General features: G+C 44.3%; 2 protein-coding genes and 1 non-coding gene across 6 annotated transcripts; 1 reads left to right on the plus strand and 2 right to left on the minus strand.

Annotated features, from left to right (window-relative positions):
* Nucleotides 1–29,022: 29,022 nt before the first annotated feature.
* pmvk (phosphomevalonate kinase) lies at nt 29,023–43,094 on the minus strand. 4 transcript variants are annotated; one of them, XM_059980046.1, is made up of 6 exons: nt 42,775–43,085; nt 38,276–38,434; nt 35,061–35,124; nt 31,125–31,277; nt 30,649–30,778; nt 29,027–29,395 (listed from the first exon to the last, which is right to left on the minus strand). In XM_059980046.1, the coding sequence occupies exons 4-6, from the start codon at nt 31,209–31,211 to the stop codon at nt 29,244–29,246; spliced, it is 369 nt and encodes a 122-aa protein (XP_059836029.1). In that variant the 5' UTR covers nt 31,212–31,277; nt 35,061–35,124; nt 38,276–38,434; nt 42,775–43,085; the 3' UTR covers nt 29,027–29,243. The 4 variants fall into 4 exon arrangements, with proteins under 4 accessions (XP_059836028.1, XP_059836030.1, XP_059836029.1 ...); XM_059980045.1 differs by lacking the exon at nt 38,276–38,434 and having other exon boundaries at nt 29,023–29,395; nt 31,152–31,277; nt 42,775–43,094; XM_059980043.1 differs by lacking the exon at nt 38,276–38,434 and having other exon boundaries at nt 42,775–43,086.
* Nucleotides 38,395–38,526, minus strand: LOC132400137 (U4 spliceosomal RNA). Its single transcript, XR_009514172.1, has one exon. It is a non-coding gene; the product is annotated as a U4 spliceosomal RNA (small nuclear RNA).
* A 2,581-nt stretch (nt 43,095–45,675) lies between the features above and the next one.
* Nucleotides 45,676–111,892, plus strand: ilf2 (interleukin enhancer binding factor 2). Its single transcript, XM_059980048.1, has 15 exons — nt 45,676–45,822; nt 56,283–56,339; nt 56,431–56,473; nt 75,088–75,192; nt 77,078–77,155; nt 78,272–78,374; nt 81,145–81,210; nt 81,862–81,978; nt 85,297–85,375; nt 86,838–86,925; nt 101,062–101,123; nt 101,678–101,792; nt 106,131–106,221; nt 109,982–110,154; nt 111,730–111,892. The coding sequence occupies exons 1-14, from the start codon at nt 45,818–45,820 to the stop codon at nt 110,128–110,130; spliced, it is 1,158 nt and encodes a 385-aa protein (XP_059836031.1). The 5' UTR covers nt 45,676–45,817; the 3' UTR covers nt 110,131–110,154; nt 111,730–111,892.
* The last annotated feature ends 32,287 nt before the right edge of the window (nt 111,893–144,179 follow it).

Here is a 144,179-nt window from a genome sequence, read left to right on the forward strand (position 1 = left end):
AGGTCTTTGGGTAAATGTAAAGCAGATAGGTAGATGGGTTGTTGACCGGTAAGGTCGTCAAAGGTTACGGGGAGAAGGCAGCAGAATGTGTTTGAAAGGGATAATAAATCAGCCATGATGGAATGGCGGAGCATACACAAAGGGCCGATTGGCCTAATTCTGATCTTATGGCGTTATGGTCTATGAGAGGTGTGGGAAACTCTGTGAATACAGTATAATGTCAGCAAGATAGTAATCAAGACATAGATAATAAACACAAGAGATTATGCAGATGCTGTGAATGCAGAAAGACACACACACACACACACACACACACACACACACACACACACACACACACACACACACACACACTCACTCACACACACACACACACTCACACACACACACACACTCACTCACACACACACACACACTCACACACGCACACACACACACACACACACTCACACACACACACTCACTCACACACACACACACACCCACACACACACTCACACACGCACACACACACACACTCACTCACACACACACACACCCACACACACACACACACACCCACACACACACACACACACACCCACACACACACACACTCACTCACACACACACATACTCACACACACACACACTCACACACACTCACTCACACACACACACACACCCACACACACACACACACACACACACACCCACACACACACACACACACACACACTCACTCACTCACACACACACATACTCACACACACTCACACACACACACACACACACACACACACACACACACACACACACACACACACACACACACACACTGCTGGAGGAACTTAGCAGATCAGGCAGCATCTGTGGAGGGGAATAAACAGCCGATGTTTCAGCCTGCTGAAGTGCCACGGGCTTGAAACATTGCCTATTTATTCCCCTCCATAGATGCTGCCTGACCTGCTGAGCTCCTCCAGCATTGTGTCTGTGTGTGTTAACCAGCTCACTGACTCGGTCCACAGCATTGCCTGGCACAACGTGCTGGGGGTGGAGGGGTGGGTGAGATCCAGCGGTGGAGTTGCACAGGCACGAGCCCTTTGGCCTGCCGAGTCCGTGCTGACCCGGTCTTCGTCCTAGTTCCATCTACCTACATGTGGACCGTACCCCTCCCAACCATCTGAACTCCTCTTGAACGTTACAACCAAACCAGCATCTGCCACTTCCGCTGGCAGCTGGTTCACACTCTCTCCAGACGTTCCTCCTCAAGATTCGGTTTTCAAGTTAAATCACGGAAATGTACAGTGAGATATGCCGTTTGCATTAACAACCAACAACCCGGTGGTGTTCTTGGAGCAGCCCACAAGTGTCTCCATACATTCTGGTGGCAAGGTAACATGTCCGCAATGTTTGACAGAACACAACAAAACACGTTCTCCTTAAATATTTCACCTTTCACCCTAAACCTATAATCTCCAGTTCTAGTGTCACCCAACCTAAGGGGAAAAGCCTGCAAGCATCTGCCCTGTCTTTACCCCTCACCATTTTGTTCATCTCTGTAAGATCTCCCCTCATTCTACTGCACTCTGGGGAATAATGTCCTGACCGATTCAACTTTCTCTAAAACTCAGGTCCTGGCAACATCTTTGTAAATTTTCTCTGTACGTTTCCAGGTTTAATGATAAATTTCCTGGAGGTAGGTGAACTGCACAAAATACTCCAAATTTGGCCTTGCCAACAACTGCAGCAATACATCCCAACTCCGGTGTTCAAATCCCGATAAGTCAGCTGGAGATGGCCATAGACATTATGTTTAACCGCAGGATGGGGTGTGAGTCTAAGACAAGAAGGCACGGGTTTAGGGTGAGAAGGGAAAGACTTAAAGATAATCTAAAGGGCAAGATTTTACAGACAGTGTGGTGGGGATGTGGAACAAACCGTCAGAGGATGTGGTTGAGGCGGGTACAATTACAACTTTTAAAAGACACTTGGACAGGTTCACGGATAGGCAATGTGGACTTGGTGTCGATAACCATCTTGGTTAGCATTGAGTGGTTGGGCCGAAGGGCCTGTATTCTTACTGCATTGCTCTATGACCTTAGACTGGAGCTAATGTAGACAGGCACCTTGGTCAGCATGCACAAATTGGGCTGAGTTATGGCTGTAATTAGGCGGGCAGGCTTGTTGGGCCGGAAGGGCCTATTACTGTTCTGTATCTCTACATAAAGTAAAATAAACTTTGTAAATCACAGTATATGATGCACCTGCACTAACAATGGGTAGAGGTCTGACTTCAACTGATAATTGGTTTATTAGTGTCTCATGTACCGAGGTACAGTGAACAGTATACCACCCAGACTACCATTGAGATCCATCAGAACACCCAGGGAACCGACCAGTACACAAGCAGAATGGGAAAAGCAGTAACACAATGTAGTGTCACAGTTAGAGTGAGAGTGCAGTGTTGGCAGACAGCAAGGTCAATTGGGAGATCAAGCCTACCTACCTGCTGCCTGTTATGCTGCTGGCATTGAGGGCAGCAATTGAAGGTCCTCCAACTCTGCCGGTGTTCAGGGCTTCCTTCATTTTGTCAGTAGCTCGGTTCTCACTTCTGCTAGTCATGCAACTTCCGGGTGGGGACTCAGGAATACCGTCGCACTCGGATGTAGAAGGATTCTTCATTGCTGTTTCCGTAACAATTTGTTTGACCAGTCAGTGTAGCTGGCCCTGAGTTGAACCCCCTGAACCCGGAAGAAGGGTGGAACACCCTTACACTCTTAGTCTGGCCTCTACCCTTTGACCTGTTTGGCCTGGGTGACCCTGCCAAGAATCAAAGCATAAAGCCCTGACTCCAGCCAGCGTAGCTCTCCGGGTCATTGAGGCACGCGAGCCTCCAAGGTTGTGGTCCTCTTGGAGGTGGGAGATCAAGAGTTCATCTTAATTGTACAGGAGATCCGTTCAAGAGTCTGATGACAGTGGGGTAGAAGCTGTCTTTGAGCCTGCTGGAACGTGCTTGCAAGCTTTTGTATCTTCAGCCCATAAGGAGAGAGAATGTCTGGAATGGGAGGGTCTTTGATTCTGCCGGCTGGTTTATTGAGGCAGCATGAAGTGTAGACAAAGTCCATGGAGGGGAGGTTGGTTTATGTGAGGTGTCCACAACTCGCTGCGGTTTTCTGCAGTCATGAGCAGAGTAGTTGCCATATCAAGCCCCGATGCATCTGGATAGGGTACTTTCTGAGGGGCATTGGGGATGTGCCAAATTTCCCGAGCCTCCCGGGGAAGAGAAGTTTAGCAGGAAGTAATCAGACACAAGGTTTCAGCCTTCTGATCCCTAACCCTTCCCTGCTGTCACTAACATTGTGTCCTGCCCGAGTTTCAATGTTCAAAGATTTTTCTTAGTGGGCCGCAATCAGCACAAGAAGGCTGTTCGTAGGTGATGCAGCGCGAGGTTTAAAAAGAATTCTGCTGCTTTTTGGCTTTTCTCTTGGTGGGTAGCAATCAGCATGGGGCTGATAAAAGGAATGAGGTGAAAACAGAGCGGCCATTGTTGGAATGGAGCATTGTTAGAGTGGTCCGGCTTTGGCTCGACAGGCTTAGGCGAGAATAGGCTCAGGTTCTAAGTAAGAAAGTTTCTCATAGTTTATTTTCCGTTAGTACATAACTAGTGTGCTGAGAATGGTCTGTTCCTTGTGTGAGGTGTGAGAACTTTGGGAGACTTCCTGTCTCCCTGATAACTACACCTGCACAAAGTGCATTGAGCGGCAGTTACTTCGAGCCCATGTTAAGGAACTGGAGCTGCAGCTCAATGGCCTTTGGCTCTTACGGGAGGGTGAGGAGGTGATAGGAGTTACAGGGAGGTAGTCAACCTTAAATTGCTGAATGCAGGTACTGTCAGGAGAGGGAATGGAGTGGGCAGCCAGTGCAGAGAACCCCTGTGGCCATTCCCCTCAATGAGAAGTACACCGCTTTGGATACTGTTGGCAGGGATGACCTACAAGGAGGAAGCCACAGCACCAGATATCTGAGTGGGGGGCCTGTGGCTCAGAAGGGAACGGGGGGGGGGTGGTGGTGGAGGGAAGAGGAGTGCAATAGTGATAGGTAAATCCATAATGAGAGGAGCCAAAAGCAGATTCTGTGGACGTGAAAGAGAACACGAATGGCATGTTGATCCCAGGTGCCAGTGTCAGGGCAATCTCAGACTGGGTCCAGAGGTTATGGTACAAATTGGTACCAAGCACTTAGGTAGGAAAAGGGAGGTGGTCTGAAGAGAGATTATAGGGTGAAAAGCAGGACCTCCAGGATAGTATTCTCTGGATTTCTGTCTGTGACACGAGCCAATAAAGGTACAAATAGAATGATTTGGCTGATGAATGTGGGGCTGAAGAATTGGTGCAGGGGGCAGGGTTTTGGATTTCTGGATCACTGAAATCTCTTCTGGGGAAAGTATGACCTGCACAAAAAGACAGGTTACACCTGAACCACAGGCAGGTTTGCTAGAGCTGTTGGGGAGGGTTTAAACTAATTTGGCAGGGGAACAGAAGCCAGAGTGATAGGGCTGAGGATGGGGCAGTTGGTGCACAATTAGACAACTCAAAGTTGGCTGTGGTCGGATCTCCCAGAGTGCTGTATCGGCAAGCTGCGGCGCTGGAGGTTCATGGCAGGAAGAGTTTTTCTTCCTCCTACCGTATGCGTGAGATGATGGGCTGTCGGGACTTTGAGACTTTCTTTTAAACTGTGCCATGGACTGCTCTTTATCAGATTACGGTATTGCTTTGCACTGTTGGAACTATGTGTTATAATTATGTGGTCTTTGTCAGTTAGTCTTTTATCAATTATGGTATTGTCTGCACTGTTGTAACTATATGTTAACTATAACTATATGTAACTATGTGGTTTTGTGTAGGTCTTGTAGCTTTAGGTTTGTCTGATGGGTTTGTAGTTCCTTTCTGGGGAACGTGCTAAGACGGTGGCGCAATATCGATACGCAGCAGCCGCTCCAGACTCTGGATTGGGGATTACCAAACGTTATGTGGTTTTTCTTGTGTGGTCTGTTTTGTGCTTTTTTGTGATATCATTCTGGAGAACGCTATCTAATTTTTAAGTGCATTGTATTTGTGGTTTATAAATGACAATAAACTGAACCTGAATCTGTATCTGAGAAGCAGTGTGTAGTGAGACTGTGAGGAAGGACAGGCTGATGATAGGGCAAAATTGCTGTCAGTAGGATGAGTTAATATGTAACAGGGGGCCAAAATCCAAAAGGGCAATGAATACAGGACTGAAAGTGTTATACTTGAATGCACGTGCTATATGGAATAAGGTAGATGATCTGGTAGAGCAGTTAGAGTCTGGCAGGTATGACTCTGTGGGCAACACTGAGTTGTAGCTGAAAGAAGTTCATTGTTGGGAGTTTAATATCCAAGAATACTCATTGTATCGAAAGGACAGGCAGGTAGGCAGAGGGGGTGGGGTGGCTCTGTCGAGAAAAAAAAAGAACTGAAATCCTTAGAAGGAGGTGACATCAGATAGGAAGATATAGAATCCCTGTGAATAGGGTTAAGAAATTGCGAGGGTAAAATCACCCTGATGGGAGGTATATACAGGGCTACAAATTACAATGGGTGATAGAAAAGACATGCACAAAAGGCAATGATGTAATAATATTGGGAGATTTGAATATGCAGATAGATTGGGAAAATCTGGTTGTTTCTGGATCCGAAGAGCGGGAACTTGTAGAATGCCAACAAGTTGGCTTTTGAGCCACAGCTGAGTGGTTGAGCCCACCAGGGGAATGACATTTCTGGATTGGGTGTTATATAATGACCCAGATTTGATTAGGAAGCTTAAGGTAAAGGAACCCTTATGAGATAATGATCATAGTATGATAGAATTCACCTGCAGTTTGAGAAGGAGAATCTAAAATCAGATGTATCAGTACTACAGTGGAGTAAAGGGAATTACACTGTAGCGGCAGAAATGAGGACCCTGGGACACAGGAGAAGATGACCAGGGGTAGACAGAGATGAAGGACCTTCATTGCTGATGGTGTAATGGGCTGTGAAAATAAAGTGAATTACAGAGGCATGAGAGAGGAGCTGGCCAAAGTTGATTGGAAGGGGACACCAGCAGGGATGACAGCAGAATGGCAATGGCTGGAGTTTCTGGGGGAAATACAGAAGGCTCAAGAAAGATAGAACCATAGAATCATAGAACACTACAGCACAGTACAGGCCTTTCAGCCCTCCATGTTGTGCCAACCCATCTAATCCTTAAAAAAAACTACTAAACCCACACTACCCCATAACCCTCCATTTTTCTTTCATCCATGTGCCTGTCCAAGAGGCTCTTAAATACCCCTAATGTTTTAGCCTCCACCACCATCCCTGGCAAGTCATTCCAGGCACTCACAACCCCCTGTGTAAAAAACTTACCCCTGATGTCTCCCCTAAACTTCCCTCCCTTAATTTTGTACATATGCCCTCTGGTGTTTGCTATTGGTACCCTGGGAAACAGGTACTGACTATCCACCCTCTCTATGCCTCTCATAATCTTGTAGACCTCTATCAAGTCCCCTCTCATTCTTCTACACTCCAAAGAGAAAAGTCCCAGCTCTGCTAACCTTGCTTCATATGACTTGTTCTCCAATCCAGGCAATATCCTGGTAAATCTCCTCTGCACCCTCTCCATAGCTTCCACATCCTTCCTATAATGAGGTGACCAGAATTGAACACAATACTCTAAGTGCGGTCTCACCAGAGATTTGTAGAGTTGCAACATGACCTCTCTACTCTTGAACTCAATCCCCCTGTTAATGAAGCCTAGCATCCCATAGGCCTTCTTAACTACCCTATCAACCTGCGCAGCGACCTTGAGGGATGTATGGATTTGAACCCCAAGGTCCCTTTGTTCATCCACACTCTTAAGTAACCGACCATTAATCCTGTACTCAGTCTTCTGGTTTGTCCTTTCATCCCAAAGGTGAAGAAGTATTCTGAAAGGAGGATGAGGCTGATGAGGAAAGTCAAAAATAACATAAAAACAAAAGAGAGGGGATATAACAGCAATAAGTACTGGGAGGTTAGAGGATTGGGAAACTTTTAAAAACTGACAGAAGGCAACCAAAAAAGCCATAAAGAGAGAAAAGATAAAATATGATGGTAAACTGGCCAAAAATATAGAAGAGGAGAAGATTTTTTTCAATATATATAAGGAGTAAAAGAGAGGTGAGAGTGGACATTGGACTGCTGGAAAGAGATGCTGGAGGGGTAGCTGGATTACAAAGGAATGGCAGAGGAACTTTGATAAGTATTTTGTGTCATTCTTCACTGTGGAAGACACTAACACTACGTCAAAAATTCATGAGTGTCTGGTGCAGAATTTAATGTCATTGCTATTACTAAGGAGTAGGTACTTTGGAACCTGAGAAGTCTAAGGGTAGATAAGTCACCTGGACCAAATTCTACATCTCTGGGTTCTGAAAGAGGTAGCTGAAAAGATTGTGGAAGCATTAGTAATGATCTGTCAAGAATCACTAGATTCTGGAATGGTTCCTGAGGACTGGAAAATTGCAAACGTCACTTCACTCTTTAAGAAAGGAGGGAGGCATAGGAAAGAAAATTATAGGCTAGTTAGCCTGACTTCAGTGTTTGGAAAGATGTTGGAGTCCATTATTAAGCATGAGCTTTTGAGGTACTTGGAGGTACAAGACAGGCCAAAGTCAGCTTGGTTTTCTAAAGGGGAAATCTCACCTGACAAATCTTTTGGAATTATTTGAGGAAATAACAGACAGGGTAGACAAAAGAGAGTCTGTGGATGTTCTTTAATCCAATTTTCAGAAGGCCTTTGACAAGGTGCTGTGCATGAGGCTGCTCAACAAGTTATAGCCCATGCTATTGCAGGAAAGATACTACCATGATTTGAAGACTGGCTGATTGGTAGGAGACAAAGAATAGGAATAAAGGGGACCTTCTCTGGCTGGCTGCCGCTGATTAGAGGTGTGCCGCAGGGGTCGGTACTGGGACCGATTCTTTTTACGTCATACTGTGTGTCATTGATTTAGATGAAGGATTTGATGGCTTTGTGACCAAGTTTGTGGATGATATGAAGATAGGTGGAGGGGCAGGTATGGTGAGGAAACAGTGGGGTGTCTGCAGAAGGACACGGACAGATTGGGAAATGAGCAAAGAAGTGGCAGATGGAATTTAATGTAGGAAGTTCATGGTTATGCACTTTGGCAGGAGGATTAAAGGCAGAGATTATTTCGTAAATGGAGAGATAATTCAGAAATCTGAGGTGCAGAGGGACTTGGAGGATGTGCAGGATTCCTGAAGGTTAATCTGCAGGTTGAGTTGCTGGTGAAGAAGGCAAATGCAATGTTAGCATTCATTTCAAGAGGACTAGAATATAAAAGCAAGGATGTAATGCTGAGGCTTTACGAGGCATTGGTCTGACTGCACTTGGAGTATTGAGAGCAGTTTTGGGCCCCATAGCAAAAGTAGGGCTGTGCTGACATTGGCGAGAGTTCAGAGGGCGTTCATGAGAATGATCTTAGGAGTGAAAGAGTCAGCATATGAGGGGTGTTTGATGCCTCTGGGACTGTACTTACTGGAGATTAGAAGACTGAGGGAGGATCTCATTGAAACCTATTGAAAACTGAAAGATCTGGAGAGGGTGTTTCCTATAGTGGGGAAGTCTGGGACCAGAGGGCACAGTCTCAGAATTGAGGGACATCCATTTAGAACAGCGATGAGGAAAAATGCTTTTAGCCAGAGGGTGGAGAATCTGAGGAATTCATTGCCTCAGGTGGCTGTGCAGGCCACGTCATTGGGTATATTTAAGGCAGAACTTTATAGGTTCTTGATTAGTCAGGGCATCAATGGTTATGTGGAGAAGGCAGGAGAATGGGGTTGAGAGGGAAAGTAAATCAGCCATGATGGAATGGCAGAGCAGACTCAATGGGCTGAATGGCCTAATTCTCCTAGGTATTATGGTCTTATAGTCAAAGTTCGATGTAAATTTATTATCAAAGTACATACAGTATACTGCATGTCACCATATACGACCTTGAGATTCATTTTCTTGCAGGCATTTACAGAAAAAATAATGAATACAATCTTTGATCGAGGCCTGACTGTACTAGCGTGATAGAATAGCAAGAAGAGTTTAAAAGGAGACAGCTTTATAGAGCAGGTGTTGGAGTAGGAGGGCTTTGACTCAATGGGGCTTAGGTGATAGTGGGTCAAGGCGAAGTAGGTTGCCTGTGTAGAATACAGACAGGAAGTATGTGTGTGTGGCTGGTGTTCTGTACTGGGTGTCAGATGTGGGAAGTCCTGGAGACTCCCAGGCTCCCTGCCTCCACATCTGCGCCAGGTGCGTCGAGCTGGAACTCCTTAGGGACCGTGTTAGGGAACTGGAGACCCAGCTCGATGACCTTCGTCTGGTCAGGGAGAGTGAGGAATTGACAGAGAGGAACTATAGGCAAGTAGTCACAACGGGGCTTCGGGAGACAGATAAGTGGGTAACAGTCAGGAGAGGGCTCAGTTACCAGAGAGTACCCCAGTGGCTGTCCCCCTTAACAATAAGAACTCCTGCTTGAGTATTGTTGGGGGAGACGGTCTACCTGGAGAAAGCAACAGTGGCTTTGCCTCTGGCACAGAGTCTGGCCCTGTGGCTCAGAAGGGTAGGGAAAGGAAGAGGAAGGCAGTAGTGATAGGGGACTCTGTAGTCGGGGGTCAGACAGGCGATTCTGTGGACGCAGGAAAGAAACACGGATGGAAGTTTGTCTCCCAGGTGCCAGGGTCCGGGATGTTTCTGATCGCGTCCACAATATCCTGAAGTGGGAAGGTGAACTGCCAGAGGTCATGGTACATATTGGTACCAATGACATAGGCAGGAAAAGGGAGCAGGTCTTGAAAACAGACTACAGGGAGTTAGGAAAGAAGTTGAGAAGCAGGACCACAAAGGTAGTAATCTCAGGATTACTGCCTGTGCCATGTGACAGTGAGTATATGAATAGAATGAGGTAGAGGATAAATGTGTGGCTAAGAGATTGGAGCAGGGGCAGGGATTCAGATTTCTGGATCATTGGGACCTCTTTTGGGGCAGGTGTGACCTGTACAAAAAGGACGGGTTGCACTTGATTCTGAGGGGGAATCAATATCCTGGCAAGAAGGTTTGCTAAGGCTATTGGGGAGAGTTTAAACTAGAATTACTGGAGGGTGGGAACCGAACTGAAGAGAACGGAGGAAAGGGTGTTTGGCTCACAAATAGAGAAAGCTTGCAGGTAGTGTGAGAGGGAGGATAGGTAGGTGATAGAGAAGGGATGCGCTAAGACTGACGGCTTGAGATGTGTCTATTTTAATACAAGGAATATTATGAACAAAGCAGATGAGCTTAGAGCGTGGATCAGTACTTGGAGCTATGATGTAGTGACCATTATAAAGACTTGGACGGCTAAGGGGCAGGAATGATTATTTAGAGTGCCGGGCTTTAGATGTTTCAAACAGGACAGGGAGGGAGGCAAAAGAGGTGGGGGTGTGGCACTGTTGATCAGGGATAGTGTTAAGGCTGCAGAAAAGGAGGAAGTCATGGAGGGATTGTCTGCTGAGTCTCTGTGGGTGGAGGTTAGGAACAGGAAGGGGTCAATAACTCTACTGGGTGTTTTATAGACCACCCAATAGTAACAGGAACATCGAGAAGCAGATAGGTTCTGGAATAATAACAGGGTTGTCATGGTGGGAGTTTTTAATTTCCTAAATATTGATTGGAATGTCCCTAGAGTGAGGGGTTTAGATGGGGTGGAGTTTGTTAGGTGTGTTCAGGAAGGTTTCCTGACACAATATGTAGATAAGCCTACACGAGGAGAGGCTGTACTTGTTCTGGTATCGGGAAATGAACCTGGTCAGGTGTCAGGTCTCTCAGTGGGAGAGTATTTTGGAGATGCTGATCACAATTCTATCTCCTTTACCATCGTATTGGAGAGGGGTAGGAACAGACAAGTTAGGAAAGTGTTTAATTGGAGTAAGGGGAAATGTGAAGCTATCAGGCAGGAACTTGGAAGCATAAATTGGGAACAGATGTTCTCAGGGAAATGTATGGCAGAGATGTGGCAAATGTTCAGGGGATATTTGGGTGGAGCTTTGTATAGGTATGTTCTAATGATAGAGGGAAAGGATGGTAGGGTACAGGAACCGTGGTGTACAAAGGCTGTTGTAAATCTAGTCAAGAAGAAAAGAAAAGCTTATGAAAGGTTCAAAAAAACAAGGTAATGATAGAGATCTAGAAGATTATAAGGCTAGCAGGAAGGAGCTTAAGAATGAAATTAGGAGAGCCAGAAGGGGCCATGAGAAGGCCTTGGTGGACAGGATAAAGGAAAAACCCAAGGCATTCTACAAATATGTGAAGAGTAAGAGGATAAGATGTGGCAGAACAGGACCAATCAAGTGTGACAGTGGAAAAGTGTGTATGGAACCATGGGAGATAGCACAGATACCTAATGAATACTTTACTTCAGTATTCACTACGGAAAAGGATCTTGGTGATTGTAGGGATGACTTGCAGTGGACAGAAAAGCTTGAGCATGTAGATATTAAGGAAGAGGATGTGCTGGAGCTTTTGGAAGGCATCAAGTTGGATTAGTCACTGGGACCAGACAAGATGTACCCCAGGCTACCGTGGGAGGCGAGGGAGGAGATTGCTGAGCCTCTGGCAATGATCTTTGCATCATCAATGAGGACGGGAGAGGTTCCGGAGGATAGGAGAGTTGCAGATGTTCCCTTATGCAAGAAAGGGAGTAGAGATAGCCTAGGAAATTATAGACCAGTGAGTCTTACTTCAGTGGTTGGTAAGTTGATGGAGAAGATCCTGAGAGGCAGGATTTATGAACATTTGGAGAGGCATAATATGATTAGGAATAGTCAGCATGGCTTTGTAAAGGGCAGGTCGTGCCTTACGAGCCTGATCGAATTTTTTGAGGATGTGACTAAACACATTGATGAAGGAAGAGCAACAGATGTAGTGTATATGGATTTCAGCAAGGCATTTGATAATGTACCCCATGCAAGGCTTATTGAGAAAGTAAGGAGGCATGGGATCCAAGGGGACATTGCTTTATGGATCCAGAACTGGCTTGCCCACAGAAGGCAAAGAGTGGTTGTAGATGGGTCATATTCAGGATGGAGTCAGTGATCAGTGGTGTGCCTCAGGGATCTGTTCTAAGACCCCTACTCTTCGTGATTTTTATAAATGATCCGGATGAGGAAGTGGAGAGATGGGTTAGTAAATTTGCTGAAGACACAAAGGTTGGGGGTGTTGTGGATAGTGTGAAGAGCTGTCAGAGGTTACAGTGGGACATTGATAGGATGCAAAACTGGTCTGAGAAGTGGCAGATGGAGTTCAACCCAGATAAGTGTGAGGTGGTTCACTTTGGTAGCTCAAATATGATGGCAGAATATAGTATTCATGATAAGACTCTTGGCAGCGTGCATACCACCACATTCTGCCTTGAGATTCATTTTCCTTATGGGCATTACATAAAAAGTAATACAATACTTTTAGTATAATACAATACTAAAAAGAAATACAATAGAATTTATGAAAAACTATACTCACATTTATGAAAAGATGGTGGGGAGGGATTTGGAGTGTCCACCACTTCTTGTAGACTTCTCTGCTCCAGGTTTTTGGTGTTTCCATACTAGACTGTCAGGATACTCTCCACCATGCATCTACAGAACTTTCTCAAAGCTCTTTGGGTCCAAGTCCATTTGACACTCAATGCTGCTGCACAGGTTGACATGTGTGGTTAAGAAGTCATACAGTGCATTGGCCTTCATCATCCTTGAGACTGAGTTCAAGAGCCGAGAGGTAATGTTACAGATATATAGGACCTTGGTCAGTCCCCACTTGCTCAGTTCTGGTCACCTCACTACAGGAAGGATGTGGAATCTATAGGAAGGGTGCAGAGGAGATTTACAAGGATGTTGCCAGGATTGGGGAGCATGCCTTATGAAGGCAGGTTGAGTGAACTCGGCCTTTTCTCCTTGGAGTGACGGAGGAAAGGTAACCAGATAGAGGTGTACAAGATGATGAGAGGCATTGATCGTGTGGATAGTCAGAGGCTTTTTCCTAGGGCCGAAATGGCTAGCACAAGAGGGCACAGTTTTAAGGTGCTTGGGCATAGATACAGAGGTGATGTCGAAGGAGTTTTTTACTCAGAGTGGTGAGCGTGTGAAATGGGCTGCTGGCAACGGTGGTGAAGGCGGATACAGAGGGTCTTTTAAGAGACTCCTGGATAGGAACATAGAGCTTAGAAAAATAGAGGGCTATGGGTAATCCCAGGTAATTTCTAAAATAAGGACATGTTCAGCACAGCTTTGTGGACCGAAGGGCCTATATTGTGCTGTAGGTTTTCTATGTTTCTACAATAGAATTTATGAAAAACTATACATGGACCAAAACTGACAACAACATGTTTTTTCTGATCAACATATTATAGTCTGTTTGGTTATTCACTCAACCTATCCATATCCCCTTTGCGTCCTCCTCAGCCTGTGCTTTTCCATCTGAGCCTGTTTCAGAATCTGTCGTTTTAAGTCCATTTTCTCTTCTACCTCCCTCAGACTCCACCCCCCCCACCCCCGGATAGGACGCCAGTCTATCGCAAGGTTGCCCCCCAGCATTTTATTGCCAGTACCCATTTTCAGCTGGGGCATTGTGTGGTCAAGTGCCTTGCTCTAGGACTTGAACTCACGACCTTCGGGTCACTAGTCGAACACCCTAACCGCTTGGCCACGCGCCATATGGGCAGTTGATACAAAGGCCTGAAAACAAGCACTACCAGGCTTAAGGACTTCTACCCCACTGTTACAGGTCTATTGAACAGTCCCCTGATAAGATGATAAGATGGACCCTTGACCTCAGAATCTAACTCGTTATGGTCCTTGCACCTATAATCTTCCTACGTTGCACTTATGCTGTAACTGTAACTGTAACACTCTAATCTGCATTCTGCTGCTGTTTTTTTCCCCTCTGTACTATCCTAAACTGCAGATGAAATTATCTGTGTGGATGGCATGCAAAACAGAGTACCTCGGTACTTGTGGCAATAATAAACCAATTTATCAATTTGCCTTTCAAATGTCCATTAATCCCAGAGCGGTGATAGATAGAGACTGCGGAGATGTTGCCAGCCTTTAACAGTGCGCCGGATTCCCCGGTTCTCTGTTGATTTAAACTCATCAAGGGAATATCATAAACAGCGATGATCTTAATCCTGAGCTTTCTATTTTGGCTGTCAAAGAATTGTTCATCAGGATGTAGCAATATGACATGTGAGTGCGCATTAAAAACGGTTTATCCAAGCAGATGGCCAGATTTTGAGAGGGTTTTATGCTCTCTGCCCTTTCCCAGGGGTCACCAAAATTCTCAGAGCCTTTAAAATCCACCTCCATGGACACACAAGGCTTGCTTCCTCTGCAGCAGCAGAGGCTGATAGAGGTTCATAAAATTATGAGAGGCGTGGGTATCTTTTTGCACAGTACGTAAGTTAACAGAGATATTCATTTCTGATGCATTTCACTGTATGTATGACAAATAAAGTTAGTCTTTCTGCTCAGAACAGTGGTTAGCGTGATCAGTTTACAATGCCAGCCACCTCCGGTCGAGTTTCGACTCCTGCTCCTGTCTATAAGGAGTTTACACACTCTCCCTGTGGCTGTGTGGGTTTCCTCTGGGTACTCCGGTTACCTCCCACATTCCAAAGCCGTACAGTTAAGGTTAGGGTTGGTAAGTTCTGGGCGTACTATGTTGGCACTGGAAGAGTGGCGACACTTGCGGGCTGCCCCAGCCCATCCTCGGACAGTGTTGGTTGTTGACACAAATGGCCCCCTCCACCCCCACCTTTTAAATCTACTCCTCAGCTTTATTTCTCCAGTCCTGCCGAAGGGTTTCAGCCCGAAACATCAACCGTACTTTGTAACCATAGATGCCGCCTGACCTGCTGCGTTCCTCCGGCAATTTGTGAGTGTTGCTCAGATTTCCAGCATCTGCAGATTTTCTCGTTAGTGACACATTTCATTGTGTGTCTCGACGCACACGTGAGAAATAAAAACTCATCTTAAATTAGCCCGATTTACACAAGCGCAAAAATAATCCACAAAATCCATTTGCATTCAGTTCTGGTCACCCTGTTACAGGAAGAAGGTGGGCACTTTGGAGAGGGCACGGAGGTGGTCCACTGGGCTGCTACCCGGATTAGAGGGTAATGTTTCACAAGGAGAGGCTGGACGAATGGGGTTGTTTCTCTGGAATCTGAGGGGGGACCGGATGGAGGTTCAGAATCAGAACCAGATTTAATATTTCCAGCATATGTCGTGAAATTTGTTCTTTGCAACAGCAGTACAATGCAATGCATAATAATAGGGAAAAAACACTGAATAACAGTAAACAGTAAATTAAATAGTTTAAATAAGTAGTGCAAAAATAGAAAATAATAAAATAGTGAGGTTCAATGTCCATTCAGAAATCGGATGGCAGAGGGGAAGAAGCTGTTCCTGAATCATTGAGTGTGTGCCTTCAGGCTTCTGTACCTCCCTCCTGATGGTAGCAGTGAGAAGATGGCATGAAATTACGAAAGACAGAGATAGAATAAATATCCAGTATCTTTTTCTCAGGGTTGAAGGCAAGCATTTCAGGTGAGAGGGGTTTAAGTTCAAACGTGGGGCAAGGTTTTTCTTACATTGGATCGTGGGTGCCTGGAACGTGCTGCCAGAGGTGATGGTGGAGACAGATATGACCGACCGGCCTGGTTAAGAGTCGTTTAGAACAGCTTCTTCCCCTCTGTCATCAGATTTCTGAATGGAGCATGAACGCCCATTGATACTCTTTTGCATTATTTATTTAAATATTTATTGTAACAGAGTGATTTTTAAGTTTTGCACTGTACTGGTGCCAGAAAACATCTAATTTTGCAGGTTATGTCAGCTGGAATAAACCTGATTCTGAACAGGTGAGACATGAGCTCACCATGTCTCCCCTCCAGGGACTACAAAGGCCTCGCTCCGCCTTGTGTTGGGCGGGGGAGGTCAAGGCCAGATCAGAAACCCTTTCCTGAAATGGAGGGTGTGTGAAGGGGCCCAGAAGCCTTTCTGTCCACACACTGTTCCTCTCCGTCAGAAGCTGACGGGTTCATACTCCACAAGCACAGGGTTGTAGCTAAAAGCCCCAGTGTATCAAGGGAGAGCAGAAATGTGGGAGGGGCTGTGAGGGAGCTTACATTGTGGGAGAGTTGCGAGGAGGGAACACCATGCTGTGGAGGAACAATGAGGAGGGATATGGGGATGAAGGAGTGAAGAGTACAGGGAGGAGGGAGAAGGAGTGAGGAACATGGAGACGGAGGAGTGAAGGATATGGGGAGGAGAGAGAGAGGGTATTGGAAGAGGGGAAAGAGGGGTATGGGGAGGAGATGGCGTTGAGGCAGATGAGGAGCCAGTGAGGTTGAGGGACACAATGGGTGAGACAGGTCAGAGCTGTTGCCTTCCTGAAGGACAACACGACCTCACCTGGAAGGTGTTGGTATCCCCATTTTTTTAATATGTGGGCCCAGGGAGCTCTCCTCGACCGGGTGCATTCCTGGAAATTGTGTGAGTGAGTCAAACGGTGCTAAATCTGTCAGGAATGCTGTGGCTGTTTTAAATGCAGTGTTGCTGGGTCTCCTGGGCTGGCAGCAGCCCTACCTCCAGAGAGGCTGAAACACCCCCCTCAGTACACACAGGACCTCCCTCCCCCACCCCAGCCAGATTACACCAGCCCTTTCATTTGTCATACCTAGTGACAGAATCAAACAAGTCCTATTTACATCTTGTTTTTGCTCAGTGCATCTGCAAGAACTCCAGAAATCTTAAATGGATTCATAGTGATTGAAATGAATGCATGTGCTAGAGATCAGAGAGCCCCACGTGGTTAAAACTCACTTTGTCCTCATTACTCCCTCCAACCCCTAACCCCTAATCGTCTCTATAACCCCCACCAGCCTCTACAACCCTTTCAGTCTCTGAGACGCCCTTTTCCAGTACCTACACTTCTCCCACTCTCCGTGAACCCTTCCGGCCTCTACACCACTGCCTATCTCTGTACCACTCTCCCTCCCCTACATCCTTCCCTATCTCTGTAACCCACCCCAGCCCATACACCCTTCCCAGTCACTGTGACCCCCTCCAGCCCCTATATCCCTCCCCATCTCTCTGGCTCCCTCCAGTCCCTGCACACCCCCCCCATCTCTGTGACTCCACCTGGCTCTTACACCTTTCCCTGACTGACTTCCTCAGCCCTAATACACCTCCCTGTCTCTGTAACCCCCTCAGGCCCCTAGCACCTCGCTGTCTCTGAGACATCCTCTATTTGGAATCTCTTTGACCACCTCTGGTTTCAGTTGTCCTGGGACCTGTATGAGCAGGGCTGCTGGACTCCAATGGATATCCTGTGGAAACAGGTGCACAGGGACAACCCATGCAAGAACAAAACAGAAATTCTAATTCCTGTTTACTTTTCGAATGGCTCCATCACAGTGACCATGCCCGAACACTGAGCTCTGGTTTATCCTGCAGCCAATCCATTGTTGCAACCATGAAGGCAGACCAGCTGTGAGCTTGAGAAGATCTGGCACGTCAAAGGCACGGGTCAAACTGCACTTAGAATATCATGAGTAGCTTCGGGCCATAGATCTAACAAGTGATCAGAGAAGGTCCAGGGGAGTTTCATGCAAATGAAAGGATAATGTGTGAGGAGCGTTTGATGGCTCAAGGCCTGTACTCAAGGGAGTTTAGAAAAATGGGGGGAGTGGGGACAGGGCACAAGCCAATGATTGTCTCCATTTCTTGCCAACCCTGCCAAGAAGATTGATATCAGCGAGAATGAGAGTGGCAGCCGGGGGAGTGTTCAGCGGCTGTCTGGCTGCGTGTGAATGGTCTCTCTCTCTTGTCCTCTCACCCACTACGCCTGGAGGAAGTTGACGGTCTCCCCCTTTTGCTTGAAGCTGCCGCAGTCCATGGGTCTCTGGGAAGGTTTAATCGACGCGGATTGTGGGTTGGACTCTGTGGTCTGTGTTATGATGTGTTTCTGGTTGTTCCTTATTTCTTGTGCAATTTTAATCAGAGTGGATTCGCGCTGCAGCCTGCAGGTATCAAGAGACACAGCTCTGGATCGAACTGAACTGAAGATGCCTGGACTCCTTTGACGCCTTTATGATTTGGTGTTTTGTATCCTGCATTTTTCGCTTGTTTCTTTTGCCATTTGCGCATTTCTTTTCGCGCGTTGTGGTTTTGATGTTTTCTTTGAATGGGTTCCATGGTTTTCTTTGTTTTGTGTCTGTCTATGGGAGGACAAACCTCAGGGTTGTGTACTGTATAACCATACTTTGATAGTAAATATACTTTGAATCTTTGAACCAGAATCAGATCTGTTGTTAGTAACATATGTTGAGAAATTTGTTTTGTGTGCAAAATACATAAGGTTTACTATAAATTACAACACAAAATATTACATATAATGTACATGCACATATACATATATACAGTATGCATATTATGTACATAAAATATATATAACTCAAAACCGCCACCCCCCCCCCACCGCTGAACCTCCCACGGCATGGTGCTCCCTCCTCACCACCCTTTGCACAATGCGGTGCTCCCTCCTCACAGTCCTCCCCCCCACCGACACTGCAGTGGTAAAGGAGCCTAGACATTGGCACTCCAATGTCAGAAACGGGGCTCAAACCAGCTCTGCACATGATGAAAGTGCTTTTCCCCCAGTCACAGGCAGTGGGGTGAGTTCGATAGAAATCTGCAAGGCAAACAGGGACAGACTGAGAGTGGTGACTGGGCTTGGGTTCCCATGCACAGATGAGTGTCAGGGACGTCTGCTGCTGAATGTGAGTCCATCCCCAACAGAAGGAGTGAGTTTCAGACAGCCTAGCGATGTGCTATCCAATTATCACCTGGTGACGGATTTCGCAGCATCATCTGCCACAGTGATGGTTCTTCACTGCTGGGAAGAACGACGCTGCTGAGGATTTTCTAAGATGTTGGGCACACACCATTTGGAGTATTGTGAGCAGCTTTAGGCCCCATATCTCGGAAAAACATTGGAGAGAGTCCAGAGGGGGGTTCACAAGAATTATCTTGGGTGTGTGTGATCAGACATGGTGTAGAGGGAGCTTCACTCTGTGTCTGACCCCGGGAGTGTGTGATGGGACGGTGTGGAGGGAGTTTCACTCTGTGTCTGACCCCGGGAGTGTGTGATGGGACTGTGTGGAGGGAGTTTCACTCTGTGTCTGACCCCGGGAGTGTGTGATGGGACGGTGTGGAGGGAGATTCACTCTGTGTCTGACCCCGGGAGTGTGTGATGGGACGGTGTAGAGGGAGCTTCACTCTGTGTCTGACCGTTACCGTGCCAGAGCTGAGAGCCTCAGACAGTACGGCATATAGAGAGATTTATTTCCAAACTGAACCTTGCTGCACAAATATCTGAGATTGGGGGCCTTTTCTTTTGAAAGAAATAATGATCTAGAAAATAGCAATCAGGTCAGTCGGAAGAAATTGGCATAAGGGAGATCAGACAAAGCCAAAATCCTGATTGAAGTCTCCGAGAGTCTGTAAACTTCCCAGTGGCGATCTTGCCAGCTGTGAGGATATTTTTTGCTGAACGTCAGCTGTTTTGTGCTCAAATGCTTGCAGATGTTGATGGAAATCTTTCTTTCTTTCTCACACACACACACCGTGCCTTATCACCTAACATCTCCAGCCTGCCTGCCTCTACTCAACTGAGGTCCCTGCCTCTGATTAGCTAGGTATTGAGCCATGTTACATCTTGGCAATCTGTTGGGATTTGTCAGAATTCAAGGCAGTGTGGGGTCAGGGAACATCCTGGCCATCCCAAATGGGATCTTCAGATTTGGAGAAGGATTGGTGTCAGAAGAGATCTGGAGTCTGGAGTGTCATACAAACGGCCGTCGGAACTCAGCAGGTCAGGCAGCATATGAGGAGGGAGAGTCCCAAAGAAGGGACTCGAAACACCAACTGTTTATTCCACTGCACAGAGGCTGCCTGACTCCGCAATTGGCCGTCCTAAATCCAGCTATAAAAGGAGGGTGGTTGGGCAGGGGGCAAGCAACCCCATCCCATAAAAACCCAGAGTCCATTCGTGACACGGTAGCCTAGTGGTTAGCCACAACAGTTTACAGTACAGGTGCCATGGGTTCAAGTCCCACCGCTACCTGTGAGGAGTTTGCACATTCTCCCCGTGAGTGTGGGGTTTTCCTTCGAGTGTTCCAGTCTCCTCCCACAGTCCAAAGACGTACCAGTGGGTAGGTTAATTGGTCTTGTAAACTGTCCTGTGATTAGGCTAGAATCAAATTGGGGATTGCTAGGTGGCATGACTGAAAGGGCTGTAAAGGCCTGTAACTCAATAAAGAAACTACGGAAATGCCAACAGTAGCTCGAAAGACCTCATCCCCAAGAGAGGAAGGGTCTTCGCCTAGAACGAGGACCCTGGCGAGCTGCCCCAGTCAGGGTGATGGGCTCAAAGCAGAAATCGATGCAACCTGCAATCCTCCAGCAAGCTGTGTGCGTCGCTCTGCAGAATTCCCTGCGTTTGCGATGGTATTCTCACTCGGTTTATTATTGTACTATGTAGCCAGGCACAGTGAAAAGCTTTTATTTGCATATAATACTGTCAGATTGTTCAGATTCAGATAGTTATCACATCAAAACATACTGAGAAATGTATCGCTTGCATCAAAAACCAACACCACCAAGGAATGTGGGGAGGAGATATGGGAGCCTGAAGGAACACACTCAGCGACTCAGGAATAACTTCTTCCCCTCAGTATTGAACCCATGAACACTACCCCACTACCTTTCCCCCTCTTTTTGCACTACTGATTTAATTTAGCTTTTTAAAATACACACAGACACAGCTGACTGTAATTTACACTTTTTATTACTATGTACTGCATTGCACTGCCCACCCATAACAACAAATTTAACTAACTGCGCCACTGATATTAAAACTGATTCTGATTTTGAATTCTGGCTTTTGGTACGGTCACTTATGCCAAACAGGTCCAGGGAAAGAGTCCTCCAGTTCTCCAGGTTCGGGGGTTCATCTCAGGACTAACAACCCCGACTGGCAAAACAAAATTGTTACAGAAACAGCAATGAAGAATCCTTCTACATCTGAGTGCTACGGTATTCCTGAGTCCCCACCCGGGGCTTGCAAGGCTGACTGTAGTGAAAACCGAGAGGAAGCTACTGACACGGTGAAGAAGCTGTGAACACTGCCAGAGATTCAAGACCTTCACTGCTGCCTTAAATGCCAGCGGCCTAACAAGTAAAAAAAAAAGGGGGCAAAATCACATACCACATATAAAATAACATTAATACTGTAACAGTAACAGATAAAAAACTGTAGCTGTATAAGTTGACATAAAGTGTATATATGACACCTTCTTCGGTTGTCCGATGACAACGTCCACTCCTTTAACGGTGAGATCTTTGATGACTATCCTGGACCCACAAGCTCTATTGCAGGTGGGACATGGATATGTGGTAGTGGTGTTAGTGACGGCAGCCACGGCTGCATTTCTCCCGGCTCTCTTCTGGTTGTTCTTTCCATCTCCAGAATACGAACCCCATCCCTACACAGCTGTCGCCGAGTGTTATGGTCAGCAGCAACATCCTCCAGGTCCTCAGGTCTGATCTTGCATTTCTTTAAAGCATTCTTCATCCGATCCTTATAGCGCTTCTTCAGCCCTCCAGCTGAGCGTCGACCATGATGTAGCTGGCCGTATGACACTCTGTGGGGTAGCCGACATGGGGGCATCCTTATCATGTGCCCCAGCCACTGCAGCTGACGCTGGGTGACCACGGCCTCAATACTTCTGCAGTTGGTCTTTACAAGTACTTCAGTGTGAGGCACCCGCTCACGCCAGGTAATTCCCAGGATGCACTGAAGGCAGCTTACGTGGAAGCGTTCCAAGGACTTGACGTGACAGCTGTAACAATGACATATTGTTAAATATACAACAGTACAAGGCCATTAGAGCTGTCATAAGTAAGGTGTACTGGGTGCTAGCAGGGTGTTCAGCCTGGGAGAAGAAGCTGTCACCCTGACTAATAGTCCTTGCTCTTATACTGTGGTTCCTGCTGCCTGACAGTGGGAGGTCAAAGAGACTGTGGGATGGATGGGAGGGTTCCTTGACAATGCTGAGTGCTCAGCAAATGTTAGTCTACGTCCTGGATGGTGGGGGGGTGGAGAAAGAGATCCGATGATTCTCTAAGCAGTCCTCACAACCCATTACTGGGTCTTGTGGTTATCCCATACCAAACGGCAATACAGCTCTTCAGGATGCTCTCGATGGTGCTCCGGTAGGAAGCCTCGCTCGCCTCAAGAGGGAGGTGTTGAGGCATCTGAGGATATCATCCGTGATGATCATCTCCAGCGACTAAGTCTCGTTTGACACTGACCTTCACTGGAATCGGCTCCATCAGTTTACACAACGGCTGCCGTGAGAGGGCAAACTCCTGCACGCAAGCTCTTAACTGCCCCAGTCCATCCCAGTTGTCTTGCAGCACCAGCGGCCCCAGATCAAGCCCAACCTCTACCGCTGTCTGTGCGTAGAGCCTTCACATTCTCCCTTTGAATGCACGTTTCCCCAGCCACCTCCCAAACTCCTGCTTAATCTGTGGCTGTAAATAACCCCCTTATTGTGTGGGCAAGGGGTAGACTCTGGGGAGGGGGAAATGTGTGGAGGATGAAATGGGCTGAAAGGCCAGTTTCCAGGCTGTTTGACTCCAGTGAAAGGTGCTGCTCCCTGCTGGTGTCCGTGGTGTCTCAGCTGCTGCAGATTCACTGTGACCAGACACTACAAAGACTCTCCAAACCTCTCCACCTGAAACAATCCAGAACTGGTTTGATCAGAGAGACTGGGAGATGTAGGTGCTTCTAAGCTCACGGATGTGAAATGCTCCTGAATTCCAATCTTTGCCACTTCTCAAAAGGTCTTCAGATATTGGAATATTTTATTCCTTCGAAACAGAGGGTGGCACAATTAGCCACCTCCAGATACCAAAGGAGTCTGGAGAAGGATAAGTGATCCATAACAAGGTGTAATGCCTTACAGCAATGCATTTACCGATCAGGGTTCAATTTCCATCTCTGTCTGTGAGAAGTTTTACACTCTCCCCGTAACTTGAATGGTTCCTCCAGTTCCCTCTCACATTACAAAGACATTTACACCACACACTGCACCCACAAAGCAAACAGCATTGTGAAGGACTCCATGCACCCTCCCCCCACACAAACTCTTCTCCCTCCTGCCATCTAGCAAAAGGTACCAAAGCATTCGGGCTCTCATGACCAGACTGTGCAACAGTTTCTTCCCCCAAGCCATCGGACTCCTCAACACCCGGAGTCTAGACCGACATCTACATCATTATTATATTGTATTTGTCCTCTACTGTGCCTACTGTCTTGTTTATTAATTATTGCGCTGCCCTACACTGTTTTGTGCACTTTATGTAGTCCTGTAATCTAGTGCAGTTTTTGTTGTTTTATGTAGTCTAGTGTAACCTTGAGTTGTCTCACATAGTCTCGTGTAGTTTTGTGTTGTTTCATGTAGCACCAGGGTCCTGGAGGAATGCTGTTTAATTTTTACTGTGTACTGTATCAGCAGTTTATGGTCGAAATGACAATAAACTTGACTTGACGTACAAGTTGTGGGCATGCTATGTTGTGCTGACCTTTGAACTTATTCTGAGATCAATCTAATGCTTCCCTCTAAATCAGCCCTCCATTTTCCTATCGTCCATGTGCCTAAGAGTCCCGAGTGTACTTGCCTGGATCACTAGCTGTGGCAGTGAGTTCCACACACCCACCATTCTGGTAAAGCTACCTGACATTCCACCCCTATGCTTCAGTCCAATTACTCTGTTATGCCCCCTCGTATTAGCCACTTCCACCCTAGGGGAGAAGGCATGCCTCTTATTATCTTATACACCTAACAAGTGCCCTCTCATTGTCATTCACTCCAAAGCGAAGAGCTTAACCTTTCCTTTTCAGACCTGCTCTCCAATCCAGGCAGCATCCTAGTAAATATCATCTGAACCCTCTCTAAAGCTTCCACATCCTTCCTATAATAAATAAGGTGACCAGAACAGAAAACAAAACTCCATGTGGTCTAACCAGAGTTTTAAATAGCTGCAACGTTACCATGCAGCTCGTGAACCCAATCCTGCAACTAAAGAAAGCCAACACACCATACAGCTTCTTAACAATCCTATCAACTTTGATGAATCAATGAAGGTGGACCCCAGACTCCCTGTGTTCACCCACATTGCTAAGAATCCTGCCACTGACTTTGTATTCTACTAGAAATGAAGGCAAGTTCCACCCCATGGAGGGTCACTGGCTATGTATGTCCCTCTCACAGTCTGGTGACAGATGCCTGCTCCCCAGAGCCCCCCACACAGACCCAGTATCAGCACTCCTTTTGCCACTGTGTGCCTCTGCTGCCACCTACTGGAAACACTGGCCAAAAGGGAGCAAAACAAATGTCTCCACGGTTCAATCTCACAGGACTGAGTGAGGTTCTGATATAGAGTGAAGCTCCCCCTACATCATCCATTCATGCACTCTCAGGATCAGACACAGAGTGAAGCTGCCTCTACACCATCCCAACACACACCCCTGGGGTCAGACACAGAGAGAAGCTCCCTCTACACCATACCTTCACACACTCCCGGGGTCAGACACAGAGAGAAATTCCCTCCACACCATCCCATCACACACTCCCAGGGTCAGACACAGAGTGAAGCTCCTGCTACACTGTCCCATCACACACTCCCAGGGTCAGACACAGAGTGAAACTCCCTCTACACTGTCCCATCACACACTCCCGGGGTCAGACACAGAGAGAAACTCCCTCTACACCGTCCCATCACACACTCCCGGGGTCAGACACAGAGTGAAGCTCCCTTCACACCGTCCCATCACACACCCCCAGGGTCAGACACAGATAGAAGCTCCTGCTACACTGTCCCATCACACACCCCCAGGGTCAGACACAGAGAGAAGCTCCCTCTACACCATCCCATCACACACCCCCAGGGTCAGACACAGAGAGAAGCTCCTGCTACACTGTCCCATCACACACTCCCGGGGTCAGACACAGAGTGAATCTCCCTCCACACTGTCCTATCACACATTCCCGGGGTCAGACACAGAGAGAAGCTCCTGCTACACTGTCCCATCACACACTCCCGGGGTCAGACACAGAGTGAAGCCCCATCTCATCACAGACTGAAAGCAACCCACAGCATTATACACAGGGAACAAACAATCTTCTCACAAGGAGACAAAGTACAATAGTCAGAAACAGCACAGAGCAGATTTTGCCTCAGGCGTTACATTTATTGATGAGCTTTGAGTTTCATTGTGGCCTCATCAGAGATCAGTGCAGAGTCAGCATTGATAGTTCTCCTCCCCTTCCCTCTCCCCTCCCACTGCACTGTCGTCCAGAAACACAATGGGGGGGGACGACTGGTGGGTGCAGTTACCCAGGCAACAGACCCATCCCCACCAGCCCTGGCCCAGGTCCTGAAAGCATCGCCTCTGACTCCTGCCTGCTCCTTCATACAGCCATCATCTGCCCCAACTCCACAGCCCCTTCGAGGCGTCTAACAAATGCAAGAGATTCTGCAGTTGCTGAAAATCTTGAGCACCTCACACTAAATTCTGAAGGAACACAGCATGTCAGGGAGCATCTATGGGAGGGATTAAACAGGTGATATTTCAGACCGAGACCATTCATCGGGACTGGAAAGGAAGGGGGAAGAAGTCTGAATTGCGTTTATGATTTGCTGCTCCTCTCTGAGGGGTGCTGACCCTGAAATCGTTTAAATCCTCTTTCCAATGGGAATTCATCGAGTCCCTCTCTCACTGCTCCCAGTGACTTCTGCTGTTCTACCACTCATTGATCTAGTTATTGTGGCCTTCCTGTCTCGGCCCAAAACGTCGACTATTTATTCCCCACTATAGGTGCTGCCTGACCTGCTGAGTTCCTCCAGCATTTAGAGCATATCGCTCCAGATTTCATAGAATCTCGTGTTTACAGAAAAGGGAGACTGCCTGAAACCGTCCCCAGAATGGAGGGAGATAACACTCATGGTCATGGAAGGGGAGCAGAATCAGAGGGGATCTAACAGGGACTTCCTTCAGCCAGAGAGTGGCGAGTAACCAGAACTCACTGCCAGAGAAAGAGGTGGAAGCAAATTCACTGACATAGTTGCAGATGTGACTGGTCGAGCGTTTGAACCCCTCCCCCCCACCTCCCAGGTAGAGAAAGCTGTAGACCAAGTGCTGGGAAACGGGATTAATACAGATCAGTGGCCAGTGTAGATAAGCTGGGCCGAATGGCCTGTGCCTCTGCTGTACTACTCTACTATTATACCTGCCTTCTCACCCTTAGCAATTCTCCCTGGTGTTTCAAAGAGTTTAGGACACAGATCTAGGTGAAAGGGGAAGAGATTTAAATGGGATCTGAACGGGACCTTCTTCATCCAGAGAGGGGTGAGTAGTTGGAACACACGGCCCGAGAGAGTGGAGGAGACGGCCACTGAATGTGGCAAGCATTTGAGAAAAGGTGATCAACAAAGTGCTGGGGGTTGGGATTAGTACTGAAGGGTGACCATGGCTCAATGGGCCAAATGGCCGGTTTCCCTGCAGTACGACTTGACGATCCCAGCCCGTGCTCGGTGCCACCCCACCTGGTGGGCCAGGAGAGGAGGAATGCTTGAGCAGTTGGACACCCTCTTCTCCGAGAGGAGGGCAGCTCGAGAACGGCGAAGGGCACCTTTAGCCAATGGGTGCCCATGTCCCCGGCCAGAGAGGAGGGTGGGAGTATTGCTCATCAGGGTCTTACTGAGGAAACGACCACCTGGGAACCACTAGGCAACAAGGACATCACTCCAGGTGGCAGCCTGACCCCTCTCCCAATCTACATCTGTCACACAGTTAGAGTCATGTTACACAGAAACAAGCCCTTCAGCCCTACTCATCCATGCTGACCAAAGTGCCCATCTCCTCTAGTCCCATATCCCTCTAAACCTTTCCTGCATGAATCTGCATATATTACATCCACCTCGTCACCATTAGCGATCCTCTCTTGTGCTGATTCCTGGCCACATACTTGTCCAAGTGCCTTTTAAATATCATCATTGTACTCGCCTTGACCACTTCCTCTGGCACCTAGTTCCATATACAGTACGATTCACACTCTGGGTGAAACAATTACCCCTTGGATCCCAGTTAAATCTCTCCCCTTTCAGCTTACACCAATGCCTTCTAGCTCTGGGTTCCTCAGCAATGACTATGTGCATTCACCCTAATCCCCTCACAATCTTGTACATCTCTACCAGGTCACCCCTCAAGATCCCATGCTCCAAGGAATCAAGCCCTAACCTGTTGAACCTCCCCGCCCCCTGAAAACCTTGGTGTCTCTGCAACCCTTTTAGCCCCACCACTCCGCAACCGCTCTGAATGCTGCACCCCTCCCATCTCTGTAACCCCCTCAGTCTGCCCCCCTAGTCTGCATAAACCCCTTCCCATCTCTGCAACTCCCTCCGGTCCCTATACTCCTCCCCATTTCTGTGAGCTCCCCGGTCCCTACATCCCTCCATGTCTGTGAGCCTCCCTGGCCCCTACAGTCCTTCCCATTTGTGATACACCCTCTCTCCTCTAAATCCCTCTGTGTAACTCTCTCTGGCCCCTACACCCTCCTTGTCTCTGTGACATCCCCGACAACTACCCTGTTCAGTGACCCCTTCTGGCCCATACATCCCACCCCATCTATGTAACCACCTCCTGCCTCTACACCCCTCCCCATCTCCGTGTCCCCACCAGCCTCTACACCCCTCCCCCATCTCTGTGTCCCCACCAGCCCCTACACCCCTCCCCATCTGTGACCCCACCAGCCTCTACACCCCTCCCCCATCTCTGTGTCCCCACCAGCCCCTACACCCCTCCCCATCTGTGACCCCACCAGCCTCTACACCCCTCCCCCATCTCTGTGTCCCCACCAGCCTCTACACCCCTCCCCCATCTCTGTGACCCCACCAGCCTCTACACCCCTCCCCCATCTCTGTGTCCCCACCAGCCTCTACACCCCTCCCCATCTCCGTGTCCCCACCAGCCTCTACACCCTCCCCATCTCTGTGACCCCACCAGCCTCTAACCCCTCCCCATCTCTGTGACCCCACCAGCCTTTACACCCCTCCCCATCTCTGTGACCCCACCAGCCACTACACCCCTCCCCCATCTCTGTCCCCACCAGCCTCTACACCCCTCCCCATCTGTGACCCCACCAGCCTCTACACCCCTCCCCATCTCTGTGTCCCCACCAGCCTCCACCCCTCCCCCATCTCTGTGTCCCCACCAGCCTCTACACCCCTCCCCATCTCTGTGTCCCCACCAGCCGCTACACCCCTCCCCCATCTCTGTGTCCCCACCAGCCTCTACACCCCTCCCCTTCTCTGTGACCCCACCAGCCTCTACACCCCTCCCCATCTCTGTGTCCCCACCAGCCTCTACACCCCTCCCCCATCTCTGTGTCCCCACCAGCCTCCACCCCTCCCCCATCTCTGTGTCCCCACCAGCCTCTACACCCCTCCCCATCTCTGTGTCCCCACCAGCCTCTACACCCCTCCCCCATCTCTGTCCCCACCAGCCCCTACACCCCTCCCCCATCTCTGTGTCCCCACCAGCCTCTACACCCCTCCCCATCTGTGTCCCCACCAGCCCCTACACCCCTCCCCCATCTGTGTGTCCCCACCAGCCTCTACACCCCTCCCCCATCTCCGTGTCCCCACCAGCCCCTACACCCCTCCCCCATCTCTGTGTCCCCACCAGCCTCTACACCCCTCCCCATCTCTGTGTCCCCACCAGCCTCTACACCCCTCCCCATCTCCGTCCCCACCAGCCTCTACACCCCTCCCCATCTCTGTGACCCCCTCCAGCCCTACACTCCTCCCTGTCCTTGTAACCCCCTCCGGCCACCACAATTCTCTCTCTCATCTGATTCAGGCACGTATTTCACAGCTTTGGGGGCTCTCTCCTATCACAGAGTGGCCCTCCCCGCACAGGTGACTATGAGTGCAGCTCCATCAATGCCAGTTACAACGGCGATGGGACGCCCTGATCTCCTGCCCTCAGTGACCTGCCTGGGCCAAACGGTTTCGGATAAACTCCAGCAGAGGCTGCAGCTGTGTCTCCAGCTCCTGGGACGTCCCGTCATTGTTCAGGACCCAGTCCCAATGGACCCCATTGTCCAGTCCGCACTCTGATTCTTGGTCATCCACACCTGCCCGGGGTAGAGGGAGAGGGAGGTGAGAACTGGTAGGGGTCCTGTTACCACCAGAGACTAATAGTGTCAAACACCACCCACGGCCGGGGGGGGGGGGGGCGGGGGGGAAGGAAGCAGAGAGGCTCAGGGAGGGGACTCTAGAGTTGAAGGCATGGCTGAGGAGGCAGAGAATTGGGAGGGCCACCAGAGACAGAGAGGAGTGTAGGGGCTGCAGGGGTTAAAGAGACAGGGAGTGGTGCAGGGATGAAGAGGGATGGTGTCACGGAGATGAGGACGGGTGTGGGTCAGAGGGACAGGGATGGGTGTAGCGAGGGGGTTACAGAGATGGGAAGGGGTTTAGGCCGAAGGGGGTTGTAGAGCTGGAGGGAATTACAAAGACGGAGAGGGGTGTAGGGCCTGAGGGGTTACACAGACATGGAGGGGTGTAGAGCCAGGGGAGGTTACAGAGATAGGGAGGGGTGTAGGGTTGGAAGGGGTTACAGGGAATGGGAGGGGAGGAGGGCCAGAGGGGGTTGCAAAGGAAGGGAGGAGTTTAGGCTGGAGGGGGTTGCAGAGGCAGCGAGGGGTGTAGGGATGAAGGGAGTCAGAGATGGGGAGGGGGTTACAGAGACGTGGAGGGCGTAGGGCCAGAGGTGGTTGAACAGATGGGGAGGGGCGTAGGACTGGAAGGGTTAAACAGACACGGAGAGGGTCGCGGGGCCGGAGGGGGTCACAGAGACAGGGAGGGACACGGGGCCGGAGACGGGGAGGGTCGTAGGGGATGAGAGGGTTGAAGAGATGGGGAGGGACGTAGGGCCGGAGGGATCGCAGAGATGGGAGGGGCATAGAACTGGAAGGGTTAAACAGACACGGGAAGGGGCGCGGGGCCGGAGGGGGTCGCAGAGACAGGGAGGGACACGGGGCCGGAGGGGGTCGCAGAGACAGGGAGGGGTGTAGGGCCGGAGAGGGTCGCAGAGACAGGGAGGGACACGGGGCTGGAGAGGGTCGCAGAGACAGGGAGGGGTGTAGGGCCGGATGGGTCGCAGAGATGGGTGGGTGGCAAAGGGACTGAGCTTTGATACACTCATATTTTAAATTTAAGAAGTACCAGCCATGTAATTTGAGAACAGTGACCTGCAGGTCTCTGCAGCCAGAGAGGGAAGACAGGGTTAGGATCTTAAAAGCAGCACTAACACCATACCCTGAGTGGTCCCAATTGTACGACTGATTCAAGTGACTGGAAAGGAGCTGAGCGTCGTCTCCTCTTTTACCTGCGGTGAATGTCCAGCCCCTCTGTCGCCGTGTCTCTAGTGAGGCCACCACTCGCACGGCCTGCACAGCACTGCCGTAGTGCGTCCGGAACCATTCCAGGTCCGAGTGACGGCGGGCATCACTGATGATCTACGAGGAGAGAAGAGAGGCTGTGAGGACACACCACAGCCATGCTGAGGCCCCAAGTCTCTCATTTCTTGTGCAGCAACCTTTACACACACACACACACACATGCACATGTACACAGACACACACAGAGACAGTCACACAAGCAGAGTCCTTCTCGCAGACAAATGCAAACACACAAAATCTGTCTCTCTCAACACACAATCTGTTTCCTCTCACACTGTCAGACAGAAAGATAGACTCACACAAAATTATAGTTGCACAGACACACAAAGCCTCTTATGCAGACACAAAGTGCATCACCCAGTGTAACTCTCAGGGTTTTCAGATCAAGTGGAGATTTCTTTACCCAGACAGGCGACTTCACGTCCCTTACAATTAGGCAACAGAAGTACCCCGGATCCCGAACACGCTGCTCCTCTCCCCAGCGGATCATCTCCGCTCGATACCGCTCCTTGTACTCACTGGGGCCCAGTAACCGGAGGAGGTCCAATCCATGCTCCTGTGTGAAGGAGAGCACGACGATAAACTGTGCAGCCACTCAAATAGGGGTTAGCATAATAGCATGACAGCATCAGTGACCCTGGTTCAATTCCCACCACTGCCTGTAAAGACTTTGCAGTGTTCTCCCCGTGACCACGTCCAAACATTTGCGGGTTGGTAGATTAATTGGTTGGCGCTGGAAGAGCCTGAATCTCTAAATACTAATTTAAAAAAGAAAAGAGGTTGGTTTGGCTACATTACAGCCCAGTCAGCTGTCCTGAAGAACACTCTGAAATCACCACAGAACAATGTACTGACTGTTTTAGGTCTCACATGAAAGCCGATGTCTCTCCTTGTTGAGAAGCTTCATGAACAGCCCATCAGGAATAACAACAGCAGAGCAGTTAGCACAGGCTTTACATCACTTGCTGCAACATTAGGGTTCAATTCCTGCCACGGTCTGTAAGGAATTTGTACAGTCAGTTCCCCCTGTGGGTTTCCTCTAGGTGTTCCACTTTCCCCCCGCATCCCAAAGACGTACAGGTTAGGGTTAGTGAGACGTACAGGGTAGGGTTATTGAGTTATGGGCATGATATGCTGGCACTGCTGCTCTCCTTGTTCTGTTGATAATTGTTAAGTCTGTTCATATTTAAGTTTGATAATTAACATTTGGGCATGTGACCATTCTGCTCATGGCTGTTTACACTATTGTTCTGTAAATTGTCGCTTGCTATTGTGTTGTCTGTTTTGGTATTGTCCTGAGTTTTATGCTTGGCACCAAACCACAATCAGTAAATTGTCCTGGTCGCTATTGTGTTGTCTGTTTTGGTATTGTCCTGAGTTTTATGCTTGGCACCGAACCACAATCAGTAAATTGTCCTGGTCACTATGGTGTTGATTGTTTTGGTATTGTCCTGTGTTTCAGGCTTGGCACCGAACCACAATCAGTTTCGGTGTGTTTCACATACTGGCAATAGAGTGACTCTGATTCAGATTCTACCGACTGGCCAGTGCAATCCTCACTAATCTGATTTGACGCAAATGATGCTTTTCACTGTATATTTCGATGTTCATGTGACAAAGCTAATATTTAACTAATCTGAATTAGGTGCCCCTCTGGCTGGATGCCCTCTTCTCATTATTACCATCAGGGATGAGGTACGGAGCTTGAGGGCACACACTCAACATTTCAGGAACAGCTTCTTCCCCTCTGCCATCAGATTTCTGAACAGACAATGAACCTATGAACACCATCTTTTGTTTTTGCTCTCTTTTTGCACTACCTACTGACTCTAAACATTTTAAATAAATACATTAAATACATTATGATTATGGATCGCACAGCACTGCTGTGCCAAAACAACAAATTTCACAACGCGAGTCAATTTGGGTGTAAAATGAGCATTTTTTCTGTAGTTTTCTTATACTTAAGACAATAGTGTCACTGAAACTGGCCAGTGTTGTTGAAGTTCAGCATTGTTAGATTGGGATGTAAAATTGGTTTTTCTTGTAGTTTTAACTTTCCTATGCTTACTTGTATTTTTATATAATCAGCTATATGCATTTTCTAGCAATTATAGTTACTTCTAAATTCTTCTAGAAACTGTTTTGCTTTCAGGCCACTCGAATCTGTCTAATTCACAGTTATCACTGGTATTTGTGTCATCTCCGGTCTGAGTTTGAGACTAACTTAGTTTTCCCTTCACCTTCCTCTGTTTGATCACTGTTCTTGTAACTCTTAATAAAACCGCTAGCAATAACTTTTATGCCTTACTCTCGACTTCTAAAGAACCTCTGACGCAAAGTGTCAGGATGCAACAATTCTAAATCTTCTGATTCGGTGGTGCTTCTGCCCCATGAATTATGAGGAATTAGTAAGTATTTCAAGAACGCGGCTCCCGTTTCTGTGAGTGGGGGTAGACAGAGATCTCTACTACAGCAGCATAGACAGAGTCTCTCTCCATTTGCAGACCACCCTTTGGTTGGAAAAAGAAGCTTCCTCAGGTTCCTGTGCCCTTTAGTTCATGACTCCCCAACCCGGGCTTTGCACGAAACTCCCTCTCTCCTGCTTGCCCTGGAGTTTGGCAGGGGAAGTGCGACCATTTCGATTACACTTCTCAACCAGCATTGTGGTTAGAAAAGAGTGGGCATTCTGTCTGACTGCATCACTGCCTGGTACAGAAGCTCCAATGTACAGGACTGAGAGAGGCTGCAGGCAGTTGTAAACTCAGCCAGCCCTATTACTAACACAACACTGCTTGGTATGGAGGCACCGCTGCACAGGATTCAGAAAGAACTGCAGGGGGTTGTAAACTGAGCCAGCACCATAATGGACAGTAGCCTCCCCACCATCGAGGTTATCTTCAAGAGGCGTTGCCTCAAGAATGCTGCATCCATCCTGAAGACCCTCACCACCTGGGACATGCTCTCTTCTCATTATTACCATCAGGGATGAGGTATGGAGCTTGAGGGCACACACTCAACATTTAAGGAACAGCTTCTTCCCCTCTGCCATCAGATTTCTGAACAGACAATGAACCTATGAACACCATCTTTTGTTTTTGCTCTCTTTTTGCACTACCTACTGACTCTAAACATTTTAAATAAATACATTAAATACATTATGATTATGGATCGCACAGCACTGCTGTGCCAAAACAACAAATTTCACAACACATGCCAGGGATTCTGATACTGCTTGCTATAGCAACTGTAACTTCCAAGAAACTGCAGAGAGCTCAGTACATCACAGGAACCAGCCTCTCCCTCTGTGGGCTCCGTCTCACTGCCTCAGTAAAGCAGCCAGTACCTCACCCACCCCAGACAATCTCTCTTCTCCCACCGGGCAGAAGATACAAAAGCCCGAAAGCGCCTACCACCAGGCTCAAAGACAGCTTCCGCCCCACTGTTATAAGACTCTTGAATGGACCTCTTGCATGATAAGATGGACTCTTGACCACACAATCTACCCCATCACGGTCTTGCACTTCATCATTTACCCGCACTGCACTTTCTCGGTAGCTGTTACACTTTATTCTGCAGTCTGTTGTTTTACCTTAGCGCACTGTGTAATGATCTGATCTGTATGAACAGAATGCAAGACAAGCTTTTCACTGTATCTTGGTACACATAGCAATAGTGAACGGGGGCGGCACGATTGTGTAGATGCTAGCACAATGCTTTTGGGTACAGGCGACCCTGCTGCTGCCAGTAAGGAGTTTATACGTCCTCCCACAGTCCAAAGACACATCAGTTGGTAGGTTAACTAGTCATTCTAAACTGTGCTATGATCAGGCTAGGATTAAATTGCGGAATTGCTGTGCGTTGCAGCTCAAAGGGTTGGAAGGGCCTTCTCCCACTGTATCTCAATAAACCAATACCAATAGTTACCATAAATAACAAAATCAATAACGAGGTGGCACCCATGGACAACTCAGGAATTTGATGGTGGAGGGGAAGACGCTGCTCCTGAATTGTCGAGTGTGGGTCTTCGGACTCCTGTAGCTCCTCCCAGATGGTGGTGATGAGAACAGGGCACATTCTGGGTTGGTGAGGGCCCCTGGTGATAGATAGAAGCTTCTCGAGGCACCACCTCTTGAAGATGTCCTTGACTGCCCAGTTTAAGAGTCAGAAAGACTACTGAGCCAGGAGGACTTCTAAACAGTTGGGGGTCAGATTGACAGAGTGGCTGAGCAAAGGTGAAGTCATGGAGCAGCTGGAGCCATTAATTTGAAAGACAGAGACAAGGGAGTGAAAATACAAAACCCTCCACCCTGCTCTTGGGGAAGCCTTGCGTGCCTACCTTGGCATACTGCTCCTTAATGGGAGCTGATAGTCTCAGAATGGTACAGTTCTCAGCACCCAACCTACGCAAAGCACAGAGAGAAACATTTACTACAATTACTAACACAAACACAATCAACAGCAGCGAACTGCAAACACAATAACATGCCTGCCCAAGGAGACACAAGGAGGCGTCCACTTCTGCACCTATTGTCTATTGTTTCCTCGGGAGGTGGGGGAGGAAGCAAGTGAATACTGGCTAAAAACAAACAAGGTTAAATGAGACAAGTGACTCTGCAGATGGTGGGAATCTTGACCAATGCACACTAAGTGCTGGAGGAACTCAAAGTCATGCAGCACATAAGGAGGGGAGTAAACATCTGTTGGTTTAGGCTATCTTTCACTCGGGCAAGAGTGGGGCGAGGCGGGGGTGCCAAAGTAGGGAGGGAGGGTACAGGGGCGGGAGGAGTGGGGTTTGGTTGACTACAGCCAACAGATTAGAGTGCATATGCCCAAAGAAAACTGGGTACTAGGAAAAGAACTTTGGCGACATTTAGAATCACTGCTTCATAACTTGGTCGTCCCACTGGGGTGAAGGACTCTTTGTCCTCTCACAATTTAACATACTCCTCTCAGGCCAGCTGTCGTCCTCTGACACTTAACTTGCTTCTGTTCTCTATGAACCTTAACAGGCCACTGGATTGGCAGAAAGACCCCCTGTCTCACTACGTCCATCAGGGAAGGAAGCATACTAGTTAGCATAGTGCCAGCCTTCAGAAGATCAGGGTTCAATTCCCGCTGATGTCTGTAAGGAGTTTGTATGCTTTCCCCGTGACTGCGTGGGTTTACTCCAGATGTTCTGGGTTCTTTCCACATGGGTTGGGGTTAGTGGGCCATGGGCACGCTACGTTGGTGCCATAAACATGGCCCCAGCACAATTCCAAATGGAAGTGCAACATTTCAATGAATGTGTGACAAATAAATCTGGCTTTTATAAAATACTGGTGTCCATAGCAATCCACCCAGACTCTAAATTTCTACTTGCTGTTTCTGAAGAAACAGATAAGGACTTCTTTTAGTAGCCTAGATTCAAACATTAAAGAGAGTTTTCCATAGTCAAATGACGAAAGGGGTTGCCTTTGATTGAGGCCCTTTTCCTGTAATTGGTGTGCTGTGAAGATCCCGCCTGCGGTATCTGTAGTTGGGCGGAAACCACACTGCGATTTGGGGAGTACTTCTTCAGATAGTGAAGGAATCGGTTGACAAGGATACTTGCAAGTAGTTTGCCTGCTGATGAGAGGACAGAGATGCCTCGGTATCGCCTCCCTTTCTATAGCAAGACCAAGTTAAGTTCTTTTTCCATTGAATTGATGTTTCTGCAGATGTCTTCCACAGATTACAAATGCTGGAAGAACTCAGGAGGTCATGCAGCATCTGTGGGAGAGGGGGAATTTCTCCCACAGATGCTGCTTGACGCGCTGAGCTCTTCCAGTGAATTGTTTGTTGTTTCAGATTCCAGAATCGGTCATCCTTTGTACCCCTCTTTTACGGCATGGGTGAGTCGGGCCAAAGGGCCTGTTTCCATGATGTATGATTCCACAATCAACACACAAAATGCTGGAGGAATTCAGCACAGGAACAGCCCTTCAACCCAAAAACAAATCAAAAACACCCAAACATGAATCCCTCCTACCGAATGTCCACATCCCTCCATCTTTCTCACATCCATGTGCCTAGCTAATCACTTCTTAAAAGCCTCTAATATATTTGTCTCTACCACGATACCAGGCATCCACCTGAGTAAAAAACTTACCACTCACATCCCCTTTGAACCTACCCCCTTTCACCTTCAATACATGCCCTCTGGTATTAGCCATTTCTACCCTGGGAGGCAGATACTCCCAGTCCACATTATCTGTGCCTCTCATAGTCTAATTACCACATCTCCCCTCAGCCTCAGCCTCCACCGCTCCAAAGAAAACAACCCAAATTTGTCCCTCTAAACCAGGCAGCATCCTGGCAAACCTCTTCTGCATCCTCTCCAAAGACCCTATAGTGCAACAACCAGATCTGTGTATGGGTCAGGCAGCATCTATGGAGGGGAATAAACAGCTGACATTTTGGGCTGAGGCTCTTCATCAGGACCTTCGCTCTGCCTGTGCAAAAAGCAGGACCTCCTGGTGGCAACCCATTTCAATTTAATTTCCCATTCTGACACATCTGTCCTCTACCACCATGATGAGTCCATACTCATGCTGGAGGAGCAACATCTCATATTCCATTTGGATAGCCTCCAACCTGATGTCTTGTACATTGACCCAGTAATTACCCCCCTTCTCTTTTCCCTCTTTCCATTCTGGTTACTCTGTCACCCACTTCTCTTCCCCTCTCTCCAACTCCCTTATTTCCTGTTTCTGCCCCCTTCGTTTCCAGTTCTGATGAAAGGGCTCAACTGCAGGTCAACAGCATCTGTGGGAAGACTTGGGTTGAAATGCTGACAACTCCTTTCTTGCCACAGAGGCAGGAAGATTGTTTCTATTACCAGGTGAGACTAGAACCAGGGACAAAGCCTCAAGATTCAGGGAATAGGTTTAAGACAGACGAGGAGAAACTGCTTCCTTCCCCCCCCCCCCCCAGAGAGTAGTGAATCTCAGAATTCTGCCCAGGGAAGAAGGAGAAGCTATCTCGTTAAACAAATTGAAGACGCGGTTAGATAGAGTTTTGCATTGTAAGGGAAATGAGGTTTTTACGGGGAAGAGGCAGGTAGGTAGGTGGGGATGAGTTCACGGCCAGATCAGCCTGATCAGCCAGATGGCCGACTCCTGTTTCTTATGCTCTTAGTTGCTCCAGGTTCCTGCAGCCTACTCAATCTCCAGCATGGAAGTTAAAGTGCTTTGGTATTGGTAATTATGGGCACATGTACCAAGGTATATTGGCTACCGGAATTCTTGTACCTCCCACCAGCAGCTTCCCCCTCCCCCTCATCACCCCATCTGCCTCTCAGTGGTGGGGACAGAGCACAGCGAGGAGGTTTCTTGCAGGTTGGCAGCGCTTGTTTAAAAGGAGAGCTTAGCAGGCGGTTGGTGACATTCCAGCAGCCCAATCAGTGGCGGGAGCAGTGCGGAGAGGGGTAAGTAAAGGTCCAGAAGGGACAAGCGGATTGGCCATTGTTGGGAGCGGGCCAGTCGTGAGAGCGGGGTATCAGGCTTTAACTCAAAGGAGGTCTCAACTCACCAGAGAGGTGTTGGCTCTGGGCAAGATTCTGTTAAGTTTCCCTTTTTTTCTCACTGTGTCAGTGCTGTTTAAATGGCTGTTGCGTGTTCTTCCTGCCAGATGCTGGAGTCCTGGGTCTCAGGCAACTACCTCTGTGTAAAGTCCATCCAGCTGCAGCTCCTTGAAGACAGTGTTAGAGTAAAGTTTTCAATAAGCACTAATCGCGCCTCGGGTAAACCTCATCGGCGACGATACTAACACTGCGCAAAGGGATCCAGAGCAGCAGCTGGATGACTTTCGTCTTCTATGGGAGAGTGAGGAGATCATCGATCAAGAGTTACAAGGAAGTAGTCACCCCTAAGTTGCAGGAGGCGGGTAGCTGGGTGACTGTCAGGAGAAGAAATGGGACAGTGAATAGGCAGTTAGCACAGAGCACACCTATGGCCATTACTCTCAATAATAAATATACAGTTTTGGATACTGTTGTGAGAGATGACCTCCCAGGGAATGTCAGGAAGACCATGTTACTGGCATGAGCATGGATCTGTGGTGCAGAAGGGGAAGAGGAAGAAGAGGGGAGTGGTAGCGATGAGGGGCTTAATAGTCAGTGTACCAGACAGGAGATTCTGTGGATGTGAACGGGACACCCGGATGGTATGTTGCCTCCCAGGTGCCAGGGTCAGGGACATCTCGGACTGCATCCACAGCATTCTGGAAGGGAAGGGAGAGCAGCCAGATGTACCAATGACATAGGAGAGAAAAACACAGAGGTCCTGAAGAGAGAATTTAGAGAGAAATAGGACCTCCAAGGTAGTAATTTCTGGATTGCCAGCGAGGTTCGAAACAGGATGATTTGGCAGATAAATGTGTGGCTGAGAAGTTGGTGCGGGGGCAGGGCTTCAGGTTCTTGGATCATTGGGATCTCTCCTGGGGTAAGTATGACATGATCAAAAGTGACAGGTTGCACCTGAACCCGAGGGGAACCAATATTCTCTCGGACAGGTTTGTCAGAGCTGCTGGGGAGGGCTTAAACTAATTTGGCAAGAGGGTAAGAACCACAGTGAAGGGGCTCAGGATAGGACAGATGGCAAAAAAGCAAAGGTAGTGTGTAGACTGTCAGGAAGGGCAGGCAGATGATAGGACAAAATTGCAGTCAGCAGGGTGAATATCAGTGTATTTGCAGAATCAAAAAGGGTAGCAAATACAGTACTCAACATGTTATATCTCAATGACATAAGGTGGATAATCTTGTTGCAATTTTACAGATTATCAGGTACGATGTTATGGCCAACACTGAATCGTGGCTGAAGGATGGTTGTAGTTGGGAGCTGAATGTCCAAGGTTACACATTGTATCGGAGGGATAGGAAGGTAGGCAGAGGGGGTGGTGTGGCTCTGCTGGTAACGAATGGCATCAAATCAGCAGAAAGATGTGACATGGGATCGGAAGATGTTGAATCCTTGTGGGTTGAGTTAAGAAACGGCAAGGGTAAAGGGACCCTGATGACAGTTATATAGGGCTCCAAACAATAGCTGGGATGTGGACTACAGATTACAGTGGGAAAATAGAAAAGGCGTGTCAAAAGGACAATGTCATGATGGTCATGGGAGATTTTAACATGCAGGTCGATTGGGAAAATCAGGTTAGTGATGGATCTCAAGAGAGTGAATTTGTTGAATGCTTATGAGATGGCTTTTTATAGCAGATTGTCATTGAGCTTACCATTTACCTATAACGAATTGGGTGTTATGTAATGAACCAGAGGCAATTAGGGAGCTTATAGGAGCCAGAGATCACAATATGACTAAATTCAACTTGAAATTTGATTGGGAAAAAGTCTGATATAGCCGTATTTCAGTAGAGTACAGGAAATTACAGTGGTATGAGAGAGGAGTTGGCCAAAGTAAATTGGAAGATGCTGGCAGGGATGTCAGCAGAGCAGCAATGGTGTGAGTTTCTGGGGAAAATGAGGAAGGTGCAGGACACGTGTATTCCAAAAACAAAGAAATACTCAAATGGCAAAATAGTACAACCATGACTGACAAGGGATATCAAAGCTATTGTAAAAGCAAAAGAGAGGGCATACAAAACAAAAATTAGCAGGAAGGTAGAGGATTGGAAAGCTTTTAAAAACCTACAGAAAGTAACTAAAATAATCATTGAGGGGAAGTTGAACAATGAAAGCAAGCTAGCAAACAATATAAAGAAAAAACTTTTTCAAGTATATGAAAAATAAAAAAAGAGATGGGAGTGCATATAGGACCACTAGGAAACATGGCCAGAGAAATAATAACAGGTGACAAGAGATGACAGATGAACTAATTGAGTATTTTGCATCAGTCTTCACTGTGGAAGACACTAGCAGTGTGCTAGGTGTTGAAGGGTGTTAGGGTAGATAAGTGAGTGCAGTTACTATTACAAGGGAGAAGGTGCTCAGAAAGTTGAAAGATCTAAGTGTACACAAGTCACCAGGATCAGATGAACTGCACCCAGGGTTCTGAAAGAAGTAGCAATAGAGATTGTGGTGGCATGAGAAATGATCTTTCAAAAATCACTGGCCTCTGACATGGCGCCAGAGGACTGGAAAATTGCAAATGTCACTCCACTCTTTAAGAAAGGAGGAAGGCAGCAGAAAGGAAATTATGGACCAGTTAGCCTGACCACAGTGGTTGGGAAGCTTTTGGAGTCAATTATTAAGGTTATGGAGCACTTGGTGACACAGAACAAGATAGGACAAAGTCAGTATGGTTTCCTTAGGGGAAAATCTTGCCTGACAAACCTGTTGGAATTCTTTGAGGAGATGACAAGTAGGATAGATAAAGGGGATGTAGTGGATGTTGCATATTTGGACTTTCAGAAGGCCTTCGACAAGGTGCCACACGTGAGGTTGCTTACCATGTTAAGTGCCCATGGTATTACAGAAAGTTACTGGAATGGTTAGAGCTTTGGCTGATTGGTAGGAGACAGCGAGTGGGAATAAAACCTTTTCTGGTTGGCTGCCAGTGACTATTGGGAGTTTTGCAGCAGTCAGTGTTGGGACTGCTTCTTTTTATGCTGTTTATAAATGATTTAGAAGATGGAATAGATGGCTTTGTTGCTAAATTTACAGATAATACGTAGATCGGTAAAGGGGCAGGTAGTGTTGCGGAAACAAGCCAGCTGCAGACGGATTTAAACAGATTAGGAGAATGGGCAAGGAAGTAGCAAATGAAATACAATACTAGAAACTGCATGGTCATGCACTTTGGTAGTAAAAATAAATGTGCGGACTATTTTCTAAGTGGGAAAAAAAACAGAACTCTGAGATGCAAGGAGATTTGGGAGTCCTTGTGCAGAACACTCTAAAAGTTAACTTGCAGGTAGAGTCGGTGGTGAAGAGGGCAATGTTAGCATTCATTTCAAGAGGTCTACCATACAAGAGCGGGGATGTGATGCTGAGGCTTTTTGAGACACGGATACCTTGAGTATTGTGAACAGTTTTGGGCTCCTCATCAAGCATTGGAGAGGGTTCGCAGGAGGTTCACCAGGATGATTCTAGGAATGAAAGGCTTATGATACAAGACCATACGATATAGCAGAGGTAGGCCATTCAGACTATTGAGTCTGCTCCGCCGTTCAATCAAGGGCTGATCCAGTCATCCCCACTCCCCATACTCTTTGTCGCCCTAGCTAATCAAGAACCTATCGCTGTCTTAAATGCACCCAGTGACTTGGCCTCCACAGCCACTCGTGGCAACAAATTCCATACATTTACCACCCTCTGACTAAAGTAATTTCTCCGTTATGAGGATTGATGGCTCTGGGTCTGTGCTTGCTGGAATTTAGAAGGATGAGTGGGGTTCTCATTGAAACCTTTCGAACGTTGAATGGCCTAGACAGAATACATGTTGAAAGTGTTTCCTATTGTGGGTGAGTCTAGGACAAGAGGTCACAGCCTCAGGACATAGGAACATTCATTTAAAACAGAATTGCAGAGGAATGTCTTTAGCTAGAGGGTGGTGAATTTGTGGAATTTATTACCACAGTCTTCTGTGGAGGCCAGGTCGTTGGGTGTATTTAAGGCGGAGGTTGATAGGTTCTTGATTGGCCAGGACAACAGAGGTTATGGGGAGAAGGCCAGGAAATGTGACTGTGGTAGGGTAAAAAAGGGTTAGCCATGATTGGATGGCAGAGCAGACTCAATGGGACAAATGGCAAAATTCTGCTCCTATAGTCTATCCATATTTGTTTTCACCCTGCATCTCTCATCCACCTGTCAATGCTTCCCAACGCTGACCCACCCCACCCCCGGCCTGGGTACACCCTGCCTGCCATTTTACACCCCTCCCTCAGTCGAGCAGTCATCACTGGCTCCGTCTCGCCACTCCCCTTCTTTTCTTTACACTAACCACCTACACCCCCCACTTGGAAAATCACCCCCACAGGAAGTCCGACCCACTGAAAGTCCCCCCACAACTCAGCGTTACTCCAGTCAAGAGGCCCGGTTCGCACTGCGGGGGCAGGCCGCTCGCCCCGCTTACCTGCTCTGGATAGAGTCGGTGATGAAATCCTTGCCCGACTTTCGCTTCCCGCTGAAGAGCAGAACCAGCACCGGCGTCGCCATGGTGGACTGGGACCGCGGCACTTCGTCCCAGGGAGGGTCTGACTAATGCACACCTCACCACCAGCTCCCAGCTCTGAAGTCTCTCCGTACAAATCCCAGCTTATACTCTATATGTAGAGGGTAAACGGCCAGAGCCGGGATCAGAGTCCGAAACGTTCATCTGAAAAATCAATTCGTCCCTTTACTTCCGGTGGTACAATCCGCAGTGATGAGTCCACTGCTAAATGATCCGGGCAACTCGTCTGCTGGAGGGGCGTAATATTCGTTCCGCTTGTTCCATTGCGTTGTGCAGCACGGGAAAGGGCCGTGTCCATGTCAACAAAATAAATATTCAAATTTTAATCCTGTTCCCAAACCCTTGGCCTATATCTCTCTAAACTCTTCTTCTTAACATATAGGTAGGTCTTAATGTGTCTAAATTTATATTAAATGCTGTGAGCAGTGCTAAAATGATGAAATAGTTTGGTGTTCATTCGAAGATTGTTTTTTTTTGTTTTCACCTCCTCTCTTCGTTTTATTGACCTCTTTGAAAGTCAGATCTTAATATATGTTAATATATAATATAATTAAGGGAGCTAGGGCTTTACTGTTTGGAGAGAAGGAGGGTACGAGGAGACATGATAGTGGGGTACAAGGTATTAAGAGGAATAGATAGAGTGGACCGCCAGCGCCTCTTCCCCAGGGCACCACTGCTCAGTGCAAGAGGACATGGCTTTAAGGTAAGGGGAGGGAAGTTCAAGGGGAATATTAGAGGAAGATTTTTCACTCAGAGAATGGTCGGAGTGTGGAATGCACTGCCTGAGTCAGTGGTGGAGGCAGATACACTAGTGAAATTTAAGAGACTACTAGACAGGTATATGGAGGAAGTTAAGGTAGGGGGATATATGGGAGGCAGGGTTTAAGGATGGGCACAACATTATGGGCCAAAGGACCTGTACTGTGCTGCACTATTCTATGTCCAATAATCTAAAGCTATCTTGTTGTCATAAGATAGATGACTATTTTACTCTGTATGGACTTAATGTTGTTTTTGTTCTAATTGTATTCTTCTTGCACAATCTTGTATTATTTATACTTTTCTTGTGATGTGTGCCTATGCATGGGATTGCACATCTGACAATAAACTCGACTTTTTCTGAGATAACTGGGCATTGCTGTTTGTGGAAGCTTTTGATGCACACATTGGCTAAAACGTTTCCATCACGACAACTATGACTGCACTCTACTAGTGTCCAGGTGTCTGCAAGCAAGCTATAAAAAGGCAAAGGGGTGGTATCTGAATCAGGTTTATCAATACTGATTTACAACGTTCCTTCTGCGTGGATCAACCATTGCTCTGAGCAGGAAATTTTATATGGCCTAAAAACTGTGTGGCACTTTAATAAAACATGATATAAAATGAATTTCCAGTTGCATGGCAACATGTGCGTGTGGGAGCATTTCAGTTACTGTGTAGTCGTGTAGCTTAGAGGAAACAGTGCCTCTAAGTGATTTTTTTTGTGTTTTTGTGGCGGCAGTACATAAAAATTACTATAATAGAATAATAAATAGTGCAAAAGAGGAATAGTATGGTAGTGTTTATAGTTTCATAGAATGTTCAAAGACGGTGAAGGAGAAGAAGCTGCTGAGTGTGCGTCTTCAGGCTCCTGCGCCTCCTCCCCTTAAGAAGATGGCAGACACAGACGGACGCTGCCTTCTTGAGGCACTGCCTTTTGAAGATATCCTTGATGGTGGGGAGGCTTGTGCCTGTGATGGAAATGGCAGAGTCTACAACCCTCCGCAGCATTTCGATCCTGCGACTCGGAAGCTCCATGCCAGGAGGTGATGCAACCATTCAGAGTGCTCTCCAAGTTAAACCTGTAAAAATTTGGTTGTGGTTTGGTGACAAATCTCCCAAAATTCCTTATGAAAGCAGTGAAACTAATCTTTCCAAACTCACCGCTTCATTAAATCTGTTTGCTCTTTCAATTATCTTTGCATCATCCCCATCCTTGGCGACAAAGCCATCAATTGACTGACAGGAAGACAGACAGACTTTATTGATCCCAAGGGAAATTGGGTTTCGTTACAGTTGCACCAACCAAGAATAGTGTAGAAATATAGCAAAATAAAACCATAAATAATTAAATAATAATTATTATTATACATAACGTAAAAGTAGCAGATTCCCGCGGAACACCACTTATCAACCGTACCGCCTATCGAATTGTGTTGTTGCGTTCAAGTAGGTATGAACTTACACCTCCTCTGAACAGAAGATCTCTTAAGGTCCTGCCACTTACTGTATGATTTCTTAGAGTCATACAGCACTACAACACAGAGCAGGCACTTCGGCCTGTCTAGTCCTTTCCCCCAGGCTCTTGAACCTCTGAAAGAGCAACACCATATAAAACAAAAACAAGAGAAAATCTGCAATTGCTGGAAATCCAAACACATAAAATGCTGGAGGAACTCAGCAGGCCAGGCAGCACCTATGGAAAAGAGTGCAATCGACATTTCGGACCTAAACCCTTCGGCAGGACTGCTCAAAAATAACTTCAATTGGTATCGAGCACTTTGAAGCGTCCGGAAAGAGAAGTAAAAAGCGCTGAGAAATGTTAATAAGTCTTATTTTTGTTTAACGTGCGGTGTTTACCCCCTCAGGGTGAAGTTCATTCATTCATTCAGCATCCATTCATTCTCAAGTCACCAATTCATAATTTGAGAACCAATGGGAGAACACGTTCTCCTAAATTACCCACGGCTTGTGACGTCAGCGACGTCGCGGCAGACCGTCCCCCGCATCTCCCATCCCGGCTCTCCCAGTAAGCCGAATTATTATTGGACGCTGATCGGAACTTCGGCCAATCACATGAAGCGTAGGAGCACAGTGTCCGAGCATCGAATTGCAGGCGGCAGCTGGAGCTCGTCTTTGTTCTGCAAGTTTCAACCCGTGGGAAACTAATAAATACAAAGAAAAAATGAGGTAAAAACATTAAAATATCGGGAGAAAAAAAGGCGATGTAGATGTTTCAATTGAATTCCTGACAAATAGACGAGGTACAGCGGCGAGCGTAGTGGAGGCCCGAAGCCTCGGAGCCGGCCATTGAAATTAAACATCTCCGGCGGCCCTCTGTCCCGCGAGGTTGGCCCTCTGTTGGTCTAACGCCTTCCTTACCCTTTCCAGTCAATTAGAACTCTTTCCTGTATGATGTCCCCTCAGCGAGATGACATGTAATTCGTGCCCGGAGCTGGTGAGATGGTTCCATGCGGATTCGTGGCGGCACCTCACGCTCCCCACGCTTCCTTCCTTTCCACTCGCTTCCCTTATCTATTCATGTCTCTAACCCCCGTACTCGTTCCATTGTCCTCTCTCAATCCAAGCCCCCCCACCCCCCGACTCTCGATCTCTCTCGCCGCTTCATCTGTCTACCTCCCTCCTGTGTGTGGTCCAAAGTTTGGGGCGGTTTTCTAGCAATCCTTGGACTTCTTCACCCCAGTGATTACTGGAGGTTGAATGGTTTGATATATTCAAGATCAATGTAATGATTTGTAGTTTTTAGGGGACTAAAGGACTGCGTGGATTAGATAGGAAAATGGAACTGAAGCCATAACTTGTTCTCTCTCATCAGTCACATTTGCCTCACCCTGTGCACCCTTACCCTTAATACATCCATCTAACGTTCAACAGGAGGTTAGATCATTTATTTTTCCTGTACCTAGCTTTGCTCCTTAACTGTTCAATCTCGGAATTGTTGATGGTAATGAGGGGCAAATAAAATTGGTTAGGGTGAGTGGAAAAATGGGCGTCTCACCGACCACCCCATCAGCCTCTGCATCCAGCACATAATTCTCTGTATCTTATGCCATCTCCAACGGGATCCCTCCACCCTCCCCACCTCTTGTCCATTTGCTCCTCCCCACTGATCTCCCTCCTCAAGTGGAACAAGTGCCCCTTCCCCTCCTCCCTCACTACCATTCAGGGCCCCAAACAATCCTTCCAGGTGACGTAACACTTCACCTGTGAGTCTGTTGTATCCGGTACATCTGGTGTGGCCTTCTGTATATTGGTGAGACCTGAAGTAGATTGGGAGACCGTTTTATCAAGCACCTCTTCACCAGAAAAAGCAGGATCAACCTATTTTAATTCTACTTCTCATTTCAACATGTCAGTCCATGGCCGCCACCTCTACTGTCACAATGAGGCCACACTCAGGTTGGAGGAGAAACACCCTGTATTCCATTTGCGTAGCATCCAAACGATGGCATGAACATCGATTTCTCAAATATCCAGTAATCCTCCTGCCCCTCCCCCCCCCACCTTGTCTCCTTACCTGCCCATCACCTCCCTCTGGTGCTCATCCCCCTTTTGTTACTTCCATGTTCTTCAGTTCTGTCCTATCAGATCCCTCCTTTTCCAGCCTTGTATCTCTTTCACCCATCAACTTCCCATCTCTTTACTTCAGCCCCTCCCACTTTCACCTATCACCTTGTGTTTCTTCCCCCCTCCCCCCACCTTCTTACTCTGACTCTTTTTTTCTGTCCCGTCCTGATGAAGGGTCTCAGCCTGAAACGTTGACTGTACTCTTGTTTCTCTGGGTACTGCCTGGCCTGCTGAGTTTCTCCAGCATTTTGTGTGCATTGCTTGGATTTCCAGCATCTGCAAATTTTCTTCTGTTTATGCTTGATGATCTGGGCAGGTCCGTCTGGCGCTCTACCTCTTTTGTGGAAATGGTGCTGTGGGATTCTGGAAAAATGAAAAATGTTTCAAGATTTACTTGAAAATAGCAACCATTTCATTCCTCCCAACCCCCTCCCAGCAAATTCTAAGGTGATTGGAGAAAAATATTGGGGGGGGGGGGTTCAGGGGTATGTTTTTAACACACAGTGGTAAGTGTGTGGAACAACCTGCTGGGGTGCTGGTAGAGGCAGATACATTAGGAATATTTAAGAAACCCTTAGGTAGGAAGATGGATAATTATATAGGAGAGAAGGGTTAGATTGATCTTGGTAGGTTAAAAGGTTGGTACAACTCATGGGCTGAGGGACCTGTACTATGCTATATTGTTATCCATGATCTGTTGACAATGAAACAGACTTGACATCTGCTCCTTTATTTCGTACCTCTTAATTCCTTGATTTATTAAATATTTATCTGCCTCCAATCTAATGATTTGTCACCCACCACCTACTAGTACCTGGAATTCCAGAGATTTGTCACCCTTTACTATAATAAATTTTTGTGTACTTGTTTTAAATGACCTACCATATGTCCTGTTGTAATGACCCCTTGTTCAAGACTTTCCCAGATGTGAAAGCTGTTTGAATCTCTGCCATTATTGGAAATCTTTGGAGTGACAGCTAAAATCTCTAGAATTCCTTCCCTAAGCTACATGGTTTAAAATGCAGTATATTTTAAAGTATACTGTAAAATACTTTAAAGATTTTACAGTATCTTTAAAATACTGTAGCTATTTTAAAGATACGGCAGCTCTTAGACCAACTCTGGTCATCCCTGTATCTGGGAGTATCTTTATCTGATTGTGCACATTTATAATAAAATACATCCGGCATTTTGTGTGTGTTGCTGTGGATTTCCAGCATCTGCAGAAACCCCTGTGTTTATGATCTGCTGCTCCATTGTGAAGTCTCTTCGAGGTATGCCTACCCTGATGAAGCGTAAACCTTCTCTTTGACAGCAGTTTAGTAAAACCCTCTCTCACTGCTCCCCCTCTGATTTCTGCTGTCCTCTGACTCTTTGACCATGTATTCACCCAGATTCATTACCACAGCCACATATCCTTCCAGGAAACTTGACTTTGCTCCTATCCTACCAGACTCTTTCTCCTGCAGCCCTTTAACCTTTCCCATACACCTGGCTTCACCTGCCAGCTTGTACTCCTGTTCCCTCCCCACATTTTTTTTGGGGTATCTTTCACCTTCCTTTCCAGGCCTGAAGAAGGGTCTTGACCCAAGATGCTGATTGTTTATTCCTCTCCATAGATGCTGCCTGATGCGCTGAGTTCATCCAGCATTGTGTGTGTGTTACAGGGGAATTAGTGGCACAAATAGAAAATGATAGTTTTGATCTAGTAGCTACTATGAAGCTGTGATTGCAAAATGACCACTTTTGGAAGCTGTACACTCTCTGGCCACTACAGTGTATGTTTGTGGTATTCTTGAAGTAGATGGTATAGCCCATCTACTTCAAGATTTGACATGTGCCTTCACAGATGGTCATCTGCACACCACTGTTAGAACATGCGGATACGAGTTATTCTCAGCTTGAAGCGGTCTGACCATTCTCCTCTGACCTCTCTCATAATGAGACGTTTTCCCCCACAGAATTGCCACTGCTCACTGGATGTTTTTGTTTTTCACACCATTCTCTAAACTCTGGAGAATGTTGTGCATGGGAAGATCCAAGAGATTAGCAGTTTCTGAGATACTCAAACCACCCTGTCTGGCACCAACAATCATTGCAGTCCGAGTCACTTAGATCATATCATTTTCCCCGTTCTGATGTTTGGTCTAAACAACAACTGAGCTATGTTGGTATGCTTGTATTCATTGAGTTGCTGCCGCATGATTGGATGATTAGATATTTGAGCAGGTGGGTCTAATAAAGTGATCAATGAGTATATTCCAGGATACAATGTGAAATTAGAAGAAGAGGCAGAATAGTTCTGACCTTGAACAATAGGAAGAAGTATCTTTGATCAGGTGATTGTAAAGCAGAATCAATTCGACCTAGGAACTGGCAAGGCAAACATTTGTAGAATTGGTGTTTAGGCTCTCAGGTGGTAATGGCAGTGATGTAAATTAGAAAAATAAAGGTACATATAATAACTTATTGCCACTGGTGCTTAGAACAGCAATGAAGGTCCTCCATCTCTGGTGCTGTTCAGGGCTTCCTTCATCATGTCAGTAGCTTCCTCTCTGTTTTCACTACTGTCAGTCACACAAGTCCTGAATGGAGATTCAGGAATACCATCACACTCAGACGTAGAAGGATTTTTCATTGCTCTTTTCGTAATAATTTTGTTTGACCAGTCAGAGTTGTTATCCCTGAACTGAAGCTTCAAAGCTGAAGGATTGGTGGACCACTCTTACTCTGTCCTCTACCCTTTGACATATTTGGTATGGGTGACCCTACCAGGAGCCAAAGCATAAAGCTCTGACTATAGCCAACATAGCTCTCCTGGTCACTGAGGCACAAAAACCTTCAAAACCAACAAGTTTGTGGTCCTCTTGGAGGTACTCATAACAGGGTTAATAAATAAACTTGAGGGACTTTCATGTGTGAACCAAATGAGTATTGAAAGTATGGATGAATTCATGGAATGCATAAGAAATGCGGTGGAACCAAGCTTATTCCTGAGGAATATTCCAGCAGGCTGTTCTGGTTCTGGATAGGATTAAATGCTAATTGGGCATTTAAAGCACTTCTAAGGAACAATGACCAATAATATGATTGAATTTTGCATTATCAAGTCAAGTCAACTTTTATTGTCACTTCGACCATAACTGCTGGTACAGTACATAGTAAAACTGAGACATTTTTCAGGACCATGGTGTTACATGACACAGTACAAAAACTAGACTGAACTACGTAATAAAAAAAAACAGAAAGCTACACTAGACTACAGACCTACACTGGGCTGCATAAAGTGCACAAAAACAGTGCAGGCATTACAATAAATAATAAACAGGACAGTAGGGCTTTTGTCAGTCCAGGCTTTGGGTATTGAGGCGTCTGATAGCTTGGGGGAAGAAACTGTTATATAGTCTGGTCGTGAGAGCCCAAATGCTTCGGAGCCTTTTCCCAGACAGCAGGAGGGAGAAGAGATTGTATGAGGGGTGCATGGGGTCCTTCATAATGCTGTTTCCTTTGCGGATGCAGTGTGTAGTATAAATGTCTGATGGCAAGAAGAGAGACCCCGATGATCTTCTCAGCTGACCTCACTATCCGCTGCAGGGTCTTGCGATCCGAGATGGTGCAATTTCCGAACCAGGCAGTGATGCAGCTGCTCAGGATGCTCTCAATACAACCCCTGTAGAATGTGATGAGGATGGGGGGTGGGAGATGGACTTTCCTCAGCCTTTGCAAAAAGTAGAAACGCTGCTGGGCTTTCTTTGCTATGGAACTGGTGTTGAGGGACCAGGTGAGATTCTCCGTCAGGTGAACACCAAGAAATTTGGTGCTCTTTACATTCTCTACCAAGGAGCCATCGATGTTCAGCGGGGAGTGGTCACTCCATGCCCTCCTGAAGTCAACAACCATCTCTTTTGTTCACATTAAGAGACAGGTTGTTGGCTCTGCACCAGTCCGTTAGCCGCTGCGCCTCCTCTCTGTAAGCTGACTTGTCGTTCTTGCTGATGAGACCCACCAAGGTTGTGTCATTGGCGAACTTGGTGATATGGTTCGAGCTGTGTGTTGCAGCACAGTCATGGTTCAGCAGAGTGAACAGCAGTGGACTGAGCACACAGCCCTGGGAAGCCCCCGTGCACAGTGTGATGGTGTTGGAGATGCTGCTCCCGATCCGGACTGACTGAGATCTCCCAGTCAGGAAGTTTAGGATCCAGTTGTAGAGGGAAGTGTTCAGGCCCAATAGGCTCAGCTTTCCAATCAGTTTCTGATTGTGTTGAATGCTGAACTAAAGTGTATGAACAGCATCTGAACGAAAGTGTCTTTTTTGTCCAGGTGGGTTAGGGCCAAGTGGAGGGTGGTGGCAATGGCATCATCTGTTGAGCGGTTGGGATGGTACACAAACTGCAGGGGGTCCAGTGAGGGGGGCAGCAAGGTCTTGATATTCCTCAAGACGAGCCTCTCGAAACACTTCATGATGATGGATGTGAGTGCAACAGGACGGTAGTCATTAAGGCAGGACACTGAAGACTTCTTCGGCATAGGGACAACGGTGGCAGCCTTGAAGCACGTTGGAATGGTGGCGCTACTCAGGGAGATGTTGAAGATGTCAGTGAGAACATCTGCTAGCTGGTCTGCACATCCTCTGAGCACTCTACCAGGGATGTTGTCTGGTCCAGCAGCTTTCCGTGGGTTAACCCTGCACAGGGTTCTTCTCACATCGGCCACGGTGAGACACAGCACCTGGTCATTTGTAGGAGGGGTGGACTTCCTCACCACCACGTCATTTTCTGCCTCAAACCGGGTGTAGAAGTTATTCAGTGCATCTGGGAGGGAGGCATCACCTGCACAGTCAGGTGAGGTTGTCCTGTAATTGGTGATGTCCTGGATGCCCTTCCGCATGCCTTCCATCTGTCACCACTGTCCTTGAAGTAACTGTGGATTAGCTGGGCATGTGCATGTTTTGCCCCTCTGATGGTTCGGGACAGTTTGGGCCTTGCTGTTGTTAAAGCTGCCTTGTCGCCTGCTCTGAAGGCAGAGTCACGGGACCTCAGCAGCGCACGCACCTGTACGGTCATCCATGACTTCTGATTGGCACGTATAGTGATGGTCTTGGACAGAGTAACATCATCAATATGCTACATCACTTGCTGATGTAGCTGGTCACTGATGCTGTGTACTCCTCTAAGTTGGTAGAGTCGCCATCGGTTGCAGCCTCCCTGAACATGTGCCAGTCAGTGTTCTCAAAGCAGTCTTGAAGAGCAGAGATGGCTCCTGCTGGCCAGGTTTTCACCTGCTTCTGAACTGGTCTGGAGCGGTCTGTATGCTGGGATTAGCATAACAGATGTGGTCTGAGTATCCGAGGTGGGGGCGGGGCTCTGCCCGGTACGCATCGGGGATGTTTGTGAAAACCAGGTCCAATGCGTTCTCCCCTCTGGCTGAAAAGTTCACATACTGATGGAATTTGGGGAACACTGACTTAAGGTTCGCATGGTTAAAATCACTGACGACAATAAACAGACCATCACGGTGTGCGTTCTGCAGTTTGCTAATAGCCCCGTACAGTTCACAGAGCGCCTCCTTAGCATTAATGCTGGGGGGGGAATGTAGACACTGAATATAAGGACAGAGGTGAATTCCTGTGGCAAATAAAATGGTCTGCATCGAGCTGCCACAAACTCCACTAATGATGAGCAGTGTCTGGAAACCAGCACAGAGTTCTTACACCATTCCGTGTCGATGTAAACACAGACACCACCACCGCGGACCTTACCGGAGACAGCTGGATCTCTGTCCGAACGAAACAAAGCTAGCCTGTCTAGCTGGATGGCAGCGTCCGAAATCCCATCAGTGAGCCATGTCTCTGTGAAGACATATGCGGAGCAAACTCTGTACTCCCGCCAAGTATTACATTGGATTCGGATGTAGTCCATTTTATTGTCCAGGGAGTGGACATTGGAGAGCAGAATGGACGGGAGAGCCGGCCGGCTAGGGTTTGCTTTTAGCCTGGCATGGACCCCTGCCCGCTTGCCTCGTTTCTGCTTCCTCGCACATCGCTTTTGACGTCCCCATCTCTGGCTCCCAGCATCAGGCAAGTCCGAGGATTGTAGGCCCGTTCCCCTCAGCAAGCCGACGTCACATAATTCAGCCAGCAGATCTTTGTGGAGGATTGTTTTTGGACGATCTCTGTATTGTAGTAGTATCTGGCGATGGTAGATAACCGCTCTGTTATCCGTGTGCCCTAATCGAAAATTGTGTATCAAACTTAAAATAGAAATTTAAATTAAAGTAACACCAGGTCTGAAAGGCTGCTGCTGCCGTGCCGCGCCGCCTCATGGGAACCTTATGGTGGAAATAATTCAATTGAATCTGAAATCCAACTTTCAAACAATCAATCTATGAAGGTATGAAACTTGTGTTGACTGGTGGTAGATTGGGAAAGATAAAAGATTTATAAATAAACTTCCTTTACTCAAGGCCATAAGCCCCACTGTGCCATAGGCTACCAACAGCAGCTTGCTAAAGTCCTGTGTCCTGGGCCAGTCTTTCAAGTTGTCCCCAGGTGTAGCCCATTTTCACCCAGGGGTGAGTCTTTGGAGCTATCTTTGGATTGTCTGTAGTGCTGGGTTTTTACAGGATATGGTTGCTAGACCCATGCTCAACCCACTTCCTTTTGCAGGCTGGGACTCTCAGGACTGTCCGTGGCAGAGTTAATGCTAGTATACAGTTCATGTATTTCTTTACTGCAAAAACACCCTGACACAGTAGTGTACTGGTCAGTGCAGCACTTCACAGTTGGGGGTCAATTCCAGCTACTGTTTGTACATTCTCCCCATGACCACATTGTGTTCCAGTTTCCTTCCACATTGTCTATTATTGTAACTTAGATGAAGATTGGACCATATTTTATGAGTAATTAATGCAGAAAACCAGGTAATTGTAAAGGGGTCACAAGCTTTCTTGCAACTGTACTGTGTAGTTTAGTGAGTTGTGGACGTGGTATGTTGCTGCCAGAAGCATGGCAACATTGCGGCTGCTCAGCATCATCTTTGCTGATTTGTTTTGCAAACCATGCAGTTTACTGTATGTTTTGATATATATCTGACAAACCCTGTTTTATCTTTTAAAAAAAATCCTAACAGTAAGATGTGCTAGGTCAAAGGGAAAGGATTATAACATTGGCAGAAATGAGTAGGATGGGTTATATTGAGGAACAAGAAAATGACTTCCTAATAAAATCGTGTTGTTTCCTAGTAGTTGGTTTGGTGGTCATCCGTCATAGCCGACGATGACAATGAAACCTGTACGAGAAAGCTTTTAAAGTGGAAAAGCTGTTGCATTGAGGCAGTTCCACTCTCTCAGAAGTCTAGGTTCAAGGGTACGAATAGTCGCCAAGAGTTATCTTCCTTGGTTACCTTAGTTGTAGTCGATAACCACGACTCTTCCGTACATTGTCATTCCCTCTGCTTCCCATAAAGTGTTGCAGAACCACCTTCCTGGCTGTTGGATCTCACTGTTGATCTCATCCGCCCAGTCCACTGGAGCTGATTTCAAAAGCTAGGACAGGCATGCCCCGTCTCACCAGGGTATGAGGCCCGCCAGTTACCCCTACCTGGTTTAGCCCGTTTGTTGAAGCAGTGTACCAGGGTATAGCTACTGTCACACGCAAACAGTTACTTGGAGCCACAGGTGAGAACTGTGTCCAGTGCATCCCAAAGGTGAGTGAGCTGCCCCAGAATGGACATGACAAGCCCCTTCACCAGAAGTACTATCCCTCCCTGGATACTGAACGAGAAAGTAGCAGAGAAATTCAGTATATTTTTGTGTTCATTTTTTACTGAAGGCACAAAATATTGCTGATATATTGGAAATCTGGATGTAATGAGGATTATAAATCCCTCTGCTGTTTAAAAATGCATTTGTGTAACAATTAAAGAATTCCTATAACTGATTAGTTAGCAATTACTGTGTGAAACTGAGATATCCAATTTCAAACAGAAGCTTACAGTTCTTAATTGCAGCCTGTATTCAGTGTTGAGATCAGTTGGAGTTTGGATGTAGTGTGGGAGCTGAGGGGTTAATATCACTCAGCAATCCCATTTCCATCCATTATCTTCTGATCCCCAGTGGGACAGGCTCATCCAATATCATGCCTCATTTATTTGTGATGCCTTTCGTAGTCAAATATCGTGGACAGTAACTGTGCTGCAATAACTTGGGTGAATGCAAAAGGTTACTTTAGAAAATTTGCCTTCAGGAAATGAGTAGATTAATCTGAAAAGATGTTAGTTATAACGTACACTAGAATTGTGGATATAAATGTAGAGAAAATTGGTCAATAAATCCTTGACTTCAGTTTTTTTTTAAACCATAATGAATAATAAGATTGGTCTGCATACTTTACAAATCTTGCCTTCAAATTCTTGTTCAAGTTTATTTGTCATTCAGCCTGACGCATGCAGCTAAAGGAAACAGCGTTCCTCCAGGGCCTAGGCGCAAAACACAGTACATACAGTCACACAGCACATATAGTTGCTACATTGCATACAGTCACAAAATAATATTCAGCACAAGTCCCTGAGTGGCATGGCTGAAGATTGATGGTGCATGGGATCTTGTACTGGAGCCACGTTTCTGTAAGAACAAGCACCCAGCAGTTCCTCATCTCGAGCTGGGTCAGCTCCAGACAATCTAGCTTGCCTTCACAGGAGCAAATACTGGAGAGCAGCACTTCTGGGAAGGGCCAGACCCAGCACAGTATTAACGGTTTTATTTGAACCCAAATTAAATGGCAAAATATTTTAGATTGAAGGATTATGTTGATTATGCAAACAGTTGCTGCCTGCTAGGTTACGGTAGCTCCATAATGTTTCTATTTGTGACTGAACAACAGATGCATTTGAATCCAGGAGTTGGCTTGCTTTATATTTTTTGTGTTGGCAAAGTCGAGGGGGGTCAGGAACTCGGACCCCCTACTTCACAGACCACCTTAATGCTGTTTCCTCATGATTGCTTCTTTGCTGCCCTGTAGAGCTTGTATTTATTTTAACCACGTGTTCATTTGCTTTCTATTGCAGAGGTGACAGAGGACGTGGCCGTGGACGTTTTGGCGCAAGGGGTGGTCCAGTTGGGGGGTACGTGCCATTAGAAATTAGTTCAAGATTCGCTGCATTGAAATCCAGATTTTTATTAATTTGAAAATTTGTTTCTGTCTGACATGAACAGGTTCAGACCTTTCGTCCCTCACATCCCGTTTGATTTCTATGTGGTAAGTCATAATTCATCTTTGAAACTTTTTTTTATATATTGTAAGGTTGGCTTGGAGTTGTGTAGTGGGAGGGTGAGGTGGTAACTAACTTTATACGATTCTACTATGGGTGCTTTTCTTAACTGTTACGAACTGTACCTCTTTTTACTTTTTGTTTTTTTCGCATTGTAGAAGCTCATAAAAAATAATAAATTAAAATAAAGTGATTTATTGGGCATTGGAATCCATGAGCAACAATCTTGCTTCATTACCTATTCTGATCACTATTCTGTGTACTTTTGCTTTGATTAGATGCTTAATATCTTGGGTGGATTACGCAGAAGCGCAATCATATCCCCTCCTGTTTCAGTATGCCACAGGGTATAGTAACACACTGGCTAAGTTAAAATGCTACAGTGCAAGTGCCACCACAGGAGTCATAAATTGAAAATCAAATTGGGTAATAAGTCTGGAATTTAAAACTAATATCATTAATGGTTTTGAATTATAATTAAAATGCATCTCTAAAAGATATGTTATTTTTACCATGGTACCCTAGACCCATGATACTCATCACTACCCAGAAATTGCCTCAGTTCAAGCACAATCAAAGTTCAAAGTAAATCTAATTATCAAAGTACATATATGTCACCACATATAACCCTGAGTTTTATTTTCTTGAAGACAATCACAGTAAATAAAAAGAAACAAGATAATGAAAAATTGCACTTGACAGACACAAGCAACCGGTGTGCAAAAGACAATAAACTGCAAATACAAAAAGAAAAAAAAAGTAATTTAGCAATAAATATTACCGTCATGCGATGAAGAGTTTTTGAAGGCAAGTCCATAGATTATGTTGTGTTCAGTGTTGGGGTGATCAAGAGCCAGATGGTTGTGGGTAATAACTAGTCCTGAACCTGGTAGTGAGAGTCCTATGTCTACTGATGGCAGCAGCAAGCAGAGACCATGGCCTGGGTGATGGGTGGGGGGCGGTCCAGCATCCAGACCACGCACGGTCACGAGATAAGCAATAGATGCTTGCCTTGCTTTCGGTACTCTTATTTTATGGACAAATTTAACAGGAGACCACAGGCCACTGAGATAATAATCAGAAGCAGGTTTTGCATTTTCTAGACCAAGGGTTCCTAAACCCATGGACCTCTTGGTTAATGGTAAGGGTTTGTGGCATAAAAAAAGGTTTGGAACCCCTGCTCTAGACTATGGCATGGGCTAAAACATTTCAAACTACTGTGAGCTAGCAGATTTCCTACCATCGTGGGCAAGGAGAGAAGAACTGCATTTCTATAGCTTCTTCCACCACCTTGGGTTTCCCCAAAGGAAATTAAGGCAATTAAAGTTTTTTTTTAATAAAATGTATTCACCCATTCACCCCCCACTGTTGGAAGTTTTCATGTTTTATTGTTTTATAACATTGGATCACAGTGGTTTTAATTTGGCTTTTTAGACTGCGCATACAACAACTGTAGCCCATGTGCTTCACCAGTCGCAGTTTTGTAGGAGAGTGGCAAAGAGAAAGCCACTGTTGAAAAAAATCACATGAAATCTTGGCTAAAGTTTGACAGAGGGCATGAAGTCAGCTGGAAGAAGTTTCTGTGGTCTGATGAAACCAAAGTTGAGCTTTTCGGCCATCAGACTAAACACTAGGTTTGGAATAAGCCAAACACTACATGTCATCAAAAACACACTATCCCTACCTGGAAGCATGGTGGTGGCTGCATATTGTTTCATTGCAGCAGGCCCTGGAAGGCTTGTGAAGGTAGAGGGTAAATTGAATGCAGCAATATACAGGAAAATTCGGGAAGAAAACCTGATGCAGTCTGCAAGAGAGCTGCATCTTGGGAAAAGATTTGTTTACCAGCAAGACAGTGACCCCAGGCATCAAGCCAAAGCTGCACCGTTAATACCTTGGAATGGCCAAGTCAGAGCCCAGACCTTCAATCCAATTGAGAATTTGTGACTAGACTTGAAAAGGGCTGTTCTCTCACAATCCCCGTGCAATCTGACAGCTTGAGCAGTTTTGTAAAGAAGAATGGGGGGAAAATTGCAGTGTCCAGATGTACAAAGCTGACAGAGACCTGTCCACACAGACTGAAGGCTATAATTGCTGCCAAAGGTGCATCTACTAAATACTGACTTGAAGGACATGAATACTTACGTAGTCAATTATTTTGTGTTTATATTAGTAATTAATTTAAATCACTTTGTAGAAATTTGTTTTCACTTTAGACACAAATGAGTTTTTTTCTGTTGATCAGTGTCAACAAAAATCCAAATTAAATCCACTGTGATTCAATGTTTTGAAACAATAAAGCATGAAAACTTCTAGGGGTGGGTGAATACTTCTTGTAGGCACTGTTAGTGGGGATCCTGTAAAAATGTAGAAGGTAATTTCATGCGTGTGACGCTTTGGTGTTATATTGATTTTGGTGTCTACTGGATTGGACTGTTCTGCTCTTTGAGCGGTTCTTCATTTCATGTAGACTCAAGTGTTGTTTCTTTTGTACTGCTATTGTCACACTATTCCTTTTTGCACTTCTTGCTGTATTGTGTTTATTGTTACCTTGTATATTGTTTACTTTAGAAAACAATTTTATTATACTCTGGTGCACACAAGTGTAAATTAATCTGGACTAGAGTCCACTTCAGCATCTCAATTGAAAATGTCACTTTAGGCAGAGCACGGGCTTTGTTGCCTTAGACATTTTTGCAAACTGCAAACTACAGATTCTGATTTAGCTGCAGCTAAAACAGTAGAATGTTATTGGGAATTAGCTTTATCCAGCAGCAGTGGTATTCTTCCAACATGTCAGTCCATGGCCCTTTCTTTCACCTGCCAACATCCCCTTCCCACCCTCACCTTCTTGTTCTGGTCTTTTCCAGTCCTGATGAAGGGTTTCGGCCCAAAATATCAACTGTTTATTTATTTCCATAGATGCTGTCTGACCTGTTGAGTTCCTCCAGCATTTTATGTGTATAATTCTGAGCTTTGTACACAAGATTCAAGATTGTTTAATGCCATTTCCACTACATAAGTGTAAAAGAAGACAAAGTATTTGTTACTCGGGATCTGATGCAGCGCAAAAGAAATTCAATAAGATAAAGCAATAAAAAAACAATAAATATAAATACATAAGATTGTGATTGATTGTATGTCCATAAAGTGACACCAGGCAAAGGAGCAAATTTTATATGTCCGAGTACATGTATGTCACCCCATACAACCCTGAGAATCTTTTTCCTGTGGGCATACTCAGCAAATATACAGACTAGTAGCTATAGCAGGATCAATGAAAGATCAGGTAGAGCATAGAAGACAACAAACTGTGTAAATGCAATTAAATATAAATAGCAATAAATAATGAAAGATTTAACAAGATGAAGAGTTCTTAAAGTGAGATCATTGGTTGTGGGAACATCACAATAGAGAATTTAGTTATCCCTTTTTGTTCAAGAGCTTGATTGTTGAGGGGTAGTAACTGTTCTTGAACCTGGTCATCCGAGTCCTGAGGCACCTGTACCTTTTACCTGATGGCAGCAGTGAGAAATGAGCATAGCTGAGGTGGTGATCTTTGATGGATGCTGTCCCAAGACAGAATTTCATGTAGATGTACTCAATGGTTGGAAGAGCTTTACCTGTGATGTACTGGACTGAATCCACTACCTTTTGTAGCCAGTCAATACACTTTCCACGACACATCTACAGAGGGCGACTGACAGGAAATAATAAAGTAGTGGTGGTTGATGTTTCAATATGGTGCTGCTTTTTTGATCAAGAAGTCTCCAGTGATTCACTAAGCCAAGGCTGTGTTTTCTGTTCCATTGTTCAGAAAGGCAGTGAAAATCTAATGACCCCATCCGGAAATAGGTTGGAAGTTTCTGAGCTTTCAATTAACGTGTGAATAAACAGTTTAAACCATTATGTCATTCACTGTTCAGTGAATTTCAAAATTGATATAATTAACATGAAGCACATTTGAAATGTTTTGATGTATTATAATGTGTTATGGTAATGTATCTTGTGAGATAATCGAAAAGATCTTGACCCTGGTGAATCATCTTGTTGCTCAGTCTTGTGCTTTTTTGTTTATAGGAGATGGAGGCTGCTTTTAAGTTGGAGTTATGCTTGCTTGTGGTGGTTAAATTATTTTTTTGAACAAATCATTCAGCCCATGGATGATTACTTCTTAATTATCGTAGTTAAAGGGTGAATATTCATGGGTATTAACCCCTGAAATCTGAACATGATGTGCAAGAGCACTGGGAGATGCTATTCCTATCTGAAGCCAAGTGTCTCAAACATGAGGAAGGGAAGAAAGATAAAGGAGAGGGATATAGAGCTTTGGTAGTTTTCACAGATTTCTATCCACATCACCATTTTACTTTTCTAGAGGAAATCAAGGATAGGAACAGAAAAAAAAAGCAGGGGTGTGCAAATGCCGGAAGTCCAGAGTAACACACACAAAATGCTGGAAGAACTCAGCAGGTCAGACGGCATCTACGGAGAGGAATAAACAGTTGATGTTTTAGACTGAGACTCAGAAGGATCTCAGCCCGAAGCGTTGACAGTTTATTCCCCTCTATTAATGATGCCTGACCTGCTGAGTTCCTCCAGTATTTTTTGTAGGAACAGAATATCTCTTTCAGATGCTTGTACCTGTTCTTCCATTCAACAGGATCACTCTTTGTCAGGCATCATCTCCATTGTTAATATTTCTTCCTCTTAACCCAATTTAAAAATGTATCAACTTCAGTCTTGCATTCTGGGTGTGAGAATCTTAGTTCTGCTGTTCTGGCAAAGAATCAGGTAATGTGGGTAGAGTGCAGGAAACTGGTGCTGAGCTAAGAGTGGCGAAGTATGTTTAAAAGCTGATGTAACAATTACCCTATTATCATGTGTTCTATATTCATTTAACTTTTGACGACCTAGCTCTAATTCCTTAAGGAAATAAATTTTCCATTGAATCATTTTGTCACTGAATTAACTTAATTACACAGTGCTATTAATATCACTCATGAAAAGCTGGGCTTTTATATTAAAAGATGGTGTATCTTAGGAACAATTTCTTCATTTGGGAAAGGAATGATAATCTGGATTCCTAAGTTAAGGGTGAATGGTGACATGAGGGATTTTTTCACTCAGGGTTGTGAGAGTGTGGAATGAGTTGCCAGTGGAAGTGATGGATGTAGGTTTGACCTCAACTTATTTAAGAGAAGTTTGAATGAGTCCACAGATGGACAACTTAGTCTAGGTCAATGGGACTAGGCAGAATCACAGCCTGGCATGGACTAGATGGGATGAAGGGCTTTTTTCTGTGCTGCAATACGCTATGACTATAAGTCTTAAGGTATGAGGAAGATCTGTGTATAGTAGAATTCTTTTCCTTGAATTTTGGGTGCGTGGTCTGTGATCAAAGTCTTTTTAAATGAATTGTTGATTTAGGAAGCCAAGGTGAGGGGAAATGCAACAAAAAAAATATAGACAGGCCTTTCAAGATCACTTTTAATTCCAGAGCATGGTGGAACTCTGTAAGCGGCAATCAGTCCTGGGTCAGATATTAATTTTCTGAGATTGATATACTGAGGTGGTTAAAAAGCTTGAGGAAAAGCACAAGTTTCCAGAGTTGAGTTACATATCAGCCACAATCTCATTGAATGGTACAATATGAACATTGACATCTTTTATAATCAAATGCATTTTGAATACAAACTGAGTTCATTGGCCCAAGGTGGCCAGGGAAAAAAAAACTGACCCAATCCTGCATTCCAGCTCTTGCTATATTTAATAGGATTAGGGCTTCTGCCTTCTTCACTATTGTCGACTAAGTTTTTAAGAAGCAGCCACCTTCTGGGTGAAAAATAATCTTTTTAACAACTCCCTCTGATCCATCTACAAATTACTTTAGATCTATGTCCTCTACCTACTACCTTTCAAAGGAAAGTTGGTCCTTCCTAATTACTCCTTGGACTTTTTCAGTCTCTTCTGAAGAAAGCTCCTCCAGCCTAGTCAGTTATTCCTCATAACTAAATCCTCCAGTCTGACTGTATCTGAAGTTTTATACCAGCCTGCTGTCCTTGGTACAAAAATCTTCCTCCACCCCCTTCCCCTCTCCCCACCCCCCACAAGCAATTACAATTTATGGTGAGAATCCTGAGAAGCTAAGTCTGAAAAGCTCAGCAAAGGCCAACATCGATGAGAAAACACTTTGCTCCCTCCATTGTGGCAGCATAGCCTTCTGCTGAGGAAGAAGATGTCAAACCCAGCATCAAGCTGATGACTGATACAGTTGGCCCTCCTTATCTGCGGGGGATTGGTTCCGAGACCCCCCCGCGGATACCAAAAAACACAGATGCTCAAGTCCCTTATTTAACCTGTCTCAGTGCGGTAGTCTTTAGGACCCAGCAGAACCCCGGACTTTATTTAACCATGTGTCAATGAGGTGGACATTGGGACCCGGCCGTGCAGCTCTGAATCCGCAGTGTTTCTGTTCACAAAAATAATCACAATCGCGATTGAAAATAAGGTGGAAGTAATAAAATGATCGAAAGAGGTGAAATGCCATTGGTCATTGGAAAAGCGTTAGGATACAGTCGGTCAACGATCGGAACAATTTTAATGGAGCATGTGAAAGGCCCTGCCCCGATGAAAGCTACAATTATTACTAAGCAACACAGTGGTTTAATTATTGGAATACATATGTTTCTTAAGTGTTTTATATGCATAGAAAGGTAAAATATGTACTATATACTAAGAAAAATGTTTGACTAACTGACGCTAAATAATACCGGATGTACCTGTTCTGACTTCAAATCCGACTTAAAGACAGACTCAGGAATGGAACTCATTCATAACCCGGGGACTGCCTGTACTTTTAAGTCATTTCTAGACTACTTATAATACCTAATACAATGTAGATAGTTGTTATACTGTATTGTTTAGGGAATAATGACAAGAAAAAATAGTCCGTACATGCTCAAACACCGAGTGTTGGAGAGAGAACTTCCGGGTTTTCCTGATCTGCGGTTGGTTGAATCTGCGCATGCAGCACTTGCGGATAAGGAGGGCCGACTGTACTGTCCTCCTGTATATAGAAACACAGAAAATAGTTGCAGGAGTAGGCCATTCGGCCCTTTGAGCCTGCACTGCCATTCAATATGATCATGGCTGATCATCCAACTCAGAACCCTGTACCTGCTTTCTCTCCATACCCCCTGATCCCTTTAGCCACAAGGGCCATATCTAACTCCCTCTTAAATGTAGCCAGTGAACTGGCCTCAACTGTTTCCTGTGGCAGAGAATTCCACAGATTCACCACTGTCTGTGTGAAGAAGTTTTTCCTCATCTCGGTTCTAAAAGGCTTCCCCTTTATCCTTAAGCTGTGACCTCTCGTTCTGGACTTCCCCAACATCGGGAACAATCTTCCTGCATCTAGCCTGTTCAATCCCTTTAGAATTTTATACGTTTCAATAAGATCCCCCCTCAATCTTCTAAATTCCACCAAGTATAAGCCCAGTCGATCCAGTCTTTCTTCATATAAAAGTCCTTCATATGGATTCATGGACCACCTACAATAGGTACCTCAAGCCGCTAGCATAGTCTCTGATAAATCCTCCAAATTGATCGGGAGCATAGATGAATTATGGTTGCCTCCTTTCTCAGGCTAATATTACTTGGTTCAATCATAAGCAATTGTAGTGAATGCATCATTCTCCACTCAGCTCTGAGCTTTGTCTTACGTAGAGGTTACCAGTAATACAGGACTGAATTTGTCAGCCTTTATGTATAGCTTTTCATTGATTCAATTGTATTTCCTTATTCTATTGTAAATGCACTCAAGAAAATATATTGCAGGGTAGCATGTGGTGACATATATGTACTCTGATAATGATTTTAATTTGACTTAATCTTTGAACTTTTGAAAAGAAACACCACTAAGTTCTTCTCAGTCACCTTGGAAGCACATACTTTACTGACCCTGGCCGCTGGTCAGAGTATTCAGGAAGACATTAATTGCCTGGGGTTTCTGCAACAGGGTATTTGCATACAGTGGAAGGAGCACAGAGCATCCCAAATCACCCACTGTGTTAGTCAGCAGCTGCTGTGCATATGACAGAGCCTGCAAATCCCACATTGACTCCTCAGAAGACATGAGATACAGGGATAGAATTAAGGCCATTTGTGGAGTCTGCTCCACCACTATCATGCCTCTCAACGCCATTCTCCTGCCTTTTCCCTGTAACCTTTGATGCCCTGACTAATCAAAAACCTGTCAGCCAATGACTTGGCCTCCACAGCTGTCTATGGCAGTGAATTCCACATAATCACCTCCCTCTGGCTAAAGAAATTCCTCGTCATCTCTTCTGTAAATGGATGTTCTTGCACTCTGAGGCTGTACCCTCAAGTCCTAGACTCTCCTGCTATGGGAAACATCTTCTCCACTCTGGACCCTTCAATATTCATTAGGTTTCAGAAATACCTCCATCACTTTATTCTTCTAAGCCATTGCAAGTACAGGCCGAGAGCCATCAAATGCTCCTTGTATGTTAGCTCCTTTATTCCTGGGATCACTCTTGTGAACCTACTCTAGACCTTCTCCAATGTCAGCATCTCCTTGCTTAGATAAGGGTCTCGTAAGACATAGGGATACTCAGTAAGTCTTTGTCAAGGGCAGGTAGTGCCTTGCGAGCCTGATTGAATTCTGTAACAAAACACATGGAAGGTAGAACAGTGTATATATGGATTTCAGTAAGACATTTGATATTCCCATGCAGGGCTCAAACAGAAAGTAAGGCATGAGATCCAATGAGACCTTGCTTTGTGGATCCTGAATTGGCTTGCCCACAGAAGGCAAAGGGTGGTTGTAGATGGTTTGTATTCTGCATGGAGGACAGTGACCAGTGGTGTTCCACAGAGATCAGTTCTGGGACCCCTTCTCTTTTTATTTTTATAAATGACCTGGATGAGGAAGTAGAAGGGTGGGTTAGTAAGTTTGCAGATGACTCAAAAGCATGGGGTTATTGTGGATAGTCTGGATGTTTGTCAGAGGTTACAATGGGACATCGATAGGATGCAGAACTGGGCTGAGAAGTGGCAGATGGCGTTCAACCCAGATAAGTGTGAAGTGGTTCATTTTGGTAGGTCAAATTTGAAGACATAATAAAGTACTAATGGTAAGACTCTTGGCAGTGTGGAGGATCAGAGAGATCTTGTGGTCCATGTCCATAGGATACTCAAAGCTGCTGCGCAGGTTGACAGTGTTGTTAAGAAGACATAAGATATGTTGGCATTCATCAATCTTAGAATTGAGTTCAAGAGCCATGAGATAATATTACAGCTAGATAAGACCTTGGACAGCCTGCACCTGGAGTACCGTGTTCAGTTCTGGTCACCTCATTACAGGAAGGATGTGGATACTATAGAACAAGTGCAGAGGAGATTTACAAGGATGTTGCCTGGATTAGAGGGTGTTCCATATGAGAATTGGTTGAGTGAACTTGGCCTTTTCTCCTTGGAACAACAATAGGATAAGAGGTGACCTGATGGAGGTGTATAAGATGATGGGAGGCATTGATCGTCAGATTAACCAGAGGCTTTTTCCCAGGGCTGAATGGCTAACATGAAGCGGATTAGTTTTAAGGTGCTTGGAAGTAGGTACAGAAGGATGCCAGGGGTAAGTTTTTCCACACAAAGTGGTGGGTGCGTGGAATGCACTGCCAGCAACGGTGGTGGAGGCATATACAATGGGGTATTTTTAAAGCCTCTTCGATAGGTACATGGATCTTTGAAAAATAGAGGGCTATGCAGTAGGGTAATTCTAGGCAGTTTCTAGAATAGATTACATGGTCGGCACAACTTTGTAGGCCGAAGGGCCTGTAATGTGCTGCAGATTTCTATGTTCCAAACTGCTCAGAATACTCCAAATATGATCTGACCAATACCATCACTCTGCATCAAGTCACCCTTGGCCAAAGGGAAAGTAATCTGTGCTGCCCTTTAGTTCAATCATATCTTTCCCATGACATGAATGGGACTATACACAAAATCCTTTTTGTGTCCTAGCTGCTGTTTGATACAGTTTCTCATCTCCTTGTTCTCCTATCCCATGTCTCAGCTAATAAAATTATTCCTTACATTGCTGTAATCTGCTTGCTTACTTGCCCTGTGCCTTCAGATATGCCCTCAAGTACATCGTGATTTTTTAGCACTGTTTGTAATGCAGCTCTTTACTGTGTCCCTTGCCTTGTTCTTGCCCTAGTATATACATCAGTTAACTGCCCACCTGATCAGTTCATTAATAGGATAGAGCAAGCTGTAGCTTTCCTCTTTAATTTGAGGTTAGTTTAGATAGCTGTTTTTTAGCTGATGTCGATATAATGCAACCATCTGTACTGAAAAATTTCCTAAGTTTATGGTCCTGCAACCAGGCGGGCAGTTTTTGCCTCTGGTGACCATTTTAATCATACTCCCTATAGACTAAATCATTGATGTATGCCAGCAAAAGCAAGCAACTGAATACTGACACCTTCAAAATCCAACTGGGGAAAACAGCCTCTCTTTTACTAAAATACCGATCAACCATTACCTGCCACTGAAACAATTTTGAATTCTATGGTATCTGAAATTTAAGAAGAAAATGCTGGAAATACTGAGTAGATCTGACAGCATTGACAGAGACTTCAGGTCAACAGTCCTTAGAAAGATAATGTTTCGGCTTTCCATAGATACTAGCAGAGTATTTTCAACATTTTGTTTATGTACTGCTCTTTACTTTGTCTGGTATGAGTGTGGGATCATGTCAAATGGCTTAGTAAAATCCATGTCAGCTTCATCAAAATAATCCCACCCTCGCCAAAAGAGAGATATTCAGTAAGACACAAACTTCTGTTGGATCCTGCTGCTCTTGTGAAAGTCGAGAATGAGGCATAAAACTCAGTGCTTATGGTTGTTTTACTAAGAGCAAGGAGAAAAAGCATGGAGAGAACAAAACCAGACTAAAAAGTAGTTGTGGTCATCTCATACCAGACTAGAAATAACACAAATTCCAGTGAAAACAAATAACATATAAAATAGCCATAATCAAATGGCGTCCCACCAGCTACTAAAAACTAAGAAGTTTTTAGAAGCAACTATACTGTAATCACTGGAAAAGTCCCTGAACAAAGACATGTATATCGGTGATTATATAGCAATACAAGCAAGCATATGAAATTTAAACTTAAAAAAAACAATTCTAAACCCCATTCCAGCATTTCCCTCATCAAGTCTATGTGATTGCCCTAAATTAATCCAGGATTTCTAAATGACATTTGGCTTAAAGAGGTACAGAGTCTGCTTCTGTTCTGATAGTTTAGCTTGAATAAGACAATCCTACTTGGGTAGTTTATGCTCTAATCCAGGTATCAGTGTGACAAATTGGAATTTTATTTGTTAGCCAAGGCTGTCAGTCCTTCCTCAGGAATGAAAGAAACTGACCAAAGCTTAGTACACAGAAAGCTCAATATTTTCCTGCTGCCCTGAGATAAGGGCCTCCACTCTGCTCTTCCTTTGGATTCATCAGCCACGTAGAGAGTGGGGAGCCTTGTTGTATGGGCAACAGCTTCCTCTCCATATCTTAGTGCCCTGGCTTGTGCATCACATAGACAGCTGGTATACAACATCCATGGTCAATCTCAACCAATGATGGGCTCATATATATTAGGTTGCCAGGAATTTCTCCATTTCACTTTGACCATGATTGTTCTTGGCAAATTTTTCTGCAGGAGTTGTTTGCCATTGTAATCTTCTGGGCAATGTCTGTACAAGATAGGTGACGTCAGCCATTATCAATGCTCTTCAGAGACTGTCTGCCTGGCATCAGTGGTGGCATGACGGGGAGTCGGCATATACACTAACGGCTGCTCATACAACCATCCACCGCCTGCTCTGATGGCTTCACGTGAGCCTGATCGGGGAGAGGGGAGGGGAAACTGAGCAGATGCTAGACCTTGCCTAAGGGTGACCTGTAGGCTAGTGGAGGGAAGGAGTGCCTTACACCTTCTTTGGTTGAGATATATCTCCACCTCACCACCCATTGATCAGTGAAGTGAAATGGAGAAATTCCTGGCAACCTAATATATATGAGCCCATCATTGGTTGAGATTGACCATGGATGTTGTATACCAGCTGTCTATGTGATGCACAAGCCAGGGCACTAAGATATGGAGAGGAAGCTGTTGCCCATACAACAAGGCTCCCCACTCTCTACGTGGCTGATGAATCCAAAGGAAGAGCAGAGTCTTATAGTTTGCCACCACTCCCAGCATCACAGGAGTTGCCAGTCAGCACTGAACTCAACATAAGACTACCTTAGGGATTCCAGTTCTGGAATTTTCCTCAGTGTTTATTCCCGAAGCCTTTCTCACAAGGCAGTGGAGGTTGAGATTGGAGTTTTCCTTCTAGCTGAGCTGCCAACCAGGCTGATGAGCCCTGTCTACTTATCAGTGCCATCTTGTAACTGATCTTGCAAACTCCATTGAGAACTTGAGGAGATTTAGTATATTACAAAAGACTGTTGTAAATTTCTACAGATGTACCATGGAGAGCATTCTAATTGGTTGTATTGTGGCGACCCATTTCCTGGCACATCCGAACCAGCTCACAATTAGCCAGCTTTCCAGCTAAGGGAGATAGCCTACGGGGGTTTGCGAGCACAGAGCTTTGGAGCCTCTGCGCCACGGGGGGCAGGTTGAGAGAGGCTTAAAAGTGAGGCTGAGGATTTCGAACAAAGTTTTTTCTTCGACTGCAGTTACCGACTCCGTGTCGTAATTTTAGCGCTGCGTGTAGCACACCGCTACAATTGGTGACCCCGACGGTCCAAATGATTTTTGGACCAGAAATGACCGACGCCGCCTCTGTTCATGCGGTTTCGTTGAAACTGCCGGGTTTCTGGACACAGCGACCGAACCTATGGTTCCAACAAGCCGAAGCCCAATTCCACATTCGCCAGATCACCTCAGAAGACACCCGCTACTACTACGTGGTGAGTTCCCTCGACCAGGACACAGCGGCCTAGGTTGCGGAGTTCATACAGTCGCCCCCGGCGGACGGCAAGTACACGGAATTCAAAGCCCTGCTCCTCAGGACTTTCGGACTCTCACAGCGCGAGCGGGCTGCCCGCTTACTGCACCTGGATGGCTTGGGCGACAGACCTCCATTGGCTTTAATGAATAATGAGATGTTGTCTTTGGCCGACAGACACACACCCTGCCTCATGTTTGAGCAGGCATTCCTGGAGCAGCTGCCCAAGGACATACGCCTGCTGCTGTCCGACGCAGATTTCAGTGACCCCCGGAGGGTGGCAGCCCGGGCGGACTTGCTGTGGAACGCCAAAAAGGTGAGCAGGGCGTCCATCGCACAGATCTCCCAGCCACGCTCCCAGCAGCAAACCAGTCCAGGCCCGGCCGCAGAGCCCGCCAACCCCAGGGGCAGGGGTGGGGGGCCCAACGAACACTGGTGCTTCTACCACCAGCGGTGGGGCGCAGAAGCCCGCCGTTGTCGCCTGCACTGCCAGTTCCCGGGAAACGCCAGGGCCAGCCGCCGCTGATGGCTACGGCGGCTGGCCATCGGGATAGCCTCCTGTATGTGTGGGACAGAAGGTCAGGACGCCGGTTTTTGGTCGACACTGGTGCCGAGATCAGCATTTTACCTCCGACGAGTTACGACACCCACAGCAGGGCACTGGGGCCCCCCTGAAGGCCGTGAACGGCAGCACAGTAAAGACCTATGGCACCCATCAGGTACAGCTACAGTTTGGCTCCAGCCAGTTCACGTGGGACTTCACACTGGCCGCCGTAGCCCAACCACTTCTGGGTGCGGATTTTTTGCGGGCTCACAGCCTACTGGTCGACCTGCCCAGGAAGAGACTGGTACACGCCGAGACCTTTCAGACGTTCTCCCTGGGTGCAGCCCAGTTGCCAGCCCCTCACCTCGGCTCCATCATGCTGTCCGACAACGACTTCACCTGGGTCCTGGCGGATTTCCCATCGGTTCTGGCACCGCAGTTCACAGCGGCCATGCCCCGACGCGGCGTACAGCACCACATCTCGACCCAGGGACCACCCCTCCACACCCGCGCTCGGCGGCTTCCCCCGGACAAGCTCCGACTGGCGAAGGAGGAGTTCCAGAGGCTGGAGGAATTGGGGATCATCCGGCGGTCCGACAGCCCATGGGCCTCCCCCCTGCACATGGTGCCCAAAGCGACGGGAGGCTGGAGACCGTGTGGCGACTACCAGAGGCTGAACGAGGCTACCACACCGGACCGCTACCCTGTGCCGCACATTCAGGACTTTGCAGCAAACCTGCACGGCGCACGGATCTTCTCCAAGGTAGACCTCGTCCGAGGGTACCATCAAATCCCGATGCATCCTGACGACGTCCCCAAAACGGCTCTCATCACCCCGTTTTTCCTTTTCGAGTTCCTCCGCATGCCGTTCGGCCTGAAGAATGCCGCACAGACGTTCCAGCGGTTAATGGACGCGGTGGGATGGGACCTGGACTTCGCGTTCATCTATTTGGACAACATCCTCATAGCCAGCAGCAGTCGTCAGGAGCATCTGTCCCATCTCCGTCAACTCTGCGCCCGACTGAGTGAGTACGGTCTTACAATCAACCCCGCCAAATGCCAGTTCGGACTCGATACCATTGACTTCCTGGGCCACAGGATTACTAAAGACGGGGCAACCCCTCTGCCTGCTAAGGTAGATGCGGTCTGCCACTTCCCCCGACCCACCACGATCAAAGGCCTTCAGGAATTCGTAGGTATGGTCAATTTCTACCACCGCTTCCTCCCTTCAGCTGCCCGGATCATGTGCCCCCTGTTCGCCCTGATTTCGGGTCCGGGCAAGGACATTACCTGGGATGAGGAGTCCGCTGCCGCTTTCCTTCAAACGAAGGAAGCTTTGGCGAACGCCGCGATGCTAGTACATCCCAGAATGGACGCCCCTACCGCCCTCACAGTGGACGCATCTAACACGGCAGTCGGTGGGGTGCTGGAGCAACTTATCGCAGGTCGCTGGCAACCCCTGGCGTTTTTCAGCAAACACCTGCGGCCACCCGAGCTCAAGTACAGTGCTTTCGACCGGGAACTGTTGGCGCTCTACCTGGCAATCCGGCATTTCAGGTACTTCCTAGAAGGTCGGCCCTTCACTGCGTTCACGGACCACAAACCGCTTACCTTTGCGTTTACGAAAGCGTCCGACCCCTGGTCGTCCCGCCAGCAACGCCACCTGTCCTACATCTCTGAATACACGACGGATGTCCGGCACGTCTCAGGTAAGGACAATGTCGTGGTGGATGCGCTCTCTCGCCCTACCGTTCATGCCCTTTCCCAAGGGGTAGACTTTGAGGCACTGGCAGAGGCACAGCAGGCAGATGAGGAGATTCCGAGTTACAGAACCGTAGTCTCCGGTTTGCAGCTTCAGGACCTCCCCTTAGGCCCAGGTGAGAGGTCCCTACTCTGTGACGTTGCCACCGGCCAGCCCTGTCCCGTCGTCCCGGCAGCCTGGCGGCGCCAATTTTTCGACTCCATTCATAAGTTGGCGCATAAGTTGTCCGGATGGTTTCCAGCAGGTTTGTTTGGCACGGACTCCGCAAACAGGTCAGTGAATGGGCCAAAACGTGCGTGCACTGCTGGATGGCCAAGGTGCAGCGGCACACCAAAGCCCCACCGCAGCAGTTCCTTCCCGCCCACCGGCGTTTCGACCACATTCATGTGGATATCATGGGCCCCCTGCCAGTGTCGCGCGGAGCGCGGCACCTCCTGACTATTGTGGACCGGTTCACAAGATGGCCAGAGGCGATCCCGCTCACCGACACCACCTCCGAATCTTGCGCCCGAGCCCTGATCACCACCTGGATATCTCGCTTTGGTGTACCGGCCCACATTACCTCTGACAGAGGTGCCAGTTCACCTCCAGCCTGTGGTCAGCTATGGCCAGACTTTTGGGGACTCAGCTACACCACACAACCGCTTACCACCCACAGTCGAACGGGCTAGTGGAGCGTTTCCACAGTCACCTGAAGTCGGCCCTCATGGCCCGCCTGCGAGGAGCCAACTGGGCGGACGAGCTTCCCTGGGTCCTACTCGGCATCCGCACGGCACCCAAAGACGACCTGCATGCCTCGTCAGCCGAGTTGGTATACGGCGCTCCCCTGGTCGTCCCTGGGGAGTTCCTACCAGCCCCACAGGGGCAAGAGGAAGATCCCGCTGCAGTCCTGGGCAGACTACGCGAGAAGCTCGGTAACCTGGTCCCCATACCCACTTCGCAGCATGGGCAGAACCCAACCTGCATACCCAAAGACCTGCAGAACTGTAAGTTTGTGTTTGTACGAAGGGGCGGGCATCGGCCACCGCTGCAGCGGCCATACGAGGGGCCGTTTATGGTGCTCCGGAACAACGGGTCCACGTTCGTGCTGGACGTTGGGGGGAAAGAGGAAGTTTTCACGGTGGACCGACTCAAACCGGCCCATGTGGACCTGGCGCAACCGGCCGAGTTTCCGGCACCTCGGCGCAGAGGCCGACCTCCCAAGCAGGTTCCGGCCCAGACTGTGGACATTGGGGGGGTATCGCCGATTCTGGGGGGGGGTTATGTGGCGACCCATTTCCTGGCACATCTGAACCGGCTCACAGTTAGCCAGCTTTCCGGCTAAGGGAGATAGCCTACGGGGGTTTGCGAGCACAGAGCTTTGGAGCCTCTGTGCCACGGGGGGCAGGTTGAGGGAGGCTTAAAAGTGAGGCTGAGGATTTTGAATAAAGTTTTTTCTTCGACTGCAGTTACCGACTCCATGTCATAATTTTAACGCTGCATGTAGCACACCGCTACAGTATCACCATCTAGTGTGGATGGGCCTCCGTACAGGATTAGGGAAAAAAGCTGCAGAAATTTGCACAGAGCCTGCTCTATAATGGGTACTAGCTTTCCTAGGATCCAGGACATGCTTTCTTCTCATTGTTACCGTCTACAAGGAGATACAGGAGCCTGAAGACACACACTCAATGTTTTAGGAACAGCTTCTCCTCTGCCATCAGATCACAGAACAGTCCATGAATGCTCCTTCTCTTCTTTTCTCTACTTTTTTTCTTTCTTTGCACTGCACTGCTTATTTAATTTAAATGTATATTGTATTTTGTATTGCACTATACTGCTACCGCAAAACAACAAATTTCAGGACATATGTCAGTGATATTGATATTAGTGATAACCCGATTCTGATGCTGCTGGTTACTCCATATCTCTTTTCTCTCTTACTGTTGATGATGCTTATTGCTTGAGGTATGGATTTAAGCCTTGTTGTTCTCTCTCTCACTGCCTGCATATCCTAAATGCTCTATTGACAGACTGTTCAACTGTGTAACTGAGCTTCAGTTTCTTGTCCATATGAGTTTTAAAGCTTTTATCAAACATCTAATTAGCTTTGGATTCAAAGTGGATTAACTTGCATTTCATGACAGTTAACTCAACCAGATTTTCTCCATCCCATTAATCCATCTGCCTTTATAACATTCAACTCCTAACTTCAGAATTTAGTACAGTTTCATCTCCACACTTGTCTGCGTAACTCTGATCCAAGTCACTGATTTTTACATTGCGAAAATCTCTGTTTTTGTACATCCTAATATTAAATCAAATTCTTTCCTCCATGAACTTAATCTTTTTATTCTCAAGAAGAAACAAAAGCAGACACATAGGCAAATGATTAATTTAGTAAATCTGCCATATCTTTATGAAAATGGAAAAAATCTTAGATGATGGAAATCTGAAATAAAAGTAGAAAGCATTAAGAATGCTCAGTAGATCATTTCTGACTAAGGGTCTTTGACCTGGAATAGTAACTCATCATCATTCCACAGATGGGTGTAAGGAAAATGAGGGCTATGGTTGTGTAAGAGGGAAGGGTGAGATTGGTTCTAGTGTAGGTTTATATAGGTTGGTTCACATGGTAGGGCAGCATCCTCTATAGTTCCAACATGCTCTGTAGAAAGTTTGCGCGTTCTTCCCTTGTACGCATGGATTTCTTCCGGGTGCCCCGGTTTCCTCCCACAATCCAAAGAGCTACTGGCTATTAATTAGCTATTGTAAGCTATTCTGTGATTAGGCTAGGGCCAAATCAATGCATTATTAGGCAGTATAGCTCATGGGCCGGAAGGGCTTGTACTGCACTCAATCCCTAAATAAAATAAATAAGAACGTAAACACCGTGGGCTGAAGGCCTTGCACTGTGCCTCACTGTCATCTGCTCTAAATGCTAAGTGTTTCCAGAACCTTATGTTCTTATTGACATTTTTTAACCACCTGTTACAGTCACTGTCTGTAACAGAGGCATGTTCTGTGTCAGCTTCACTCTTTTCTCTCTTGCCTCGTTTATACTGTTGAATTTTGATGTGACATCTGTGAGAGCAATGCTACTTGCAGAGAGAACTTTTAGTAATGTTTAAAGATTTTTATTGTTGCACTGTGCTGCTTTGGTATTGATTAGGGAATTTTTGATGGTTTCAATGAAGAATAAAATAGTTGTTTGCTTCATTTTTATGCCTAAGATTTTCTCTTCACATTCGTTATCTTGCATCCCTTCACAGTGTGAGATGGCCTTCCCCCGGGTGAAACCAGCTCCTGATGAAACTGCTCTGAGCGAGGCATTACTGAAGCGAAACCAGGATCTGTCTCCTACTCCAGCTGAACAGGTAAACACTGAATTACTTTTCAGGAGTTGTGCAAAGCTTTCGGGTTGTTTCATTAGGCCTCCTGCAGCTTTTCCCCCCCACTCATCCTGTTGAGAAATTCTACTGCACTACATTTGATGCATGTTTGCTGCTTCTCTGCATATTTGTAGAGTCAACTTGAGAAATTTACAGTTGTACTAAATATTTTTCTCCCCCTACTCCCTTTCCCAAATCCACCACCTCTTGAGGGGAAAGTATGGGGGGGATAACAGAGGTAGTGTTTTTTTACACAGAATGGTGAGTATGTGGAATGCAACGTCAGGGGTGGTGTAGAGGCAGGTACATTAAGGACATTTAAGAAACAGTTAGGCACATGGTCAAAAGAAAGAAAAAATTGGAGGTCTATGTGGAAGGGACGTTAGATTGATAATGGATTAGGTTAAAGGGGCCTAAATTGTGCTGTACTATTCTATGTTCTATGCCCCTGATTATACTCTTTTTGATCAGGTATTTCTGGTGGGATGGAGACAAATGATGTGTCTCTTATCAAAGGAGGTGTAAGGCTGCAGGTCACCCCTGGGCAAGGTGTAGCACCTGCCTAGGCACCCCCCACCTCCCAGATCAGGGTCATGTGGTGAATGGTCGTATGAGCAGCTAGTGCATATCACAAGTCCTGGTTATGCGTCCACTAATGCCAAGCAGACAGTCTCTGAAGAGTATTGATAATGGTTGGGGTCACCGGTCTTGTAAAGGCACCGCCTAGAACTTAAAACCACCTCTGCAGAAAAATTTACCAAGAGCAATCATGGTCAAAAACCATGAGTGCCCATGTCATACGACACAGCACATAACAAATGGTTCCTTACCATCCCAGCTGCTGCATCTCAGTGACAGATTTATCAGCTCTGGGTTGTATATCAGCTGAGCCTGATGTGCTCTTCCCAGCTAGGATCATGAGAGAGAAGTATAGAGCTGGTAATCCAACCCAGTTTATCCTCACCCTGCTTTGAAACCCCCAAAACACCAACCTATCTTCACCCCATTCTAACTGTGACTCTTGTCCCACTGTGCATAAGAGAATTAATTCAGTATGGATCGTAATTCAGCCATGTTGATTCTGGTAGAGTCTAACTTTTTGCACCATTATGCAAGAGGACCGCTGAATTTGACTCTAATACACTAACACTGCACAGAGAGGTAGCAACTCTTCTGAAGCAGCAACGGCTGCAAAATTCATGGGCCAGCTCAATTCAAGATGAAGTAAGAGCGACTCAGCGTGTGTCCATCACTACTTGAACAAGGCATACCATGCACTTTAATAGACCGCTGAGTGAGAGCAAATGGTACTGAGTTGGCTGCTGTGTTTCTGATGTCAAGAAACATTTTTTTTCATAAGCCCACAAGACAGAGGAGCAGAATTAAGCCATTCAGCCCTTCGAGTCTGCTCCACCATTCCATCATGGCTTACTCATTGTCCCTCTCAATCCCAATTTCCTCCTTCTACCCTGTAACCTTTGACATTCTGACTAATTAAGAACCTATCAATCTTCTCTTTTAAGCCTACCCTTGACTTGGCTTCCATGCTGTCTGTAGTAGTGAATTCCACAGATTCACTATCCTCTGACTAAAGAAATTCCTTCTCATCTCTTCTAAATAAATGTACCTCAATTCTGAAGCTTTGCCTTCTGGTCCTAGATTCCTATTGTACACCCTCCCCACATTTGCTCTATCTGGGCTGTTCAGTATTCAACACACACAAAATGCTAGTAGAACACAGCAGGCTAGGCAGCATCTATAGGGAGAAGCACTGTCGACGTTTCGGGCCGAGACCCTTCGTCCTTCGTATACCAAGGCTTTGTTTAATTTTATGGTGTAATACTAATACTGAGAATATTTTTTTCCTTAGGCTTCTATACTTTCCCTGGTTACGAAGATTAACAATGTCATCGATAATCTGATTGTGGCCCCAGGCAACTTTGAAGTGGTAGGTTTGGCAATGTCCAATTGCAATCTCCTGTGAAAGAGTTGCAAACTTTGTGCTGTAATATTACATCACCATTGTTAATTATGGATTTGCATTGCCGTTAAAACTTGCAACTATTTGTATGTGTCATGTTTTTTGATATCAGCAGCCTAGCTATACTTTTGGAACAGATATTTTGGGCTCATAGTTAACCTAATGTGTATAGAGGTTCATAGATTAAATACTGGATTGATTTTCTCCATCAGGCTACCTTGGCAAAGTCATTTTTTTGTTTGTTTGCATTGGATAGATTTTTCTTTCTGGAGAAGGGCACCAATACAGTTCCCTCTTCAAACTGCCTGCTGGATCATTTAAGAATGATGGCTGTTTCATCTAGGTTGATCCTTTATGGATTGATTTACTGTTAGAAGCGGGGGTCCAGATCCAGACAGTAGGATTCACTATAAGTTCATGAACTTCGACCAGGGCAAATCTGCAGTAATGCATAAATGTTTGTTATTGACGTGTGCCAAGATCCACATCCAAGCATGGCTAATTGTCACCATGGACCTTGCAGCCAGAATGGAACCTAATCCCAACAGATCACAGAGAAAGAATAGAGAGCAACTTCCCTTGCGTTATGCTGAGCTGGTCCCTCCTGCTCCTGCCTGTTACACCACTGACGTTTTAGGGCAGTAATGAAGGTCCTCCATCTCTCTGTTCAAAAGTAATTTTGGTCTTGATCTTGGCGGTTGGTGCTTAGGGCTTCCTCTCGGTTTTCACTATGGTCAGTTATACAAGACCTGGGTGGAGACCCAGGAATACCTTTGTATGTAGAAGGATTCTTCATTGCTGTTTCCATAGCAGTTTTGATTGACCAGTCAAGGTTACTAGGCCTGTGCTGAACCTGGAGGAGCGGTGGATCACTCTTAGTTTGGCCTCTACCCTTTGTCCTGTTTGGCTTGGAAGACCATACCAAGAGCCGAAGCATAAAGCCCTGACTTCAGCCAACATAAATCTCTGGGTCATTAAGGCATGCAAGCCTCCAAACCACAACAAGTTTGTGGTCCTCTTAGAGGTCCCCTGTTCGGCTGTGAACAAATTTTAAACTTGTCTTTTTTCCCCCATTCATCAAAGCAAATCGAGGAAGTGCGTCAAGTTGGCTCGTACAAGAAGGGGACAATGATGATGGGCCACAATGTTGCCGACCTTGTTGTTATTCTAAAGATATTGCCAACCTGTGAGTATTGTAAACAAACCCAAAGGGTTTCACCGATTATCCATTGGTCTTGCATAGATAAATAAGTTCAAAGTAAATTAATTATCAAAACACACGTCACCACATACAACTCCGAGATTGGGTTTCTTGCGGGCATTCACAGTAACTCACAGAATCAATGAAAGACTGCACCCAACAGGAAAAGACAATCAATGTGCAAAGGGAAACACACTGCAAATGCGAAAGAGAAAATATATATAACAGTAGTTCAAAGTAAATTTATTATCAAAGTACAAATACGTAACCATATACAATCCTGGGATTAATTTTCTTGCAAGCATACTCAATAAATCTGCAATAGAATAATAACCATAATAGAAAGACCACACCAACTTGGGCGTTCAGCCAGTGTGCAAAAGACAACAAACTGTGCAAGTACAAAAAGAAAGAAATAATAAATAAGCATTAAATATCGAGGACATGGAATGAAGAGTCCTTAAAGTTGAGTGCTTAGGTTGTGGGAACATTTCAGTGATGGGGCAAGTGAAGTTATCCCCTCTGGTTCAGGAGCCTCATGGTTGAAGGGTAATAATTGATCCTAAACCTGGTGGTGCAAGTCCTGAGGATTCTGTACTTCTCAGCAAGTAGAGAGCATGGGTGGTCGGGGTCCCTGATGATGATGATAAATAAACAATAAATATTGAGAACAAGAAACCTTCTAAATATACTGAACACCTTCAAAGCTTTTTTTCCGAGAACTGTGCTGTCAAAGCTGCAAATTTACACTGTTCTATATTTGGAGAAATATTTGTTTTGTCTTTTTAAACTGCATGCTCATTTGTGTCCTATGTTCCTTACTGAAATGATTCCTAGTCCTGGTGAAGGGTCTCAGTCGGAAATATCAACTGTTTATTCATTTCCATGGATGCTGCCTCTGTCCTGCTGAGTTTCCCCAGCACTTTGTATGTGTGTTGTTCTGGATTTCCAGCATTGGCAGAATTTCCTGTATCTCTGATGTAATTGATGCTTAGCCTTTGTGCTTTGTCCTAACATTGCCCCCTATCGCTGATACTCTGCTGATTAAAGGAGGTGACTTCTTTCTCAGTGTAACTCTTGTCTATATTCCAGCATAGTCTTTGATAAAGTAGAAAGGTCGCAAAGTGTTTAAGCTGTTAATATACTTATCTAATTCAGCTTGCTGAGATGTTATCTAAGTCAGTCATGGATGAGAATAACAGCTACTGCTTTGGGGCTATCAGTCTGTCATAATAATTCTGCTGTTGTGACAATTAACTTCAAAATAACCCCAGAGTTTTAGTTCTCTTGACCTTGCTTGCTGAAGTTAATTGCTCTGCGTAACATTTGAAGCACTGAATACATTGTGTGCTTGAGCCCCCTGGTTCTGTTATTAATCCCATTTGACGTAATTCACATTTACCACATCTATCTGTGACATGTAACCTTCAAGATATGCACAATCTGTTTAATTAACTGCCTTTCTTCTTGGCTCATTCACTCACATTTGGGATCATTCATGCTGCCTTTTACTTTTTTCTAGAAGTACAGTTCGGAAAAGGCCCTTCCGGCCCTTTGACCACGGTGCCCCAGGAACCCGCCTATTTAACCCTAGCCTAATCATGGCACAATTTACAATAACCAATTAACCTACCAACCAGTACATCTTTGAACTATGGGAGGAAACGGCCACCCGGTGAAAACCCACACGTTCCACGGGGAGGACGTACGGACTCCTTACAGATGACATCAGAATTGCACCCCAAATTCTAACACACCAAACTGTAATAGCAGTCAAATATCTCTCTCCAAGGCTGTTATACCTTCCGACCAAAACTAGATTTCTTTGCAAACAGAGAGCATTACTGGAATGCAAAGTATTAGAATTTTCGGAAGTAGAACTGGTCATGGAAACTGAGTTATGGGGAGAAGTTGAATAGTTTATGACGTTATTCCCTAGAGTGTAGGAGAATGAGGGGAGATCTTAAAGGTATCCAAAATTATGAGGGACAAATATAGGGTAAAATGCAGGCAGGTTTTTTCCCCCAGGTTGGACTACAGATAGGCTTAGGGTAAAAGGTGAAATATTTAAGGGAAACCTGAGGGAAGCTTTTCACTCAGAGGGTGGTGAGAGTGTGGAACGAGCTGACTGCAGAAGTGGTGGATACAGATTCAATTACACCACTTAAGTGAAGTTTCAATAGGTTTGTGAATGAGAGGTGTATGGAGGGCTGTGGTCCAGGTGCAGATAGATGAGTCTAGACAGAAAATTTAGTTGGCATAGATTGAATAGTTTGAAGGGCCTGTTTTTTTGTGCTGTAGTTCTCTATTGACTCTATGTAAGCCTTCCAGGACAGGACGCCACAGTAGCCTAGAGGTTAGTGCGACACTATTAACAGCTTGGGCTGTCAGAATTCAGTTCTGGCATCCTCTGTAAGGAGTCTCTGTGTGTCCTCCCTATGGAATGCGTGGCTTTTCCTCGCACAGTCCAGAGATGGACTGGTTAGGTTAATTGGTCTTTGTAAATTGTCTTGTGAATAAGTCAGGGTTAGATTGGGGTGTGGGGGGGAGTGGTATTGCTGGGGCATCGTGGCTCAAAGGGCCTACTCCCTGCAGTATCCAAACACAAGATGTTGCTCATCGATCTGCATCTTAATACTGGTGTTTGTTTCATCTTAAGATGAAAGATTGTCCAACTTATTGCTGATTTTGTAATTTGTACTTTAGTCTCTGCTTCAGCCCCAGTTTATTCTTGTGTTTCTCTTTTGTCTTGCAGTGGAAGCGGTGGCTGCCCTGGGTAACAAAGTGGTTGACACGCTCCGGACTCAGGATCCATCTGAAAGTGAGTGCCGGACTGAATTCTTTGGGAACTTAGTACTTTTTTGTGGGGTTTTTTTGGCCTTTACATGCCTTTTTGGGGTTTATTGACATTGTTTGTAGAAAGGCAGGAAAAATCGTGCTTTAGGTTTAAATGTTGGTGGCCAGAGCTACCAGTAATCACTCTCTTTAAATCAGCTGCTGTCTGTACAATTAAGTCATCAGAATTAGGTTATTATCACCAATGTACATCGATGAAACTTTTTATTTTTATTTATTTTATTTTTTGTATTTAGCGATACAATGCGGGCAGGCCCTTCCGGCCCAGCAAGCTGCGCTGCCCAGCAACCCAGCTGTTTAACCCTGGCCAATCAAGGACAACTTACAATGACCAATTAACCAACTAACCAGTATGTCTTTGGAGCACCTGGAGAAAGCCAATATATTCACAGGGAGAACGTATAAACTTCTTATAGGGAAAGCCAGAATTGAACTCTGCCGCCCTGAGCTATAATAGCATTGTGCTAATCACTTCACTACTATGGTGCACAAATATGGATAAAGGTGCTTGTGAATAATTGAAAGTTTAGGGGGAGATGTTGTCATGAAGGCAGCTGTTTAAGTAAGAAGGGCTTGGTGTTACTGCATCCAACCTAACATCTTTGTTCACTTCTAGCGCTCACCATGATCACAAACGATACTGGTTTTGAGATCAGTTCACCAGAAGCCACAGTTAAAATTCTCATCACTACAGTACCGCCCAATCTGCGCAAACTGGATCCAGAGCTCCACTGTAAGTATTTCAAACTCAAGATTTATTATCACTGATAAATGTCATGAAATTCATGGGTTCATGAATGGTTCAAACATCTGTTCCTGAAAGTTTGCATGTGTGTGTCTCCAAGCTCCTGTTTCTCCTCCCTTATGGTAATAATGAGAAGAGGGCATGTCCTAGGTGATGAGGGTCCTTAATGATGGTAGTCCCCTTCATGAGGCATCACTTTTTGAAGATGTCTTTGAAGGCACGGAGGCCAGTTTACAACTCTGCAGCCTTCTTATCCTGTGCTTTGGCTGCTTCATACCACACAGTGATGCTCTCCGTGGGACATCTGTAGAAATTTGCAAGAGTTATTGGTAGCATACCAAATCTTCTCAAACTCCTAATGAAGCATAGCTTCATGATCACGTCGAAATGTTGGGCACAGGATAGATCTTCAGAAGTTTTGATTCCCAGTAACTAGAAACTGCTCATCTCTTTCACTGCTGATCCCTTGATGAGGACTGGTTTGTGTTCCCTCAATTTTCCCCTTCTGAAGTCCACATTAAGTTCCCCAGTCTTACTGACATTGAGTGCAAGGTTGTTTATGTTGTGCCACCACTAAACTAGCTATAGATGACAATACAGCTACAAGAAAAAGTTTGTGAACCCTTTGCATTTACCTAGTTTTCTGCATTAAAATGTGGCCTGAACTTCATCTAAGTCACAATAATAGACAAACACAATCTGCCTAATCTAATACACAATTGTACTTCTCATCAACACTGAGTACACCATTTAAACATTCACGGTCCAGGTTCAAAAAAGTATGTGAACCTCTAGGGTAATGCCTTTTACAAAAGCTATTTGGAGTCAGGTATTTCAATCAATGAGATGAGATTGGAGGTGTGGGTTGTAGAAGTACTCTGAAATATATAATAAAAAAAAGCGCACAAATTCAGGTTACTGACAGATCTATTTATGTGCACCATGCCTCAATCAAAACAACTTCCAAAGGACCTTAGAAGAAGAATTGTAGAGTTGCATGAAGCTGGAAAAGGTTACAAAAGCATTTCTAAAAACCTGAGTGTTCATCAGTCGATAATAAGGGAAATTGTCTACAAATGGAGGAAATTCAGTACATTTGCTACTCTCCCTAGGAATGGACGTCCTGCAAAGATCACATCAAGAGCACAACGTGCAATGGTGAAGGAGGTGAAAAAGAACCCAAGGGTAACAACAGAACTGCATAAATCTCTAGAACTTAAAGTCCGTGTTCATGTGTCCACTATAAGAAAAACACTGATCAAGAATGGGGTTCATGGAAGGAAACCACTGCTCTCCAAAAAAATAATATTGCTGCATGTCTCAAGTTTGTAAAAGACCACTTGGATGTTCCACAGTGCTTCTGGGACAATGTCCTGTGGACAGATAAGGCAAAAGTTGAACTTCTTGGCAGAAATGCATGTCACTATGATTGGAGGAAAAAGGGCACTGCAACACCAAAAGATCAGCCCAGCTGTAAAGCATAGTGGAAGGAGCATCATGGTTTGGCGCTCCTTTACTGCCTCAGGGGGTGGGCAGCTTGCAACTGTTGAAGGAGCAATGAATTCAAAATTGTATAAAGACATCTTACGGAGAATGTCAGGGTAGCAGTCCGTTACCTGAAATTTAATAAAAGTTGGGTAATGCAACAAGACAATGATCCAAAACACAAGAGTAAATCAACAACAGAATGGTTGAAAAAGAAGAAAACTCTTGTTTTGGAATGGCCAAGTTAGAGTCCAGACCTTAACCCAATTGAGATGCTGTGGCATGAACTGAAGAGGACTGGTCATTTAAGATATCCCAGAAATATTGATGAACTGAAACAATTTTGTTTGATGGAATGGTCTAAAATTCTTCATCACCATTGTGCAAGTCTGATCAGCAGCTACAGGAAATGTTTGGTAGAGGTTATTGCTGCTAAGGGAGTTTCTACCAGTTATTAAATACAAGGTTTCACATACTTTTTCCAGCCTGGACTGGAAAACTAAACAATGCGTCTAGTGAATGACTAAGCAACGTGTTCAATAAAGTCATGAGAAGTGCAATTATTTGTGTGCTATTTAAGCAGATTGTGTTTCGTCTATTATTGTGACTTAGATGAAGATCAGATCATATTTTATGAGTAATTAATGGAGAAAACTAGGTAATTGCAAAGGGTGTACAATCTTTTCCCTGCAACTGTATATAGAAAATCAAATTAAAGAAGTAGTGCAAAAAGAGAAAGAAAATTACTGAGGTGGTGATCATTGTCCATTAAGAAATCTGATGGTGGAGGGAAGAAACTGTTCCTGAAATATTGTGTGTGTGTGTGTGTCTTCAGGCTCCTGTATCACCTCCTTGATGGTAGCAATGAGTATAGAGCACGCCCTTCGTGATGCAATCAGTCAGAATGATCTCCATGCTATACCTATAGAAATTTGCGAGTCTTTGTTGACATTAAGTTTCATCGGACTCCTAATGAAATACAGAATTTTGGCCTGCATCGTCCACGTGCTCTGCAGTCTCAAACAACTCAGCTGTCTGCCAGAGTGGATGTCATTTGCAGTGAATAGTCCAAACTGGATCAGCACTTCCGTGTATAGTAGTTGTCATTCCCAACTGGCCATTAATTTGTAGCACACATCCCCACAATTGTGACTGGCCTCCTTGTGTCGTTGTTGTTGGGTAGTATGAATTGGAAAAAAACATGACAAGCCCCACCTCCAGTAGTATAAGGTACCCTAATGGATATTTCTGGTACACGTGTGCCCTGGTGGTTGTCACTGGAAATCTTTTAATCGCATTCAAAATTTCAAAGGTGATCAGTCCATGATTTGGAATCAGAATCAGCTTTAATAACAGTGGCATGTGTTATGAAATATGTTGTTCTGCAGCTGCAGTACAGCACAATACATAATAAAAAATACTATAAATTGCAATAATTAAAATATATATAAATTGAATAAGTAATGCAAAAAAAAGAAAAAAAGTGGTGAGTTAGTGTACATGTGTCCATTCAGAAATCTGATGGCAGAGGGGAAGAAGCTGTTCCTAAAATAGTACTTGTGTCTTCGTCCTCCTGTACCAACTGCTTGAGGACATTTTATTGAGGAAATGCGGAAGAGATCAGGCAGTTCAATCTGTATCCTTACAAGTACTAAACTGATTCACTTTTAAATGGCAGAGCTAATCGTGTTGACAGTTTGCTGATCTGATCTGTCAAAAAATGGTGCATGAACTGTTAATATTGGGATTTGAAAAACCACTTCTCTGGATAGCATGCAAGTCTCTGTTGTCTGTTGATGATATCATTCCCCTCCCTTCCAGTGGATATCAAGGTCCTGCAGAGTGCTTTGGCAGCAATCCGTCATGCTCGTTGGTTTGAGGAGAATTCCTCTCAGTCCACGTAAGTTAGCGTTTGTTTGCTCCTCTTGGGAAAAGACTATGTGCACAGACTCAATTCAGTACTCTCCGCATCACATTCTTTGAATCTGCACTGGATGCATACAGCCCACTGCACGTTGTAGATCTTTGAAAACTTGAGCTCAACATTGTCGCTGGTGTAACGGTAATCATGCTATCTTCTAATTGTTCAGTGAAAAAGAGAAGTCAGTCAGAGAAGAGGAGACATCAGTGGCTCAAAATCCCCCTAAGAATCTAGCAGGAAGTTTACTAGATTAAATCTCCCTATGCTGTTTGAACAAGTGCTGCCAGGGTGAGTGCAGCACAGCTTAAATGTCAAGTAAAGGCCCCTCTACTCCTGCAGATAAATTGCAGTTATTTAATTAAAAACTCCTGGTCCCTGTTTTGTACCTGGCTACTTGGTGCTGTATCTGTTTTTAATGCTTTCCCAAGTTTTAGCTCTGGGACTGCTGTCTCATTAAAGCCAGACACTGCATCCAGAGCAATGAGTCTGACTTAGACATGCCCTTGTAAAACAAAAGACCATTACCCTCAGTTTTCTTACAGTAGGTCAATCCAGTGACAAATTTACACAGTGTTTTTTATTACAAGTCCCTGCTTAATCCTGGCAAACAAATCCAATCTCTGTCATTAGGTCATGGGGGAGTCCTTGCAGTAATAATGTTACTGGGAGCTCTGAAGTTTAAACTAAAGGGTTTGTGTTCAGAGGGGAAAAAATATTCAATTATAGTTTCACAACTATTAATGCTGTTGAAATGAAAATTGCCTTTATTTTTTATTGGATATATTAATTAAAGTACTTAATCCATTTAGCCCTGACTCTCTGTAAATTCAATGGTTTTTCAGCCTTATAAAAGAAATAGGCACCACATTAGTGTAGCAGTAAGCACTGGGCTATTACGGCTTGGGGGCATTCCGGGGTTTAATCCTGGCACTGTTCTGTAAATAGTCTCTGTATGTCCTCCCCATGGAATGTGTGTGTTTTTCCTCTCACAGTCCACAAATGTACTAGTTAATAGGTTAATTTGTCATTGTAAGTTGTTCTGTGATTAATTGGGGTTGTGGGGTTGCTGGGGCAGTGTGGCTTGAAGGAGCAGAAGGGCCTACTCTGCGCTGTATTGCTAAATTAAGTAAGTAAATAACCCATGGATGTCCGCGCTTTGGCCATGTGCCTGTGGACACACTGAGCTTCAGTTTAGATTTCTAGATTATTCATGTTTATTTTGCTTCAGTTTAGTAGTATGAAAGGGGCTCTGCCCAGCAATTGATCTCTTACTGATGAATCGTTTGTAAATTTGAGATGAAAATCATCTTAATTTTATGTTGGATATACTAGTAGGAGTAACAACCCATTTAGCCCGGAGGCTCTGTGAATTGAATGACATTTCACAAAGGCAGACAACATGAATGTGGTTAGGATAACAGGTCTCACGCTTTGTTCTCAGAGTTAAGGTGCTGATTCGGCTGATGAAAGACCTGAGGTGTCGCTTTCCTGGATTTGAACCTTTGACGCCTTGGATCATTGATCTACTGGTACGTATTAATACCTCACAGGAGGACTGTGACTGCGCACTGAACTAATCAAGTTAGAGATTGAGGCCACATGGACTGGGCAGGTTGCTCTTCCATTCTAACTATGTGGTGTTTGTTGACTGCAGCCTATGCATAACAATAATTAGTAAACTAAATGGTATTCGTAAATGTCATTCCTGATGCAGGGTCTGAAAAGTTCCTGAAATTCCTGCATTCCTGAAAAGTCAACTGCTCATTCATTATCATAGATGCTACCCGACCTGCTGAGTTCCTCCGGCATTTTGTATGTGTTATTGTGGATTTCTAGCATCGTCAGAATTTCTAGTGTTTATAATAGTTAGCCCCAATATTTTAGGATTGGGGAAGTGAAAGTTGGTGGGCATACCACACTTGATTGTAGTTCAGTAAATCCTGTGTACCTGTCTGTGTGTTTGCTGTGTGTGTGAGTGCTTTTTGGGAGTGGAGACTGCATACTGATACTGCATAGATGCCATGAATCTTAGTTGTCTCTGTTTTTCAGAATCAAGTATAGTTTTGGCCAGGGAGAGATTAAGTAAGCTAACTTGAGTAAATTGTGTTCTTGAAAGTAATTCAAAAGGAATTTACCCAGAGGGTGATGGGAATGTGAAACGTGGTACTAGACACTAGTATACTACAGCGTAGTACAGGCTCGATGTAGTGCCGACCCATACATTCCCTAAAAAAAGTACTAAACCCACACTACCCCGTAACCCTCTATTTTTCTTTCACCCAAAGGGATTGAGTAAGCAGGTTGTATAGATACAGTTTAGGAGCCATATACGACAGAGAAGAGACAAGAGTGGGATAGCGGTTAGTGCAGCCATTTTATAGTTCCAATGATCACCAACTGGGGTTCAGTTCCTTCCACTCTATTACCGTGTGGGTTTCCTCCAGGTACTCCAGTTTCCTCACACAGTCCAAAGACATACAGGTTGGTGTGAGTTAGTTGTGTGCATGCTTTATCGGTGCTGGAAGCATGGCGACACCAATGAGCTGCCCCCAGCATATCCCAGGGCTACATTGGTAGTTGATCAAAAATGTTGCATTTCACTGTTGTACGTTTTCATATTTATATGAGAAATCAAGCTAATCTTTAATCTCAGAGGGCTGATAGAATTAGATAAGTAGGGGGGTGGAGTTTCAAGATGGCGACGTAGACATCTGCCTTCGGGCGCTCTTCATTTTTTAAACTATAATCACCCTTTAATCAAATCTTTTCGTACTTAATTACATGGGTTGATACTCACGATTTACTTTTTTAAAATAATACTTGATTTAATCTTTTCAAACTTAAAATGTCCGTATCTAAGAAATCGTCTAAAGACCCTCCATCTCTTGAGGCAATTTCCAGTCTTCTGGATACCAAACTGGATACTAAATTTGCAAGTCTGGAAAATAAGCTTACTGCGAAAATGTCTGAACTTGAAGAAGTGGTTAGATCGTTTGATACCAAGCTTCAATCGCAGGCAGCAGATATTGAACGGCACGAAGAAAAGTTTGCGGCTCTTGACAAGTTAATTTGTGAAAAATTACGTACTATTGAAACTTTGGAGTAGAAGTTACGGTCGACCGTTAAAATAGTGGAGCAGAGTAAGTTTAAAATCACCGATCTTGAAAACTGATCTCGCAGACAAAACTTGCGTATTATTGGATTTCCCGAAAATGTTGAGTCTGGTGACTTAACTGAATATTTCTCTAACTTATTGTGGGAAATTTTCGGTGAGGATGCTTTGCAGGTTAAACCTACTATCGACCGTGCTCACAGAGTTTCGAGATTTTCGATCTCGAGAGGTAAACCACGAGCTGTGATTGTTCACCTCCATTATCCTCGGGAGAAAGCTTTTAATCCGATTAGCTCGTCAGAAAGGTATGATTTCTCACAGAAACATCAAGTTTCGAATTGTTGAGGATTATTCATTTGACGTAATGAAGGCGAGAATCGCTTTTAAACCAGTGATGGCAGAGATTCATTCGATTGAACTTAAACAAGCTTTAAGATACCCAGAGAATCTCAGAATTACGTTGAGTGACAACAGTCAGCGTTTCTTTAATACTCCGGAAGAAGCGAAGAAATTCGTCGAAGAATATCGGTCTTCTAGTACAAGTTGAACTATGTGTTATGTTGAAGAATTTTTGGAGAGAAGATGCCATTTCGTTTTGGGCTTTAACTTATGAAACTGTGGTATAGCTTTTTACTTTGGTCTGTAGACCTGGTCTTTTTTTATTATCATGTTTTATAGAAGCTCTTCTAATTTTACTGTAATGTTTTTTTTCTTTCTTAATTCTTTTCTTCTGAATTGGATATACATGTTAATACTCTGTAATAATGATTTATTTTTTAAGATGTCGTTTCTTCTTCCCATAAGACTTTGCTTTCCGTAAGCATTTATTTGCTTGTACTTGAAAATGGGACAAATGTTTTGGACCTTTTTTTTATATATATATTGAAGTGATTTTTGAATCCTTTTTTTGATGATCTTTTTTTAATAGATTGGTGAATTTACACTTGTATTCCGTAATATGTAATATGGTTTTTTCAAAATGTCATTTTTTCTTCCCATAAGTCTCTGTTTTTGAAACGTCATTTTCTTATATCTGAATATGGAATCTTTTCTTAAAGGTATATTACACTATTTTAAACTTTAATGTTTATCCTTTTTTACTAATTTTTTTTGCTTTGTTATCTTATTTTTTCATTTTGATTGATATATTCTTTCTTTTTACAACCCTGTATTTATATCTGGGTGTTATATAGTCTTTTTTCTTTCTTTTAATGAAGTTGCCATCTTGAAATGGGGGTAATATTAGTATTAGTTTGCGTGCCTGCCGCTTGGCTTTTTTTTGTGGGGTTGGGGGAGGGGGTAGGGATCTTTTTTCACGCTTTTGCTTTTTTTTTGCTTTTAGTTTATGGGCCGACTTTAAATTATTAATATTGTTGAAGTGTCATGTTCTCCGGTTGCTCATGAATCATTTTTCCTTCTTCCTGAATTGTGGGTTATGTATTTTTTTAACCTTTTATGATATATACAATTAGTATTGGCATGATGGATAAGTCTATTAATATTATCTCTTGGAATACTAATGGTTTAAATCATCCGATTAAACGTAAAAAATATTTAAAGTATTCCATAGACTAAACGCTAATATTATTTTTGTACAGGAGACCCATATTAGGAGGGAGGATAATCAACGCTTTTTTAGGTTCTGGAAGGGTCAACAATTTCACTCGAATTGTACCGCCAAAATTAGGGGTGTGTCTATTTTTATAGACCCCTCAATTTCGTTTACACATCATGAAATTATTTCTGATCCACAGGGCAGATTTTTGTTGATAACTGGCTCACTTTTCAATCGAAAAGTGGCTCTAGTTAATACTTATGCTCCAAACTTTGACTGCCCTGAATTTTTTAAACAGTTATTTACTTCCCTCCCTAATCTAAATGAATATATGCTGATAATGGGTGGAGATTTCAACTGTTGTCTGAACCCTTCGATGGATAGATCTAAACCTATTCGAATTCTTCCAAATAGATCAGCCTTACTTATTAATTCCTTTATGGTTGATTCGGGAATTACTGAAAAATGGCGGTTTTTGAACCCTAAAGATAAAGAATTTTCGTTTTTCTCACATGTTTATCACAGTTATTCTAGAATTGATTATTTCCTTATTGATCATCATTTATTAACAGATGTTACTGATTGTAAATATGACTCTATTGCCATTTCGGATCATGCACTTTTGAAGTTATCTATCAAGATTTCGGACTCTTTCAATAATACTAGATCTTGGAGACTTAACGCTGCTTTGTTTCAAGATCCAGAATTTATCACCTTCATAAAACAGCAAATTGACTTGTTTTTTTCAACGAACTATACCGAAGAGATTGACAGAGGAATACTTTGGGACTCTTTTAAGGCTTTTATCCGTGGACAAATTATCTCATACTCTGTCGGTAAAGGAAAACAAAGATATTTAGATATTGCTTTATTAGTGGATAAAATTAAAGAAATTGATAAGATTTATTCCGTGATTCCTACCAAAGAACTTTATAAGAAGAGAGTTGAGCTTCAAATGGAACATAGTTTACTATTATCTTCTTCAATTGAGAATCAATTAATTAAGACTAGGGCTCAATTTTATATTCATAGTGATCGAACTGGTAAATTGTTAGCTAACCAATTAAAAGCTATTTTGACTAAGTGACAAATTATTAAAATTCGTAAACATGACGGTAATCTGACTACTGATCATAAAGAAATTAATAATACTTTCCAAAATTTTTATAAATCTTTATATCAATCAGAATTTGATGGCGATCTATCCATGATGGATAATTTTTTTAACAATTTGAATATTCTTAAACTGACAGATGAAGATCGGAGCTTGTTCGATGCTCCTATTTCTATGGCTGAAGTAGGAAAGGCTATCTCATCAATGAATTCAGGGAAAGCTCCTGGTCCTGATGGTTATAGAATTCTTTAAAACTTTTTCTTCTTTGCTTTCCCCTTGGTTATGTGAAATTTTTAATGATGCATTTACTAAGAAGAGACTACCCCAGTCTTTTTATGAAGCTACTATCTCTCTAATTCTTAAAAAAGATAAGGATCCTACTCTATGTGCATCTTATCGCCCTATATCGCTATTAAATGTAGACTCTAAGATTCTTACAAAAATTTTAGCTATTAGATTAGAAAAGTTACTATCACAAATTATTTCAGAAGATCAAACTGGTTTTATTAGGAACCGGTATTCCTTTTTTAATGTTAGAAAATTGATTAATATAATTTACACTTCTTCACCCACAACCCCAGAATGTATTATTTCATTAGATGCTGAAAAAGCTTTTGATAGAGTTGAATGGACATACTTATTTAATGCCTTGAGAAATTTTAATTTTAGTCCTAATTTTATATCGTGGATTAAATTAATTTATTATAAACCTGTTGCTTCTGTTCTTACAAATAATTACCGATCCCCTTTTTTTCAATTATCTCGTGGTACGAGACAAGGTTGTCCATTAAGTCCTTTATTATTTAATATTGCATTAGAACCTTTAGCCATTGCTATTCGTGAATCCCCTAATATTTTTGGTATTACCCAAGAGAAGTTATACAAGTTATCACTTTATGCTGATGACTTGTTATATATTTCCGATCCTGACAGGTCTATTCCCGCTATTTTATCCTTATTGGCTCAATTTGGTAGTTTTTCTGGTTATAAACTAAACTTGGATAAGAGTGAATTATTCCCTTTAAATGCGCAAACTTTATTGAATGACAGGATACCATTTAAAGTTATTACTGATAACTTTATTTGTTTAGGTATAAAAATTACCAAGAAATATAAAGATTTATTCAGATTGAATTTTTTACCTATGCTTCAGATTCAACAACTTACTACAAGATGGTCTCCTTTATCTTTATCATTAGTTGGCCGGATTAATGCTATTAAAATGATGATTTTACCGAAATTTTTATATTTATTTCAAGCCTTACCAATTTTTATTCCTAAATCTTTTTTTGATAACATTGATTCTAAAATTTCCTCATTTGTGTGGCAAAATAAAAACCCCAGGTTAAATAAAAGGCAGTTACAAAAATCTAAAAAAGATGGTGGTTTAGCTTTACCTAACTTTAGATTTTACTACTGGGCGAATAATATTCGAAATTTAATATATTGGAAATTAGATTTGGATTCACCATTGTGCCCACAGTGGGTAAATTTAGAATGCAATGATGCACAAGGATATTCTCTATTCTCTGTTCTTGGTTCTTCTCTTCCTACTGATTTAGTTAAATTCAATAAACAGTTATCCAATCCTATTGTCAAGCACACATTACGAATTTGGTTTCAAATTCGTAAGTTTTTTACTCTGAAAAACTTTGTTCTAGATAGCCCTATCTTACTTAACTTCTTTTTTAAACCTTCTTTGACAGATCAAGCTTTTAGCATATGGAAAAGGAAAGGTATAATATGTTTTCGAGATCTTTTTTTTGAAGGTAGTTTGATGTCTTTCGACCAACTTTCCAACAAATTTAACTTAACTAAATCTAATTTTTTTAGATACTTACAAATCAGGAATTTTTTACATAAAGTTCTACCATCCTTCCCCAATTCAACTTTGATAGACTTTTCAGATATGATTTTTACCTTGAATCCTTGTCAGAAGGGATTAGTGGCTCTTATTTATAATATGATTATGAAAATACAACCAGAAATATCAGGTAGAATTAAACAAGAATGGGAAAAAGAACTTCAATACAATATATCAACAGAAAAATGGGAAAAAATTTTACAAATGGTTAACTCTTCTTCTATATGTGCTAACCATGCTTTAATACAATTTAAGGTTGTACATAGAGCTCATATGTCTAAAGATAAACTTGCTCGATTCTATTCTCATATTAACCCTCAATGTGACAGATGTCATTTAGATGTGGCCTCATTGACCCACATGTTTTGGTCATGTCCCACTCTACATGACTATTGGAAGGACATATTTGCTATTATTTCCTCAATTTGGAATATTGATTTACAACCTCATTTTATTACTGCAATTTTTGGTATACCAAATGAGGATGGTAATCGGTTTTCCCCTTCAATTAGACGAATGATCGCCTTTGCAACATTAATGGCCAGAAGGTCTATATTACAAAATTGGAAAGAAGTAAACCCTCCTACCACATTTCAGTGGTTCTCTCAAACTATTTCTTGTCTGAGCTTAGAAAAAATTAGAAGTACTATTTTCGATTCATCAATTAAATTTGAAGGAACTTGGGGACCGTTCATTCGACATTTTCATATGAATTAATTTGATCTCTTCCAAACCTCCTCTCTTTTTATTCTTGTTCTGGTATGGAGTTCCGGAGTTTTTGACACTATCATATATATATAAACTGTTATTGTTGCCCATGTTAGTTTAGTTTAGGTTTTTTTTTCCAATATATATTTTTTTTCTTGCATTTTTAAAATTTTTTTTTCTTCTTTTGATGATTATTCTTGTTTTTTTCATGTATAATTAATATAGGTTACATTGATTAATGTACTATTTTTTTGCTGACATTTTAATAAGATATTGTTATTCTATTACTAATTTAACCAAGTCTAATGTACCCATAACCTATTCAATTTCACAATATGTTTTTGTTTTATATATGAAATTCAATAAAAAGATTGAAAAAGAAAAGAAAAAGAATTAGATAAGTAAAGATGAGATGTATCTCAGTAGACCATGGACATTAGCATGCTCTGGTTAGAATGAACAGACTGGTTGAATGTGGCGTTCATTATCTCTGTGGTGTATCAGCTCGTTAGGAAGGATGTGGAGTCTTTGGAATGGGGGCAAAATAGGTTTACCAGGATGTAGCCTAGATTGGAGTGTATTTTCTATAGGGAGACATTGGACAAACTTGCATTGTTTTCTCTGGTGAGGCTGAGGGAATATTTCACAACAGTGTATAAAATTGAGAGGCATAGTCAGAACTTTATCCCAGAGTGGAAATGTCAAATGCTAGAGGATGTGAGTTTAAGGGGAGAAGGGGACAGTTTTAACATTTGTGGAACAAGTATTTTTTTACACAGTCTGTTGGGTGCCTGGAACACACTGGACAGCTATTATATCAATATTTATGAGGCATTTAGACAAGGAACAGAAAACTGGGTCATGTACAGGCAGATGGGATTAGTTTAAAGTGGCACTATGGTGAGCCGAAAAGTCTGTTCCTGAGGGTGAAGCAATTGCATGATCTCTCTTGTACTCTCTTAGCAATGCTACAGAACTGTTGTCGTCTGCTGAGAGAATCAATGGCTCTCCTCCATCCATCTGACATATTTACCAGTGTGCAGGGCCCTGAGCATTGTCAATGATCTCTCTCATCTGTCCAACAATTTCTTTGGCCCCCTATCATCAGGCAGGATGTGCCATAGCATTAGGACAGGACTGTTAGGATGGGAAACAGTTTCTTCTCCCAGAGTCTACTGAACTCACTGCCACCACCCAGGTCTCACCACGTAAGAAGCGACAGTAGTGTTATACTGTTTACTTTTTGACTTGTGTTGTAAATGCACCTTGTGCTAAATGTCAGTCTTCTGGAATATAGCTTACTTGTTAATTTATTTGTGGTAATATTACTTTGTGTTGTGTGTGAGTTATATGCATCTTGGTCTGGAGGAACATTATTCTGTTTGCAGGTATACATGTATACAATTGAAATGACAATGAACTGGAATTCCTCGTACTCTGACAGGAATAAGGATGTGGCCACATCAACAAAGATCATGATTTTTTTCTCTCTGCCAGCACAATTATGATCAGAAACTTGGGCTTTTATCCACCATAAGACCATGAGATAAAGGAGCAGGATTAGGCCGTTTGGCCCATCGAGTCCTCTCAAGGCCGATCTAATTTTCCTCTCAGCCCAATCTCCTGCCTTCTCCCTGTATTTCTACATACCCTGACCAATCAAGGATCCATCAACCTGTCTGCTTTAAATGGATTTGGCCTCCACAGCTGCCTGTGGCAAAGAATTACACAGATTCATCACTCTCTGGCTAAAGAAATTCCTCCTCATGTCCGTTCTGAAAAGACATCCCTCTATTCTCAGGCTCCCACCACAGGAAGCATCCTTTCTACATCCATGCTATCATCATTCAATATGTTTCAATGAGATTTCAAAACTACTCGCAATACTCCAAGTGAGGCCTCACCAGTGCTTTATTATATCCTTACTTTTTATATTCTAGCCCTCTTGAAATGAATGCTAACATTGCATTTGTCTTCCTCACCACAGACTCAACCTGTAAATTAACCTTTAAGGAAGCCTGCATAAGGAGTCCCAAGTGTATTTGCATCTCAGTGTTTTGTATTGTCTTTACCTTTAGCAATTAGTCAACCCTTTCATTTCTTGTACCAAAGTGCATGACCATACACTTCCCGACACTGTACTTCATCTGCTAATTTTTCACCCATTTGTGTAATCTGTCTGAGTCCTTCTGTAACTTCTGTACTTACTCAAAACTTCCTGCCCCTCCACCTATCTTCATATCATCTGCAAGTTTGCAACAAGCCATCAATTCCATCATTGTTATATAACATAAAAAGAATTGGCCCCAACTCAGACCCTTATGGAACACCAGTAGTCACCGTAGTCAATCCTTTTATTCACACTCTTTGCCTCCTGCCGATCAGCCATTGCTTTATCCATGCTAGAATCTTTCCTGTAATACAGTGGGCTGTATTTTAAGCAGCCTCATGTGTGGCACCTTGTCAAAGGCCCTCTGAAAATCCAAGTACACAACACCAACCTATTTTTCTTTCTCTATCCCACTTGTTATTTCTTCAAAGAATTTCTGCAGATTTATCAGGCAAGATTTTCCCTTGAGGAAACCATGCTGACTACGGCCTATTTTATCACCTACCTTCAAGTACCCTGAGACCTCATCCTTAATAATCAACTCCAACCACTGAGGGCAGACTAACTGGCCTGGAGTTTCTTTTCTTCTGCCTCTCTCCTTCTTGAAGAGTGGAGTCTGATTTGCAATTTTCCAGTCTTCTGGATCCATTTCAGAATCTTGTGCTTTTTGAAAGACCATTTCTAACGCTTCCATGATCTCTTCAGCCACCTCTTTCACTACCCTGGTACACCATCTGGTCCAGGTGACTTATCTACCTTAAGATCTGTCAGTTTCCCCAAGAACTTCCTCTCTAGTTATGATAATTCACACACCTCATGACCCCTGACACCTGGAACTTCCACCATACTGTTAGTGTCTTCCACAGTGAAGACTGACACTAAATACTTATTCGGTTAATTGTCCCCCATGGCTACATCTCCAGCATTGTTTTCCAGCGGTCTGCTATCCACTCTTGCCTCTCTTTTACACTGTAAGAAACTTCTGGTATCCTCTTTAATATTATTGGCTAGCTTACAGTCATATTCCCTCTTTACCTTTTTAATGACTTTTTAAATTGCCTTCTGTTGGCATTTAAAAGTTTCCCAATCCTCTAACTTCTCACTAATTTTTGATTTAATATATGTCCTTTCTTTGGCTTTTATGTTGTCTTTGACTTCTTTTGTTAGCCACAGTTGTCTTCCTTTATAATACTTACTCTTTGGGATATATATATCCTGTGTTTTCCAGATTTCTTCCAGAAATTCCAGCCATTGCTGCTCTATGTCGTCTCAGTCCGCGTTCTTTTCCAATCATTTCTGGCCAGCTGCACTTATGCCTCTGCAATTCCCTTTACTCCACTGACTTCAGCTTCTCCTTCTCAAATTGCAGGGTGGATTTGATCATATGATGATCACTTGCCCTAAGGAATCTTTTACCATAAGCTCTCTAATCAATTCTGCTTTGTTGCACAATACCTAATCCAGAATAGTTTATTCACTTTTGTGGGCTCAACTACAAGCTGCTGTAAAAAAAATGGGCCATTTCGTAGACACTCTAGAAATTTGTCCTTCTGGAATCCAGCACCAACCTGATTTTTCCCAATCTACCTGCATACTGAAGCCCCCATGACTATTGTAACATTGCCCTTTTAGCATGCATTTTCTATCTCTTGCTATAATTTGTAGGCCACATCTTTACCACTATTTGGGGATCTGTAGACAACTCCCATTAGGGTCTTTGTACCCTTGCATTTCCTTAGCTCAATCCACAACGATTCAACACCTTCCAACCCTGTGCCACCTCTTTCTAATGATTTGATTTCATTTTTTTACCATCACAGCAACTCTACCCCCTCTGCCTTCCTGCCTGTACTTTCAATACAATGAGACCCTTGGACATTAAGCTCCCAGCTATAATCTTCTTTCAGCCTTGATTCAGTGATGCCTACAGCATCATACCTGCCAATCTGCAACTGTGCTGCAAGTTCATCTACCTTATTCCATATACTGCGTGCATTCAAATATAACACCTTCAGTCCCGTATTCATCCTTTTTGATTTTGTCCATCTCTTACATTGCATTTCATCCCGTTGACTGCAATTTTGTCCTCTCAACAGCCTTTCCTTACTACACATTGTTTCCATTTGTAAACCAAGCTACCTTATGTTCAGCATTATTATCTACCTTTCCTATGATACTACTTGCGTTGAAATATAGGCAGCTCAAGACGCTACTCGTACCATGCTCAATCTTTTGATTCCTAACTTTGTCTGAGGTCTTACCAACATCTGCCTCCACAACATCTCCACTAACTGTTCTGATACTCTGGTTCCCATCCCCCTGCAACTCTATTTTAAACTCTACTGTGCAGCATTAACAAACCTTCCTGTCAGGATGTTAGTCCCCCTCCAGTTCAGATGCAAACCGTTCCTTCTGTACAGCTCCCATTTTCCCTGGAAGAGAGCCCAATGATGCCCTCCCTCCTACACCAACTCCTTAGCCATGTATTAAACTGTATAATCTTCCTAGTTCTGGCCTCACTAGCATATAGCATGGAGAGCAATCCTGAGATCTCAACCATGGAGGTCCTGCCCTTTAACATAGTACCTAACTCCCTAAGCAGAACCTTGTCACTTGTCCTACCCTTTTCATTGGTACCTGTGGGTTTTGTGGGGTGGGGGGGGGGGGGGTTGGACAGGAAGACAGTATTTTTAGTGGGAGACCAAAGCTGGTCTGGTTTTTAGATTGAAAGTTTTACGGAATTCCAGATAATTTCGGATCACACTTAGAAGGGAGTGATAGACAAGTGACATTTTGGTGCCTTGTGTCAGCTGTGAAGCCAAGCAAATGAATGAAATCCCGTTGGTCATTGAGAAATAGAAAGTACTGTAAATACTGACATGATAACAAGCTCAGTGGTGCTGCTGAGGGATCCAGGTACAATTGTGCAGTTGAGTGGTGAAAGATCTCAACCACTTCACTCCCATGTGCCAAGCAACACATGATCACATCCAGCCCAGGAACAGACTGCAGATTTTCAGTATCTGAAATTGTTTTGTGTTTTCCTCAGTAGTTATTGACTGCATCCAAAATGTTACTATGGTAAATACCTTACTGTGGGCGTTTTAGTCGTGAGAAGGCTTTTTATCTGTTAGGTATATCTCTAGTCTGGTTCTTGCCTTGTGCACCTAAACACACATTCAGGCAGAGAGCCTTTGCTTCATGATCCAATGTGTAAATTCTGGCTAATTTTACTTATAAAAGAACAGGATAAAAAAAAGTAGATGTGCCCTCCTAGCACAGCACATCAATACAGTGCCTGTCATTCAGCTCATCAGTGTGGACCTTCATATATCAGAATTACATTTCAATCCTTTTTCCTTGACAGTGGCTTCACCATTTACATCAATGGCCATTTCATTTAGGCACTTCACTTTTCTCCCTTCATTCTTTTAGTAATATTCTAAATCCATTTTTTTATCTAAACAAATTTGACTATCTACACTCTCAGGATTTTCATTCAATTCCCATTCTAAATACCCATTCTACCATCAGGGAGGAGGTACTGAAGTCTGAAGACACACTAAACATTTTAGTGACAGCTTGTTTCCCACCACCGTCAGATTTCTGGACTATTGCACTATTTAATTTTTTTATCGTAAGAAAGTAATTTTTTATGTTTTGCACTGTATTGCTGCACAACAACAAATTGCAGGACAAATGAAAGAGATAATAAACCTAATTCTGATTCATTGAAACAGAAGCACTCCTTTAATCGTACTCTGGCAGTAACTGCTAATCATTATCAATTATTCCAGTAATTTGTATTGTTTTGGTCTAACTAACAGCTGAATTTAATGTTATCCACAGGTGTGTCCAGTGATTTTACCTCAACGCTCTAGGATTAAATTTGCCTTTTTATGGACTTTTGAAAGCATCATGTATCTGCATGCCCTTGCAAGTAACATTAAATTTAAGGGCCAAAATGCAGTCTAAATTACTGGAACCATTTACAAAGATTATCAAACACTGTACTGCCATTAAAGGGATGTTTTTGTTTCACTGGAATGTCAAATGGGAATCTGGGAATGGTGAGAGTGCAAATAATCAGATTTTCTCATTAAAAATGAAATACACGGATTCAGAATCATTGCTAGAAGAATGAAGGGAGAAAGGAAATTCTCCAATGTGGTACCTAAGTGACACAACTAAAATAAATTCCCCTTCACTCTCAAATTCTGCCAGTTAGACTCTGCTCCCTGTCACATGTTACCCCCTTGGAGCAACAAAACTTCCACCTATTATTTTCTTTTTACAATTCCCATTTCCAATTTGTTTCTCCGCACTCCCTGCAGTAGTCTGTGCCTATTAAATCTTGTTGACTTTTGTGATCATGTTTTATTCTGCCTACCAGCAATATCCAATTTAAACACAGTTGTGTGAGACGGGGCTGTGATTCCTGGTACTCCACTTGGGAATGTATGTTACACACGGTTACACAAGTCTACTTGCAGAGACAGGCTTGTCGCTCCTGTTGATCCTTGCAGGCATTTGTACTGCACATGAGATTCTGGCATCAGACCCCATCACTGTCATTCTCTTCCTTCCTTTCATCTGTTTATCCAGCTTCACCTCGGAGGATCTCCGATTTTTGCCTCAACCCTACCAAGTTCCACACCACAGCTTTCACACTCTGCAAAGAAGTTTCTTCTGAGTTCTCTGATAGATTCATCCCTGGCTGTTTATTTTATTTGTTTGTTTGTGCTATGTTTACTTATTTGTCCACCTATCCAGCACCGTAATATGCCCCTTTGCCCAATGAGCCTGCCTCACCCATGTGAACAATTAACCTATTAACCTGCAAGTCTTTGGAATGGAGGAGAAAACCAGAGCACCCGGAGTAAACTTACATGATCATGGGGAGAATGTACAAACTTCTTACAAACAGTGGAGGGAACTGAACCTGGGTCACCAACATTACGTTCACTGTTGCATTATTGTGCCATTTGTATAAATACAAATGTTTGCTGGTTTTGGTGTCCCCACAAGTTGAAACGTTTCATTGCTGTTTAACTTTTAGTCAGAGAGAAACATCCTTGCATCCATCTATCTTTGGGGAGACTTGAGAGACTGGGCTGCACCCATAGCACTCCCAACCCCAGCATGCTGGGATGCTTAGTTTTAAGACATGTTTTGTAATCAGAGACTCAAACTCTTTTGCAGGGTCACTCTGCTGTAATGAACAACCCATCCAGACAGCCACTGGCCCTCAATATCGCCTTCAGGTATGCGCAGGGGCATTTTCTGGGGTGCAGTGGTGTTGGGTTGATGATGCGGAACCTTTAACTTGCTTCAATATAACAGTGCTGTGTACTGAATTTTCCGGGGATGGTTTCCAGCGGGATAAAGTTCTTAGCAGAGAGCCGTACTGCGTTTTTTAAAGAAAAAAGGTGCAGTGGCTATGTGTTAAAGGTAGTAAGGTGATGTGATGAGGGGTGGCTGGGATAGAAATTTAATGAAATTATTTTAATAAAATTTATTTAGAGGTGAACTATTTTAGGGGCATTTAAGAGACTTACATGGATGAAAGAAAAATGGAGGGTTATGTAGAAGGGAAGGTTTAGATTTATTTTGAAATAGGTTAAAAGATCTTCACAACATAGTTGGCTAAAGTGTTTGTATTGTGCTGTATTTTACTGGTGCATGAAGGCTACGGGGTTGGAATCTCCAGTTAGTATTGGATAGGGTTGCTCTGAATTGTCCTAGCCTTGGAGACAGTGGTAACCTCATTCATGGGGATAGTGTGCAGAGGATTGATTTGTCTCCTGGATTCCCACAGACGCTGCTTACAGCTCCTCGCAGCAGGTTTATTCCTGCCTGGATCGGTAGGAATTACAGATCCATGTGAAAGTGGAAACTTCCGCGTCCACACCGTGATGACCCTCGAGCAACAGGTAAGCTACCAGAGCTGGTGAAGGTATTGAGAGAGCCAGGTCCTCCGAGGTTCAGCACGTTCCTTTTGTCTGCCGAAGGGTCTTGGCCCGAAACGTTGACTGCTCATTTCAACAGATGCTGCCCGACCTGCTGAGTTCATCCAGCTTTTCTGTACATCTTTCTTTTGTCTGCTCTTTCAACCTAATATCCCAAACACATCCTAACATTCATACTTTTTAACATCTTTCAGAATCACAGAGTGTGAAGGCAGTTTATTCTGTCCATCATTGACACTGACACAATATATGAGAGGAATCCACTTGGCACCCACCCCTGTGCTTTTCCACAGCTTTACAAATTCCTTCCTTTGATCTCATTTACTGCCCATTTAAACAGTGCACTGCAGTCTCCACTGGCAGTACATTTGACAGTCATTTGTAATGTTTACTACACCTCACTTATTGTTCTCTTACTGCACTTCTTTCTTATTTTTATGTTTTTTATTGTAACTAACAATGGTTTTTTTTATGGCTTGCATGGTACTACTGCCACAAAACAACATACTTCACAAATGTCACTGATAATAAACCTGACGATTCCTACTGCGGCTTGACTCAGTTTTTGATTTTACATTCAGCATTGAGTAAGTCTGCAAAATCATGTAGCCCCATGTGCACTTTTTAAGCATCTGATCAATCTGCCAGTCATCTTTTATGATTGTCCAAGTCTCTGTTCATCCACAGTGTCTGTGTGGTTTCATGTAGTTTGGTCTGTCTTATCCTTCTAGCTGTTTGCATCGTCTGCTTCAGAACTGGTAAAAAATTGTGGCTTCAGAATTTTGAGTCCCATTTCACCAGGTACATGCACAGCTTAACTAAGTGATGCTAGTCATCGTGTCACACAGCACAGAAACGGCCCTTCAGTCCGACTGGTCCACTTTGACCAAGATTCCCATCTAAGCCAGCCCCATTTCCCCAGCATTTGACACGCCTGCCCAAACCTTTTCTATTTGTGTACTTGTCCAAGCATAGAACACTACAGCACAGTAAGGCCTTTTGCCCCACCAAGTTGTGCTGATCTTTTAGTCTACTCTAAGATAAATTTAACTTTTTCCTCCCATATAATCCTCAATTTTTCTATCAACCCTGTGCCTGTCTAATGTCCATAGTGTCTCTGCCCTATCACCACACTAGGCAGGTGTTCAATATACAGACAACCTGTATGAGAAAGTAGCACCTCAGGTTCCTATTAAATCTCTTCTCCCACACCTTAGAACAGTGCCCTCTAGCTCTTGATTTCCCCAAACCTGGGAAAAGGACTGTGAGCATTCTCCCTGTCTATGCCCCCTCATGACTTTGTACTCTTCTATAAGTTCACTCCTCAGTCTATTACATTCTAAGGGCTCCATTGTGTATATAGTAATCCATGACTACCATTCTACAATTGTTACAGGTAGTTTTAACTTTCCAAGTTAAACTACTCTACCTTTTCTTTGTAAGCTTACAGTATATGCAACATAGAACATACAACACAGTACAGGCCCTTCAGCCCACAATGTTGTGCTGACCTTCTGATATATACTCTTTAAGATCAATGTCACCCTTCCCTCTTGCACCCTCCATTACTCTATCATCCTGTCTAAGAGTCCCTTGCTGATGCATCCAACTCAGCCATAGTTGGATGCATCAGCAAGGGAGATGAGGCTGAGTACAGGGCTATTGTGGGAAACTTTATCACATGGTGTGAGCAGAATCATCTGCAGCTTAATGTGAAGAAGACTAAGGAACTGGTGGTGGACCTGAGGAGGGCTAAGGCACCGGTGACCCGTTTCCATCCAAGGGGTCAGTGTGGACATGGTGGAGGATTACAAATACCTGGGGATATGAATTGACAATAAACTGGACTGATCAAAGAACACTGAGGCTGCCTACAAGAAGGGTCAGAGCCACCTCTGTTTCCTGAGGAGACTGAGGTCTTTTAACATCTGACGGACGATGCTGAGGATGTTCTACGAGGCTGTGGTGGCCAGTGCTATTATGTTTGCTGTTGTGTGCTGGGGCAGCAGGCTGAGGGTAGTAGACACCAGCAGAAGGTGTAAGGCCAGTGATGTTGTGGGGGTGGAACTGGACTCTCTGACGGTGGTGTCTGAAAGGAAGATTTGTTCAAGTTGCATGCCATCTTGGACAATAACTCCCATCCACTCCATAATGTACTGGTTAGGCACAGGAGTACATTCAGCCAGAGACTCATTCCACCGAGATGTAACACTGAGCGTCATAGGAAGTCATTCCTATCTGTAGCAATCAAACTTTACAACTCCTCCCTCAGAGTATCAGGCACCCTGAGCCAATAGGCTGGTCCTGGACTTATTTCCACTTGGCATGATTAACTTATTATTTAATTATTTATGGTTTTATATTGCTATATTTCTTCATTATTCTTGGTTGGTGCAGCTGTAACGAAACCCAATTTCCCTCGGGTTCAGTAAAATATGTCTGTCTGTCTGTTGAATGCCACTACCACTACCTTTGGCAGTGCGTTCCACACATCCACCACTCATTAAAAAAAATAACAAGCAAGCCAAAACACTTGCCTCTGACATCCTGCCTGTACTTTCCTCCAATTACCTTAAAATTATGCTCCTCGTATTAGCCATTTCTACCCTTGGAAAAAGTCTGTAGCTGTCCACTTGAATTATTCCTTGTATCATCTTGTGCACCTCTGTCAAACTGCCTATCATCCTCCTCTGTTCCAGAAAGAAAAGCCATAGCTCCCTTAACCTAGCCTTGTACAACATGCTCGCTAATCCAGGTAACATCTTGGTAAAGCTCTACACACTGTACTCTGAGATCAAGCTTACTTTTTCAGTCCCCACCAATGTTTTCTGCCCCTTGAAGTTATCTGAAAGGTTCATAGGTTCATTTATTATCGATGTATGCAGTATATAACTCTGAGATACTTCTCCAGGTAGCCACAAAACCAAGAAAAAGCATGGAAGTCAGTTCAGAGGCAAAAAGCAAACCCACCAACACGATCACCAATCCCCTCCAAATCCCCATACAAAAACGAGAAAGAATGGCAAAAACACAGAATATAGAAACCATAAGACTGGAAAAAAAGCCCATAGTCCAAAATCCATTTGCAGAAATCGTGGTAACATTCACCAGCATTATTGAGCTAGAGAGACTTCAGGGACAGTAATAAGCCACACAGGCTTCCTCTTCGGCAGCAGAGCGATCCCACCAACAATCAGAAGGCCAACGACGCTCGCCCTCCTCATTCGCCTCTTCAATCTTCCTCATCACTTTAATCAGTGCATAACAGAAGCTTTAATTGGCGAAATAGAGCTGAACATCGGCTCATAACCCTGTCTTGTAGTTTCTTCGCCTCGAGGTTCATGCTCAATGCTTCTCAGAATCTTTTCAGAGACAGTAAAATGCTCCAAGCTAGTTTTACTTAGTTTTGAGTTGATCTTGCCCCACATTTTACATTTTACTCCTTTTCTACTTTGTCTTTCTCTGAAAGTTTAATACACAAAACTATTTAATTAGTAACTTTGGTCAATCTGCAACCACATCTTTTTAATAGCTATTATACCAGATTAATTCTATTAAACTAATAAAATGCTGCTAATTTGCCTAACTTGTTATGAATGTTATATGCATGCAGATAAAGAGCTTTGAGTTTTGTCCTTTCTCTGGGAAATTGCAGAAAATTCCTAAACTCCTGAACAAATTTGATCCTGCATACAGCATCACATTTATAAGCAAGACATTACCTAATTATTTACCTAATTGCTCCTCATGGGATATTAGTACATAATTTATCTGTATTACAATAGAATACAGAATACTCTCCCTGTGAACAAGTGGATTTCTTCCGGTTTCCTCCCACATTCAAAGCACTTACATGTTAGTAGGTTAATTGGTTGCAATGATGTAATTGGGTGGCACGGGATCATTGGTCAGAAGGGCCTGGAACCATGTTTTCTCTAAAATAGAATAAAGATTGGTTTCATTAAAGATCAATGTGGCTGTCAGTGTGTAGAACCAAAGGACTTGGTGAGATTAGTGCCAACATCCTGGCTTCTGTTTCATCCCTTTCTGTACATGCTCCCTGTGACCATCTGGGTTTCCTCCGGGTGCTCCGGTTTCCTCCCACGTTGCAGAGACGTAGGGGTTAGTAGGCTAATCAGTCACACGGATATAATTGGGCAGTGTGGGATATACAAACATAAAACGAGCAATAGTGAGTGCATTTGGAATTTGTGTTCAGTGCATGATATAAATGTAAGATTAGTCTGTTCTGTGTGTTACTTCTTGCAATAGCCAAGTGTTTGTTGTTTCTTGTTCTTCTAGGACATGGTGTGTTTCACAGCACAGACCCTGGTCCGCATTCTCTCACACGGAGGTTATCGAAAGATCTTGGGACTTGAAGGAGATGCCAGCAGTAAGTCTAATGCCATGGGCTTACTTCTCCATTCCCTCTTCTCCCTTCCCCTTCAACTCCCCCGCAGCATTTTTGATGCTCCCCTCCACAAAACCTCTGGCAAGTTGGATTAATTGTTACTTTAGCAAGTGCATTTCCTCCTACGATAATGAGCCACTGCATTGGAGTAATTGATGCAGCCAGTAAGATAATTAAATCTCATCTTAGATAGAGCGGACATGGAGAAGATGATTCCAATATGTGGGAGTCGAGGACAAGAGGGCACAGCCTCAGAATACAAGGATTTACCTCGAGAACAGAGATGAGGAAGTGTTTCTTTATCCAAAGGATGATGTGTGTGTTTTGCGTCCTTCCATTAAATTCTTGAAATGGTTCTGATAACATATTATGCAAAAGGAAGCTGTGCTCTTCAAAGATCTTTCTTGCCTGGGCTGTCTGCATTCCAAAATCAAAATCGGGTTGAAAATCACTGGTGGATGTGTTGAAATTTGTTCATTTCCTGCAGCAGTACATTGCAATACATAATAAAAAACTATACATTGTATGTGCTCATGAAGGCAGATTGTACTTTTCTATTATTGTGACTTGGATGAATATTTTTAAGTAATTAATGCAGAAAACTAGGTAACTGCAAAAGGTTCACAAACTTTTTCTTGCAACTGTACATTGCAGGTTGGGTGGCATCTGTTTTTTTCCATAAGACTGGTAAAACAAAGGAACAGAATTAATAAACTGTGTCTGCTCTGCCCTTCCATCATGGCAGATTTATTAACCCTCTCAACCACATTCCCCTGCCTTTTCCTAGTAACTTGATGCCCTCACTATTCAAGAACTTAACAACCTCCGTTTTAAGTATAGCCAATGACTTGGCCTCTACAGCTGTCTGTGGTAATGAATTGCACAGATTCGCCACCCTCTGGCTAATGAAATTCCCCTCATTTCTGATCTAAAGGGACAACCTTCTATTCTGAGCCTGTGCTAGTGGGCCTAGACTCCCCCACTGCAGGAAACATCCTCTCTATGTCCACTCTGTCTAGACATTTCCATATTTAATAGGTTTCAATAAACCTCCCCCACCCCCCCCCCCCCCCCCAATTCTTCTAAACTCCAGTGAGTACAGGCCCAGAGCCATCAAACGCTTCTCATAAGTTAACCCTTATGTTTCCAAAATAATCCTCGTGAGCCTCCTCTGGACCCTCCAGTGCCAGCGCATCCTTTCTTTCGGAGCCCAAGACTGCTTACAATTCTCCAAATGCCTTGTAAAGCCTCAGCGTTGATGCTCTCCACAGTTGCTACCTGACTTGCTGCATTTTCTGTTTTTATTTTACATTACCAACATCTGCAGTTCTTTATCACTGAGAAATAATTCAGAGATTGGTAGTGTAGGAGAAGAGATGAGAGAATCTTCCTTGCCTCCATGTGTGTCTTTGGCCTCCCTGCTGGAATCTCTATCATCAGCAGATTTGAGTGGGAGCTTAATTCTTTTCGATAGTTTTTCCATTGTGTAACTTTTTAAGCGATGTTACTGCAAGTGGCTGGCAGGCTGCTTTTAATGAGCTGTTTTTCGGCACACATTGAGCCACCAGCAAGCAGGTCTGCTCCCAGTGGATGTCTGCTTTAACTGATGTGCAGATTTGTAACAGAAACATGCACAGGATTTATGCAAATTTAAAGCAAAGTTAGCCAATTCACCAACCTACCTCTTGGAGATTCAGTTTGTGTCCTGGCTTTTAAAGCTCTTTCTGAGTAACCTGTCTGATTACCCGCCCCCTTCTCTCTTCTATTTCCCACTGGTATTTTAATTCTTCTTATCAGCCTGTCGTCCCCACCCCGGTGCCCCTTCTCCAATGGTCCACTCTCCTCTCCCATCCGATTTCTCCTTCTCCAGCGCTTTACCTTTCCCAAACACCCAGCGTCACCTATCACCTAGCTTGTCCTCCTTCCCCTCACCCCGCCTTTTTTATTATGGTGTCTTTTCCCCTTCCTTTCCAGTCCTGAAGAAGGGTCTCTGCCTGAAGCATCAACTTTCATTCATTCCCATAGATGCTGCTTGAGCTGCTGAGTTCCTCCAGCATTTTGTGTGTGTATTGCTTTGGATTTCCAGTATCATGCATTCAATCTGAATAGATTGAAATAGATGACAATGTTCAGGGGTTGGTATACTGACGTTTCCTTCCCCGCTCCTTTATAATTCCATGAAATTGCTAGTTTATTCAAGTAACCCACTTTTCAATTGTGAATAATGAATGGTGCAAGGCTTTCCAAGTTCAGCGTGCAGTGGCTAAGCTCAAGCTGCCTGGTAGCCATGCTTCTTCCCAACACAAGTCTGGTTCATTTCTGGTTGCCTCATTATAGGAAGGATGTGGAAGCTTTTGTGAAGGCGCAGAAGAGATTTATCAGGAAGCTGCCTGGATTAGAGAGCATCTCTTATGTGGATAGGTTAAACAAGCTTTGGAGCAAAGGAGGATGAAAGGTGACTTGATAGAGGTGGACAAGATGATAAAAGGCATAGATTAAGCAGATAGCCTGAGACATTTTGCCCACGGCAGAAATGGCTAATATGAGGGGGCATACTTTTAAGGTGATTGAAAGAAAGTTTAGGAGGGATTTCAGAGGGAATTATTTTACACAGACTGTGGTAGGTGCTAGGGGTCATGATAGAGGCAGGTACATTAGGGATGTCTTAGATTGGTACATGGATGAAAGAAAAGTGGAGGGCTATGTGGGAGGGAAGGGTTAGATTGACCTTAATGTAAGTTAAAACTTTGGTACAACAGTGTGGGCTGTAGGGCCTGTACTGTGCATTCTTTTCTTTGTTCTAAATTACAGAGGACTAATTCTGGAATGTATGATCTTGCTCACCCATATAGCTTGTTTACCCAAAGATCAGTTAAACTTGGTTCTGAAAATTTAAGGAGATGAGCTTGGGTTCATTATCCGGGGAAGAAGGTACAGGATGGTAGGTAGGAAAGCCCTTCAGAAAAGTTATGCAAATTAGTAACAATTATGTGTGAAGTATCTTTAAAATATTGCCTCCAGAGGTGGCCAAATGTTTGAATTTGTCTCCTCATAGAGATGATGGAGATACATTATAAAAAGAGGAGTTGTAGCTATCCTGTCATAGAGCACTACAGCACAGAAACAGCTGCTTTGGCCCATCTAGTTTGTGCAGAGCTATACTGCCTCGTCCCATCGACCCGCATCCAGACCATAGCTTTCCATACCCCTCCCATTGATGTACCTGTCCAAATTTCTCTTAAATGTTGAAATCAAATCCGCACCCACAACCTCCTGCTGGCAGCTTTTTCCACTTCTACCACTGTCCGAGTTAAGAAGTTGTCCCTCAGGTGTCCCTTAAGTATTTCATCTTTTATCCTTATCTTATGATCTCTAGTTCTAGTCTCAGCCAGTGGGAAAAAGCCTGCTTGCATTTTACCCTGTCTATAGTCCTCATAATTTTATAAACCTGTGTCAAATCTCCCCTCATTTTCTTATGCTGAGGGTAATAAAATCCTAACCTATTCAACTTTTGGCTATCACTCAGCTGTGTTGATAGGAGCACTGGAGGCCAGAGATTCAATATAGTTAGCTTGAATGCTACTCTCAACACTGATTCTCTCAGGTATTACTGTCCCGACCACCTTCATTTCAAGTTGGGCATGGAAACATGTCCACTACACACTGTAGGATCTGCAATTTGTTGTCAAGACCCCCAGGCAGCAAGCCATTGAAATGATGATCATGTTTTTTTGTTCACCAGACTTGGCTGTCGAAATGTCCACCTGGGACGGAGTGATCGTGACCCCATCAGAGAAGGCCTATGAGAAGCCGCCTGAAAAGAAGGAGGGAGAGGAAGAGGCAACGGAAGGAGCAGAGGAGGAGGAGGAGAACATGGAAACCACAGAATAAAGGAATGTCGGACATTTATTAGTAGTAGGTGTAATCCCACATTCTTTCTGCAATCAGCCCTCTTGTCACCAGGATCATTTATTGCATTATTTTTGCTGGAGTTTATCCTTGGATTGTGTCCCCATCTCATCCGTCCACCCCCATCCCAGCTCCGTACCCCACTGCAGCTACAGATACATCACCCTCGTGTTATGCAGTTTGAGATCCTGTGGACATGGTGCTAAGTTAGAACTGCATTGCTAAAGGCTCCTCATAGTAGAAGTGAAAGGTATTGCACACCTCCCATTACATTCCAGTTCCCTCTCAACTATGTTGAATACCTTTTTGTTCATTGGTGTTAAACGTTCATGCTGGATCTCTGTTTAATTTCTGATCCTTAGGGTTCTTCTGTGAGTCAAAAATGGCAAACAGTCTTCATTCCAAGATTTCAGTTTATTTTAGAGTACAAACCAACATACAAATGATAAGCAAACTAAATAAGGAGCTGAGAAACGATCCTAAGAGGGGAATTAATGCTGACAAGAGAATAAAGATGGCAGTTCTGAAAAGACAGAAAAGATAAAGAAATTCCTTAGTTAGAGATAAATTAATAGGCTACGTAATTAAAACAATTATATCACGTGGTTCATGTGCTAATACTTAGCCAATGAGAAAGGTGGTAAACCGTTAGTTGAGCTGCTGTACTGCTCTCTGCCAGTGTGCAAAAATACATGTTTGTTAAAAAGTACAAATCTTTTAAAACGTATTATTAAAAAAACAGTGGTTTCAACATTCATGAGTAATACTTGAAGCATTGTCTTTATCTAAAGCAGAATAATGGTTGAGCTGTACTAGTTGACATGATTGAGATGATAAGTCAACAAGCCATAGCACATGCATTTAGGATAGCGCTTTTAATTGAGAGTGGTGGACCAAGAGAATTATTCTTTGTATTTTTTGACCATCTTTAGCTAAACTCATGAGATCTTGGGAGTTTGAAGAATTCTCCTTAATTGTGATGATTGGCATATATATTGCTTAATTAAATTTTAAAAATTGGCATCATATGTTACAACATAAAGATGGGATACATCGCCAGTTTATCTTATAGAGCAAGCATTAAACTGACCCTTCTGCCTGTTCACATGATCTTTCAGAGATTTCACAGCACTTTTCAAAAGAATGGACTATTTTCCCAGTGTCTGGGCTAGCATTCCTGCCTCAAGTAAACTTCTCACAAACAAGAGAAAATCTACAGGAGCTGGAAATCCAAGTGAAACACACAAAATACTGGAGGAACTTAGCACGCCAGGCAGCATCTTTGGAAAAAGTACAGTTGACATTTCAGACGAAAGATGCTGCCTAGCCTGCTGAGTTCCTCCAGCATTTTGTGTATGTTGGCTCATACAAACTTCTGTTCACTGAACATGGAGCTATTTGACTGACCTAAGATAGAGATACAATGCTGGCCAACTGGTAAAATTAGTTTCTGTGGACAAATGTAACTGACCATGTCTGCTACCCACCTGCATCAAACTGAAGATTCACATGACCCCATGAACACAGACTTAAAGGTTTCTCCTGTTTTCTCCTTTTCTGCTTCCCCGTTCTCTTTTTCAGATCAATGTCCAGGAACTGCAAAATTTGTCAGACAACGCACCCACCAGACTTGGCACTGGACCAGACTGCCTGTCTGAACTTTCCGTTTTGTTATGTTTTGCCCAGTTTATTGTGTTATTTTTGTAGTTTGTTCTAATTGCAATAAAATTTTTCTTTAGTTTTAGTTTTCTGATCTATCAGTGAAATGGTAGTGGAGCAGCAGACAATCACAATGTATTAAATCACTGCATCGAAAGAGTTCATTATTGTTGCATTGTTTACCAATTGTTACAATCTGCATCTATGATCAAACTTTTAAAGGCACTCTCATTAAGAATATCATTTCTTTGGAGACCTGTTGCTTGGAAGATTATCTTGTCTGTTACTATACAATGTGTGCACAGGATGGAACTGTAAGCTGAACTCTTAAGATACTATACAATGGAACAAATTCCTGTAAGTGACTCATAGCTGGAATCTAATGGAGGGTTGTGGAAGGGTTTAGATGAAGATTAATAGATTCCTGGGAAGGCATCAGGCAGGAGTCCAGTTTTGGGGAAGGAGTGAAAACAGAACTAACTTTGCATTTCTGTTGTCCTGACAATACTCTGACTGGAGAAAATAGTGATGGGCAGAACTAAAATCCTTCGTGAGCTGGAATGGACAATATCTGCAGAAGCTTTCCAGCATTTATTTGTTCTCCTTGACAAAAAATAGTATTGTTAGGTGTTCCTCCATCATTAAGGACTCCCAGCATCCAAGACATGCCCTCTTTTCATTGCTACCATCAGAGCGGAGGTACAAGAGCCCGAAGGCACACACAACATTTTAGGATCAGCTTCTTCCCCTCTGCCATCAGACTTCTGAATGGACAATGAACCCAAGAACACTAGCTCATTATTTTTGCTGTCTTTTGTGACCTACTTATGTATATAAATAAAATACATACATCCACACAGTACTGTGCAAAAGTCTTTTAGGTACATGTAATTCTGTACAGCGAAGATGCTATCAAAAATAATGTGATGAAAAGTTTCTAAATATCAAAAAATACTATAAAATGCAATAAAGAGTATAAACTTAAATCAAATCAATACTTGGTCTGACCACCTTTTTCTTTAAAACTGCATCAATTTTCTTAGGTATACTGTGGTGCAGTTTTATAAGAAAATCAACTGGTACCAAGCATCATGGCAAACAGTTCTTCTGCAAACTTTGGCTGTCTTGCTTGCTACTGTTTCTCCAGATAATCCCACACAACCTCAGTGCTGAAATCAGGACTCTGTAGAGGGCACACCATCTGTTGCAGAACTTGTTCTACTTTTCACTGAAGATAGTTCTTTATGACCTTGGCTGTGTGTTTGGGGTCATTGTCCCTGGTGGTTTTACATGTTGGATGAGAATTCTGACCAGCTCCGTTTGCAGAAATGCAGTCCCAAACCTTCAAGGATTGTCTGCCATGCTTCACTGTTGGCGACAGATATTCATCCATGTAGCATTCTCCAGCTGTTCTTCAGACAAACTGCCCCTGTTTGAGCCAAAAATGTCAAATTTTGACTTGACAGTCCAGAGTACTTGCTGGCATTGTTTCTTCCCCAGACTTGGTGTTTTTCTGCCTCGTTGTGTCTCTTGGCTTTGTTTCCACCAGAGGAATGACTTTTTGGCAGCAACTGTTCCATGAAGACCACTTCTGACAAGACTTCTCTGGACTGTGGAGGGGTGTTCTTGGGTTTCAATAGTTCCTGTAAGTTCAGAACTGAATGCAGTGCTGGATTCTTCTGATTTAGAAGGGACGTCTGTTTGATGTATCTCTCATCCGCTGCTCTCAGTTTCCATGGCTGAGTATTTCATTTCAGGTTCTCAACCTTGCCTGTTTCTTTGTGCTTCTTCAGAAGAAGACATCTTGAAACTCCTGTCTACTGCAAAATTTCTGCTTGGGAGAGACTTTGCTGATGCAGGATGACCACCTTGTGCTTCATTACCTTTTAGTTTGGTTCCTTCTGTTTCAGTTAATCAGTTTCATTATGTCATCGGTCATTATCACCCTTTTTTTTATCTTTGTTTAATCATGCCTGCAAAATAATTAAGCTTCAAGGTGGTCTTTTATTTAATGTTACTTTAATGAGATGCAAAACTTTCTCTAACATTTAATTTTTTGGAAAATGAATGTTTGAAAATCTAAAATTTGCTCTTTCTACTATCACTCTAATGCAGAAGACAAAACATGAAATATCTAAAATAAGGTTTATATAAAAAGTCTAGGGTGTCAAAGACTTTGGCACAGTACTGTATTTTTTTTCTCTCTTATAATTGGGAGCCACAGCAGCGTAGTGTTACGTACTCCGTAACTGGGTCACTTACCAGCAAAGATAGAGAGGTCCGTTGAAGTCTGATGGTACTATTTTTAACAGTATTTATTGATAAAAATACACAAAAATAATATCAATGCAAACATACAGATAATATACGTCGTCAATACTAAATCTAAAAGCGCGGGTATAATAATAATCAATAAGAAATAGCTCTATCGTCGTCTGGGGATAATGTATTGTCCGATGGAAATATAAAAGTCACTCAAGTGCAGCTTTTTGGTTGGAGAGAAAGACGGAGGTTTAACTTGCCCATTCCTTTTATGATGTCAATCCTTCGAGAGTCGTTGGGGGCTGATTTCCCCTTTGTGGTTAGCTAAAGCCGTGCTTCCGTGGTAAAGGCCTACTACCAATTCCGAGGCAAATGGAAAAGGACGCACGTGGGCTTCTCCACCGGCATTCGCTATTACGCTGTTACAGGAGTTCTAGCATTTCTTCTGGTGCGTCTGAAGGGGCTGTTCCCCAGACCCTCTTTTATCCTGACTCACAGGGTCTCAGATGTCAGTCAGGTTGGGATGATGCAATCCCTCCACCAACTCCCCTCGGTACATTGCCTGGGGGCTTCGATGAATCGTACAGTATTCAATACACAATTCCGTCTCCAAGAGACAATAGCCGTTACCAATGGTTCTGCCTTTCGGAGGCCAGGACACATTCCAAACTCTTTGTGGATTCTGCATGTCTTTCTCTCATTTCCTGGGTCTCCTGACCTAACTTAATAGTGATCTTGCGATTCTCAAAAAGGAGGGGGCCACGGACGTAACACCCCCTTTCTTCAATGCGTTTTTTACCATCGGAAAAAAACGAAGTAATATAGAGTCTTACAGGATTTTAGGATCTAACACAACACCAAAGTTTTTTTTTCTACAGAGTAATACAGTTATACATTCAATTCAGTATCTAGATGGTTACCAATTGCATTGTCACTTCCTTTAATACCGTAACATCTTGTACCTTACTAAAGTCTTCTAGCATCAGACTCCAATTTACTAACCAACTATTTGTAGGTCTTATTTTTCTTTAGCAAACAAAAACTAAAGAATTGTGATCTTAGCTTACGGGTATACTACAAAAATTCATGCAAATACTAATCTTTATGTTGCTTTCAAACTTAACAGTCAGGCTTCCATGGGGTTGTCTTTATTATTCACATGCTTTGTCAAAATCCCATAAAACCGGCTTTTGCTATTTAAAAATTGCCTCTCCTCTTTTAACCCTCGCCTCTTTTCCGGTTAATTCCCACGTGGGGAGCTTGGGCACCCTGGCAAAATAGGCTTTCGTCCGCTCCTTCCATAGGAGTTATTTTATCAACAATGTGTCCCCAACTTGGACCATCTTCTGAATTTCCACCCAATTCTTTAATTTTACGCAAGTTGCTAGTTTTCTCTTCAGGACCCTTCAGGCTATTAGTTTTCAGTTCAAACTCTTTGTTCAAACAGCATTTCAAATTCTGCCTTTTCACACCACCCTCTGGAATAACAATAGCGTGTGGGGTCCCGTCACCTTCCAACTCAACCTGTAATTGCAGGCTTTGTGGTACCACGCAATTGTCTCTGTAGCCTGGTTGCTGCCTTTGATATCAATCCAGCCTTTAAATTTTCTTCATTCAATTTGGGAACTACATATTTCCTTTTTCCTTCAATAATAATATTCATCTCCCCACTTTTGATCCCCGCATTAACTTTTAACACACCTTCGAGCACAAACACCTGGGAAATCTCACTTCCCACTATTACCAAGGTTAACCCTTTCTTCCCTGAACCAAGTCTATCTGACCCACAAGGACTGCATTCCTTTTCAACTGAATCAAATACCTCAGACTTTTTCTGAGCTCCATTACTAGGTTCAGTACCACGTGCATCCACATCTTGGACACACTCAAACGGGACATTTGCCTCTTCCAGGTTTTCAAAACCCGTACCCGGTCCAAATTCTAAATTCCCCTGATTCTCCCAGCTTCTCTCTGGGCAACTCCCTTCTGGAGTAAACTCAACCCCGCGGGCTGAAACAACCTCATCTGCCAACCCAGCAGACTTCTTCAAGGTAAGGGCACCCTTTTCATCTAGGACTGCCCTCACTTCATTATCAGGAACACCTTTAGAATTTTCAACTTCTTCAAACAGTTCTGCCAAATCAGATCATTCATGTCCAACTCTGGACCTTTTAACAGCTCTATCTGTTTCTCATCTTTATTTCCTGCCTCTAGAACTTTTCTCCTCGCTAAGGGCAGGTCTACCTCCTGTCCCTTACTCTCTTTCACTTTACTATTCATTTTACCACCCTCTAAACCCTCGTGGTACAGGGTCGGTAAAAACATCTCGGCCAAATTGATACTGGCCGGATTTAAACTGCTCCCTTTCTCAGCTGCCTTTCTCGACATGCTGCGAGTGATCGCGCATGCGGGATAGATCTTGGAATCTAGGGGCGGCGCCTCCACCGGCTAACTGGTCAGCGTCATTGCTGACCAAACCTTACCACCAGCTAAATCATTACCCAGAAGGACATCCGTGTCAGTTCTCAGGAATTCTGATCGCACCCCCATTTCAACTGGTCCAGAAACGAGCTCACAATTCAGAATGATCCTATGCAAGGGTACCATTTCTGTCCCTTTTCCTATTCCTTTCACAGCTACCATTCCTGTCTTGCGACCAAAATCTAGTACCTTACTGCTAATCAATGATAGTTCAGCCCCCGTGTCTCTCCAGATCCGTACTGGAACTGGTGGGTCTCCCTCCCTCACAGACACGGTTCCGTTTGACATACAAGTCTCAGATCCTTCTCGTACTCTGTCTACAAGGACTCTCTTGTCGATTTACTGATTACAACGGCACATCCAATCGGGACTTCTGCTTTCCCTTTTCCTGTCTCTTTCCTCGGAGCAAAGCACCTAGAAGCAATATGCCCCCCTTTCCACAATTAAAACAGGTCAAGCCCAGAAATCTCTGGCTGTCTTGCCTTTCCCCCCCAATCTTACCACTAGCTCCCGGCGGGACCTCTGCCTCAGCCGGAGGCCTTTCTCAATCGTTCCCACGGTCTCTTTTGGGAACTTTTATTTGAGGAAAAGTTTGTCTTGTGGGTTAGGGCATATTCATCTGCGAACCTAGCAAATTCTGAGATGGACTTATTCGGCTTCTCATTCAAGTACATCCGGATATCCTCCGAAACACAACCTTTAAATTCCTCAATCAGAATTAACTCCCTGAGACGCCAATAATCCTCGTCCGCTATTTCTGCTGTACACCAACGGTCCAAGAGCACACCCTTCTCATAGGCAAACTCGGTATACGTCTGATTCCACCCTTTCTTTAAATTTCTGAACTTTTGTCTATACGCTTCAGGTACTAACTCATAACTCCGGAGAATGGTCGCCTTTACTTTGTGATAACTCTCCTCCTCCATGGACAACGCCGTATATGCTCGTTGTGCCTTCCCTTCTAACACACTTTGTAACAACGCCACCCACTGCTCTTTGGGCCACTTCTGATTCACTGCCACCTTTTCAAAAAGCAAGAAATAACTATCAACATCCGTCTCCTCGAACGGAGGTACTAACCTCAACTCCTGACTAACATTAAACCGCTCCTCTCGGTCTGACCCTTGATCTCTTCACCCTTGCCTTAACTTGTCCATCTCCAAGTCATGTTTCCTCTGTTTCTCTGCCTCCCCATACTCTCTCTCCTTCTTGGCTCTCTCCTTCTCTTTCTCAGCTGTTTCAACTGAATTTTAAGCTCTCTTTGTTTCTCAGCTCTTTCCTGCTCCCGTTTCACCTCTAACTCCTTTAGCTGGAGCACTTGCTCCCTTTCTTTCTCCTTCTCAGCTCGCTCTCTCTCTCTCTCTCTCCCCCCTCTCCCCCTCTCTCTCCCCTCTCTCTCCCCCTCTCTCTCCCCTCTCTCCCCCCTCTCTCTCCCCCCCTCTCTCTCTCTCCCCCTCTCTCTCCTCTCCCCCTCTCTCTCCTCTCCCCCTCTCTTCCCCCTCTCCTCCCCCCTCTTTCTTTCCCCTTTTCAGCTGCTTTAACTTAATTGCATGTTCCAACCTTAATTTCTCCAGCTCTAACTGAGCCGTCCCACTAGCTGGTACCTTTTTAGGGATATTTTCCAATACCTCAGCTGCAAACACATTCTTCCCAATATAATACCGAGTTATTGTCCTTCGCACCTCCTGCTTTTTCATGGACAACCTTACCTCTGCAAGGTTTAGCCCTTTTGCCAGATTTACCAAGTCCGATTTGGTGGCCGCCTCCAGAGTCGGGTTTTCTATAAATTCACCCACGTCCATCTTTGCTGGTTTCCGGTCTGGCTACCCCCGTAACCAGATCCAAGTTTGGACTTACAAGCCTGATTCACTGGCCTCCCAATTTGGTGTCAGATCTCGAGACGAGAACCCCAATTGTTACATACCCCGTAACTGGGTCACTTATCAGCAAAGATAGAGAGGTCGGCTGAAGTCTGATGGTACTATTTTTAACAGTATTTATTGATAAAAATACACAAAAATAATATCATTGCTAACATACAGATAATATACGTCATCAATACTAAATCTAAAAGCGCGGGTATAATAATAAACAATAAGAAATAGCTCTATCATTGTCTAGGGGATAATGTATTGTCTGATGGAAATATAAAAGTCACTCAAGTTCATTCAAGCTGCAGCTTTTTGGTTGGAGAGAAAGACGGAGGTTTAACTTGCCCATTCCTTTTATGATGTCAATCCTTCGAGAGTCGTTGGGGGCTGATTTCCCCTTTGTGGTTAGCTAAAGCCGTGCTTCCGTGGTAAAGGCCCACCAATTCCGAGGCTTTCGCTATTACGCTGTTACAGGAGTTCTAGCGTTTCTTCTGGTGCGTCTGAGGGGCTGTTCCCACAGACCCTCTTTTATCCTGACTCACAGGGTCTCAGATGTCAGTCAGGTTGGGATGATGCAATCCCTCCACCAACCCCCCTCGGTTCATTGCCTGGGGGCTTCGATGAATCGTACAATATTCAATACACAATTCCGTCTCGAAGAGACAATAGTCGTTATCAATGGTTCCGCCTTTCGCCTTTCGGAGGCCAGGACGCATTCCAAACTCTTTGTGGATTCTGCATGTCTTTCTCTCATTTCCTGGGTCTCCTGACCTGACTTAATAGTAATCTTGCGGTTCTCAAAAAGGAGGGGGCCACGGATGTAACAGTAGCAATTAGCACAATGCTATGACGGAGTTCAATTTTGTACATACTCCCAACTCCCAGTGGAATGCGTGGGTTTATCCCAAGTGCTCTTGTTTCCTCCCATTGTCTAAAAGACCTGGGTAGATTAATTTGTCATTGTAAATTGTCCCGTGATTAGGCTACGGGTGGGTGGGGTGGCTTGAAGGGCTGGAAAGGCCTATTCTGCACAGTATCTCCATCTTAAAAAAGAATTAAAATAGATTTCATGTATTGCATTGTACTTTTGTCCCAAAACAACAGATTTCATGATTTACGTCATTGATGATAAACTTGTTTCAGATTCCTCCAATATTAACAGCCTCAGTTTAGTTGCTCAAAATATTTAAATTTTTTCAGTTTTCATCAACTATCAGTTTCCAAGCCCACCCCCCGCCGGGAGGCATTGTGTGCTGGGCTGTGCTACTGTGGTCTTGGTCCCTGCCAGGAAATGCAAATACCAGGACCTTAAATTACCTTATAAACAGGAAGCGGTCATTGTGTCCACTCAGCTATTGATCACGTGATGCCTGATCCTGTATTCGGCTCTGCTCTTCTGTCTGATCATAATATCCCTTGATAATCTTTGTACTGAAGATCGATCAATTGCAGCTTTGAGCATACTCAACACCAACTCTGTCACAAAGAAGTCAGAACCTTCAGCAAAGAAGTGTCCGTCCTGAATAACTAACCTGATGACCTGCTTCCAGCCAGGAGCATGCAGCATCTATCTGCAAGATGTTCTCAAGAATTTTAATACAATTCACTATATTCGGAGCTCATCCTTCTCAGTCAGTGCTCATCCTTCTACTCCAAGGAACTAATTCATGTCAAAGGCACTGGTATCCTTCCCTGAGTAAGGAACTTGACATGCTTCATGAAGTCCTGCACAATTGCAACGTGACTTTCTTACTCTTCCACTCCACTTTCTTACTCCTGTTGCAGCCTGTTAGATTTCTTTTCTCTCTCCACCCTTCTTTAACAAGCACCTGTTAAAATAAAGCCACTTGGTCTGTCATTCTTTGTAGAAGTTAATCAGTTGCACTGGTGTATGGCAAAAAAATAATCAGTTGATCTTTCAGTTAGCAAAGATGTCAGAACTCACCCCTCCCATGTGACCTCATTATAGGAAAGATGTGGAAGCTTTATAAAGGGTGCAGAGGAGATTTACCAGGATGCTGACTGGATTAGAGAGTGTGTGTTTTATAACGATAGGTTAACCAAGCTAAAGCCTTTCTGCATTGAAGATTGGTGAAATCAAGAAACATCTTCTGACAATTATTGTTCGATGTGTGATTGATCTTTATCTTCCTCAAATGGAGCTCAGATAAGACTTGAGTGAGACTAAGGAGGGGACTGAAATTTAATTCTAGGACTATGTTGAATGTTGTGCAAGTTGTTAAGACATATTGCGTTTTGTCCTTCATTAATCAGGGGATTGCGTTCAAGAGCCACAAGGTAATGTTGCAGCTCTATAAAACCCTGGTTAGACCACATTTGAATATCAAGTCAAGTCAAGTCACTTTTATTGTCATTTTGACCATAACTGCTGGTACAGTACACAGTAAAAATGAGACAACGTTTTTCAGGACCATGGTGTTACATGACACAGTACAAAAAACTAGATTGAACTAAGTAATAAAAAAAAACACAGAGAAAGCTACACTAGACTACAGACCTACACTGGACTGCATAAAGTACACAAAAACAGTACTGGCATTACAATAAATAATAAACAGGACAGTAGGGCAAGGTGTCAGTCCAGGCTTTGGGTATTGAGGAGTCTGATAGCTTGGGGAAAGAAACTGTTATATAGTCTGGTCGTGAGAGCCCGAATGCTTTGGAGCCTTTTCCCAGACGGCAGGAGGGAGAAGAGATTGTATGAGGGGTGCATGGGATCCTTCATAATGCTGTTTCCTTTGCCAATGCAGTGTGTGGTGTAAATGTCCATGATGGCGGGAAGAGAGACCCCAGTGACCTTCTCAGCTGACCTCACTATCCGCTGCAGGGTCTTGCGATCCGAGATGGTGCAATTTCCGAACCAGGCAGTGATGCAGCTGCTCAGGATGCTCTCACTGCAACCCCAGTAGAATGTGATGAGGATGGGGGGTAGGAGATGGATTTTCCTCAACCTTCGCAAAAAGTAGAGACGCTGCTGGGCTTTCTTTGCTATGGAGCTGGTGTTAAGGGACCAGGTGTTCTGTTCTGGTTGCCTCACCATAGGAAGGATGTGGAAGCTTTAGAACGGGTGCAGAGGAGATCTCCCAGGATGCTGACTGGATTCATGAGTTTTTTATGAGGATAGGTTAACCAAGCCAAGGCTTTTTCTCTTTGAAGTGAAGGAGGATGAGAGGTGACTTGATAGAGTTGTGCAATATGATAAGAGGGCATAGATCGAGAAGATAGCCAAAGTCTTTTCTTCAGGGCGCAAGTAGCTAATACCGAGGGGGCATAATTTTTTTTAAATATTTATTTATTAAATTTTAGAAATTACAAAAAATAAATGTAATAGTAAAAAAGTAAGAAAGATAATATTAACCCTCCCCCCTCCCCTTAACCCTTATCTAAAGAAAGAAAAAATAAAGAAGAGAAAGATTGCCTGGATATCGGAGGATCTCCACATGCTCCATGGAGTTCAAAATAATTTTTATATTTATTTTTTACTTTCTCCAATTACTATAATTTTATCTTCAAAGGACCTATGTATTTAATCCTATCTTTTGTAACCCAATCTCTCTTTAATTTCTTATGTTCTGTTTCTGTTAAATGTGTTTCTTGTAAAAAAAAAAGCTATATCTCCTTTCATTTTCTTAATATATGTTAAAACTCTTTTTCTTTTTACAGGTCCATTAATTCCATTAACATTAAAACTTAAAAAAATTAAGTAAATTAATCATTCATAGTACCTTGAGAATTCTTTAAAATTCTCCATGTTGCTATGAGTCTCTCCCCAATCAACAAGGCAAAGAAAAAGAAAAATAGAAAAAAGATAACTTTAAGGCGTAATTTTAAGGTGATTGGAGGTAAGCATAGGGGACATGTCATGGGTAGTCAGAATCAGAATCAGGTTTATTATCACCGGCATGTGACATGAAATTTGTTAACTTAGCAGCAGCAGTTGAATCCAATGCATAATCTAACAGAGAGAAAAATAGTAATATACGAGTAAGTCAATTACTTGTATTGAATAGATTATCAAAAATGTGCAAAAACAGAAATACTGTATATTAAAACAATTGTGATGGATAAACGGAATGCACTGCCAGGGTGGTGGTAGAAGTAGATACATTAGGGACATATACGTGGATGAAGTGGAGGGCTGTGTAGGAGGCAAGGTTTAGATTGTTCTTGAGTAGTTCTGGAAGTCAACCACCATCCGAATGTAGACGTGAAATGAGAGCAGCTGCAGCATCTTCTGTGATCTCCAGAATCTCCTCATTTTCTATTGCTCTCACTGCCCACCACTCTCATTTCAGAATACATCAGCCATGCCCTTGTAAGGTGTGATCACTAGGAAACTAAAGAACATAGAACAATACAGCACAGTACAGGCCCTTCGGCCCACAATGTTGTGCTGACCCTTAAACCCTGCCTCCCATATAACCCCCCCACCTTAAATTCCTCCATATACTTGACTAGTAGTCTCTTAAATTTCACTAGTGTATCTGCCTCCACCACTGACTCAGGCAGTGCATTCCACACACCAACCCCTCTCTGAGTGAAAAAACCTTCCTGTAATATCCCCCTTGAACTTCCTTCCCCTTACCTTAAAGCCATGCCCTCTTGTACTGAGCAGTGGTGCCCTGGGGAAGAGGCGCTGGCTGTCCTTCTTATTCTTCTTAATATCTTATATACCTCTATCATGTCTTCTCTCATCATCCTCTCCAGAGAGTAAAGCCCTTAATCTCTGATCATAATACACACTCTCTAACCAGGCAGCATCCTCGTAAATCTCCTCTGTACCCATTCCAATGCTTCCACATCCTTCCTATAGTGAGGCGACCAGAACTGGACACAGTACAAGTGTGGCCTAACCAAAGTTTTATAGAGCTGCATCATTACCCCACGACTCTTAAACTCTATCCCTCAACTTATGAAAGCTAACACTCCATAAGCTTTCTTAGCTACCCTATCTACCTGTGAGGCAAATTTCAGGGATCTGTGGACATGTTCCCCCAGATCCCTCTGCTCCTCCACACTACCAAGTATCCTGTCAGATAAAGAGCTAGGAAAGGCAAATGTTTCACAAGCTTCTCTTTATCCCGAGCAGTGGTGCAACTTGCCACTTCTTCGTTGTTACTTGGCAAGTGTTCTCTGGTTGCGTCCAGTAAACCATGGATATGAAAACAACAGTGATTCGAAACAGCAGCTTGGTCTACTTATACCCAACAAAGCACAATGTAGTTGTCTTTAAAAATTGTTGGCATGTCCATGTCTTGAGTGCAGATGGTGCATGGAGCATACTCAGGAGGGACACCTGATCGTGAGCTGTAAGATTTTTGTGGCTGAATGCGTGAGGTAAGCTTTAAGCCTCTAGAACTGAAATTATTTTATTATTGTCACATATACTGAGGTACAGTGAAAAGCTGTGTTGCCTACTGTTCATACAGATCAAAGGATTGAACAGTGCACTGTGGCTGAATAAGGTAAAACAATAACTGAATGCAGAATAAAGTGTTAACAGCTGTAGAGAGTGCAGTGCAGCTAAGTAATAAAAACAACATCATAATAAGCTGTCCTTAGTGCTTATAGTCTTTTGCCTGATGGAAAGGGGAAGAAGAGACAAGAGAAAGGATGCTTGGGCTTATTGATAATGCTGGCTGGTTTACTGAGGCAACGAGAAGTGTATATAGAGTCCAGAGAGGGGAGGTTGGTTCCTGTGATTTGCTGAGCTGTGTCCACAACTCTCCACAGTTAGTTTCTTGCAGTTACGGGCAGAGCAGTTGCTGTACCAAGCCATTATGCATCCAGGTAGGATGCTTTTCTATGGTACATCGATAAGAATTGGCAAGTGTCAACAGGGATTTTCTAACCTTCTTCAGCCTCCTGAGGAAGTAGAGGTGTTGGTGAGCTTTCTTGGCCGTGGCATCAATGTGGCTGGGCCATGTAACAAAAATTATTTAAAAATTAATTTGGTGTTCTTTTCTCCTTGAGCTCAGGATATTCACATGTGCATTCACAAGCAAAGAAGACACTGCACATGTATTCAAGGTCACAAGAAAACACTATTAGAATGTGCACAAATGTAACAAAGAAAAACAAAAGTCTACAGTATTAGCAGGACAGAAATCAAAACAATCCTTATCACCCAATAACAAGCCAATATCTGCAATGTCAGAGGGGAGCTACAGTTCTAACTATCTTACATGTAGCCTGTTCTCTCTCACTGACTTGACACACAGTTGCGAGAAGTTTGTGAACCCTTTGCAATTACCTGGTTTTCTGCATTAATTACTCATAAAATGTGGTCTGATCTTCTTCTAAATCACAATAATAGAAAAACACAATCTGCCCAAACCAATAACACACAAACAATTGTACTACTTCTCGTCAAAACTGAGTACATCATTTAAACAATCACAGTCTAGGTTCAAAAAAGTATGTGAACCTCTGTCAGTAACCTGACTCTGTGGTTTTTTATAGGGCAGCTACAACACACACCTCCAATCTTATCTCATTGACTGGAACCCCTGACTCCTAATAGCTTTTGTAGAAGGCATTACCCCAGAGCTTGCTCTTCTCAAAAGAGATCTATGTATGTACACCATGCCTTGATCAAATCAGCTTTCAGAGGACCTTAGAAGAATTGCATGAAGCTGGAAGAGGCTACAAAAATATTTCTAAAGGCCTGAGCGTTCACCAATCCACGTAAGAGAATTTGTCTACAAATGGAGGAAATTCAGTACTGTTGCTACTCTCCCCAGGAGTGGCCATCCTGCAAAGATCACACCAAGAACATGATGTAAAATGCTGAAGGAATTGAAAAAGAACTCCAAAGTCCTTCAGAAATACTAAGAACTTGCTAAAGTCTCTGTTCACGTGTTCACTATAAGAAAAAAAACTGAACACTGCTATGTTTGGATGAAAAAGGACACTGCACACCAACACCAAAACCTCATCCCAACTGTGAAGCACGGTGGAAGGAGCATCATGGTTTTGGGCTGCTTTGCTGTCTCAGGGCCTGGACAGCTTGCAATCATTGAGGGAACAATGAATTCAAAATTGTATCAATGTAGCAGTGTGCTACACACAGCGCTAAAATTATGACACGGAGTCGGTAACTGCAGTCGAAGGAAAAAACTTTATTCGAAATACCAGCCTTGCTTTTAAGCCTCCCTCAACCTGCCCCCCCGTGGTGCAGAGGCTCCAAAGCTCTGTGCTCGCAAACCCCCGTAGGCTATCTAATTGTGAGCCGGTTCGGATGTGCCAGGAAATGGGTCGCCACATAATCCCCCCCCCCCCCAGAACCGGCGATACATCCCCCAATGTCCACAGTCTGGGCCAGAACCTGCTTGGGAGGTCTGCCTCTGCGCCGCGGTGCCGGAAACTCGACCGGTTTGAGTCGGTCCACCGTGAAAACCTCCTCTCACCCCCCAACGTCCAGCACGAACGTGGACCCGTTGTTCCGGAGTACCGTAAACAGCCCCTTGTAGGGCCGTTGCAGCGGTGGCCGATGCCCACCCCTTTGTACTAACACAAACTTACAGTTCTGCAGGTCTTTGGGTACGCAGGTCGGGTTCTGCCCATGCTGCGAAGTGGGTATGGGGGCCAGGTTACCGAGCTTCTCGCGTAGTCTGCCCAGGGCTGCTGCGGGTTCTTCCTGTTGCCCCCTTGGGGCTGGTATGAACTCCCCGGGGACGACCAGGGGCGCGCCGTATACCAACTCGGCCGACGAGGCGTGCAGATCGTCTTTGGGCGCCGTGCGGATGCCAAGTAGGACCCAGGGAAGCTCGTCCACCCAGTTGGCTCCTCGCAGGCGGGCCATGAGGGCCGACTTCAGGTGACAGTGGAAACGCTCCACTAGCCCGTTCGACTGTGGGTGGTAGGCAGTGGTGTGGTGCAGCTGAGTCCCCAAAAGGCTGGCCATAGCTGACCACAGGCTGGAGGTGAACTGGGCGCCTCTGTCGGAGGTAATGTGGGCCGGTACACCAAAGCGAGATATCCAGGTGGTGATCAGGGCTCGGGCGCAAGATTCGGAGGTGGTGTCGGTGAGCGGGACCGCCTCTGGCCATCTTGTGAACCGGTCCACGATAGTCAGGAGGTGCCGCGCTCTGCGTGACACTGGCAGGGGGCCCACGATATCCACATGAATGTGGTCGAAACGCCGGTGGGCGGGATGGAACTGCTGCGGTAGGGCTTTGGTGTGCCGCTGCACTTTGGCCGTCTGGCAGTGCATGCACGTTTTGGCCCATTCACTGAACTGCTTGCAGAGTCCGTGCCAAACGAACCTGCTGGAGACCATCCGGACTATTGTCCGGATGGAGGGATGCGCTAAGTTATGAATGGAGTCGAAAACGCGTCTCCGCCAGGCTGTCCGGACGACGGGACGGGGCTGGCCAGTGGCGACGTCACAGAGTAGGGTCCTCTCACCTGGGCCTATGGGGAGGTCCTGGAGCTGCAAACCGGAGACTACGGTTCTGTAACTCGGAATCTCCTCATCTGCCTGCTGTGCCTCTGCCAGTGCCTCAAAGTCTACCCCTTGGGAAAGGGCGTGAACGGTAGGGCGAGAGAGTGCATCCGCCACGACGTCCTTACCCGAGACGTGCCGGACATCCGTCGTGTATTCAGAGATGTAGGACAGGTGGCATTGCTGGCGGGACGACCAGGGGTCGGACGCTTTCGTAAATGCAAAGGTAAGCGGTTTGTGGTCCGTGAACGCGGTGAAGTGCCAACCTTCTAGGAAGTACCTGAAATGCCGGATTGCCAGGTAGAGCGCCAACAGTTCCCGGTCGAAAGCACTGTATTTGAGCTCGGGTGGTCGCAGGTGTTTGCTGAAAAACGCCAGGGGTTGCCAGCGACCTGCAATGAGTTGCTCCAGTACCCCACCGACTGCTGTGTTAGATGTGTCCACTGTGAGGGCGGTAGGGATGTCCATTCTGGGGTGCACTAGCATCGCGGCGTTCGCCAAAACTTCCTTCGTTTGAAGGAAAGCGGCGGCGGACTCCTCGTCCCACGTAATGTCCTTGCCCGGACCGGACAGCAGGGCGAACAGGGGGCGCATGATCTGGGCAGCTGAAGGGAGGAGGCGGTGGTGGAAATTGACCATACCTACGAATTCCTGAAGGCCTTTGATCGTGGTGGGTCAGGGGAAGTGGCGGACCGCATCTACCTTAGCGGGCAGAGGGGTTGCCCCGTCTTTTAGTAATCCTGTGGCCCAGAAAGTCAATGGTGTCAAACCCGAACTGGCATTTGGCGGGGTTGATTGTTAGACTGTACTCACTCAGTCGGGCGCAGAGTTGACGAAGGTGGGACAGATGCTCCAGATGACTGCTGCTGGCTATGAGGATGTCGTCCAAATAGATGAACGCGAAGTCCAGGTCCCGTCCCACCGCGTCCATTAACCGCTGGAACGTCTGTGTGGCATTCTTCAGGCCGAACGGCATGTGAAAAGGCCAAACGGGGTGATGAGAGCTGTTTTGGGGACGTCGTCAGGATGCATCGGGATTTGATGGTACCCACGGACGAGGTCTACCTTGGAGAAGATCCGTGCGCCGTGTAGGTTTGCTGCAAAGTCCTGAATGTGCGGCACAGGGTAGCGGTCCAGTGTGTAGCCTTGTTCAGCCAGCGGCAGTCGCCGCATGGTCTCCAGCCCCCTGTCGCTTTGGGCACCATGTGCAGGGGGGAGGCCCATGGGCTGTCGGACCGCCGGATGATCCCCAATTCCTCCATCCTCTTGAACTCCTCCTTTGCCAGTCGGAGCTTGTCTGGGGGAAGCCGCCCAGCGCGGGCGTGGAGGGGTGGTCCCTGGGTCGGGATGTGGTGCTGTACGCCGTGTCGGGGCATGGCCGCTGTGAACTGCGGTGGCAGAATCGAAGGAAAATTCGCCAGAACCCAGGTGAAGTCGTTGTCGGACAGCATGATGGAGCCGAGGTGAGGGGCTGGCAACTGGACTGCACCCAGGGAGAACGTCTGAGGGCTCGGCGTGGACCAGTCTCTTCCTGGGCAGGTCGACCAGTAGGCTGTGAGCCCGCAAAAAATCCGCACCCAGAAGCGGTTGGGCTACGGCGGCCAGTGTAAAGTCCCACGTGAACTGGCTGGAGCCGAACTGTAGCCGCACCTGACAGGTGCCATAGGTCCTTACTGTGCTGCCGTTCGCGGCCCTCAGGGGGGGACCCGGTGCCCTGCTGCGGGTGTCGTAACTCGTTGGAGGTAGGACGCTAACCTCAGCACCGGTGTCAACCAAAAAACGGCGTCCTGACTGCTTGTCCCACACATACAGGAGGCTGGCCCTGGCGTTTCCCGGGAACTGGCAGTGCGGGCGACAACGGCGGGCTTCTGCGCCCCACCGCTGGTGGTAGAAGCACCATTGTTCGTTGGGCCCCCCACCCCTGCCCCTGGGGTTGGCAGGCTCTGTGGCCGGGCCTGGACTGGTTTGCTGCTGGGAGCGAGGCTGGGAGATCTGTGCGATGGACGCCACGCTCACCTTTTTGGCATTCTACAGCAAGTCCGCCCGGGCTGCCACCTTCCGGGGGTCACTGAAATCGGACAGCAGCAGGCGTATGACCTCGGGCAGCTGCTCCAGGAATGCCTGCTCAAACATGAGGCAGGGTGTGTGTCCGTCGGCCAGAGACATCTCATTAATTAAAGCCGATGGAGATCTGTCGCCCAAGCCATCCAGGTGCAGTAAACGGGCAGCCCGCTCGCGCCGTGAGAGTCCGAAAGTCCTGAGGAGCAGGGCTTTGAATTCCGTGTACTTGCTGTCTGCCAGGGGCGACTGTACGAACTCCGCGACCTGGGCCGCTGTGTCCTGGTCGAGGGAGCTCACCACGTAGTAGTAGTGGGTGTCCTCTGAGGTGATCTGCCGAACGTGGAATTGGGCTTCAGCTTGCTGAAACCATAGGTGAGGTCGCTGTGTCCAGAAACCTGGCAGTTTCAATGAAACCGCATGAACAGAGGCGGCGTCGGTCATTTCTGGTCCAAAAATCGTTTGTCCAAAAAATTGTAGCGGTGTACTACAAGCAGCGCTAAAATTACAACACGGAGTCGGTAACTGCAGTCGAAGAAAAAAACTTTATTCGAAATACCCAGCCTTGCTTTTAAGCCCCCCTCAACCTGCCCACCGTGGCGCAGAGGCTCCAAAGCTCTGTGCTCGCAAACCCCCATAGGCTATCTCCCTTAGCCGGAATGCTGGCTAATTGTGAGCCGGTTCAGATGTGCCAGGAAATGGGTCGCCACATCAAGACATTTTACAGTGGAATGTCAGGGTAGCTGTCTGTCACTTGAAGCTTAATAGAAGTTGGTTGATGCAGCAAGATTATGATCTGAAACACAAGAGTAAATCAACAACAGAATAGTTTAAAAAGAATGGCCAAGACCTTAACCCAATTTAGATGCTGTGGCATAACCTGAAGAGGGCTATTCATGCAAGGTGTCCCAGAAACATTAATGCACTGAAACAGTTTTGTATGGAGGGTTGGTCTAAATTTCCTCCACGCTGTTATGCAGGTCTAATCAGCTACAGGAAACACTTGGTAGAGGTTCTACCAATAATTCAATGGAAGGGTTTACATCCTTTTTCCAGCCTGAACTGTGAATGATTAAACAATGTGTTCAATAAAAATATGAGAAGTACAAATGTGTGTTATTAGTTTAGGCAGATTGTGTTTGTCTATGATTGTGACTTAAATAAAGACCAGGCAATTGCAAAGGGTTCACAAAAGTTTTCTTGCAACTGTAATTGCCCCTTTACTGTTAGTAAAGACATCAGCTGTGGCCTAACCTAAGACAAAACTCGCCCACTTGTTCAAAGTAAGTTTATTATCAAAATATATCTAAATCACTATATACAACCCTGAGATATATTTTCTTGCAGGTATGCACAGTGAATCCAAGAAACAATAGAATTAATGAAAGCCCACATTCAACAGGACAAACAGCCAATGTACTAAAGACAGCAAACTGCAAATGCAATAGAAGTAATAACAAATAAATCACCAATAATATCAAGAAAATAAGATGAAGAAAGTGAGTCCATAGGTGATGGGGCAAGTTAATTAATCTCCTCTGGTTGCCCCTTTTTATACCCTTGAATTGCCCTTTACTAGCTGTTCCTCTTTCTTATGACCTTCTGCCCAGACGATCATGTTTTTCCACTATTATGGCTGTAGACTTGTACTTCCTTGACTTTCTCTAAACGTTGCTGTCGACTTGTTCTCTTGTACTTTCTCAAAACAATCCTTCTCCAATCTAACACTATTTTGTCTTAAAGACTTCCATTTTACTTTAGCATATACCAGGGAGGAATCACACTTAACTCTTTATACACCAGGACAGGGTGGGGGGAGGGGGGGGGCTGGTATTCACTCCTTGGTACTTGGAGCTGTAAACCCTCCTGAACTCAACACTGAATGTTTGTTCCTTGCATGTAACTTTAACATGGCAGTCTTAACTCATTGTACAGACTCATTTTATTAATCTTTGGAAAGAGGAAAAAAAGCAGATCAGGTGTTTTCTGTGAGGTTTGCCATCTAAGTTAAACCAACGTGCAACCGATTCAGTGATAGAGCATCAGAACAGCTGTGGGTGGTGACAGGTAGTTCAAAGGACCACGCTGGATGCTCTGCAGAGCTGAACTCAGGCTGTTTATCTGTAAAACAGTTCCCATCTCTCTCTTTATACGGTTTAAATGAAAGTAGCTGCTGGACAAGACTCAGAAGGTCACAGGTTAAGTATTGTTATTCCCAGATTGCCTCAGAAAGGTGCTTTTTTTTTTGGAAAAGTTAGTGTTGCAGAATTGCTCCTCTTGTGCATCAGCAGACAGCTCAAGGTAATGCTCAACTGTTAACGTACAGGACATTTCTGCAGACACCTCACGGTAATACTCCATTGTTAACATACAGGACATTTCTGCAGACAAATCACGGTAATACTCAACTGTTAACGTACAGCACATTTCTGACGACATCTCACATTAATACTCAACTGTTAACGTACAGGATATTTCTGCAGTCACCTCACGGTTATACCCAACTGTTAACGTACACGACATTTCTGCGAACATCTCACAGTAATACTCAGCTGTTAAAGTACTGGACATTTCTGCAGACACCTAACGGTTACACTCAACTTTTAACGTACAGAACATTTCTGCAGACGCCTTATCGTTATACTCAACTGTTAACGTGCAGGACATTTCTGCAGTCACGTCACGTTAATACTCAACTGTTAACGTACAGGACATTTCTGCGAACATCTCACAGTAATACTCAGCTGTTAAAGTACGGGACATTTCTGCAGACACGTCACAGTAATTCTCAACTGTTAACATACAGGACATTTCTGCAGACAGCTCACAGTAATACTCAACTATTAACGTACAGGACATCTCTGCAGATATCTCAGGGTTCTACTCAACTGTTAACGTACAAGACATTTCTGCAGTCACCTCAGGGTTATACTCAACTGTTCACGTACAGGACATTTCTGCAGGCACCACACTGTTATACTCTACTGTATTCCACGTACAGGACATTTCTGCAGACATCTCACAGTCATATTCAACTGGTAATGTACAGGACATTACTGCAGACATCTCAAAGTAATACTCAACTGTTCACGTACAAGACATTTCAGCAGTCACCTCAGGGTTATACTCAACTGTTCACGTACAGGACATTTCTGCAGACACCTCCCGGTAATATTCAACTGTTAATGTATGGGATATTTCTGCAGTCACCTCACTGTTATACTCTACTGTATTCCACGTACAGGACATTTCTGCAGCCACCTCACAATAATACTCAACTGTTAACGTACAGGACATTTCTGCAGGCACTTCACGGTAATACTCAACGTTTAAAGTACAGGTCATTTCTGCTGACACCTCACGGTTATACCCAACTGTTAATGTACAGGACATTTCTGCGAACATCTCACAGTAATACTCAGCTGATAAAGTAAGGGACATTTCTGCAGACACGTCATGGTAATACTCGACTGTTAACGTACAGGACAATTCTGCTGAAACACCTCACGGTGATACACCACTGTATTCCTCGTACAAGATATTTCTGCAGACACCTAACGGTTACACTCAACTTTTAACGTACAGGACATTTCTGCAGACGCCTTATCGTTATCCTCAACTGTTAACGTGCAGGACATTTCTGCAGTCACGTCACGTTAATACTCATCTGTTAGCGTACAGGACATTTCTGCAGACACCTCACGGTTATACCCAACTGTTAACGTACAGGACATTTCTGCAGACATCAGACAGTAATACTCAACTGTTAACGTACAGGAGATTTCTGCAGACACCTCACAATCATACCCAACTGTTCACGTACAGGACATTTCTGCGAACATCTCACAGAAATACTCAGCTGTTAAAGTACGGGACATTTCGGCAGACATGTCACGGTAATTCTCAACTGATAATGTACAGGACATTTCTGCAGACATCTCAAAGTAATACTCAACTGTTAATGTACAGGACATTTCTGCAGACACGTCACAGTAATACTCAACTGTTAACATACAGGACATTTCTGCAGGCACCTCACGGTAATATTCCACAGTATTCCACAAACAGGACATTTCTGCAGACACCTCACAGTTATATTCAATTGTTAACGTACAAGACATTTCTGCAGACAACTCACAGTGATTCTCAACTGATAACGTACAGGACATTTCTGCAGACAGCTCACAGTAATACTCAACTGTTAACCTACAGGACATTTCTGCAGACATCTCAAAGTAATACTCAACTTTTAACGTACAGGACATTTCTGCAGACACCTTATCGTTATACTCAACTGCTAATGTGCAGGACATTTCTGCAGACACGTCACGGTAATACACAACTGTTAGCGTACAGGACATTCCTGCAGACACCTCACGGTTATACCCAACTGTTAATGTACAGGACATTTCTGCGAACATCTCACAGTAATACTCAGCTGATAAAGTAAGGGACATTTCTGCAGACACGTCATGGTAATACTCGACTGTTAACGTACAGGACAATTCTGCTGAAACACCTCACGGTGATACACCACTGTATTCCTCGTACAAGATATTTCTGCAGACACCTAACGGTTACACTCAACTTTTAACGTACAGGACATTTCTGCAGACGCCTTATCGTTATCCTCAACTGTTAACGTGCAGGACATTTCTGCAGTCACGTCACGTTAATACTCATCTGTTAGCGTACAGGACATTTCTGCAGACACCTCACGGTTATACCCAACTGTTAACGTACAGGACATTTCTGCAGACATCAGACAGTAATACTCAACTGTTAACGTACAGGAGATTTCTGCAGACACCTCACAATCATACCCAACTGTTCACGTACAGGACATTTCTGCGAACATCTCACAGAAATACTCAGCTGTTAAAGTACGGGACATTTCGGCAGACATGTCACGGTAATTCTCAACTGATAATGTACAGGACATTTCTGCAGACACGTCACAGTAATACTCAACTGTTAACATACAGGACATTTCTGCAGGCACCTCACGGTAATATTCCACAGTATTCCACAAACAGGACATTTCTGCAGACACCTCACAGTTATATTCAATTGTTAACGTACAAGACATTTCTGCAGACAACTCACAGTGATTCTCAACTGATAACGTACAGGACATTTCTGCAGACAGCTCACAGTAATACTCAACTGTTAACCTACAGGACATTTCTGCAGACATCTCAAAGTAATACTCAACTTTTAACGTACAGGACATTTCTGCAGACACCTTATCGTTATACTCAACTGCTAATGTGCAGGACATTTCTGCAGACACGTCACGGTAATACACAACTGTTAGCGTACAGGACATTCCTGCAGACACCTCACGGTTATACCCAACTGTTAATGTACAGGACATTTCTGCGAGCACCTCACAGTAATACTCAACTGTTAACGTACAGGACATTTCTGCAGGCACCTCACGGTAATATTCCACAGTATTCCACGAACAGGACATTTCTGCAGACGCCTCACAATCATACCCAACTGTTCACGTACAAGACATTTCAGCAGTCACCTCAGGGTTATACTCAACTGTTCACGTACAGGACATTTCTGCAGACACCTCCCGGTAATATTCAACTGTTAATGTATGGGACATTTCTGCAGACACCTGACGGTAATACTCAACTGGTAACGTACAGGACATTTCTGCAGACACCTCACTGTTATACTCTACTGTATTCCACGTACAGGACATTTCTGCAGCCACCTCACAATAATACTCAACTGTTAACGTACAGGACATTTCTGCAGGCACTTCACGGTAATACTCAACGTTTAATGTACAGGACATTTCTTCTGACACCTCACGGTTATACCCAACTGTTAATGTACAGGACATTTCTGCGAACATCTCACAGTAATACTCAACTGATAAAGTAAGGGACATTTCTGCAGACATGTCATGGTAATACTCGACTGTTAACGTACAGGACATTTCTGCTGAAACACCTCACGTTAATACTCCACTGTATTCCTCGTACAAGATATTTCTGCAGACACCTAACGGTTACACTCAACTTTTAACGTACAGGACATTTCTGCAGACGCCTTATTGTTATACTCAACTGTTAACGTGCAGGACATTTCTGCAGTCACGTCACGTTAATACTCATCTGTTAGCGTACAGGACATTTCTGCCGACATCTCACATTAATACTCAACTGTAAACGTACAGGATATTTCTGCGAACATCTCACAGTAATACTCAGCTGTTAAAGTACGGGACATTTCTGCAGACACGTCACAGTAATTCTCAACTGTTAACATACAGGACATTTCTGCAGACAGCTCACAGTAATACTCAACTGTTAATGTACAGGACATCTCTGCAGATATCTCAGGGTTCTACTCAACTGTTAACGTACAGGTCCTTTCTGCAGACACCTCACGGTAATACTCAACTGTTCACGTACAAGACATTTCTGCAGTCACCTTAGGGTTATACTCAACTGTTCACGTACAGGACATTTCTGCAGGCACCACACTGTTATACTCTACTGTTAATGTACAGGAGAATTCTGCTGTAACACCTCACGGTAATACTCCACTGTATTCCACGTACAAGACATTTCTGCAGACACCTCAAGGTTATACTCAACTTTTAACGTACAGGACATTTCTGCAGACACCTTATCGTTATACTCAACTGCTAATGTGCAGGACATTTCTGCAGACACGTCACGGTAATACACAACTGTTTGCAGACAGGACATTTCTGCGGACACCTCACGGTTATACCCAACTGTTAACGTACAGGACATTTCTGCGAGCATCTCACAGTAATACTCATTTGTTCACGTACAGGACATTTCTGCAGACACCTCACAGTAATACTCAACTGTTAATGTACAGGACATTTCTGCAGGCACCTCACGGTAATATTCCACAGTATTCCATGAACAGGACATTTCTGCAGACGCCTCACAATCATACCCAACTGTTCACGTACAGGACATTTCTGCGAACATCTCACAGAAATACTCAGCTGTTAAAGTACGGGACATTTCGGCAGACATGTCACGGTAATTCTCAACTGATAATGTACAGGACATTTCTGCAGACATCTCAAAGTAATACTCAACTGTTAATGTACAGGACATTTCTGCAGACACGTCACAGTAATACTCAACTGTTAACATACAGGACATTTCTGCAGGCACCTCACGGTAATATTCCACAGTATTCCACAAACAGGACATTTCTGCAGACACCTCACAGTTATATTCAATTGTTAACGTACAAGACATTTCTGCAGACAACTCACAGTGATTCTCAACTGATAACGTACAGGACATTTCTGCAGACAGCTCACAGTAATACTCAACTGTTAACCTACAGGACATTTCTGCAGACATCTCAAAGTAATACTCAACTTTTAACGTACAGGACATTTCTGCAGACACCTTATCGTTATACTCAACTGCTAATGTGCAGGACATTTCTGCAGACACGTCACGGTAATACACAACTGTTAGCGTACAGGACATTCCTGCAGACACCTCACGGTTATACCCAACTGTTAACGTACAGGACATTTCTGCGAGCATCTCACAGTAATACTCATTTGTTCACGTACAAGACATTTCTGCAGACACCTCACAGTAATACTCAACTGTTAACGTACAGGACATTCCTGCAGACACCTCACGGTTATACCCAACTGTTAATGTACAGGACATTTCTGCGAGCACCTCACAGTAATACTCAACTGTTAACGTACAGGACATTTCTGCAGGCACCTCACGGTAATATTCCACAGTATTCCACGAACAGGACATTTCTGCAGACGCCTCACAATCATACCCAACTGTTCACGTACAAGACATTTCAGCAGTCACCTCAGGGTTATACTCAACTGTTCACGTACAGGACATTTCTGCAGACACCTCCCGGTAATATTCAACTGTTAATGTATGGGACATTTCTGCAGACACCTGACGGTAATACTTAACTATTAACGTATAGGACATTTCTGCAGGCACCTCACTGTTATACTCTACTGTATTCCACGTACAGGACATTTCTGCAGCCACCTCACAATAATACTCAACTGTTAACGTACAGGACATATCTGCAGGCACTTCACGGTAATACTCAACGTTTAACGTACAGGACATTTCTGCTGACACCTCACGGTTATACCCAACTGTTAATGTACAGGACATTTCTGCGAACATCTCACAGTAATACTCAGCTGATAAAGTAAGGGACATTTCTGCAGACACGTCATGGTAATACTCGACTGTTAACGTACAGGACAATTCTGCTGAAACACCTCACGGATAATACTCCACTGTATTCCTCGTACAAGATATTTCTGCAGACACCTAACGGTTACACTCAACTTTTAACGTACAGGACATTTCTGCAGACGCCTTATCGTTATACTCAACTGTTAACGTGCAGGACATTTCTGCAGTCACGTCACGTTAATACTCATCTGTTAGCGTACAGGACATTTCTGCCGACATCTCACATTAATACTCAACTGTTAACGTACAGGACATTTCTGCAGACACCTCACAGTTATACCCAACTGTTAACATACAGGACATTTCTGCGAACATCTCACAGTAATACTCAGCTGTTAAAGTACGGGACATTTCTGCAGACACGTCACAGTAATTCTCAACTGTTAACATACAGGACATTTCTGCAGACAGCTCACAGTAATACTCAACTGTTAACGTACAGGACATCTCGGCAGATATCTCAGGGTTCTACTCAACTGTTAACGTACAGGTCCTTTCTGCAGACACCTCACGGTAATACTCAACTGTTCACGTACAAGACATTTCAGCAGTCACCTCAGGGTTATACTCAACTGTTCACGTACAGGACATTTCTGCAGACACCTCCCGGTAATATTCAACTGTTAATGTATGGGACATTTCTGCAGACACCTGACGGTAATACTCAACTGGTAACGTACAGGACATTTCTGCAGACACCTCACTGTTATACTCTACTGTATTCCACGTACAGGACATTTCTGCAGCCACCTCACAATAATACTCAACTGTTAACGTACAGGACATTTCTGCAGGCACGTCACGGTAATACTCAACGTTTAATGTACAGGACATTTCTTCTGACACCTCACGGTTATACCCAACTGTTAATGTACAGGACATTTCTGCGAACATCTCACAGTAATACTCAACTGATAAAGTAAGGGACATTTCTGCAGACATGTCATGGTAATACTCGACTGTTAACGTACAGGACATTTCTGCTGAAACACCTCACGTTAATACTCCACTGTATTCCTCGTACAAGATATTTCTGCAGACACCTAACGGTTACACTCAACTTTTAACGTACAGGACATTTCTGCAGACGCCTTATTGTTATACTCAACTGTTAACGTGCAGGACATTTCTGCAGTCACGTCACGTTAATACTCATCTGTTAGCGTACAGGACATTTCTGCCGACATCTCACATTAATACTCAACTGTAAACGTACAGGATATTTCTGCGAACATCTCACAGTAATACTCAGCTGTTAAAGTACGGGACATTTCTGCAGACACGTCACAGTAATTCTCAACTGTTAACATACAGGACATTTCTGCAGACAGCTCACAGTAATACTCAACTGTTAATGTACAGGACATCTCTGCAGATATCTCAGGGTTCTACTCAACTGTTAACGTACAGGTCCTTTCTGCAGACACCTCACGGTAATACTCAACTGTTCACGTACAAGACATTTCTGCAGTCACCTTAGGGTTATACTCAACTGTTCACGTACAGGACATTTCTGCAGGCACCACACTGTTATACTCTACTGTTAATGTACAGGAGAATTCTGCTGTAACACCTCACGGTAATACTCCACTGTATTCCACGTACAAGACATTTCTGCAGACACCTCAAGGTTATACTCAACTTTTAACGTACAGGACATTTCTGCAGACACCTTATCGTTATACTCAACTGCTAATGTGCAGGACATTTCTGCAGACACGTCACGGTAATACACAACTGTTTGCAGACAGGACATTTCTGCGGACACCTCACGGTTATACCCAACTGTTAACGTACAGGACATTTCTGCGAGCATCTCACAGTAATACTCATTTGTTCACGTACAGGACATTTCTGCAGACACCTCACAGTAATACTCAACTGTTAATGTACAGGACATTTCTGCAGGCACCTCACGGTAATATTCCACAGTATTCCATGAACAGGACATTTCTGCAGACGCCTCACAATCATACCCAACTGTTCACGTACAGGACATTTCTGCGAACATCTCACAGAAATACTCAGCTGTTAAAGTACGGGACATTTCGGCAGACATGTCACGGTAATTCTCAACTGATAATGTACAGGACATTTCTGCAGACATCTCAAAGTAATACTCAACTGTTAATGTACAGGACATTTCTGCAGACACGTCACAGTAATACTCAACTGTTAACATACAGGACATTTCTGCAGGCACCTCACGGTAATATTCCACAGTATTCCACAAACAGGACATTTCTGCAGACACCTCACAGTTATATTCAATTGTTAACGTACAAGACATTTCTGCAGACAACTCACAGTGATTCTCAACTGATAACGTACAGGACATTTCTGCAGACAGCTCACAGTAATACTCAACTGTTAACCTACAGGACATTTCTGCAGACATCTCAAAGTAATACTCAACTTTTAACGTACAGGACATTTCTGCAGACACCTTATCGTTATACTCAACTGCTAATGTGCAGGACATTTCTGCAGACACGTCACGGTAATACACAACTGTTAGCGTACAGGACATTCCTGCAGACACCTCACGGTTATACCCAACTGTTAACGTACAGGACATTTCTGCGAGCATCTCACAGTAATACTCATTTGTTCACGTACAAGACATTTCTGCAGACACCTCACAGTAATACTCAACTGTTAACGTACAGGACATTTCTGCAGGCACCTCACGGTAATATTCCACAGTATTCCACAAACAGGACATTTCTGCAGACGCCTCACAATCATACCCAACTGTTCACGTACAAGACATTTCAGCAGTCACCTCAGGGTTATACTCAACTGTTCACGTACAGGATAATTTCTGCAGACACCTCCCGGTAATATTCAACTGTTAATGTATGGGACATTTCTGCAGACACCTGACGGTAATACTCAACCATTAACGTATAGGACATTTCTGCAGGCACCTCACTGTTATACTCTACTGTATTCCACGTACAGGACATTTCTGCAGCCACCTCACAATAATACTCAACTGTTAACGTACAGGACATTTCTGCAGGCACTTCACGGTAATACTCAACGTTTAACGTACAGGACATTTCTGCTGACACCTCACGGTTATACCCAACTGTTAACGTACAGGACATTTCTGCGAGCATCTCACAGTAATACTCATTTCTTCACGTACAGGACATTTCTGCAGACACCTCACAGTAATACTCAACTGTTAATGTACAGGACATTTCTGCCGACATCTCACATTAATACTCAACTGTTAACGTACAGGACATTTCTGCAGACACCTCACGGTAGTACTCAACTGTTCACGTACAAGACATTTCTGCAGACACCTCAGGGTTATACTCAACTGTTCACGTACAGGATATTTCTGCTGACCCCTCCCGGTAATATTCAACTGTTAACATGTGGGACATTTCTGCAGACACCTCACAGTAATACTCAACTGTTAATGTACAGGACATTTCTGCAGACACCTCACAGTAATACTCAACTGTTAATGTACAGGACATTTCTGCAGACACCTCACAGTAATAGTCAACTGTTAATGTACAGGACATTTCTGCCGACATCTCACATTAATACTCAACTGTTAACGTACAGGACATTTCTGCAGACACCTCACAGTTATACCCAACTGTTAACGTACAGGACATTTCTGCGAACATCTCACAGTAATACTCAGCTGTTAAAGTACGGGACATTTCTGCAGACACGTCACAGTAATTCTCAACTGTTAACATACAGGACATTTCTGCAGACAGCTCACAGTAATACTCAACTGTTAACGTACAGGTCCTTTCTGCAGACACCTCACGGTAATACTCAACTGTTCACGTACAAGACATTTCTGCAGTCACCTTAGGGTTATACTCAACTGTTCACGTACAGGACATTTCTGCAGGCACCACACTGTTATACTCTATTCCACATACAGGACATTTCTGCAGACATCTCACAGTCATATTCAACTGTTAACGTACAGGACATTACTGCAGACACCTCACAACAATACTCAACTGTTCACGTACAGGACAGTTCTGCGAACATCTCACAGTAATACTCGACTGTTAATGTACAGGAGAATTCTGCTGTAACACCTCACGGTAATACTCCACTGTATTCCACGTACAAGACATTTCTGCAGACACCTCAAGGTTATACTCAACTTTTAACGTACAGGACATTTCTGCAGACACCTTATCGTTATACTCAACTGCTAATGTGCAGGACATTTCTGCAGACACGTCACGGTAATACACAACTGTTTGCAGACAGGACATTTCTGCGAACATCTCACAGAAATACTCAGCTGTTAAAGTACGGGACATTTCGGCAGACATGTCACGGTAATTCTCAACTGATAATGTACAGGACATTTCTGCAGACATCTCAAAGTAATACTCAACTGTTAATGTACAGGACATTTCTGCAGACACGTCACAGTAATACTCAACTGTTAACATACAGGACATTTCTGCAGGCACCTCACGGTAATATTCCACAGTATTCCACAAACAGGACATTTCTGCAGACACCTCACAGTTATATTCAATTGTTAACGTACAAGACATTTCTGCAGACAACTCACAGTGATTCTCAACTGATAACGTACAGGACATTTCTGCAGACAGCTCACAGTAATACTCAACTGTTAACCTACAGGACATTTCTGCAGACATCTCAAAGTAATACTCAACTTTTAACGTACAGGACATTTCTGCAGACACCTTATCGTTATACTCAACTGCTAATGTGCAGGACATTTCTGCAGACACGTCACAGTAATACACAACTGTTAGCGTACAGGACATTCCTGCAGACACCTCACAGTTATACCCAACTGTTAACGTACAGGACATTTCTGCGAGCACCTCACAGTAATACTCAACTGTTAACGTACAGGACATTTCTGCAGGCACCTCACGGTAATATTCCACAGTATTCCACGAACAGGACATTTCTGCAGACGCCTCACAATCATACCCAACTGTTCACGTACAAGACATTTCAGCAGTCACCTCAGGGTTATACTCAACTGTTCACGTACAGGACATTTCTGCAGACACCTCCCGGTAATATTCAACTGTTAATGTATGGGACATTTCTGCAGACACCTGACGGTAATACTTAACTATTAACGTATAGGACATTTCTGCAGGCACCTCACTGTTATACTCTACTGTATTCCACGTACAGGACATTTCTGCAGCCACCTCACAATAATACTCAACTGTTAACGTACAGGACATTTCTGCAGGCACTTCACGGTAATACTCAACGTTTAACGTACAGGACATTTCTGCTGACACCTCACGGTTATACCCAACTGTTAATGTACAGGACATTTCTGCGAACATCTCACAGTAATACTCAGCTGATAAAGTAAGGGACATTTCTGCAGATATCTCAGGGTTCTACTCAACTGTTAACGTACAGGTCCTTTCTGCAGACACCTCACGGTAACACTCAACTGTTCATGTACAAGACATTTCTGCAGTCACCTCAGGGTTATACTCAACTGTTCACGTACAGGACATTTCTGCAGGCACCACAATGTTATACTCTACTGTATTCCACGTACAGGACATTTCTGCAGACATCTCACAGTCATATTCAACTGGTAACGTACAGGACATTACTGCAGACATCTCAAAGTAATACTCAACTGTTCACGTACAAGACATTTCAGCAGTCACCTCAGGGTTATACTCAACTGTTCACGTACAGGACATTTTTGCAGACACCTCCCGGTAATATTCAACTGTTAATGTATGGGACATTTCTGCAGACAACTGACGGTAATACTCAACTGGTAACGTACAGGACATTTCTGCAGACACCTCACTGTTATACTCTACTGTATTCCACGTACAGGACATTTCTGCAGCCACCTCACAATAATACTCAATTGTTAACGTACAGGACATTTCTGCAGGCACTTCACGGTAATACTCAACGTTTAATGTACAGGACATTTCTGCAGACACCTCAGGGTTATACTCAACTGTTCACATACAGGACATTTCTGCAGGCACCTCACGGTAATATTCCACAGTATTCCACGAACAGGACGTTTCTGCAGACACCTCACAATCATACCCAACTGTTCACGTACAGGACATTTCTGCAGGCACCTCACGGTAATATACCACAGTATTCCACGAACAGGACATTTCTGCAGACGCCTCACAATCATACCCAATTGTTCACGTACAGGACATTTCTGCGAACATCTCACAGAAATACTCAGCTGTTAAAGAACGGGACATTTCGGCAGACATGTCACGGTAATTCTCAACTGATAATGTACAGGACATTTCTGCAGACAGCTCACAGTAATGCTCAACTGTTTACCTACAGGACATTTCTGCAGACATCTCAAAGTAATACTCAACTGTTAATGTACAGGACATTTCTGCAGACACCTCACGGTAGTACTCAACTGTTCACGTACAAGACATTTCTGCAGACACCTCAGGGTTATACTCAACTGTTCACGTACAGGATATTTCTGCTGACCCCTCCCGGTAATATTCAACTGTTAACATGTGGGACATTTCTGCAGACACCTGACGGTAATACTCAACTGGTAACGTACAGGACATTTCTGCAGACACCTCACAGTAATACTCAACTGTTAATGTACAGGACATTTCTGCAGACACCTCACAGTAATACTCAACTGTTAATGTACAGGACATTTCTGCAGACACCTCACAGTAATAGTCAACTGTTAATGTACAGGACATTTCTGCCGACATCTCACATTAATACTCAACTGTTAACGTACAGGACATTTCTGCAGACACCTCACAGTTATACCCAACTGTTAACGTACAGGACATTTCTGCGAACATCTCACAATATTACTCAGCTGTTATAGTACGGGACATTTCTGCAGACACGTCACAGTAATTCTCAACTGTTAACATACAGGACATTTCTGCAGACAGCTCACAGTAATACTCA

Source organism: Hypanus sabinus, chromosome 9 (assembly GCF_030144855.1).
Source record: "Hypanus sabinus isolate sHypSab1 chromosome 9, sHypSab1.hap1, whole genome shotgun sequence".
NCBI lineage: Eukaryota > Metazoa > Chordata > Chondrichthyes > Myliobatiformes > Dasyatidae > Hypanus > Hypanus sabinus.

Excerpts from the sequence above, each read along its gene's own strand:
- pmvk (XM_059980043.1), bottom strand. The coding sequence starts at position 42,857 with ATGGCGACGCCGGTGCTGGTTCTGCTCTTCAGCGGGAAGCGAAAGTCG. Across the intron at positions 35,125-42,774 it reads ACCGACTCTATCCAGAGCAG|GTTGGGTGCTGAGAACTGTA; the intron begins GTAAGCGGGGCG and ends TGCTTTGCGTAG. Across the intron at positions 29,396-30,648 it reads GGGCTGGACATTCACCGCAG|GTGTGGATGACCAAGAATCA; the intron begins GTAAAAGAGGAG and ends TACCCCGGGCAG.
- ilf2 (XM_059980048.1), top strand. Across the intron at positions 77,156-78,271 it reads CCCCAGGCAACTTTGAAGTG|CAAATCGAGGAAGTGCGTCA; the intron begins GTAGGTTTGGCA and ends CATTCATCAAAG. Across the intron at positions 106,222-109,981 it reads ACTTGAAGGAGATGCCAGCA|ACTTGGCTGTCGAAATGTCC; the intron begins GTAAGTCTAATG and ends TTTGTTCACCAG.